Source organism: Acartia tonsa, chromosome 12 (assembly GCF_053477335.1).
Source record: "Acartia tonsa isolate MP-2025a chromosome 12, ASM5347733v1, whole genome shotgun sequence".
Lineage (NCBI taxonomy): Eukaryota > Metazoa > Arthropoda > Copepoda > Calanoida > Acartiidae > Acartia > Acartia tonsa.
In genome coordinates this window covers 16903394-17032494 of record NC_137271.1, presented here as the reverse complement: position 1 = coordinate 17032494, position 129101 = coordinate 16903394, and the positions used below count along the sequence as shown (strand labels likewise).

At 33.9% G+C, this 129101-nt stretch overlaps 4 protein-coding genes across 5 annotated transcripts; all 4 read left to right on the top strand.

Moving 5' to 3' along the window:
• The first annotated feature begins 8984 nt into the window (after positions 1–8984).
• LOC145334201 (chymotrypsin-1-like) lies at positions 8985–45502 on the top strand. Its single transcript, XM_080179571.1, has 23 exons — positions 8985–9043; positions 18613–18686; positions 19277–19327; positions 19853–19892; positions 20322–20386; positions 21013–21060; positions 21597–21618; positions 22043–22098; positions 22361–22410; positions 22838–22885; positions 23120–23198; positions 23461–23512; positions 23621–23716; positions 24326–24363; positions 24471–24553; positions 25105–25168; positions 25396–25448; positions 25913–25983; positions 26089–26117; positions 26514–26568; positions 27185–27267; positions 28605–28673; positions 45378–45502. Exons 1-23 carry the CDS (start codon positions 8996–8998, stop codon positions 45418–45420), a joined length of 1317 nt encoding a protein of 438 aa, XP_080035697.1. The 5' UTR covers positions 8985–8995; the 3' UTR covers positions 45421–45502.
• A 9288-nt stretch (positions 45503–54790) lies between these two features.
• Positions 54791–68200, top strand: LOC145333482 (uncharacterized). 2 transcript variants are annotated; one of them, XM_080178636.1, is made up of 14 exons: positions 54791–54833; positions 56143–56263; positions 56485–56600; positions 57258–57383; positions 57870–57999; positions 59375–59488; positions 59899–59954; positions 61615–61669; positions 61756–61820; positions 62164–62305; positions 62464–62561; positions 62984–63084; positions 67598–67687; positions 68009–68200. In XM_080178636.1, the coding sequence occupies exons 2-14, from the start codon at positions 56155–56157 to the stop codon at positions 68025–68027; spliced, it is 1221 nt and encodes a 406-aa protein (XP_080034762.1). In that variant the 5' UTR covers positions 54791–54833; positions 56143–56154; the 3' UTR covers positions 68028–68200. The 2 variants fall into 2 exon arrangements, 1 of the variants encoding a protein (XP_080034762.1); XR_013884512.1 differs by having other exon boundaries at positions 54792–54833; positions 63043–63084; positions 68009–68199.
• Positions 68201–82184: 13984 nt separating this feature from the next.
• On the top strand, positions 82185–103533 carry LOC145334643 (uncharacterized). Its single transcript, XM_080180179.1, has 19 exons — positions 82185–82259; positions 82719–82758; positions 83135–83191; positions 87891–87926; positions 88617–88659; positions 94674–94740; positions 95001–95028; positions 95535–95606; positions 95928–95982; positions 96407–96451; positions 96741–96800; positions 97256–97305; positions 97565–97608; positions 98004–98067; positions 98399–98445; positions 98690–98722; positions 101089–101178; positions 101931–101992; positions 102657–103533. The coding sequence occupies exons 1-19, from the start codon at positions 82224–82226 to the stop codon at positions 102721–102723; spliced, it is 996 nt and encodes a 331-aa protein (XP_080036305.1). The 5' UTR covers positions 82185–82223; the 3' UTR covers positions 102724–103533.
• Positions 103534–120645: 17112 nt separating this feature from the next.
• On the top strand, positions 120646–126657 carry LOC145333561 (ets DNA-binding protein pokkuri-like). The gene is made up of 4 exons (XM_080178723.1): positions 120646–121380; positions 124877–124990; positions 125323–125410; positions 125842–126657. Exons 1-4 carry the CDS (start codon positions 121287–121289, stop codon positions 125969–125971), a joined length of 426 nt encoding a protein of 141 aa, XP_080034849.1. The 5' UTR covers positions 120646–121286; the 3' UTR covers positions 125972–126657.
• The last annotated feature ends 2444 nt before the right edge of the window (positions 126658–129101 follow it).

Sequence of the window (129101 nt, the reverse complement as noted above, 5' to 3'; positions counted from 1 at the left end):
GTTTTTTAAGCTAACAAAGAGTGAACATATAATAAATAAGTCTCAGAAAGTAAATGTCGACATTTGTCAAGTGTATCTAAGTATATAAGTTTATGTGTATGTATTATTATATGTAAGCGCAATACAAAGAAGAAGAAATGTAGAAGAGATATATGGTTTTAGAAAGAAAGGAGAGCGAGAGAGAGAGAGAGAGAGAGAGAGAAAGAGAGAGAGAGAGAGAGAGAGAGAGAGAGAGAGAGAGAGAGAGAGAGAGAGAGAGAGAGAGAATGAGCAGTTTGTATAAGTAAAAAGTCAAGCCTAAGGCAGGAATTTTTATTGAGTTTTTAAATTAATTACAAATTGCTCTCTGTCTTTTTTGGGGTTTACATTTTTTCATGTTCCAAGAATTTATGTATATTATCATAATTATTAAACCATGCAGGTTTAAACCAGTTAAAGGTCTTTACTCTTTAAACTTACAAAAGTGCTTTTTTAACAAGGATAATAACTACCATGGCAAGCTTATTTCATCAAAGATTTGGAATATTTAATAGATGAAAGGAGTTTAGTTCAAATCCCTTACAATGCTCAAAAAAAGTTAATTTGGGGGTTATCTGTATTCTATTATCCGGGGGAAAGTCACTTGTATCTAAGGACGAAGCATCAATACTAACTAGCAAAATGAAATTAAAAGAAAAATGAAAAAAATAAATATTGATAATATAAAAAGAAATAGATGGAATAAAGACAGAAAAAAATAAAGGAGAAATTAAAAAAAAACACAACTTAATTATAAGGATATGGGCTATATTAGGCAGGGATTTTAGAAGATATTTTTGGAGTCCATTGTTATAGAGAATTTAGAGACATACAATTGATTAGGAAGCTTTAATTGGTGGAAAGTGTAAAAAGGTAAGACTTGCAAAGATACAGATAAAAAAAAAGAATATTTAAGATAAAGACTATAGCCTATTTCCAAATAATTCAAATCTCCCTATTATACAACAATTAGAGTAAAACCTGTATATTTATATACAACGTCGGATAATTATATAGTGGAAAAACATGACTAAAGAGTTGCTACGCTGTTAAAAATGTAAAAGGACCATTGCAGTTTAATTATATATTTTAAGCATTGGCCGTGGCGACGCTCTGACGGAATATTTATCTTCAGCTACATGGACATGTTTTATTTCATAACTAAAGTAAAATAATAGAGGGGATATGTGCTATATGTAACTCTGCCAACAGGGCGAAGACCTAGTCCCAATTTTTATTGGATCTTTGAAATCAGCTGATAGCGTCGGAAATAAAAAAAAAACAGTCCATATAAAGATCAGAAAGCAATTTGCTAGCAGACAAAAGGATTGTGCCTTTTTAATTCTGGTAAATTTATGGAAGTTATTGCCTACATAGAAACAACTGCCCATCAGTCTGACTGTTATATCCTGCATTGTTGGCATGAGCACAATCTAAAAATGGCCAAATTTGTCGTGAAGTTTCCTAAATTAAACTCAATATGTACATATGTAGAAAATTACAAAATATTGTTTTGTTATTTTCCAGTAAGGCTTCGATACTGATTAATATCCTCTGGATTAGAACTGGTTCTCAGTCATACTGAAAATCATTTATAGCATCGTATAATAGATAATTTTCCACGAGTTGTAACATAAGATAAACGTCCTTACATGACGAATAAGGGGGAGCAAGGCATATAAAGGCTTCTGATATTTGATTTGGAAAATTCTTTGTCATATGGAATCCACCTGTCCACCTGTATTACTTTTGTAAGAAATATAACTTTCTTGTGTGAAAATTAATGAATGCTTATTAAATTTCTTGTAAAGATTTTTATTTAGCAAATGACTGGATCTTTTGCTTGTTTGACTGTACTTGGTATATTTGTTTTTCACTACTTTGAATATTGCTATCCTTGTTAACAGAGGCGTGCAGAAGGGGGTTGTATCCACCCCGTGACAAATTAAGAGGGGGCCTAAAAGTTTGAAATACACCCCCTTTTGATTTTAGGTAAACGGGGGTTTCAAAATTTTCGACTGCGCTTCGCGCACCCCCTAACAAATCCTGGGTACGCTATATTTGGCAAAATCTTGTTTTTCTTTGAAATATTTATCAGAATACTTCTCCTTATTTCTGACTTTTTGTTGTTGAATAATCTCAATAATGCATCAAAAATAAAAGGATAAGAAAATGAGTAAAAATGTGTAGTTCACGTACAGTTGAGCGAATATATAGATTCTTATAAATCTTAAGAAATTATTATCACACAGAGTTATCCTTATCTTGTTTGTTTGTCTGTATGTTTGTCTGTAACGAAAGATCTCTCAAACCGCTGAACCGATCGGGTTCTCCTTAACCGGGTAGCTTCTCATTGGTCCCGGGAAGTTTTATAACTATAACGTAGCATAGAAAACTATTTCTCAAATTAGATATTTGAAATTAAAAAAACATTTACAGTGCCACTAGAGGCCTCTAGGGGCGTAGCCGCTAGTAAATATATAAAGTTAAAGAGATACTTTAAGCAATACATCTAAAAAGCATCCAAGCAATATAATGCTACAAAAAAAAATTGACACACTGAAGCATAAAAGTGTATCATTGAAAATTAAGCAATAAAAAGACAACTTTTTATCTATCCTAAAACCTCTGAACATGTCTACACTTTTTGTTCACTTTTTGGGCTTGTGACATTTTGGTATTCAACTATGAAATTCTTTGAATTCCTGCCCTTTAAATTTGAATCTTCAATGGATGCGTAATTTTTATTAGAACAAGTTACAATTGTTTAAACCTATAATGGTTAGGTTTTTAATTTTTAACCTAAAAGACTTTCTATATTATTAATGATGTATTAAACAATAAGGATGACAACATCCATAAAAGCAGTGCTCTAATACAAGACGCTAGGACAAACGGACACTAACACTGGTCGAATGCCAGAATTTGATAAGCAAATTATTAATTTATAAGTCTAAACAAAATTGTATATAATTATAATATAAAAGTGTAGCAAAACTGCTTAAATTCATAATATTGTTTAAGGATATACTTAAGTACACTTTTAGGCTTTAACGTTATGCTTTGCTTATATAATAATATTTTTTTGTCTTAGGATTCATTAATCTAAGTATCAGATGAATAGGAAAATTATACCATACAAAAAATAGTTGTTGAAAAAAATGAGAAATTATCATGTTTACGGTCTTTCTGATAAAGATTATAGAGTTGCTACAATTTGTTAATTGTAACTAATTGTTACTGGAACCATCATTAACAAATTTGAAATAAAAATGACATTTCTAACATGCCAATATTGACAACAAGATATATTCATTACGGACAGAAAGAGGCCAATCAAAATTTTAGAAAACCTTCGCTTTTGAAAATCACCTATTGCCTTTTTCTAATATTTCATAGATTTTATTTATGTCATTGTTTTTTCTTCAACTAATTTTACTCCGTTATCCCACATCACATATTTATATTGATACCCCAAACTTCTTATCCCCCCCCCCCCAATTCACTATTAGGCAATACTCTTGTTGAGATAAAGGTATAGTCAATACTTATCAATTCAAAAAAAGTACACCAATGAAGGCTTACAATAGTTTGGAATATAAATGTATACGTAAAGATGTATAACCCAGAAAACTACCTGGCTCTAGGGGTGGGCACCTTTTTCATGGTTTTCTGCTATTTTGTAGAGACTTTCCTTTGTTTATGTTTCTGTAGCTATTGCCTGGTATTCGAAGACCATATTGAAAGTAGCAACAGGGTCCACAAGGTAGGGGAAATACAGTGGTCCTACCCCAAACGTCGGAGTGGACAAACGCAGGAGTCACAAACGTCGGAGTGGACAAACCTAGGAGTGGGACAAACGTCAGAGTGGACAAATGTCGGAGTGGGCATTGCTGAAATAAAACCTAGGAGTGTCCGCTGTTATAAAATTGAAAAAAAATTGTGACTCCTGTGTTTGTCCACTCCGACGTTTGTCCCAAAAATCCTACGTTTGTTTACTTCGACGTTTGTCCTACACCTGCGTTTGTCCCACTCTGACATTCGGGACTCCTGGGTTTGTCCACTCCGATGCAATGTTTTTCCACTCCTACATTTGGGACTCTTACGTTTGGCGTGGAACCCATACAGTTATCTAATCCTTTGCCTCTATTTGCAATATTTGTTAATCCATTTGTATCACTTAAAAAAAATATGACGTCTCCGGTAACGATTATAGAGTAGATACGTTTTCTAAATATACCTATCTGCTACAGGAATCACCATGCCAAGTTTTAAATCAATATAGCATTTCTAACATGCCTAAATGAATGAAAAAAAGCTATCCGTTACGGACATACAGACGGACGTACGGATATACCGATTGTAGAAAAGCTTCGATTTTAAAAACTTATTTATCTCTTTACCCCTGGCCAATAGCTAACAATTATCCCATTTCATAAGAGCATAATTTGTGCGTACTGTCAAAGAAAATATTACGCATTATATGCGTAGCTCATTGGTTTATTGGGCAGTAATATGGTTGTACTCAAACAAGTGGAAACGGGGTACGGTATAGTAATAGAAAAAGAAAGGAAAAAAAGAAGTGGGTTTGGCAGGGAATGTTGTGACATTGGAATGTACATTATAATGGTTATATACCACGTTCTCTCATTCGATGGCTCTAAAACATTGGGGACATCATCGTAATTTCTTGATTGGTTGTTACAAACTTAGAAACGCCCAAATTCTTATAAAATTGTACCTTGTTGTTACAGGAATCAGTATTCCAAAAACCAGATTAATCGGATCGTTCTAACATCCAAAAATTTGATGTGAAAAAATCCAAAAAAAATCAGCATGTTTGAAATGGACATACGAACTTTCTGGTAACGATTATAGAGTTGCTTCTCTTTCTAAGTCGTACCTATCTTTTATAGGAATCCTCACGAAAAGTTTGAAGTCGATAGGACAATTCTAACCGTTACAGACGGACGTACGGACCGATCCTATTTATAGAAAAACTTAGCTTTTAAAAATTACAAATTTGATGTAAAGAGGTTTCGTGATTTTATATATTTTCTATGTATATGATTATTTTTTATAATACTAAACATCAGGTCTATTTAAATGTTCCTGGTCTATATTGTTTCCACATTTCTAAAAGCAAATCTTTTCTTTAATTAGGGCCGATCCGTCTGTACGTACGTTCATCCGTCCAGAAAATATTGATCTTTTCGTTAATTTAGGCATGTTAGTGTAGTTCTATCGATTTCAGACTTTGGGTTGTGATTAATGTAGTAATTAGGTACAATTTAGTAAGCGTACCAACTATATAAACATTACCAGAATGTCCGTACGTCCATTGTAAACAAGTCGATTTTTAACTTTTTTAACAACAAATTTGTATGTGATATTATTGTCAGATTGATCTGATTTTTGGAATACTGATTCCTAGGATAACAAAGTACAATATTATAAGCGAAGAATCTCTATTATCAAGTCCTAAAAATGTAAGTATGTCCTTATACATTATCCTGTATTTCAGCCGTTTTTAACAAATTAACTTACAATTTTTTCAACTTTTTCAACTCTACAAGTGTTTATGTTCGTTTGTCCTACCGGTTCAGAGCTTCACTTTTGTGGATGTTGTCATCCTTGTTTTATGAATGTTGTCATCCTTGTTTCTTGTTTTTCTTCATTTTACATAAATAAGGTAATAAAGGCCGTACTATGTATCGAATCATTTTAAAAAAGAAACAAAAAACAAGATTGAAAACATCAAAATGAGTGGGTTATACAGCAGATCTTCAGTTGTTATAACAAAGAAAAGAAAAAAGATAAAAAACCTAAGAAAAACCTTGAAAAAGGTTTATAAGGCTAAAAACCATATATATCATAACCCTCACTAAAAAATTCCAGCTATATGTCATAAACGGCAGCCTAGAAAATCACATTTCCTCCTTAGGGTTACAGACTGTCTACAGGCAAAGTGAAATTTAAAGGATTTTGCTACCACATATGATACTAGCATATAGGCTTGGACTTTGAAAATTTTGAGGTATCTGGACAAAGTGTCTCAAAAATCAGCCATGTGACGTAATAAAAATGAGGGAGATTAGAGGAGAAGTGGGAAAGAAACCCCTAAAATTAGATGGATAATCCCACATTTTTATGACATAATATGGCTGATTTTTGAGATACTTAGTCCAGCTGCATTTTGAGGGGTAGAAGATTTTATTTTCTTTCCCTCTCACAAAAGAAAAGATTGCCTACATACCAGAGTAGCTTTAAGACAACTAGATTTATTATCTTAAGTTAATCATTATAATTACAATAAGTTTTCTTGAATACTTGAATAGGCCTGTTTTTTTATAACTAAAGTACATGGTCAAAATAAATAAAATTAAGTCGATAAAATTAAACTTTCAAAAAAATGCGCATTCCCTCTAAGTACCTAATTCAGCATTGCAACCCCCTTTTCCCATATTTTAAAATAAAATTGAAAATAATGGAGTGGGGTAATTGGTATGTTATTGCTTTAGGTTTGGTTAGGTTAAACTGGGTAACGAGGGGCCCCACAGGGTTAGGGCACCGCTGGTATACGCCCCACAAGGTTTAATACTATTAAGGAGTTTGGAATAGGGAATAATTGATGGGGATGGGTTCATTGCTCGATAGGAACTTTGATGAAAAGCATTCTCAAATTACTTAAAATATTGCATTTAGAATTTTCCAAGTATAGCGTAGACAGAAAAATAGGATAAATATTGTGAATGTTGTGGTGTAGAAGCCAGAGCATCATGGCTATGACTGCGGCTCCAGGCTCAAGGAGCTAAAACCAAAGCTGCATAATCATGCAATTGACTATAAATATACCAAAATAAGACCTTATGGTTGTTATCCTGTTTTCAAGGTTCTCAAGATTATACTCATGGATAATATAGGTACAACAACTTAAACTAAGACAATTTGTGTTCTAAAAAGTTCCAAACAGACATACAAATTAAAGACTGTTGCTTTTTTTTAAATGCGGTTTTGTTTTGTTTAAGCACACTTTGGTATAGGATCTTTGTTGATAAAACCACTTTTACAATGTTATGGAATATTCAATTATAAAAAAAAATCAGTTTCTTTTGAACTTCAGTGAAGGCAAGAAACGCTGGTTAATGGAAGTTTTGTTTGATTAGAGAATATTTTTATAGATTCTCGTTAACTATAAGTGTGTATCTATATGATTTAGTGGCAAATTCTAAATATCATCAAAGTATGACAACATCCCGAAGCGAAGCGAAGCTCTATAATGAGACGTTAGGACAAACATACATTGTAGAGTGTCAGATCTTGATAAACATAAAAAAAGTGTATAAAAATTGTTGCAATATTGATTAAATAAAAAATACTATTTAAGAACACTTTTAGGACTTTTCCTACATCGATTCAGGATAATTTTATAACTTTTAAAGATAAAATATAACTTTTGATATGATCGCCTATTTTCTGTGTGATATCTTATTCTTGCAGCTAAAATTATATAACTTATATGGGCCTTGCCTTGTAGTGCATAACCTCCCCCCCCCCCCCATCATCTCAATATTGAAAATAATCTAACTTCGGATGATTTTTCTTTTTTTACTTAGGGTCAGTTCAGGTTAATTTATATTGGGTACTGGGTAGCCCGGCATCATTATGCCTGCCCGTAGTGTTTATACAAAGGAAAAAAAAACTACTCCTTTCAATTTATTTCTAATATAAGGGGGGGGGGGGGGGAATTGTGTCCAACAGTCAAATTTTGTGGGAAAGTACATCGCATGGGGCCAAAATATGTATCAGTTATGTAACAGTATAAATTATACAATCAACTCTCTGTTCATTTTTCAACTAAACAATAAATTTGCCCAAAGTTTTTTTTTGTGTACAGTAAAGTATCTGGGGTGTAAAACTTTGGGTACCAGTGAAATTTACATTATAACGTCCACTTCCTCCCTGATGTGTTTATAATAAAAACATTGAGAAAGTGATAGCTACCCAGTTCCCAGTACACATTATAATCTAATTTAACCTAGGTAATTAACAAACAAACAAAAAACGATTCTTAGTTTTCAATTATTTAAAAATTAAGGAGGAGGGGTATAAAAGCACAAACATTATCCAGAATTACTGCATCCTAGCAACCAATATTATTTGTGGATGGATGATTTTAGTAAAAAATGGAAGATTTTATGGTTTTATTTTTTAAAAACCAGTATTTTTAACAACATTATTGAGTAACTTGTTGCAAAAAAAAATTAAATTTACAGCATTATCCCTCAAAGTGCATTTTGGAGCACAAATATACCCCCCCTTCCCCTTATATTTTAAAAATAAATTGGGTAAGCCCGCAGGATTAGGGTCCTTTACAGGGACTAGTCATAAGAAAAAATCCCCACCCTATTATTTTAATTTTTTTTAATTAAGGGGGTGGGTGTCAGTGCTCGACAGGCACTTTGTAGGAAATTACCGAATTTATGGCAGGCAAATTATCTATAAAGAAAAAATCTTGTTTTTAAATTTAGTTGAGAACATCTATCAAACCTAATTAGTCGGTAAAAAGTAAAATTCAAAAAGAAGGCTAAAATTTAAGTTTTCTCTATCACAATCATGTTTGCCACAGGAAACCAGTAAACCTAGTTAGTTCTTACAGGTACGGGTTATGACTTAAACAAAGCATTTAAGGTTGTTTCTACATGTGTATTACCTCGTACTGTCCATGACACTTTAATTAACGTCAGGTTAATTAGCTAAGGGGACATAATTACTCCTACTCCTTTTGTATTCAAATATCTGGGTTATCAATTGGAACCATTTTTAACGTCTTTAGTTTTGACGTGGTCTTGAGCCGAGGCCCGAGAATCGAACCTATCACCCATGTTAAGCCACAGTCGTGAGTAAACATTTAAAGTTGATTATTTTTTGTGATACATGTAGTCACAGGATGTTTTTTTTTATATTTCAGAATATAATGATTTTGAGAGTTTATCTAATTGTGTTTTCTTTCACAGCTGTACAGGTGGTAAAATAACTGACATATAGGATATCCAATTGTCTGTCTGCAGCTTAAGATCTTGCTAACTGTTGAAATGATATTATTTTCCATTACAAAAAAAGCTTATTTAGTTCAATTTTTTCTCAACAATAATGTTACAATGTAATTAGCAAGGCATTTATATAAATGTTGAAAAATATACTTCGGATTTAAAAAATTAGGTGCTTTTTTTAAAAGCGAGGCTTTTCTATAATTTTGGTCGGTCCATCCGTACGTAACGGATAGCTCTTTTCGTTAATTTAGGCATATTAGAATTTTCCTATTGTTTCAAACTTTGCATGATGATTCCTATAGAAGTTAGGTACAAGTTAGAAAGCGAAGCAACTCTATAATCAATTCCTAAAAGTGTAAGAATGTCCTTAACCCTTACAGATCGGGAGGGGGGCTCAAAGAGCCCCCCCCTCTAGTTTTTTCAATCACATTTTTTTTGTAGGTAAGATGATGAGCTGTACCTTCATGACTTTTTAAGTTTAGTAATTATACGTCGGCAAGAGTTAATTTTATTAGGATATCTGGTCTGTGTCGGTCATGGTGTCCGGTCAAAGTCGGTTAGGTAGCAAAAAAAAATAGAAAAAATTCTAAATAAATCTTAATTTCTACATTATTACTTTTGTGTATAAGGTAGAAACCTAAAATTTTTTTGGTGAATACTCATATATCAATGACCATCTGAGAAAAGTGGTGTTATGACCGTTTGACCGCTCCCTGACCGACTTTATGACCGATTTTTGTCCGGCTTTTACTACAGACATATATCATGAATATCGTGGCTTCTATTACAGCTAGAGACCTATAATTTTTTTTGGTAAATCCTTGAGCAATAATAAACAGATAAAAATATTAATTTGCGCCGCCAACCGCCGTTTTACCGCCGTAACCGCCGAAAATGGCGGTTTCCGGTATTTGCCGTTTTTCGGCGATGATCAGAAAAAGTAATTTTTTTGTTATGAAAAATAAAAGTTCGTCCTAAAATTTGGTCATCCTAACTGCAAAATTGGCCGCTCTACAGCTGTTTTAGGCTGGCCGCCAAAAAGCGGCTAAGGAGCGGTCTGACTGCTATGACTAGAAAAAGTAATTTTCTCTAAAAATACACATGAACCACCAGAAAAAAAATTTTACGTCTTTATCTGTACCAGGAGCCGAGATAGAGGGGGGGGGGCTCTTTGAGCCCCCCCCCCCCCCCGATCTATTAAGGTGGGAATTGGGGCCCGATCTGTAAGGGTTAAACAATATCATGTTTTTAAACAGTTTTTCAGCAGATTTACTTACAATTTTGTTTCGTTCGACTTTTATTCATTTATAATTTATATTCTGATTATACAAGTTGTAATGTTCGTTTGTCATAACGTTTCAGAGCTTCGCTTTTATGGATGTTGTCATCCTTATTTATTGTTTTATTTATTAGCTTACTTTTTACAGACATACTAGTGCATGTAGTGTATCTTTGCTTCTAAAACATAAAATTAATTGTTGCTAGGCATTTTAGGAAAAACCTTATTAGAAAAACCACATTTAAAAAAAAAATAACTTTTATTATGGAAGCGGAGGTAATTAAAACAATAAAAATGTAAATTACACACAAAAAATCTCTGATTTAAAAGATATGTACTTAGTCAATCCTACGACGCTTTACCTCAAAATGCCTGCCAAGCCCCCCTCCCCTCCTCCTCCTAATTTAAAAAATAAATTGAAAATAAGTCAAATTCTTTTTACATTTTACTGTAAGGGGCCGAAACATGGTTTATGAAAACAGAATTGATCTCCAAGTTATGGATATAAGTTTATAATAGTTATGATTGTACATTTCTATATTCGTAGAAAACTGGATATAATACGATGATAGACATAGTTTTTTCGTATGGATGAGAACCGGTTCCTATCCACCGGATTCGAATGAATACGAGAAATGTTTCTAGAGAATTTAAAAGATATGGCCAAAGATGTCTTTTTCCTTTACCTTGCCCCTGCGGAGGGGTTACACTGGGGTTCCTTCACCTGCAATGCCCTAACTTAGTACCCAAAATAACCTAACCCAACCTTACCTAAAGTAATAAACAAAGTTACAAAAGACTACTCCCCCTACTACTCCACTTAACTTTCAATATATTAAAAAAATAAGGGGGGGCCCAAGGGGGGGGGGGTGGTTATTTGTGCTCCAGGAATCACTTTGATGGATATCGCCAATTTTACATAATTTCCAAGAAAGAATTATATCTAAAGCCTTATAGTGTGGTATGCGGCAGCTCTGGACCATGCAGAAACCAAGACATTATAGTGATGCTACGCACCTAGTTAAATCCTGTTATTCTGCAATTATGAAAGCCACCTGAAAAGATGTCAGATAACGGTACTTATTTTATCCTTCAGTTGTCCTGCAAATGGAGGGAGGGGGTTAACCCTCCCTCTCCCATCTCAAGCACCGGAACCTTCCCCTTCAACCACCAAGTTATCAGCACCACCTCAACCCTGAGGATAAAGGATCTAAACCTGCCCCACACAGACTGTTGTTGTCACAAGTAATCATCAAACCTTCCCTCTTTAGTACCCAGACCTACCACTCAACCCCTCTATGCTTATCTACCTATTGTGCTGCCTGCCCCAGACAGGGATAGCCATCTACCTAACCATTGCAATTATCTATGTTTTACTGTATGATTTATCTTTAACCATCTTTATTCCTAATCCATATGTATTTATATTATGGTTAACTGTATTCTTAATCCCCCCCACCCTTTTCAGGGATGGGGAATCATGATTGCCCAAACTGACTATTGTATATGTATTATAATGCTTTTATGTTATGATCATTTATTCCTATCCATTGTAATTATTGTTTGTTGTGTATAACTTCAGTATCTTACAACCCTTCAATAAAGTGACAACTAAAATCGATGTTGATCATTATCTAGTGAAAGCTAGAGAAGCGTAGCTTCTCTATAGTAAGGTGTCCACGTCTGTCACACTGCCGTAATCTAATTGAACTCCGGTGTCTGCCACCTATCCTCGGCGGATACCACAATTTTGGTGACAGCTGTGTGAGATTACGGCGAACCACAAGTGTAGAGCAGACGCGCACCTGAGGCGAAGGTACTCCCAGCAGTGAATCTGGCAAAACTGACGCAAGCAACCTGAATTACCCACCCTGGATAGCAAAGTTTAACTCTGCATCTGGCAGTTGTGGAAGCAAGACAGCGAAATTTGATGAATAACCGCGAGCAGCGCTGATATCTAACGGAGAATTGAGCGCCAAAAGGGCTGAAACAGGCCTGCGGACCGGCTGAAACAAGCCAAAGAAGTGTAAACGGCTGAAAATAGGCCAATTTTACTGCAAGAAATAGCAGGATCCGAACCAGTGGCGCTAGCAGGACGGGAAATTCCCTGCCGCCATCAGCTGGATTTGGATAAGCGGCGCTAGCAGGACGGGAAATTCCCTGCCGCCGATAGGCTGAAACATGCCACATAGCTGCAAACTGCGAGCCAACATACGAGTGTAGTGCACCAGAACAGAGAAAAACTACGTCAACTATAAGTGTCCTGAGAGGCTACAACGCAGCCACCCATCTAGAAAAACAGATATTATATTACAGTGCAAGGATTACCACCCTGGTGTTATGGCCAAACAATAGATTTATGAGCAAAGCTTGGCAAACAAATTGTTGTGTTGTGATAAATCTAAGAATAGAACAGGCTTGGATTATTGGGTATTGTGATAACAACTAAAAATAGGACAGAGTTGGTAAACAAATTTGTTATGCAATTGTGATAAGGACAATAATAAAAGCTAGATGCAATATAAACAAGGACCCTGATACACAATCAAAATATCTAAAGCCCACAGCACAATAACAATACACCCCTTATTCCAAGGGAAGGGGAGAAGCCCCTCTCCATTGAAGGCAAATACAATCAGGGTGATATAATAGATAAACCTAGGATTAAGAAGAAAAGGCAATATTACACCAGCCCACAGTTACCCCCCTCCATCACAGGGGGAACGGACGGAGTTACCCCCGTCCCCTTACGCGCTTCCCCCTTCCTACCCACCACACTAGGCTAAGTCCGTCTGTAGTGTGGGGCTAGCGATCGGACACACAGAGCGCCATTCACGGGTAGCGCAACAGAGTGCGGAAAATATCATAATATCAACGGACGAAGCGGACCAATGAGGGAGCGAGTTGAGGGGTGAGAGCGCGTTTTCCCCGTGTGCGCGGATTTGAAGGTGCGGACGCGCGTTGCAAGGACAGAAGATTTCACGCACACACACACGCACACACACACACCCACACAGGAGAGGGGCCACTCTGTAGCATACATCAGAGATATTTTTTTAGGAGAAAAACTTGCAAGCTCCTCCCTCCCTGTCTACAGTGTGATAAGGAAAACTAAACCAGTTCCTTAAACCCGCTCAGACCCTCAACATCTCCTAGCCCTGCCAACCCTACTTCAAAGCTGAGTGGTTAGTGAAACAAATATATGTATATATAAATACCCAAGTGATAACTAATGTTGTTTTTTTTTGTATCATGGGTACACGTAAGTGAATACTAACCCCACCATACAACACTGGAAACTGATATGGTAACTGAACGAAAGTACGCCCACCCTGTGGACATAGCCTGACTTGATGCCCCACACTGGGCAGTGGTGGTGTGTACCTGGACCATCGACCCCATATTTGTGAACTTTATACAGAGGAAGCGTCATTTTTTTGGAGCAAGGAGGAAAGCTAGCTAGCTCTGGGGATATTCTTATACACGTATATATATATATGGGAGTGTAGCCATATATATATATATATAGTTAGCCTACCTATCCATATATCTACCAGCGGATACGCTCCTAGAGACATCTGTGGATCCCTAACATATTCCTTTTTACCTTTAAGCTAAGATCCGCTGGTTACCACAGAAATCAAGAGCTATACTGGAAAGGAGAACAACTCAGGCTCAACAGTTAAACAAGACGCTGGCACCAACAAACCAACCCCCTACTACTTATCATGGGGGCGCGCCAGCCACAGAAACTCTTGAGCCAGGAGGACCGAGCCTACGGCTACGTGGACTACCACCCTAATTACACAGCTATAGTATTTATACTAGGGGTGAGCCGGCTCGAACCTCCCTGCGGTGCGGCTACTCTACTCTGCTCCTATATCTACAAGATACTGCTTCTGTTATTACTTTGGCCTACTGTGTTGAGTACAGTGAACATCAAACACATGCCAGATCACAGACCCCTGGTCCCTGAGATGCCCTTGTCTGGAAGGGTGACTGAATGTCCGCTGCACAGCTCCTGTTCAGTTGGTGCTCAACGTACGAGAAATAGCAATACTGGACTGGGGGTTGCTGAACCTGTAGGTGTCCTCCTGGGGGTGTTGAACGATGCAACTGAGCCTACTGAGAAGGTGACAAGCTTCAGAGACTTAGTGGCCAGCCCCAAGATGGACACTACCACCAGAACTGAGATTTCAAAGGGGCCCAGCCCTAGGGCCAGTACCACCTGTTTCTGGGGTGGAAAGGTCCTCCCTGGCACTGGCCTCACCAATCTGGAGGATGGGGAGCTGTCCCAGGGGAATAGGCTCTTCACCCAGATGCCCGACGCGTACCTGGGGGTGGGGGAGCCGCCACCCAAGCCTCCCTGGGAGCCCCCAGGCATGGAACGACTGGGGACCGGCCTAAGGATGGGGACTGGTGACCTGCTGCAGTGGAAGACTTTACCCAGCACGGAGGGAGCAGGGTTGACCAGCAGCAGTGAGGCTGTTCCCCCACACTCCAAGACCAGATGCCGCTACTCTGTTGAACCACTGCACATGTCCCAGCCAAGTTCCCCCATGCTGCTGAAGATGGAGGCCCACCAGGATGCAGAGCTCCAACTAGGAAAGTCAATAAGAAGGCCACCCCTTGCCAAAACCAGAACCACCGCAGGGGCTCCCCACCCGCAGCTGACGGAGCCTGGCAGGGACGCAATACTAGCTGGCAACTCTGGCCCAACTCAGGTGGCTACCAACAGTCTGCTGACAGTCCGGAATACAGTTCAGGCTACCATCAGTATGGCATCTTCTGGGCCTTGCTGGTCCACCTGTGGGTACCTGTTCACACACTGGCCACAGGTAGCCCCCAGAGATCATAGCCCCCTTTCCGACTGGCACCATCAACAGCCTTTGCTACCAACCACCTGGCATACCCAGAGGCAGGATCCCTCATGTGGAGAAGCACCTGCAGAAGCTAAGGCCGAGGCTGGCCTCGCCACCCAGGGGAGGAGAGCCGCTGTTGGATGGAAGGAACCTGTGTGTCTGGGGAGGAGGCTGAATGTAACCAAGGAGCCACCACAAGCAGCCCAGCACCGCCTGACCCCTAGTAGGGGAGGCCCTGTTTGTCAGCTGGTGCCCCAACTGGAGGAGGAGAGACCTGGCAGGTTGTTACACCCTGGGGAAGCCGGCCTGATGGGACCCAGCTGGACGAAGGGGCGCTGCCGCTTCAACAGCCACACAGCCGCCAAGTGTAGAACCGGTTGGGACCGGGCAATGAAGAAACACCAGGCCGCCCAACAACCTGCATGCAACCAGTCTGCCACCCAGGTCCACCTGGAGGGAGATGCCCAGCCGTCACCCCAACTAGCTGCCGCCGCTGGGGCCGCGGCTACCCAGGAGTCTGTGTCTCAGATTGGGACCATGGTGGCCAGGATCAACGTGCTGGGAGGAGCGGCTGAACCCAACCGGGTTGGCCTGGACCTCAGCCGCAACCACAGGGGACCGGTGTCCGTAACCCCTGTCACCCCCAGCAAGAGCCGAGGGGCGCTACCCAGCGCCACCGGGACGGTGTACGGGGAGAGGCAAGAGGCGCTAGCCAGTGAGTCTGAGTCGCTGTATGAGACGCCAACCGGCGTCGCCACCTGGAAGGAACGAGAGGTGCTTCCATGCACCACCAAGCTGATGTCTGGGGCGACAACCGTCGCCGCCACCTGTGAAGACTGGGGGGTGCTATCCAGCGCCCCACGCTGGTGCCTGGGGCGACAACCGTCGCCGCCACCGAGAGACCTGGACCCCTGTGAAGACTGGGGGGTGCTATCCAGCGCCCCCACACTGGTGCCTGGGGCGACAACCGTCGCCGCCACCGAGATACCTGGACCCCGGAATGAGCCCGCAGCCCCAGAGGAAGGGGTGACACCCGTCACCCCCAGCCAGCCAGAGCCCCCAGCCAGCAGGGAGAGTCCAGCTGTCCCTCACCCTCAACTGCATCCAGCTGTCTACCTCCCTCAACCAAGCCAGGGTAATTGTATTGCACTGGTGCACCAGGAAGTTTGGGCTGGGCCAAACTTGCCTGCGCCCCCTGCATCTGCCCCAGGAGCCAGGGTATCAGCCATTACCAGCCAAACTGAGGAAGCTTTGACCGCTGCCTGGGGAGTAACACAACTAGATGCGCCCAGTGCCGAGCCTAACCATAGAAGTAGAGGATCCCCAACAATTATGTCTACCCAAGATGGAGACAATGTGCCTGGACCCCTTCAGGCTAGGGGAGGAAATCCGGAGCCTTGTGCCTCCAGTCCACTAGCAGCAGTGTCCGTGGATGGGCCTGTCTCCCAGCCAACTAGAGCGGAGCCACCCTTGCAGATCCAAGACAGCCTCCGGCATCAAGGGTGGACTGTTACCTTTCCCTACCCCGCAGGTCTGACTGCCATGCACCACCCTGCCAATGTCCAGAATGAGCCTGAAGGAGGCAACGCTCCTACAGTATGGCAACCACCACCTGCCCGCGTTGACAGAGACCCTGGAAGCCGAATGAACCTGACCAGCCCCGAGGGCGAAGAAACTGCGCCTGCATCCAGTAGCCAGCCTGCCAGCAGCAAGGTGACCAACACGATGGAGACCACCAGCCCAGTGGAGAAACCTGCAGAGGTGTATACCAGGCGGCTGTTGGTCCAAGCCCCCTCATGTGCTGTGCCACCCCTGGAGGTTGCCAGGGTGGCCTCAGAGGTACACATCCAACGGCCAGAAGGTCCAACAGGACCAGCTACTCCAGCAGATATAGCCGATTTTGTTAGACCTGGGGAGGGCTGGAGTCCACCACCGTCCAGCAACTGGTATCCTGGCGGACCCATTCCACAAGGACAACAAACTGAAGGCCGCAACCACTGTCGGAAGTCTGGCGGTGCAGACAACCCCTCCAGCCTTCCGAGGGGAGAGTTGTGGTATGCGGCAGCTCTGGACCATGCAGAAACCAAGACATTATAGTGATGCTACGCACCTAGTTAAATCCTGTTATTCTGCAATTATGAAAGCCACCTGAAAAGATGTCAGATAACGGTACTTATTTTATCCTTCAGTTGTCCTGCAAATGGAGGGAGGGGGTTAACCCTCCCTCTCCCATCTCAAGCACCGGAACCTTCCCCTTCAACCACCAAGTTATCAGCACCACCTCAACCCTGAGGATAAAGGATCTAAACCTGCCCCACACAGACTGTTGTTGTCACAAGTAATCATCAAACCTTCCCTCTTTAGTACCCAGACCTACCACTCAACCCCTCTATGCTTATCTACCTATTGTGCTGCCTGCCCCAGACAGGGATAGCCATCTACCTAACCATTGCAATTATCTATGTTTTACTGTATGATTTATCTTTAACCATCTTTATTCCTAATCCATATGTATTTATATTATGGTTAACTGTATTCTTAATCCCCCCCACCCTTTTCAGGGATGGGGAATCATGATTGCCCAAACTGACTATTGTATATGTATTATAATGCTTTTATGTTATGATCATTTATTCCTATCCATTGTAATTATTGTTTGTTGTGTATAACTTCAGTATCTTACAACCCTTCAATAAAGTGACAACTAAAATCGATGTTGATCATTATCTAGTGAAAGCTAGAGAAGCGTAGCTTCTCTATAGTAAGGTGTCCACGTCTGTCACACTGCCGTAATCTAATTGAACTCCGGTGTCTGCCACCTATCCTCGGCGGATACCACAATAGCTTATTTTGAAACATTTATGATTTAATTCCATGCAGTTTTTTTTTCTATTTTATTGCTTTACAACGAAGCTAGTAAAAAAATTAACCAATGATGGTCCAGTGTACACTGTAATTGACCAATGGTAAAATTTATAGTGGCCTCTCATTAGTTAATTTTTTTGACGTCATAATCTTTAATCTAGCTTCTTTGCAACGAATCAACTTTTCAAGTAAAGTATGCAATTGAGTTGTTTGGTCATTTTCTTTTTGATTTCATTGTTTTCTTTTTTCTTTTTATGATACACAAACCTAAGTTTTCTACATGCTATACTTTTACTTTATCTCATTGGTAATACAAAGTAAAGGCGCTTTCACACAAAATTCTTGTTGAGCAGTGAAAACACTCCCCTCCCTCACATTTTTTGTGATAACGTGATAATGGATTAGATTGTTTCTTATATGTTTAACAGTGTAGGGGGCCCTAACCTTTAATTTTAAAATTAAGTTGGGAGAAGGGGTATCATTGTTCAACAAGGTACTTTATGTGATGGCGACGATGTAAATGTTAAATATTTAGGGTGTTAGAGAGTGTTCATCAAATGAGAGTTGTGAAGCATGTCCTGAGCTCATTACAGAATTCAGATCTGGAAAGTATGTCTTTTTTGTAGCGAATGTACTCTATAATTTGATTGTCTGTCTGTATGTCCGTCTGGCTGAAACGTTTTGGAGGAAACGTGATTTTCTAGGCTCCTATAAATGATAAAAGACTGAAACTTTTTGTCAACATTCCCATGAATATGGATTATATTTAGGTATAATACACACATGGCGGTCGGATTGCTTTAAGACAGGTTTTCAGCTACTTTTCTATTTTCACATATCCTTGGTGTTTTTGGTCCGAATCGCAAAGTTTTTGTGGATAATAAAATCAATATTTTTCCTTGTTTTAATATTCAGAATGTAATTTACTTTGACCGCCAGTCTGTCCGTTATCATACTGAAATATAATTATTTAAAAGTAAAAAATATGTTAGAAAGTTTTCGTGATTTTCTCTAATATTCTTGATTTTGACAACAGTTCTTTAAATTCCTTGTTCGTGTTCTTATTCATAATTTTTTGTGCTTTGCTACTTGTGGATGTTGTCATCCTTTTTTTTCTATTTACATATAATATTTTGGATACGGATGTGGCTGCCGAGCACTGTTTTAGCACAAAAAAGTACCAAGTTCTTAAATTTTAGGATTTCAAAAACCGAAGTTTTGGCCAATCAATGTAGTCATCCAAAAATCAGGGAAAGAGATTTAGTGTTCAATCAGCGATATAAAGGGAAAAGTTAATGGAGATAAATTGATGTACATCCCCAACTGTAGATTATAATTAGTGGTTAAGAACACTCAACTAAATAAACCAAACAATTGAAATTCAATAAAAGTTGTTAAGCCAACAAATAAGGAATAGTTATTTCTCGCATCGTATTATAAACGGCTTTCCGCGGATATAGAATGTACAATTATGAGATTAAAACTAGTTTTTTTAGCCCCGAGGTGACGAAGTCACCGGCTAAAAAAACTAGTTTTAATCTTATGATTGTACATTTCTATATTCGTAGAAAGCTGGATATAATACGATGCTAGACATAGTTTTTTCGTATGGATGAGAACCGGTTCCTATCCACCGGATTCGAATGAATACGAGAAACGGTATTATAAAACTTTACAAAATAATTGTAGTACATACTTTTCTTTGAAATATTTCTTGTTTGGTAAAATGTATACACTCCTTTTTATATCACTAAAACTCTAACTTTCTTAAATAGTGGATACACATGTTGTAAGCTGGCAAAACAGTTAAATCAGGTACTGTTTTAATTATTTAATACCTTAGGGTATCAATATATATTTTTGCTAAATCCAGTCGTAGAAAGTAACGCATTCATATGTTCTTTATTGCTTTATTTTTATACTAGCGGTTTAAAAAAAAGAATTGGAGCTGCCACAGTATCAATTTCAAAATTTTTGGGAAAAGAAAAATTGCAGCTGCCCCAGTATCAAATTCGAAATAAAAAAATAAAAAAATGGGGGGGATTTTTTTTGGGGGGGGAGAGGTGTCCCACCATCCAAGAAAATAGCTTAAAACCACCACAGGACCAATAGATATTTACTCTGAAGAGTAGAATCCGATCGGTTCAGCGGTTACCGAGATCTTAAGGGACAGACGGACGGACAGACATCAAGCTACTTTGTATTTAAATAAAATTTTAAAAAACGATAAATTTAAATACCTAGGAATGCCTCTCTGGTGAATCTTGCAGAGATTGTCCTTCATTAATTGATGACTTTAGAAATGGAAGGTATGTTCATAAAAGTTAGGATTTGGAGAGATATTATATAGTTGGGTTAGGGCACTGCAGTGTTAGAGCCCCCTAATTGATATAATTTAAAGGATGGCTTTATAAATAAAAAGTGTGTTCATTTAAGTTAGGATTAGGAGAGCCCTGCTGGGATAGTAAGGTCAGGGCACTGCAGAGTTAGATCCCCCTGGCTGGGCTGGAAATAAAAAAAAGACCATTTTATCGATGACTTTAGAAATGGAAGGTATGTTCATATAAGTTAGGATTAGGAGAGCCCTACTGGGATAGTAAGGTCAGGGCACTGCAGAAGTAGAACCTCACACTTGAGGTAATATTTCCACTACACACAAAAAAATCATTACTATTTTTACAAGCACTAGAAAGATTTAGTGATTCCCAAAAAGATTCAGCTTTTTCAATGTTTGCAATGTTCTCACTATTTTGTCAATGTTTTATTTCCATTGTTTTGTGTTTGTAGTGGAAATATTAGTATTTTTATAAGAAGAAAAAAAAACTTCAAACTGAAAAAAAAGAAAAATGCAATAATCTCAATGCTAATCCTTCTAGTGCTCCGTGTAAATATGAATTATTTTAACTGCTTGTAATGATAAAGCTTTCTGTTTTAGAATTACTCGGTCTGAAGTTGAAGCAAAAGTATGTGAAAAAAATGGAAGGTTGTAATTCATTAAATAGAACTTACTGTATGTTTAAATAAAAAGAAAAAGTAAAAAAAACAACTAAAAGAATGATTGTATATATAGTCCACTGTTAATAATTGTTTAAATTCAAAGTGTTCTCGGACGTGTTCCATAATATTGTCAAAAATTGCTCAAAACTTGGTTTCCTCCCCCATGTATGACTTTAATAAAACATTTGATAACAATGGAATAAATTCAAATCTTGCACATAACTTTAAAAAAATAGATAATGAAATCAAAACCATGCGTCTCCAAAAAAAGAAGCATTTTGGATTTGAATTTTTATATTTCAAAATATTTCTCCAAAAATATTGTTTGTTTGGTGTGATCTAGACATTAGACTTCTTAGATTATAATTTAGATATACAACATAGGCCATAATTTAAATCAGTTCTAAGTTAATTAATTAAATCTAATCTTGAGAATAGTTAACCAGACTTTGCAATTTAAATAAAAAAGAAAATAATTGATACAATATATTTTTGCAAATCTTTATTATGAACTTATTTTAGGAATTATTTTTGTTGCAAGGAGGTAAAATTTTATTTAAATATGATTATAAAAAATATAGTGGTAAAATTTTTAAAAATGAATTAGGGTCGGTTCTAAAAAATATCTAGATTAATATTTAATTTATGACAAAATGACTAATTCTAACATTTACATAGCTGTGAACAGTTTTTGGTGATTTTACACAAAATGGCTATTGATCACTGATAAACTCTTCCCCTTGTTTTTTGGTAAATAAGGGCGGGGAGGTTTAGTGTTTTTTTATGCCCTATAACCGAGTGGGACTCTAACCATGCGGGGCTACCCAGAACCAAATATTTTCTAACCTAATCTGACCAAAAGTAATAAACAAATAAACCAAAAACTAGACCCCTTATTTTTAATTTATTACAAAATATTGGGTGGGAATATTTATGGACTTTGAGGAATAACAGTAACTTTTTTATAGACTTTTTCTCCTGTATCCAACCAACAACCAGATGAATCACCTTCCTTTTTACCGAGGTATATTTTTAAGATTCTACTATTTTTTTAATATTTATTTATCGCATCGTATTATAGATAGCTTTCCGCGGATAATAAAATTAAAAGGCTCGTGCTAACAAGATGCTATTAATTTTATGATTTTTATTTTGATATTTGTAGAAAATTGGGTTTAATACGATGCCACACATGATTTTTTATTATGGCTGAGAACCGGTTCTTATCAAGCGGGTATTATTCGGTTTCAAAGCCATACTCGAAATGAAATTATTCATTTATATAGTGTAAAAGATGGAAATTGTGGAGGTTTCAAATCTTTGTCAAGTATAGTGGGTGAGTTATTTGATAAATTCTCTCAACATAAAGGCAACCAGGTCTTAGCAATGTGAAAATGTAGAAATACATAAACAAAAATCTGTCTGTTGAGAAAGGCAATACACATCTTTTTCAAAAATAAAACCTCATAATTCAAAATGGTTCACTATGATTCCAATGAAAGAAAGATATGAAAGAAAGATAGAAATAAAATGGACATATCTTAAATATACTATTTACATGAGAAAGAAGTTTTTAACTCAGTTTGAGCTAACTATGTTTTTTCAATCTTTAATACAGAAATATGATTTATCTTAAATGTTATGAAATATTTTTCATTGTCCTGTCACATTTGTTCTCACAACAATATCAAATTTCTTTCTTAGACTTTTTTGTATGAATTTTGCCACCTACACATAGGATATCTATAAAATTATTTTTATAGGAGGAGAAGATGCAAAACCAGGAGTTTATCCATTTGTGGCACTTATTGGTTTGTAAACAATACAAACAGCTTAGAGTGCCTATAACAAATGACGTAATACAAACCAAATCACCAATGATAGGGTAGTATACATTTATATTGACCAATGGTAAAATGTATACGGGTCTATTATTGGTCATTTGTATTGTATGATGTCATTTTTATAGGTACTATAAGCTGCTTCTATAAAACCTGTTTAAAACAAATAATGATTTTTTAAAATTTGTATTTAAAAAATTGTAGGTAAGAAAGAGAAAGTAAAAAGATCATATGGAGTTCGCACAATAAATGATTGGAGGTGTGGAGGAACAATTATAAACAGGTACAAAATTTGTATATATCATTAGTTGGATGTTGCACTAGCTTCTTATGTACTCTAATAAACTAATACTTGCAGCTGGCTAAAATAAGGGAACCCCCCATCAACCCTCCAAACCACATCTAAACCCCATCCCTCTTCCCATTATTCTCAGGAATTTACTTAGAATACGATAAGATTTTTCAGTATGGCTTGGAATCGGTTCTAATCCAGCAGATACTAATTGGTTTAGAAGCAGCACTTGATAGTTAATGTTTTCTTGTAGGTGGTATGTATTGACAGCTGCTCACTGCTATTTCAGTACAGATACAACTGATGTAAGTTAAATTTTTATTTCAGTGATTTCCCAATTTATAATCGATTTCTCCTTTTAATGATACAAATTTCTAAAAATATACATACTGAAACATATTTTTTGGATTTAGGAGATTGTCAACATTGGTGAATATGACCTTGTATCTAGACTGGATTGTACAACGAAGGATAATTGTCTGGATGAGAACCAAATAATACCTGTCCAGGAACAGAGCTTATTATTGCTAAAACAAAGCCTTTTACTGGTTATCTGAAGCAGTGATATCTGTATCCTCACCCCTAAAATTATGTTGTTGGGTATTGCATAACTATTATATTCTACTACTAGTAGCTGAATCCCTAGTATCTAGTCTATGTACGCCATGATTGAAAAATAGCCTAAAACCATCTGTATTGATAATTTAGTGGTTTTCAGAAAAGAAATAAAAATATTTTTTGATATTTTGATTGGTTGACTCAAATTGTGTGATTGCAGCCGTGACACCATCCAAAGACGTAAATCTTAAAATGAAATTGCCTAAGACATCTTTAAGAACTATGTTAAGCTTTCCTAAATTGGAGTATTTAATCCGTTCAATAGTCATCAAAATCTTAAGCTTTAAACAAAACAAAACTTATAACTTTATGAAAAAGACAGGTGGGTTTGGGTTGCCTTAGATCATATACGATTGCAAAAAAAAAGATTGACCTATAGTAAATATTGCTTATTCATTTTAGAAAAAGGCCAAAGTAATATTTTACTGTCATTGAAAGTACAATCTTAACCCATCCTACATTAAAAGAAATAAGTTAAATAATTTTATCTGTTTTTGAAGAAAATAAAGATTCACAGAAATTATAATTCATATACTGGGTAAGAATTAAATATGGAATTAATGTTTGATATCCAAAAACAAATCTTAATTCATTTTTATGTTTTTATTATAAAATTTTTAATTTGTTCAATTCTGTTTTATATAGATCACCAAATGATATAGCATTAGTAAAACTTGAAAGACCTGTGGAGCTGAACGATGGTGTAAATTTTGTCTGCTTACCATTAGGTAAAGATTTTGTAGAACTCACAGTGGGACAAAGACAGGACTAAATTATTGTTTAATATTATTTAAGGCTCGGATCTTTTCAGCTCGCCAGTATTTGTTTTGTGTGGATATACTAAAAATTGGAAAAATTGCTTTCTAAAGGGCAACTTTAATAATTTCCAAAACAATAAAACAGAAATATATTTAAATTTTAAACCAAGTTTGAATTTGATTCAACCTCATAATAGTGTAATAAACAGCCCAATGTCCCCACACTCCTTGCCCTAAAAGCTTAAATTTGTTATATGAGCTCTAGAATATACTTGTATATGATAATCTTTTTTTTATTTTCTCCATTGTGCAACTGTATAGATTAGTATTTGAATTTTCCAGTATGGCTTTGGAACCATTAATATTCGCTGGATTGAAAACGCTTTTCAGCCATACTGAATTATCATGTACATAATTGCATAACAGACAATTATCCATGAATATGAAATATCTTCGATAAGTTGTCTATAATGCGATGTGATGAATAACTATTAACTCATTTATTGATGATTATGATGTAGGGCAACCAGAAGAATTTAAGGCACTCAGAATAAAAAATTATGATGAAGATCTTATTGGTGTAAAGTAAGTATACCCAACTGTAATAATTTACAGTCTAATGTTCCCACCCTCACAGACATATCTAAGGCTAATACATCAAGATTATGAAAGAAAGTAAAAGGAATAGATAAAAATGAAAGTTTTCAATAAAAAGATATTTTGTCATGCCCCTAGAGGCTGGGAGCGTAGCTACCATTTTGAAATAAAGTAACATTAAGTTTCAAAGATTTTCACCAAAGAAACTATTTTAGAGCCCATGCTGTTGGCTGGGGATTTATTGCTACTTCAAATCATACACTTCAAGGTAACTCTAGAAAAGTTTTTTTTTCCCTCAAAATTTCCAAATAATTTAGCTTTTTTTCAGTCTTTGGATATTTTGTATGTCCCTTGTTCTTTGAATGGAACAATCGATATAAATTTTCATTTTTACATGGAGAACTAGAAAGATTATCGTAGGATTTTTTTTCAGATTTAAAACATTGAAATACATTGAAAACACTAAGAACTAAAGTTGAAGATTTTTTTGATCGAAGATCTAAAAAATAACACTAAAATCTAAAAACATTGAAAAATCATTAAAAACCTAATCTTCATCGTTGGAATCGCTGAAACTTTCTAGTGCTTATAAAAGTGTAAATATTTCCACTACTTGCAAAAAAACAAAGCCACGTGTTTCTGTTAAGAAGGGACAGCATTACCTCAATGTCACATTGATGCATTATGTATTACTTTAGTAATGAACTTTTATACATTTCTTATTTAAATTAGATGATGGAAAATCCAAATATGCATATCCAGTAATGCAAAAAGTTGAGCTTCCAATTATGGATAATAATGAGGTATTTCATTCTTAATTTTAAAAACTTTTATCAAAACTTCATATTTTCTTCATAAAATTCTCATATTTTTCACAACAAAAAATACTACAAAATTTATTATTATAGTGTGAACGAACATATAATAATGAAGTAAGGTAAATAATTTTTTTTTATTTTTTTCGCCTTTTTAAGCACAACGCCACCCTGTTCTAATATTTTAAATAAATCTAAACCAATGGAAAGGGTAATTTTTCTTTTAATTATTTATTGATTTAGGTCTGTTAGCTTAGGTTAAGTTACATTGGGTAATTGTTAGCTGCGCGGTTATTACAACATTACAAATTTATTAATGACATTAAACTATTGATTAATTAGGTAAGATTGTTTTTTTTTTAAATTTAGTTCACTGCATAGCTAAAATTGAATAAGGTTAAGTAGTTAAATTGAGCCATACTTTTTATACGACTAAAAACACCATATTTACACTTTTTTATAAAACAAGACAATTTGTTGATGACTCATATTGAAGATCTAAAATAATAATTTTTGAGGATAACTGAAAACCATATGTGCTCTGGTGGAGAGAATGGTAAAGACTCATGCAAAGTAAGTTATTATTTCAGGGATCTACAGGGGACAATAGCCAAAAAATTTATGTTCATTGTACATCCTCAATGATGATACACAAAATTACCCCTTCTGTAGATACATTTAGTAATTAAAACGTTTGAACACTCAACTTATTAAAAAAACAGTCAAATTCAATAAAAGTCCCCAAAGTGGTTAAGTCATCGAAAAAAAAGTGTAATAAACAGCCTAATGTCCCATCTCTCCCTAAATTATTTGCTTTCAAAGATTGTTTAAGGTACTCGGTGCTTTCACTTAAGGTGCTTGTTGAGTGAATTAAATGAATTAAAAATAAACCGGGTATTTTTCCCCACACCAAATCCCTGCGAGGCTAACTTTTGAGGCCAATACTTTTAGTGCTTTAACCTTGCATGGCTAACCAGCTCTGCTCCTTACTTTACTTAAAGTAAGTGTGGTTTCTGTGTGCAACAAAGGACTTTTTTTAGAAAAAAATCTGTATTTCAGCTTTTTTTTGACAGATTTCCAGATAAGATTTTTTTCTTAAATTTAAAAGGTTTGTCACTATGTATTTGTAAATGTTTGTCTGTCCTATTTGTTGTGCTTTGTTACTTTATATTGTTATTTTTCTTATTAGGGTGATTCTGGCGGACCAATTGTGATCAATTATGTAGTTCCATCAACCAAAAGTCTGGCAACAGATCGCGAATCCTCGGTTTGGTAAGTTGAAAATAATTATTTCCAGGGATGTTGTCTTAACCATATTGGTGTTTTATGGTTAAGCATTGACTTTAAGGAACCACAGAAGTCTAAGATCTTAATTCTATAGACATCCAACCATTGCCAGGACAAATCAACAACAGGTATTGACATAGATTTATTATAGATTTATTAAGTCTATTTGCATGCTCCTGAAATTACAATTTTTATTAGTAATATAATAAACATCAAGAATATTTTATTGAATATCAGACTAATTTTGTTTTTAAGGTCAGGACTTTGGTTTATTAAAATAAGCAACGTAGCTCGATTCTTAAATCTTTGGGTTAAACTTGAATGTAAAGAAATATTATTTTACTTACAATACTTCAATTAAAATGTAATAATGCAGTTTTATATGTTTACCAACGAATAGATAAAACAATGCTTTGAATCATAATTATAAATGCCTTTTTATGAAACTTATTAAAATTTCCCTATAAACATACGCTTGTCTATACTGGGGAGTTACTATGCACCTGAAGTGTGTTTTGGTAAAGCCCCTGGCCAACTATTGGATCATTCCACTATCTGTAACACACAAGAAAGCTTTATATACATCTCACAATTTGTTTCTTTTGCTTCGATTCTTCCAAAAGTAAAGTTTACAAGCAGACAAAAATGCGCTCACCTCACACTAAACAGAAAAAGAAAGAATGCTGCTGAATGCGCATTGGAATAAGGAATTTAGGATAAGGTTAATTCTGAGCTTGAAGAACTAAAAAAGCCTCTCTGAGGACGAGACAGATATTAAGGGATAAGACTATGGACGATAAATTGAAAACATCTCTAATGATTATAATTATTTGTTGAAAAGTTTTGACATTACTAGATTTTAACGAACAAATGAAAATTTAACAAAAATAACTAAAGATTTTAGGTCAGCTTATACATAAGATAATGTGATTCTTAAACTTAGGATACCAGTTTAATTAACAGCCCAATGTCCCTTCCCTTCCTGCTTATTTACCGATACTAATGAGCATTCAGTATATAATTTAGTTGGTCTGTCAGTCATTAATCAAAATACTAATAGAAATAAAAAATAAACAGGTTTTAAAAAAATTCCTATTATATTCTTGTTATAGTACACCACAGAAAATCTGAGCTGGATCTTTAAATCATTTTAGTGGTGAGCCAAATCGGGGCTAGCCAACTTTCCACAAATGAGAGCGCTGTGATTGGCTGAAATTCGGCTCACCCCGATCTGGCTCACCACTAAAATGATTTAAAGATCCAGCTCTGCTCTTTAAATCACTTTGTCCGTCCATCAATGATTTTTCCTTGTTAAATTTAAGGATGCAAGTTGGAGTAATTAGCTTTGGACCAAAAAATTGTGGAACAGGAAAGCCAAGTGGAAATACCAGGTCAAAAATAAAAAAAATAATGGATATAATATACGTGGATATTGTGACAGGAGATATTTTGTCATCAATTTGGTTGCCACTTTAGTCTTCATTTAGTCAGTAGGAAGGGAGGGGATGGGGTAGAAGGGGTGGATGGGGTGTATTGTTACATTAGCCAGCTGAAAGGACCATTTTATTAATTGAGGCAAAACATGTAATTATACATCGATTATTAAAAGTAAAAGAAAATAAAACGACTGAAATAATGATAACTATTTAATTATTTATAGTCATACAGTCCTATTGCTTTATATTAGACTAAAAACCTTTAGGGACAAGTAAAATTTTTTGGGTATAGTCCTTTCCATGACATCGCTCCATATGGGGCGATGATTTTAATTGATCGCCTCTTATGACATGGGGCGATGTAATGGCTCCTTGAAAGGGGCGATTTAATAGCCCCATATAACAAGAGGCGATGTTATGACTCCTTGAAAGGAGCGATTTAATAGCCCCTTGCCCTAAGAGGCGATTAAATGATCCTTTATCGCTCCTTTATCGCCCCTTCTAAAGAGGAGATGATATGTCCTCTTATCCCAAGGGGCTATTAGTTAAATATCGCCTCTTCATGGCCCCTTCACTATTATATATATCTTAGTCCCTTGATGGCCCCTACATCGCTCCTACATCGCCCCTTCATCGCTCCTCCATCGCTCCTTCTCCAAATTTATATTACATTGTACTTTGATGGCCCCTACATCGCCCCTCCATCGCTCCTACATCACCCCTTCATCGCTCCTTCTTCAAATTTATATTACATTGTACTTTGATGACCCCTACATCGCCCCTCCATCGCTCCTACATCGCCCCTTCATCGCTCCTTCTTCAAATTTATATTACATTGTACTGTGATGGCCCCTACATCGCTCCTACATCGCTCCTCCATCGCTCCTACATCGCCCCTTCATCGCTCCTTCTCCAAATTTATATTACATTGCAACTTGATGGCCCCTACATCGCTCCTACATCGCTCCTCCATCGCCCCTTCATCGCTCCTTCTCCAAATTTATATAACATTGCAACTTGATGGCCCCTACATCGCTGCTACATCGCTCCTCCATCGCTCCTCCATCGCTCCTACATCGCCCCTTCATCGCTCCTTCCACAAATTTATATTACATTGTACTTTGATGGCCCCTACATCTCTCCTCCATCGCTCCTCCATCGCCCCATCGCCCCTTAATAGCCCCTTACCTTAATTTATATAAAAAAGCCCCTACATAGCCTCTCCATCGCCCCTTAATAGCTCCTTACCTTAATTTTTATAACATAGCCCCTACATAGCCTCTCCATCGCCCCTTAATAGCCCCTTACCTTAATTTATATAACATAGCCCCTACATAGCCTCTCCATCGCCCCTTAATAGCCCCTTACCTTTATTTATATAACAAAGCTCCTACATAGCCTCTCCATCGCCCCTTAATAGCCCCTTACCTTAATTTATATAGCATAGCCCCTACATAGCCTCTCCATCGCCCCTTAATAGCCTCTTACCTTAATTTATATAATCCTTACCTTAATATATATAACATAGCCCCTACATAGCCTCTCCATCGCCCCTGAATAGCCCCTTACCCTAATTTATATAACATAGCCCCTACATAGCCTCTCCATCGCCCCTTAATAGCTCCTTACCTTAATTTATATAACATAGCCCCTACATAGCCTCTCCATCGCCCCTTAATAGCTCCTTACCTTAATTTATATAACATAGCCCCTACATAGCCTCTCCATCGCCCCTTAATAGCCCCTTACCTTAATTTATATAACATAGCCCCTACATAGCCTCTCCATCGCCCCTTAATAGCCCCTTACCTTAATTTATATAACATAGCCCCTACATAGCCTCTCCATCGCCCCTTAATAGCTCCTTACCTTAATTTATATAACATAGCCCCTACATAGCCTCTCCATCGCCCCTTAATAGCCCCTTACCTTAATTTATATAACATAGCCCCTACATAGCCTCTCCATCGCCCCTTAATAGCCCCTTACCTTAATTTATATAACATAGCCTCTACATAGCCTCTCCATCGCCCCTTAATAGCCCCTTACCTTAATTTATATAACATAGCCCTACATAGCCTCTCCATCGCCCCTTAATAGCCCCTTACCTTAATTTATATAGCATAGCCCCTACATAGCCTCTCCATCGCCCCTTAATAGCCTCTTACCTTAATTTATATAATCCTTACCTTAATATATATAACATAGCCCCTACATAGCCTCTCCATCGCCCCTAAATAGCCCCTTACCCTAATTTATATAACATAGCCCCTACATAGCCTCTCCATCGCCCCTTAATAGCTCCTTACCTTAATTTATATAACATAGCCCCTACATAGCCTCTCCATCGCCCCTTAATAGCCCCTTACCTTAATTTATATAACATAGCCCCTACATAGCCTCTCCATCGCCCCTTAATAGCCCCTTACCTTAATTTATATAACATAGCCTCTACATAGCCTCTCCATCGCCCCTTAATAGCCCCTTACCTTAATTTATATAACATAGCCCCTACATAGCCTCTCCATCGCCCCTTACCTTAATTTATATAACATAGCCCCTACATAGCCTCTCCATCGCCCCTTAATAGCTCCTTACCTTAATTTATATAACATAGCCCCTACATAGCCTCTCCATCGCCCCTTAATAGCCCCTTACCTTAATTTATATAACATAGCCCCTACATAGCCTCTCCATCGCCCCTTAATAGCCCCTTACCTTAATTTATATAACATAGCCCCTACATAGCCTCTCCATCGCCCCTTACCTTAATTTATATAACATAGCCCCTACATAGCCTCTCCATCGCCCCTTAATAGCTCCTTACCTTAATTTATATAACATAGCCCCTACATAGCCTCTCCATCGCCCCTTAATAGCCTCTTACCTTAATTTATATAATCCTTACCTTAATATATATAACATAGCCCCTACATAGCCTCTCCATCGCCCCTAAATAGCCCCTTACCCTAATTTATATAACATAGCCCCTACATAGCCTCTCCATCGCCCCTTAATAGCCCCTTACCTTAATTTATATAACATAGCCCTACATAGCCTCTCCATCGCCCCTTAATAGCCCCTTACCTTAATTTATATAGCATAGCCCCTACATAGCCTCTCCATCGCCCCTTAATAGCCTCTTACCTTAATTTATATAATCCTTACCTTAATATATATAACATAGCCCCTACATAGCCTCTCCATCGCCCCTAAATAGCCCCTTACCCTAATTTATATAACATAGCCCCTACATAGCCTCTCCATCGCCCCTTAATAGCCCCTTACCTTAATTTATATAACATAGCCTCTACATAGCCTCTCCATCGCCCCTTAATAGCCCCTTACCTTAATTTATATAACATAGCCCTACATAGCCTCTCCATCGCCCCTTAATAGCCCCTTACCTTAATTTATATAGCATAGCCCCTACATAGCCTCTCCATCGCCCCTTAATAGCCTCTTACCTTAATTTATATAATCCTTACCTTAATATATATAACATAGCCCCTACATAGCCTCTCCATCGCCCCTGAATAGCCCCTTACCCTAATTTATATAACATAGCCCCTACATAGCCTCTCCATCGCCCCTTAATAGCTCCTTACCTTAATTTATATAACATAGCCCCTACATAGCCTCTCCATCGCCCCTTAATAGCCCCTTACCTTAATTTATATAACATAGCCTCTACATAGCCTCTCCATCGCCCCTAATAGCCCCTTACCTTTATTTATATAACAAAGCTCCTACATAGCCTCTCCATTGCCCCTTAATAGTCCCTTACCTTAATTTATATAACATAGCTCCTACATAGCCTCTCCATCGCCCCTTAAAAGCCCATTACCTTAATTTATATAACATAGCCCCTACATAGCCTCTCCATCGCCCCTTACCTTAATTTATATAACATAGCCCCTACATAGCCTCTCCATCGCCCCTTAATAGCTCCTTACCTTAATTTATATAACATAGCCCCTACATAGCCTCTCCATCGCCCCTTAATAGCCCCTTACCTTAATTTATATAACATAGCCTCTACATAGCCTCTCCATCGCCCCTTAATAGCCCCTTACCTTAATTTATATAACATAGCCCTACATAGCCTCTCCATCGCCCCTTAATAGCCCCTTACCTTAATTTATATAGCATAGCCCCTACATAGCCTCTCCATCGCCCCTTAATAGCCTCTTACCTTAATTTATATAATCCTTACCTTAATATATATAACATAGCCCCTACATAGCCTCTCCATCGCCCCTTAATATCCCCTTACCTTAATTATATAACATAGCTCCTACATAGCCTCCCCATCGCCCCTTAATAGCCCCTTACCCGATTTTATATAACATAGCCCCTAAATAGCCTCTCCATCGCCCCTTAATAGCCCCTTACCTTAATTTATATAACATAGCCCCTACATAGCCTCTCCATCGCCCCTTAATAGTCCTTTACCTTAATTTATATAAAATAGCCCCTATATAGCCTCTCCATCGCCCCTTAATAGCCAATTTATATAACATAGCCGCTACATAGCCTCTCCATCGCCCCTTAATAGCTCCTTACCTTAATTTATATAACATAGCCTCTCCATCGCCCCTTAATAGCCCTCCATCGCCACTTAAAAGCCCCTTACCTTAATTTATATAACATAGCCTCTACATAGCCTCTCCATCGCCCCTTAATAGCCCCTTATATCCTCCTTTAAAACAGTTATACACCTTCCCAGGATCTATTGGAAGCTACCCTATAAAGGAGAACCATATTGGTTCTGCAGTTAGCGATCTTCTTTGATACATACAGACAATGATCCTGTTACTTTTTATAAGGATTAAAAATAAAATGGCCTAAAGCCATCTCATTACCCATAGGAAGCTTCACTGTAAAGGAGAACCATGTCGGTTTAGTGGTTAGCAAGGTACAGACAGACATACATACAGACAAAGATCCTGTTACTTTATTATAAGGATTAAAATAAAATAGTTATTAACCTCCCCAGGACCTATGAGAAGCTACCCTATTAAGGAGAACGATCTCAGGACCTATAGGAATCTTCACTGTAAAGGAGAACCATATTGGTTCAGCGGTTAGCAAGATCCTTCGGTACAGACAGACATTCATACATACAGACAAAGATTCTGTTAATTTATTTTAAGAAATACAGATAAAATTGTTATAAACCTTTCCAGGCCTAAAACCATCTCAGGACCTAATTTCTGCCGTTGACAACTCGAGTTAAGTTACTATATTATTTTTACAATGTTTAACTTATCTGTTATTATTGGCTGACGAAAAGTTTGGGCAAAAAAAAAATTTATTCTTCAATGAAATATCTCTCCAGTATAATTTTGCCAAGTGCTAATTTATTAAGAATAAAGTTTGCCACAAATTTACCAAAAAATCTCATTGTCATTTCGCCAGGGAGGATTAGGATAGTTCCCAAAGTGTTATAAGTTGGCTTATCCAAGAGTGCTGTCTAGTCTCCAAAGTTTTATAATACCGTTTTCTTATTCGTTAGATTAACAACCTTGGGGACTTTTTATTGTTTTGTGATTGTTTAGTTCATTAAGTTGAGTGTCTAAATGTTTCAACCACTAATTCTAAACTAAAGAAGGGGTAATTTTGTGAATCATCAATGGGAATAATTAATATATAAACATACATATATATACAGTGTTTTTTTTTATGAGAGCATTTTTGAAAGCAATTTTACCCTACTTATAGTTATCAGAATTTAATGATTAATGGCTTATTCTCTTCGTTTTTTATAACCATTAACAGAAAAGCAAAAAAATATTTCAGTTTTTATTTAAAAAGTACAGTAAATTCAAAATTTCAAAACATGGGTGTCAACATCTAAAATAGTTATTTCTCGCATCGTATTATAAACGGCTTTCCGCGGATATAGAAAGTACAATTATGAGATTAAAACTAGTTTTTTTAGCCCCGAGGTGCAGAAGGCACCGGCTAAAAAAACTGGGTTTAATCTTATGATTGTACATATCTATATTCGTAGAAAGCTGGATATAATACGATGCTAGACATAGTTTTTTCGTATGGATGAGAACCGGTTCCTATCCACCGGATTCAAATGAATACGAGAAATGGTTTTAGCGCATTTTTCTTATGCTCAAATCTTCTACCCTTTCCAAGAATGGAGGGAGTACATTGGGGGGCCAGTATTCCCTCCCTGGTTGAGATATGGCCTTCAAATTTCAAAATGTTCTAGTACATGTCACAAGTAGTATCTATATAAATTTTTAGCTCAATATCTCAACTTTGAAGCGTTTTGCAGCCATTCTTGCAAAGGTAGATTATAAGAAAAATGCACTAAAACCATTTTTAGATGTTAACACCTAAGTTTTAAATTTTTTAATTTACTGTACTTTTTGAATAAAAACTGAAATATTTTTTGCTTTTCTATTAAAGGTTATAAAAAAGAAGAGAATAAGCCATTAATCATTAAATTCTAATAACTATAAGTAAGGTAAAATTGCTTTCAAAAAAGTTCTCATAAAAAAACACACTGTATATATGTATATATATCATTTTATCGACAATCGTCTTATCCCTGTAGATCTCTGATTATCAGAGCATTTTTGAAATATTTGCTGCTTATTTTTTGGCTGCCTTTGGCAAAATAATTTTTTTTCATAAAAAATGTATACAAAATTATCGTATTAATTTGGTAAATATATCATTGCACTTGAATTATTTTTAAGTCACTAACGGCTAATCCCATAATTGACCCTAGGAGTACTTTAATGAATAGATGTGGTGGAGAGGGGGGGGAGGGGGAAGGTTAAGAATTTAAGGGAAGTGATACCTTCCGGGGGCTGAAAGTGTTAGTCCCCTCCCCAAAATGAAAACTTTTCCTGCGAGTAAAATAAGCTTCAATGTAAAGGAGAAGCATATCGGTTCAGTTGATACTGATAAACATCCTGTTACTTTAATGTAAATATTAGTTTAAGGATAGTCTGTATAATCTCAGGGATAAAGGAAACATTAGGCAATTTTTACAATAGTCTCCAAAGTTTTATAATGAAGTTTTCTTATTCGTTGGCTCAAAACTTTGGGGACTTTTGTCATATTTTGGTTGTAGTGTTGCAATTTTGTGTATCGTTATTAGGGATGGATAAAAATTTATCGGCCATTGTCTTATTCCTTTAGATCCTTGGTATTATCAACTGAATAACAGTTCCAACAACAAAAATTAAGATATTGCTTCGCTTTTTATGGACAAATATCCTGTTATTTTATTATAAGGAAAAAAAATAAACTATCTTAAAATCATCTCAGTACTCAGCGGTTAGCAAGATCCTACGGTATAGACAGACAGACATACATCATATCGGTTTAGCAGCAAACGAGATCCTTTGCTACAGACAAAAAAAAACTTTGTATATCGACTAGCGGCTACGCCCCCAGCATCTATTGGCTCTGTATTCAAAGGGGAATGAATAAAAGCCTAAAGCCTTCCCAGGACTTAAAATAGAATAGCCTAAAACCATCCCTCGACTTAAAATAAAATAGCCTAAAGCCATTACAAGACAAATATTAAGCTTACCTGAAATAGAAAGCCCAATCTGTTTAGTAGTTATTGAGATCTTAAGTTTCAGAACAGAAAGCCTTACTAACGTGGACAAACACAGGATATTTCGGACAAATGTCGGAGTGGACATTATATAAGTAAAACGCAGAAGTGTCTATAATATCTTAAAAATTAGGTTTCAACAACATTTGTTTAGTTATTTCTACACAGGTTAGGTTAGGTTAAGATATAAATATACAAATAAGCCCCCTGCAGGGGTTAGGCATATAAAAAAACATATTTGACAGTTGTAAACAATGTGAGAAAAAAATATGTTTTAGTTTAATGAAATGTTCTATCTGTTTCAAACCTTTGCCTTTCGATAGAACTTACCTACTTTGGAAAACTGTTAGACTGATTTTAAAATTTCAGTCTGTGAGAAAAGATATTCAAGATTTTTTTTTGTTTTAAAAGATTTTTATCTTATAAATAAAATAAAAGACACTCCTGCGTTTTACATAAGCAATGTCCACTCCGACGATTGTCCCATTCCTAGGTTTGTCCACTCCAACGTTTGTTTATGTTTTACTACTTTATATAATAGGATAATATGTATTCTTCTTTTATATTTCTCTTTTCTTATTCACTTGCAGCTGCGCTCTTTTTAATGTAAGGAGGCAGAAAAATAGCCTAAACCAATTAGGGGCTTAAATCTGAAAATGAAAAAGCAAAAAACCATCCCATGACCTATGTGAAGCTTCCCTTAAATGGAGAATTTAGTCAGTTTATGAAATTTTTAAGCTTCAGACCAAAAAAAATACTTTTTTTGTTAAAAGAGAGACTTTTCTACAATTAGGGCTAGTCCTTTCGTCATTGCTCTTCTCATTAAGTTAAGCATGTGGTTTTCTCTGCTATTGTTAAAGATAGACTGTTGAGATTTTTAGTGAATATTCCCATGACATATGTATATCCAGTCTATAAATTATTTTGTCTGTCTCTCAATTATGCTTCAAAAGACTTAGGTTTCGTGATAATCTTTGAGTAATAGCATATTCTCTTAAAGTCTGCTCTATAACTTACTTTGTCTGTTTGTCCATTATATGATCCTTATTCAAATTTCTATTTAACTAAAAAATTTCATTCTCTTAGTTTATTTTTTTTCTTTATTTCATTATGTTATTATATTATTTATATTTATTTTATTAATTCATTATATTTTCATTATAATTTTCCTTTTTAAATGCGAAACTTTTCTATAGTAAGGATTGGTTTGTCCGTACGTCCAAACGGTTAGACGACATTTTCTTTAATTTAGACATGTTATAAATATCCTATCGATTTCAAACTTTGCAGAATGATTTCTATAACAGTTGGGTACAATACTATATTCATTACTAGAAAGTATGTACGTCCATTTTTTTGTATAATATCATTGTCCCATTCATCTGGGTTTTGGAGTAATGTTTCTTAGGACAACAAGGTTTAGTATTATAATCAAATACTAAAAATAAAATTATGCCCTTTTACTATATTCTATACTAGCAGATTCGCCCCTAGCCTCAGGGGCTTTGCCCCAAGAGGTGATAAAATTTTTTTTTGGCGAAATTCGTAATAGGACCAAGAAAATCTTCAGCAAAAAAAAAAATGGGGGGGGATTTTTTTGTTTTTGGGGGGGTTGGGGGTATCCCACCCCCCAAGAAAATAGCCTAAAACCACCACAGGACCAGTAGGTATATTCCCTGAATAGTAGAATATAATCGGTCCAGTGGTTACCGAGATCTTAAGGGACTGACAGACGGACAGACAGACGGACAGACAGACGGACAGACAGACAGACGGATGGACAGACATCATTCTACTTTGTATTATAGATTTACGCTAATTTTAACAAAATTTATGTTTGACCTCCTGATTTTAGAGCTTTGCTTTTGTGAATGTTGTTATCCTTGTTATCTTGCTTTTTTTTCCTTTTTCATAACCTATTATATAAAGTAGTAATCTTTTTTTTGTCTGTAGAAAAGCTAACCGCTGAACCTATATGGTTCTCCTTTACAGTGAAGCTTCTTTTAAGTTCATAGAGGGTTTATAATTATTTCGAGGGAGGGTATCTCCACCCTCCCAGAAAATTCACCCCAAGAAAAATATTACCCCATCCCCTCAAAAAATCTTTTTAACTTTTTAAAAGCAAAGCTTTTCTATATTAAGGATCAGTCCGTACGTCCGTAACGGTTAGCTATTTTCGTTAATTTAGGCATGTGATTCCTGTAGTAGAAAGGTACGATTTAGAAAGTCTATAATCATTATCAGAATATCCATACGTCCATTTTAAGCATACTAATTATTAACTTACAACAAATTTTTATGTATCAAAATTATCCGATTAATCTGATTTCTGGGATACTGATTCCTAGGACAACAAAATAGAATGTTATAAGCGAATCATATCTATAATCAAGTCCAAAAAATGTGAGTACGTCCTTAAGCATTTTCCTGCATGTAAGCAATTTCTCAATAAATTTACTTACAATTTTGTTTCGAATTTTAAATTTATGTTCTGACTATTCAGTTCTGACACTCTACATTATTAATGTTCATTAAAGGACGCCTGCAAGAAATAACACGCTTTAACTGCTAAAAGACTGCCACAAGAAGACCCAATACCCCAAATTATAAGCCTTCAGCTTCAATAACAAAAAAGTTCTAGGCATTTCAAAATAGCATTTTATGTACAATGGAATTTTTGAAAGATTTCCAATGCTCATAAAAGAAAAAACAATATTAAATTACGTTGCCTAGACATAAAATTATAACCTTATCTTTGTCAGAAACTTAGATTGCCTGTAACTGATTACATTTTTACAATAAAAACACCACATTTCATAGTCAAAATCTATGAAAAAAAATCGATTTAAATTGCATTTTTAAACGAAAATCATAGCGGAAACAAAGGGGTAAACTAATACAAGCTTAGCTGTGATTGGTTGTTAAGCTGATTCAGCCTTCTGATTGGCTACAGTACATTCGGTACAACGCAAGTAAAACTTATTTTTTTTTAATGATTTTGACTATAAAAATGGGTATTTTTATTGTAAAAATATAATTAGTTACTGGAAACCTAAATTTATGACGAAAAAAATAAGCTTATAATTTTGTTTCTAGGCCACGTAGTTTAATTTTAAAGTTTTCAACATGAGCATTGCAATTCTTTCAAAATTTCCATTGTACATAAAATGTCATTTTAAAATGCCTAGAACTTTTTTGTTATAGAAGCTGAAGGCTTCAAATTTGGGGTATTTGGTCTACTTGTGGCAGTCTTTCAGCAGTTAAAGCGTGGTATTTCTTGCAGGCTTCCTTTAAACTTTTTTCTACCGTTTCAGAGCTTTGCTTTTATAAATGTTGTCATCCTTGTCATCCTTTTAAAACTTAAATTTAAAACTGTAGAGGGTCACATTCCTTCCTTACCTTAATGCCCTACCTTCTATAATGAAGGGGCAATACAATTACAGAGGCTGTACAGGAGCCATAAAGGGCCTATGTTATATAAATTAAGGTAAGGGGCGATGAAGAGGCTATGAAGGGGCTATGTTATATAAATTAAGGTAAGAGGCTATTAAGGGGCGATGGAGAGGCTATGTAGGGGCTATGTTATATAATTAAGGTAAGGGGCTATTAAGGGGCGATGGAGATGCTTTGTAGGGCCTATGTTATATAAATTAAGGTAAGAGGCTATTAAGGGGCGATGGAGAGGCTATGTAGGGGCTATGTTATATAAATTAGGGTAAGGGGCTATTTAGGGGCGATGGAGAGGCTATGTAGGGGCTATGTTATATATATTAAGGTAAGGATTATATAAATTAAGGTAAGAGGCTATTAAGGGGCGATGGAGAGGCTATGTAGGGGCTATGCTATATAAATTAAGGTAAGGGGCTATTAAGGGGCGATGGAGAGGCTATGTAGGGCTATGTTATATAAATTAAGGTAAGGGGCTATTAAGGGGCGATGGAGAGGCTATGTAGAGGCTATGTTATATAAATTAAGGTAAGGGGCTATTAAGGGGCGATGGAGAGGCTATGTAGGGGCTATGTTATATAAATTAAGGTAAGGGGCTATTAAGGGGCGATGGAGAGGCTATGTAGGGGCTATGTTATATAAATTAAGGTAAGGGGCTATTAAGGGGCGATGGAGAGGCTATGTAGGGGCTATGTTATATAAATTAAGGTAAGGGGCGATGGAGAGGCTATGTAGGGGCTATGTTATATAAATTAAGGTAAGGGGCGATGGAGAGGCTATGTAGGGGCTATGTTATATAAATTAAGGTAAGGGGCTATTAAGGGGCGATGGAGAGGCTATGTAGAGGCTATGTTATATAAATTAAGGTAAGGGGCTATTAAGGGGCGATGGAGAGGCTATGTAGGGGCTATGTTATATAAATTAAGGTAAGGGGCTATTAAGGGGCGATGGAGAGGCTATGTAGGGGCTATGTTATATAAATTAAGGTAAGGAGCTATTAAGGGGCGATGGAGAGGCTATGTAGGGGCTATATTATATAAATTAGGGTAAGGGGCTATTTAGGGGCGATGGAGAGGCTATGTAGGGGCTATGTTATATATATTAAGGTAAGGATTATATAAATTAAGGTAAGAGGCTATTAAGGGGCGATGGAGAGGCTATGTAGGGGCTATGCTATATAAATTAAGGTAAGGGGCTATTAAGGGGCGATGGAGAGGCTATGTAGGGCTATGTTATATAAATTAAGGTAAGGGGCTATTAAGGGGCGATGGAGAGGCTATGTAGAGGCTATGTTATATAAATTAAGGTAAGGGGCTATTAAGGGGCGATGGAGAGGCTATGTAGGGGCTATGTTATATAAATTAAGGTAAGGGGCTATTAAGGGGCGATGGAGAGGCTATGTAGGGGCTATGTTATATAAATTAAGGTAAGGGGCTATTAAGGGGCGATGGAGAGGCTATGTAGGGGCTATGTTATATAAATTAAGGTAAGGGGCGATGGAGAGGCTATGTAGGGGCTATGTTATATAAATTAAGGTAAGGGGCGATGGAGAGGCTATGTAGGGGCTATGTTATATAAATTAAGGTAAGGGGCTATTAAGGGGCGATGGAGAGGCTATGTAGGGGCTATGTTATATAAATTAAGGTAAGGAGCTATTAAGGGGCGATGGAGAGGCTATGTAGGGGCTATATTATATAAATTAGGGTAAGGGGCTATTTAGGGGCGATGGAGAGGCTATGTAGGGGCTATGTTATATATATTAAGGTAAGGATTATATAAATTAAGGTAAGAGGCTATTAAGGGGCGATGGAGAGGCTATGTAGGGGCTATGCTATATAAATTAAGGTAAGGGGCTATTAAGGGGCGATGGAGAGGCTATGTAGGGCTATGTTATATAAATTAAGGTAAGGGGCTATTAAGGGGCGATGGAGAGGCTATGTAGAGGCTATGTTATATAAATTAAGGTAAGGGGCTATTAAGGGGCGATGGAGAGGCTATGTAGGGGCTATGTTATATAAATTAAGGTAAGGGGCTATTAAGGGGCGATGGAGAGGCTATGTAGGGGCTATGTTATATAAATTAAGGTAAGGGGCTATTAAGGGGCGATGGAGAGGCTATGTAGGGGCTATGTTATATAAATTAAGGTAAGGGGCTATTAAGGGGCGATGGAGAGGCTATGTAGGGGCTATGTTATATAAATTAAGGTAAGGGGCGATGGAGAGGCTATGTAGGGGCTATGTTATATAAATTAAGGTAAGGGGCGATGGAGAGGCTATGTAGGGGCTATGTTATATAAATTAAGGTAAGGGGCGATGGAGAGGCTATGTAGGGGCTATGTTATATAAATTAAGGTAAGGGGCTATTAAGGGGCGATGGAGAGGCTATGTAGGGGCTATGTTATATAAATTAAGGTAAGGGGCTATTAAGGGGCGATGGAGAGGCTATGTAGGGGCTATGTTATATAAATTAAGGTAAGGAGCTATTAAGGGGCGATGGAGAGGCTATGTAGGGGCTATGTTATATAAATTAAGGTAAGGGGCGATGGAGAGGCTATGTAGGGGCTATGTTATATAAATTAAGGTAAGGGGCTATTAAGGGGCGATGGAGAGGCTATGTAGAGGCTATGTTATATAAATTAAGGTAAGGGGCTATTAAGGGGCGATGGAGAGGCTATGTAGGGGCTATGTTATATAAATTAAGGTAAGGGGCTATTAAGGGGCGATGGAGAGGCTATGTAGGGGCTATGTTATATAAATTAAGGTAAGGAGCTATTAAGGGGCGATGGAGAGGCTATGTAGGGGCTATGTTATATAAATTAGGGTAAGGGGCTATTCAGGGGCGATGGAGAGGCTATGTAGGGGCTATGTTATATATATTAAGGTAAGGATTATATAAATTAAGGTAAGAGGCTATTAAGGGGCGATGGAGAGGCTATGTAGGGGCTATGCTATATAAATTAAGGTAAGGGGCTATTAAGGGGCGATGGAGAGGCTATGTAGGGCTATGTTATATAAATTAAGGTAAGGGGCTATTAAGGGGCGATGGAGAGGCTATGTAGAGGCTATGTTATATAAATTAAGGTAAGGGGCTATTAAGGGGCGATGGAGAGGCTATGTAGGGGCTATGTTATATAAATTAGGGTAAGGGGCTATTTAGGGGCGATGGAGAGGCTATGTTATATATATTAAGGTAAGAGGCTATTAAGGGGCGATGGAGAGGCTATGTAGGGGCTATGCTATATAAATTAAGGTAAGGGGCTATTAAGGGGCGATGGAGAGGCTATGTAGGGCTATGTTATATAAATTAAGGTAAGGGGCTATTAAGGGGCGATGGAGAGGCTATGTAGGGGCTATGTTATATAAATTAAGGTAAGGAGCTATTAAGGGGCGATGGAGAGGCTATGTAGGGGCTATGTTATATAAATTAGGGTAAGGGGCTATTTAGGGGCGATGGAGAGGCTATGTAGGGGCTATGTTATATATATTAAGGTAAGGATTATATAAATTAAGGTAAGAGGCTATTAAGGGGCGATGGAGAGGCTATGTAGGGGCTATGCTATATAAATTAAGGTAAGGGGCTATTAAGGGGCGATGGAGAGGCTATGTAGGGCTATGTTATATAAATTAAGGTAAGGGGCTATTAAGGGGCGATGGAGAGGCTATGTAGAGGCTATGTTATATAAATTAAGGCAAGAGGCTATTAAGGGGCGATGGAGAGGCTATGTAGGGGCTATGTTATATAAATTAAGGTAAGGAGCTATTAAGGGGCGATGGAGAGGCTATGTAGGGGCTATGTTATATAAATTAAGGTAAGGGGCGATGGAGAGGCTATGTAGGGGCTATGTTGTATAAATTAAGGTAATGGGCTTTTAAGGGGCGATGGAGAGGCTATGTAGGAGCTATGTTATATAAATTAAGGTAAGAGGCTATTAAGGGGCGATGGAGAGGCTATGTAGGGGCTATGTTATATAAATAAAGGTAAGGGGCTATTAGGGGCGATGGAGAGGCTATGTAGGGGCTTTGTTATATAAATTAAGATAAGGGGCTATTAAGGGGCGATGGAGAGGCTATGTAGGGGCTATGTTATAAAAATTAAGGTAAGGAGCTATTAAGGGGCGATGGAGAGGCTATGTAGGGGCTTTTTTATATAAATTAAGGTAAGGGGCTATTAAGGGGCGATGGGGCGATGGAGGAGCGATGGAGGAGAGATGTAGGAGCCATCAAAGTACAATGTAATATAAATTTGGAGAAGGAGCGATGAAGGAGCAATGGAGGGGCGATGTAGGAGCGATGGAGGGGCAATGGAGGGGCGATGTAGGGGCCATCAAAGTACAATGTAATATAAATTTGGAGAAGGAGCGATGAAGGGGCGATGTAGGAGCGATGAAGGAGCGATGTAGGAGCGATGTAGGGGCCATCACAGTACAATTTAATATAAATTTGGAGAAGGAGCGATGTAGGAGCGATGGAGGGGCGATGTAGGAGCGATGAAGGAGCGATGTAGCAGCGATGTAGGGGCCATCAAGTTGCAATGTAATATAAATTTGGAGAAGGAGCGATGAAGGGGCGATGTAGGAGCGATGAAGGAGCGATGTAGGAGCGATGTAGGGGCCATCACAGTACAATTTAATATAAATTTGGAGAAGGAGCGATGTAGGGGCCATCACAGTACAATTTAATATAAATTTGGAGAAGGAGCGATGAAGGAGCGATGTAGGAGCGATGAAGGGGCGATGTAGGAGCGATGTAGGGGCCATCAAAGTACAATGTAATATAAATTTGGAGAAGGGGCGATGGAGGAGCGATGTAGGGGCCATCAAGTGGGTTGTTATATAAATTAAGGTAAAGGACTATGGAGGGGCGATGGAGAGGCTATGAAGGAGCCATCATGGGGCTATAGTATAGCCTCTTATCATAAGAGGCGATATTAACGCCCCTTCAAAGGAGCTATTAAGAGGCCATGAAGGAGCTATAGCATAGCCTCTTATCATAAGAGGCGATATGAACGCTCCTTAAAAGGGGCTATCACATCGCTCCATATGATAAGAGGCTATGCTATAGCTCCTTGAAGGAGCTATAGAAAATCATCGCCCCATATGGAGCGATGTCATGGAAAGGACTATACCCAATTTTTTTTGTTCAATTTATGTTAAATCAGCTATTTACCAAAAATATTTTTTTTATCCCGCTAGATTGCATTAGTTATGTTTTTAGCTAATTGCATAATATCCGGTATAGACAAAGGACAGACACCCTATTACTTTAGTATAAGGATTACAACTAAAAATGGATCAAATATAGTATCAAAATCTAGATTATTGTGCAGATCATCCTTTAAGGGAATAGTTGATATAAAATACGTGGATTTGTGAGGGATTCTCGCATACCCTAAGGAAATGTTTATCACAGTTGGCTAATATAACGATACCCCATTCCCCACAACTCTTATGCTTATGACACTGCCCCATTCCCTACACTGGCTACAGAGAAACCAATATCTGAAAATAAAAATTCATAAGTGACAATATCCATGTATTTTAAATCCATATTTAAGGACTTTTTTATCATATTTTTATAAAATGGAATTATATTTTTAAAAATATTCCAATTATTTTTCAGGTTGTCAAAGTACATAGACTGGATCAAAGAAAACTTGGACTAATTCTCAAATAAACAATATTATAATTTGGTTGTATTCAAAATGTTTTATCGTTGTATTTCAATGTATTAAATTATTAAATTTATGTTTTTATTTTTACAAAAAGGTACACAACATCGATAAAAGTGATGATGATTATACAAATCAGGCAGACAAACAAAATAGATAAAGGGTGTTAAAAAAAACGATCGCTGATTCGCTTCACTCTTTTTGATATAAACCCCACAGTTTTGGTCCAAAACTAACAAAAAATGAACCAAATCATGTCCAAGCAATGACAATTAGAAAACATTATTGATTTTGATTTCTACTTACCTCTCCTGAGCACTACAGTCCTAGCCCTTGTTAAGCATTTTTCCTTACATGGAGATTAAAAATCAACAAATCGTCTTAAATACCATAAATCGTGTAGATAGACCCCATAATGTTCAGATTTTTTGATGGGGCATGTAAAGACCTTTCTATAGACACCTTAACAAGGTTTCTAACTCAATCCTAGCCAATTTGGCATAAAAAAGACAGACCCATCAAACATTGAGACATGAAAGGTCTCTCTAGTCCTTGATGTATGACAGACTTTTCTTTTCGATGCAAAAATGGCTAAGATTGTGTTAGAAACCTGGTTAAGGTGTATATAGAAAGAACTTGACATTCCCCATCAAAAATTTTCAACATTATGGGGTCTATCTACAAGATTTTAAGTACTCAAGATGGTTTGTTCTTTTTTTTAAGACAGAGCCGTCATGTCTTAATGTGTGATGGGTCTGTCTTATTGATGCCAAATTGGCAAGGATTGAGTTAGAAATCTGTTTAAGGCATCTATAGAAAGATCTTTATATGCCCCATCAAAAACTCTGAACATTATGGGGTCTATCTACAAGATTTCAAATACTTTAGACAATTAATTCTTTTTAGAAAAAGACAAAACTGTAAAGATTTGTACTAAAATATGCACTCTCCATGTAAGGAAAAATTCTCCACAAGGGCTAGGAATCGAGCTGTAGTGCTCAGGAGAGGTGAGTAGAAATCAAAATTCAATAGTTTTTTCTCATTGTCATTGCTTGGACATGAATTGGGTCATTTTTTGTTAGTTTTTGACCAAAGCTGTAGGGTTTATATTGAAAAGAGTGAAGCACCCTTTAAATAAAAATTGTTATTTATTATTGCAATATTTTAATATTTTTAGAATTTTTCAAGAAGTTCATATTCTAATTCTAATAATATTGGTTTAAGTCCTATTATTCTTGAAAAAATCACGAAACCTCAACTTTTAAATTTAAGTTATTAATTAATCTGCTATTCAATCAGGACCTGTCTATCTGACATTATAGTCATGCACTCAACTATCATGTATTTGGACAAAGCAAAAAGCTTTGGCAGACAGCAAACAATTAAAAAAAAATTATAAAAATCTCTTCCTGAAGTAGTAATGTTTTATTTGTCTGTAATTTCAATACCTACTAAAAGATTTTAAGGAAGCTTCCCATAGGTCCCAGATACTTGAATCTTAGATTTAAGTTTTGTGGTTTTAAGCAAATATTCTGCATTCCATACCAGTGTTTCTTCCATATACTCTTCGATTAGAGAGCTCCAAGATACTAGGGGCAAAACTGCCAGCATTATCTCATGTTTTGAGACCTAGGACTATATTCTTACACTAAAGTAACAAGATGTTTGTGTGTCTGTGTGTTTGTTTGTACCGAAGGATCTCGCTAACCGCTGAACCGATCGGGTTCTCCTTGACAGGGTAGCTTTTCATAGGTCCCGGGAAGGTTTATAACTATTTTCTTAGGGGGTGGGACACCCCAAAGCCCCCAAAAAATGAAAAATACCCCCCCCCCCCACACCCGAAAAAAGAAATTTTAATTTTTTTAACTAAAATTAAAAATGAGGGAGGGGGTACCACTCAAAAAAATTTTGTTTTCCATCCCCCAAAAATCAAATTCGACTCCCCCCTCCTCAAGTGCCCCTAGAGGCCTTTAGGGGCGTAGCCGCTAGTGGTTATTAAAAACAACCATTAAGTGTCCAATGATTAGCAAGCACAGAAGAGTCTAAAAATTTCAAGATAAGATTTAAAATGTATAAAACTTAATATCCCACCCTATTGGTTTAAAACATTGATATTTGCCGGGCTTAGCTTTAACTTTTAGACTGCTACGCTCTTGCTTTTTTAGTAGCGAAGCTACTCTATAATCAAAATTTAAAATTTTATTGGAAAACGTGAATTGCTTGGCTCATATTCAAGATAGACGGCTGAACCTTCTTGTTGATATTCCTATAATAATAAACCACGTTTAAGTCGCTACAAGGAATTTTTATTTCCGTATATGAAAGGACGAGTATCTTTGATTTATATTTTCTAATATTTAAGCTACTCTTTAATTCACAGAGTATGTCCGTCTGTCAGTCAGCCCGTAACGCTATGGGGGAAAAGTGATTTTCTCAGCTGTTATTCAAGAAAACGGTTGATTTCTGCAAATAACGTCGAATATGCATTATTCTTTGTCTGTCGGTCAGTCATCATACAAGATATAATTTTACAAGGATGACAACATCCATAAAAGCGAAGCACTGAAACGGTAGGACAAATGGACAATAACGCTTGTAAAGTGTCAGAACTTAATAATCAGAATATAAATGTATAAGAGTCGAAGCAAAATTGTAAGTAAATTTGTTGAAAAACTGCTTGATACAAAATAATGTTTATGGATATACTAACATTTTTAGGGCTTAAATATAGAGTTTCTTCGCTTATAACAAAATACATTGTTGTCCCAGGAATCAATATACCAAAAATCAGATCAATCGGGTGAACGTGATTAGATCACATAAAAATTTGTTGTTAAAAAGGTAAAAAAATCAACATGTTTAAAATGGACGTACGGACATTCTGGTAATGATTAGAGTTGCTACGCTTTCTAAATCGTACCTAACCACTAAAGTTTGAAATCGATAGGACAATTCTAACATGCCTAAATTAACGAAAAAAGCTATCTCTCTGTGACAGACGGACGGACCGACCCTAATTAGAGAAAAGCTTCGCTTAAAAAAAATGTAAAATGCGTGATAAATCTTTTTTGATTATTTTTTTTTTGATTTGAACAAATAATCTTTTTCTTATCAACTACTTATGGATGTTGTCAACCTTGTTTCTGTTTTTTCCTTGCCTTCTTTCAATATTTTAGTGCTTCATCATTGTGGAATTAAAACAACACAAAAGATTTTGAAATGTATAGAAAGTACAAACTTAGGAACAGAGGGATAGATAGATAGATAGAAGCATAGGAAGGATGGGGGGGGGGGTAAAATGGTGATTAACCCCCTTAAAACTTTGAAACCCCTCATTTCTCCCCCCACCCTCAAAATCAAAAAAAGAAATATTAAAAAAGTTAACCCTCTCAAAGCTTTAAAACCCTTCATTTTGGAAAATAATTTTATGTCTAAGATGTGTATTTTTAGAGAAATTTACTTTTTCTAGTCATAGCGGTCAGACCGCTCCTTAGCCGCTTTTTAGCGGCCAGCCGCTAAATTTTAAAACAGCTCTAGAGCGGCCAATTTTGCAGCTAGGATGACCAAATTTTAGGACGAACTTTTATTTTTCATAACAAAAAAAATACTTTTTCTGATCATCGCCGTAAAACGGCAAATAATGGAAACCGCCATTTTCGGCGGTTACGGCAGTAAAAAAATGGTTGACGGCGCCAATTAATATTTTTATCTGTTTATTGTTGCTCAAGGATTTACCAAAAAATTTTTTAGGTCTCTAGCTGTAATAGAAGCCACGATATTCATGATATATGTCTGTAGTAAAAGCCGGACAAAAATCGGTCATAAAGTCGGTCAGGGAGCGTTCAAACGGTCATAACACCACTTTTCTCAGAAGGTCAATAATATTTAAGGTTTCTATCTTATACACAAAAGTCATAATGTAGAAATTAAGATTTATTTATAATTTTTTCTAATTTTGGTGTTACCCAACAGACTTTGACCGGACACCACGACCGACCCAGAACAGATATCCTAATAAAATCAACTCTTGCCGACGTATAATTACTAAACTTAAAAAGACATGAAGTCACAGCTATCTTACAGCTTACCTACAAAAAATGAGATTGAAAAAACTAGAGGCCCCCACCCCATCCCCCCCCCCCCCCCCCCCGATCTGTAAGGGTTAAACAAAATTGTTTTTTTCTACGAAGAGGTGGGATAAACCAGAAATTCTACTGTGATACTTCTGTAACTATCCATTCTAATCAACCCCAAACAAATGAAAACAAACCCCAATTATTATATTATTTTGTAAGAAACTGCCAGTACTAAGGTCATACCTTTTATGATAAATTACAGACTATTCACAGGAAAATAAGACAGGATAATAATAGTAGGTTTTTTGTTTGTAATTTTTCATATTTTTGTATTTTCTCTACTACTATTTAAGACAGATTTATTATGGTTTTTAGGATACCTTGTCCCAAAAAGCATTCAGAATAAATAACTTTGTTTGTGTTGAGAACCCTCAACCGTGGCTCAACATGTAGCGCTTCCCAACGTCGTTGAATAAGTGATAGGTTTTAATCTCAGCTCGAGACTGTGTCACAATAATTGTTAAAAATTGTTCCTACTGCTTCTATGGCAGGTGTACAACATAAACAGTAAGAGTATGGAAATGCCTTGGCCCATAAACAGGCGAAACTCAATACCAAGCACATATAGGACTTCTCAGACAAAGGTCGCGCAATCAAAGGGTTGGTTGTCTGTAAGATGTTACTTAACCTAATATCCTTGGGTGTTAGAGTAATACATTTCATAACAAACATATGAAGCTATGGATTATCTAGATGATCTCTTTTAAAATCAAAGGAGATTCCTGCCCTTACCTTGTATGTCAGTCGGTCAGTCAGTCAAGACATATAATTAATTCCTTAATTTTTATCGTTCCTAATACCTTTAATTCTTATGGATGTTGTCATCTTTGTTTTTAACACTAAAGCGTATTTTTCTGTCTTTAATTCAGTAGTTGGATGTTTAGATATATTAAAAATATTTTTTGATTATCATGAAAAGGCCCTAACTCAAAAGTATTGTCCAAACTTTTCAACTAAAAATGTACAATGTAATTTTCTTGATCGTCATTTGGGATGCATACAAGTTTTTTTATAATAAGGTTGTTTGTTTGTATGTCTAACTAGTTAAGCTTTTATGGATGTGTTCTATGTATCAAAATGTTGTATAATGTTTGTCTGACAGTATTTTTAGTATTGGCCCCGATTGCTTTGCTGTTAAAATATGATCAGATCTAAATTTAACAAAGAACAATAGTTTCCGGTTAGATTTTCTAAAATTCTAAATTTGTTTTCTCGTCCTTTTGAAGATATAAATAATGATGCAAACAAAGTTTCATAATGATTTCAAGTGTATTTAAGTAAGTTTTGTGAGCTTTGTTTTCACAAATATTGCCATCCTTGTGCTTGTATTAAAAAAAACAGCATGGTATTCCACGTGAGATACCTGTATGAGGTTCCTAAATTTAAGTGCTAACAAGGATAACAACACCCATAACCCGCGAACGTGACTCAACACGTAGCCAATCCGTTCTTTGTTGGGGAGGTGATTGGTTCGAATCTCGACTAAATACCCGTCATAAGTAACGACGTTAAACATGGTTCCTTCTGCTGCTTTGTCAGGTGCGCGACATTAATAGTTAGAGTAGAGGGAATGCATTTGCCCTAAACAGGCGCAATTTATTGCCATGCACTGTTAGCACTTCCAGACAAAGGCCGTGCAATCAAAGAGTTGATTATCTATTGGGTGTTACTTAACTTTATACCCAGGATCATTGTACAGAAAAGGAAAGATTTTGCTCCTTTTAGTTATCCTTGGTTGTTGGACCTGACGTTAGTCACAGACAACAGTATCGCCCGTTTCAAATAATTTATTCCATAAAAGGAAAGCTCTGAAATCAAATAGTAAAACAAACGAACAGGAACACTTAATAAGAGACAAAATTGACTGGAATATTATAGAACTCACGAAATATTTTTTAATGCCTAAAAACCATCCTAAATTGTTAACCATACATAAACAATTGATAGTCTGTCAAAAAAAAATTCATTTAGTCATTAAATAATACAAAATTAATTTTTTTCGTTTTGACTTTAGCAACGCCATCAACTTTAACACATTGAAGAGGAGATACTAATTTTGTTCTAAAACGCACAATTTTTAGAGTTAAAACATGATTAATAACTTAATCTCTTCCTTTAAACTTGCTTGACAATCGGAAAACTTTAAATCAACACATTTATTAATGTCTAGGAGTACAGCTCTTCACAAGTCATTTTTACCTGGAGGTCGATTGTGGAAAAACCCCTGCCAAATATCAAATTTTTTTTTCATAAATGGAACAGTCTATACTTGGGTAAAATATGGTATCAATTCTAGATTGGAGACGTTATTCAAACTAGTTCTATAACTTATTAATCTGTTTCTAAAAATCTAGCTTTCTTTCTTTGCACTTCTTTGTACTTGTTTTTTTTTGTCAAAATGATAAAATGTTTTAACAAATAATCTTAAATATATGAGGTTATATAAATAGAAAAGGATATCCAGGGAGGTTGGCTAAATCTTCCCTTATTACATCTTGGCAAATGAACTATCCCTTCCTGTTAAACCTAGATAAATGGAACACAAACAAGGATGACAACATCCATAAAAGCGAAACACTGAAACTGTAGGACAAACGGACATTAACACTTATATAGTGTCAGAACTGGATAATAAGAGTATAAATGTATAAGAGTTGAAGCAAAATTGTAAGTTTAAATTTGTTGAAAAACTGCTTGATACAGGATAATGTTTATGGACATACTTACATTTTTAGTACTTGATTATATATTTGCTTTGCTTGAAACATTATAATTTGTTGTCCCAAGAATAAACATACCAAAAATCAGATCAATCGGATGATTAGATCACATAAAAAAATTTTATTAAAAAGTAAAAAAATCAGCATGTTTAATATGGATGTACGGACATTCTTGTAATGATTATAGATTTGCTACGCTTTTTAAATCGTACCTAACTACTAAAGGAATCACCTTGCAAAGTTTGAAATTGATAGGACAATTCTAACATGCCTAAATTAACTAAAATAGCTATCTGTTTGTGACGGACGGATGGAAGACGGACGGACAGACCCTAATTATAGAAAAGCTTTGCTTTTAAAAAAATACACTATGCATGAAAACAAATTTACAGTAGCGAAGCTACTTTAAAATTAATTTTGTTTAAACCATAGCTTAGGGTGTGTTTTAGTTATTTATGAGAAAATATATCAAAGTAACAAAAAACTGTTGAGCTGAAAAATTGTTGTAATATTTATTAATAGCCACAGCCAGCGGCTGGTAGTTTGCAACTCAACAGTTTTTTGTTACTGTTGATATATTTTCTCATAATTAACCAAAACAAACCCCCCATAAAAACAAGATTGCATGTTCAATTTTACAAGTTTAGCTGAATAATTGCACCAGTGGTCAGCCGCCAAATCGCCAAATTAAAAGTTTTGCAAAATATTTCTAGACTGACCCATAGTATTATAATTCAGAGCTCTATCTTGTATATGGGCCTCAGAGCGCACTGTTACTGTGAAAGTGTACAAACCCCTTCCCCTTATTTAAGTGTGATAAAGACTAAAAGTCATTCTAAATGTTTTAAATTACAAATCCACTTTTGACACTATACTGTTAAATAAAAAACAAGGTTTACAACATCCATAAATAGCGAAGCACAAAATCTATTGTAAAATAGACAAACGGACAAAGTTAGTTATAGAGCTGATTATCTGTTAACACAAGACTGACCGCGATACGGATGTGTTCTACTTAATTATGCTCCATATTTATGTGTATAGCTAAAAGAACTTTCAGCCTTCTATCTTTTACAAGAGCTGAGAAATCACGATTCCACCCCCCCCCCCCCACATCCGTTTTGTCTTTAACAGACGGACTGACAGACGGACATTTCGAATTTTAGAGCAGCTTTGCTACTAAAAAGAAATAATACATTGAGAAAATTAGTTGTGAAAAATATTAGCAGCTTAACAGCAGTCCGACTGCTATGGATGTTTTATACTTAATTTACTTTTTATATCTAAAAGACGGACAGACATTTTGAATTATAGAGTAGCTTCGCTACTAAATAAATAATACATTGTTAAATTTTATTTAATAAGGATGACAATATCCATTAAAGCGAAGCCCTTAAAATTAAAAAGAAATTGATGTAAAATCATGGTTGCCGTTTAAGATTTGTAATATCTATTATACCTTATATTAAACATATTGAGCTGTGAAGCATATCATGGATGCTTGTATTCATCACAATCATTGAATCTTCGTTTAGGAAGGCCTAAACAACTATTTGTTAAATCATTTTATCATTTTGATAAGAAAAACAAGTACAATGAAGTTCAAAGAAAGGAAGCTAGATTTTTAGAAACAGGTTAATTAGTTATAGAACTAGTTAGAATAATGTCTCCAATCTAGAATTGATACCATAATTTACTCAAGTATAGAGTATTCCATTTATGAAAAAAAAATTTGATATTAGGCAGGGGTTTTTCCACAATCGACCTCCAGGTAAAAATGACTTGTGAAGAGCTGTACTCCTAGACATTAATAAATTTGTTGATTTAAAGTTTTCCGATTGTCAAGCAAGTTTAAAGGAAAAGTTTAAGGTATAAAACTCATGTCAACTCTGGAAATTGTTCAAATGAGAACAAAAATACTGTTTTAACATTTTTGTGTTGGCAGCCATGGCTTCACCATAGACGATGAGATAAAATAAAAATTTTCTTTATATTAATAAAAAAAGGTAACTTTTTAAAACAAAATATCAATTGTTAATGTATTTTTAACAATCTAGGATAATTTAAGGCCTTTTCCTTTGATGCGTGATTTTTCTGTATTAACATGTATTTGGTACTCTATAATAAACCTGATACAAAATTACGTAAATACGGGATTCTATTTAATAGTATAATAAAATTTTGGCACAAAAATCAAATATCATACAAAGGTGAGAATTTTTTTTAAATTCAGTGTTCTAAATGGACGTACGGACTTAATGGTAACGATTATAGAGTTGCTACGCTTTCTTTAATGTACCCAATTGTTGCAGGAATCGATAGGACAATTCTAACATGCATTATTAACAAAAAGAATTATCCGATGTAGATGTACGGAAAGAATTAATTAAAGAAAAGCTATGCCTTTAAGAAAACAACATGGTCTAGCATGTGAGTATCCTAAATGAGGTACCTATATGTATGTGCTAAAAATTTTCTATAAAATTGGACAATCATCATATTTTTTCTGAGTATGTGGCCTATACTTCGCATTCAGAGAAGCAAGAACTAAGTATACATGATATTTTTATGCCTTTTTTTAAACCTGTGTTACTTTTAACAAGTATGGCAATATCCATCATAGCAAAGTTTAAAATAAAAAGGAAGAACTAAAGAAAATTAACTCTTGTAGAGTGTCAAAACTTAATAAGAAGAACTTAATCATTTGTTGCAAAATTGTGTAAAAACAGAATACTGTATCAGACATACTTTAAATTTTTAGGATTTAATTATAGAGATGCTTTGCTTATGATATTGGACCTTGTTGTCAGATATCATATGGATATTATAATGATATCATACAAAAAAATGAAAAAAAAGATAAACAAGGATGACGAGATCCATAAGTAGCAAAGCTCAAAAATTATGGATAGTGGACATCCGAAAAAGTTATTTCTAGACCATTTTCATTTTAAAAAATAAGCCACGAACCCTTTAAACATTTTTAAATAGTCGTTTGAATCATTAAGCTAATAAGGAAAACGTGAAAATCTAAGAATCGATCAAACACCCCAATTCTAAAAAATAATAGGCCCTTGTAATAAGCGAACCATCTTCATAATAATAATAATTGTCAACGTTTCCCAGTTTTACTGAAAATGAAAGCAAAGTATTGTATTACAGACAATTTTCACGAACATTAAAATAAAAATGTAACCGATTTTAGCCTTATTTTTTTATTTTATATCTGCCAAAAGCTGTATATGTTTGCGATATTTTACATTTATTAGAAGAAAAAATTAAACTATTTTCCTTTTAACTATTAACAACTTTACTATTATAAAAAATTCATGAAAAGAGCCAAATCAATGTTTTTGCATTAAATGCTTTTCTAATGTTAAAATCTGAATTTTTATATAATACATATTTATGATTGTGAGGGTAATACTATACATTAGGATATATTAGTTGGAAGGCATTTTAATGTTAGGGGGAGATTTGAAATCTGCATCAAATTTTAGGGATTTTTTTTTATAAAATTCATTTTTTGTATAATTCTTTATCTAAAAGCGGAAATACAATTTAAGATAATTAATTTTGACATCTGTAATTGGTGGATTAAAAAAATCTGCGCTCTGATTGGAGTAGCTAAAGTGTCGAACATCATTCACCCAATTAGAGCGCAGGTAGTTTCCCATCCACCTATCCTATTGGTCAAAATTGATTAACTTAAATTGTATTTACGCTTTTAGATAAAGAATTATACAAAAAATGAATTTTTTAAAAAATCCTTAAAATTTGATGCAGATTTCAAATCTCCCCCTAACATTAAAATTCATTCCAACTTATATATCCTACTAAACATCCTATTTTCTACTTAGTATCACAAACATATGGAATCCAAAATGAAAGGTTTGAGTGTTTTTCCAGCAGCTTTCTTGATTGTTGCATCAATGGCAGGCAGTGGAGTAGTAGCCCTACCTCATGCCCTTCTTTCATCAGGTAATCAACATTTTCCTTTCCACCCCCCCTTGAAATATCTATGCACATACCAGTGTTTTAGTGTTAGGCTTGAATTTATATAGCTTTACATTTTTGAATTAGTATTAAACACAAAACTAATTATGTTAATGAATTCTATGAAAAAAGTTCAAAAGCATTGTTTTGAAGAATTTTAGTCCCTATCCATTAATATAAAAAAATTTGTTTAATGTACTTTTTAGGATGGTATGGTTTGTTAATAATTGTATTTTTCACCATAAATGATTTGTTTATTGGAACCCGGATTGCTTGCTGTTGGACAATTCTAGAAAGTAGATATAAAAAGTTTGAGGATCAGGTAAAATTTCATGTTAATTACAGGTAAAATTTTATGTTAATTACAGTTGAATATTTGAGCATAAGAAAAATGTGCTAAAACCATCTTTAGATGTTGACACCTAAGTTTTGAATTTAAGCCATTAATCGTTAAATTCTGATAACTATAAGTGGGGTAAAATTGCTTTCAAAAAAGTTCTCATAAAAAAACACACTGTATTTATAGATAATGGAAACGTAGCCATATTAAAAAAATATATGACTGCATGGTGAATGATTGAAAAATGTGAGGCAAAGTATTTTTCTTGCAGAAGAATTATTACATAGTCCCTTCTCTGCACTCTCATGACTTTGTTTTATATTTTATACATATCTTTATGTTGTTTCCACCACAACCTGAAATTTTTTTCATAGTTACTTATTGCATCGAATTATAGACAGCATTCCGGGGATATTAAATTGTAAAATTTTAAGATTAATTACAGTATTGTTAGCCTTGAGGGGCCGTAGGACCGGTCTAAAAGTAACTGATATTAATTTTATGACTTTTCCTTTTAATATTTGCAGATAAATTTCTGTAATAAAATGCTATAAATGATTTTTCATTGTGGCTGAGAACCAGTTCTAATTCAGTGGATATTAATCGGTTCTGAAGCCACACCAAAAATATTTTTTTTAGGTTAGAGATCCATACCCAGAAATGGCAGAAAAGGCATTTGGTAAAATTGGCCGTGTTGTTTGCCTTGTACTTCTGACTATAGAACATTTTGGAGTAGGCTGTGTTCTTATAGTTCTAATATCACAGGTATAATAACAATTTAATTACTGCAACAATTTAAGAAATGTATACAAGTCAAAATAAAATTTTAAGCATATTTGTGGAAAAAAGCAATGTTTAGGATAATGTTTAAAGACATACTTACATTTTTAGGACTTGATGCATCGCTTATAACATTGTTCTTTGTTGTCCTAAGAATCAGAATTTCAAAAATCAGATTATTCGAATAATTATTTCACATAATATTTTGTTGTTAAAATAGTAAAAATCAACATATTTCAAATGGATGTACGGACATTCTGGTAACGACTATAGAAGTTCTTCGCTTTCTAAATCGTACCTAACTATACAGGAATCACCATGCAAAGTCTGAAATCGATAGGACAATTCTATCATGCCTAAATTATCAAAAAAGCTATCCGTTTCGGATGTACACTCGGACGGGCCGACTATAATTATATATCAGCTTCGTTATAAAAGAAGCAGAATATTTAGATGTAAACATTTGTTTAGTTGGTTACTGGTTTGTTTGGGGCTGTAGGTATACACTTCAGTATTTGCATCTGGATGGCAATTGCATCTTTAATTCTTACTCCGCTCACATATTTTGGAAGGCCCAAGGATCTATGGCCCATAGCTGTAGGTATGTTATGTCCAGTATTGTTTAAAACCAATTAATATCCTCTGTATTAGAACCAGTTGCCGGCCATTCTGAAGAATCATGTAACGTATTATAGTGTAGACAACTTCTTACGAATAATTACACAAAAATCATGAAATTAATACCAGTTTTGTTAGCCTGGATTTTCCCGCACTTGTTTTAATAATTTTTCATTTTAATATTCTCAAAGCCTGTCTATAATACGATGTTCTAGTTGCTAATAGATTTAGGACAATGTGCAGCCAAAGCTGAACTGCCATACAGTTAACTATTAACTATATTTTTAGTAGCGAAGCTACTCTATAATTCACTATGTCCGTCCGTCCGTCCGTCAGTCAGTCCGTCCGTCCGTCAGTCAGTCCGTCCGTCCGTCCGTCAGTCAGTCCGTCCGTCCGTCCGTCCGTAACGCTATGGGGGAAATAGGATTTACTCAGCTCCTATAAAAGATTGAATGCTGAAATTTTTTTAGAACATTCCCATCATCAGGGAGCATAATTGACCATAACAAATCACTGACGGTCGGACGGCTTTTTAGCAGGTTTTAGGCTATTTTTAAATTTTCCACATTTTCCCCCATATCTTTGGTGTTTATGGTCAGATTTTCAAAAATTTTTCAGTTAAAGATATCAAAATTAAATTTTCCGTCGTTTGGAGAAAACAACAATAACGGTCAGACTGCCTTTTTGCAGGTTTTTTTAGCTATTTTTACATTTTTTACATTTTCCACCATATCTTTGGTGTTTATGAACCGATTTTCAAAATTTTTTCAGTTTTAGATATCAAAATCAAATTTCCCGTCGTTTGAAGAAAACAACTGTGAAGGTCAGGCTGCATTTTTGCAGGTTTTTGGCTATTTTATATTTTTTTTTACATTTTCCCTCATATCTTTGGAGTTTTTGTTCCAATTTTCAATTTTTTTTCAGTTAAAGATGTCAAAATTAAAATTCCCGTCGTTTGAAGAAAACAACAATAATGGTCAGACTGCCTTTTTGCAGGGTTTTGGCTATTTTTAATTTTTTTACATTTTTCCCCATATCTTTGGTGTTTATGATCCGATTTTCAAATTTTTTTCTGTTATAGATATCAAAATTAAATTTCCTGTTTGAAGAAAACAACCATGACGGTCATTCCCATCCACGAAATTTTGTGCTTCGCTACTTATGGATGTTGTCATCCTTGTTTTATAATCTTTAAAATACATGAAATGCTGTCTATTATATGAAATGAAACCTAATTGCTTATATTTCTTTTTTCAAACTTAAACAGCTATAGCCACCTAGAAGGAAGATTTGTATTATGGGATATAAATACTTAAGCAAGAAACTATCAGAAATTATTAAACCTGTAATAAATTTAGGTGGATTTACAACAACTGTGACTGCATGTGTTCTAATAATGGTAAATATTGGAATGATGGCCACAGAAATTGAACCTGATTTTCCAACTCCGAATCCACACGGTTTCTTTGAAGGTAGTATTATTTTCTAGTAAGACTTCGAAATCAATTAATATCCGCAGGATTACAACTGGTTCTTAGTCATTCTGAAAAATCATGAATGCATCGCATTACAGACAATTTTTCATGAATAAAATGTTAAAAATCGTAATATTAATTCCAGTATTTTTAGCCTTGCGGTAACGAAGGTTTTTTGTTTTCATATCTGCAGAAAGCTTTATATAATACAATGGGATATATAACTATTATCTCTTAGATTAAAAAATATATTCTTAGGGAGAAGGAGAAACTTTACTTTTATTTTTATGGATATTTTTAAAAGTACAAACTAATCACTAAATAAGCAAAATCAGATAATTTTCAATTTCTGGAATTGCTACTAAATCGGTCATTTGACAACACAAACATAGTGAAACTTATTTCAGCTTTTGGAACAATTATGTTTTGCTTCAGTGGAATACCTATTTTTCCAACAATTCAGGTAGCTATTGTCATAGACGTCCAAGGGGGGGGTAATAGGGCGATTACCCCCCCCCCCCCCAAACGATTTTGGGGGTGCCATAGGAGGGGGTATTTCCCCCCCCAAACAATTTAGGGGGGGTAAATACCCCCCAAAATAAGAAATCACACATAAAAAAAAATTTTGCGCGCCTCGCGCGCATTTTTAATACTATTTATTTAATAAAATTTAAATTACCCCACCCAAAAATTTTACCCCGGGGGTAAATTTTTTTTGGGGGGGGGGGGTAAACTAAATTTACCCCTGCCAACAGATTTCAGGGGGGGGGGTTAATTACCCCCCCCCAAAAAAAAGCTTGGACGCTAAGTGCAGTCAATATTCTCTAAAATGGCTATAACATATCGAATGATAGTGCAGCTATTACCTTTTATGATACAAATAAGGATTTTAATTGCCAATTATCTGAAAAGTTTATATCCTTGATCTAAATTTTTTTTTAAATTTTATAACTCTGCCAACCCTAAATCTTCATGCGGTTTTTAATATCTTTGTTATGATTCAATCCACGCACATAACGATTGCTTTAATCGTTTTCCAGGTCCCATAACTGTGCTGCTAGACCTTTATTTTTTTTAAATCGGTTCAGAAATAAGGATTTTAGAAGCTATAATATTAGAATATTAGTTGTTTGATCCTTATCCTATTGGGGAGTCTGATGGAGGTCAGGAACAAAGCCCAAAACCAACCCTAAGACATTTATAAACCTTCCCTTAAAAGTGTAACCAAATTGGAACAGTATTAGCAAGCTGTTTTTGTTATTGGCTGGCCGGAAATCGGCCGACTTCGGCCGGAACCGGCCGATTAAAATAATCGGCCCACATTTTCTTCATGTTAAGTTTAAAAATATCGTATTCGGCTATTCCTCAGCCGATTTAGTCGTCTAAGGTGGCAAAAAAATAGTCCTGGTCGTAATAAATTCAAATCCGTAGACCAATCTAAAATCAGTCCACTGGTTGTCGCGTAATGGTGATTTTAAAGTTGTAGACATGATAATTGCATAAAATAGAAGTAAAGTTTAAAAATACCATAGCCGGTTATTCCTTGGCCGATTTAGTCGTCCAAGGTGGCAAAAAAATAGTCCTGGTCGTAATAAATTCAAATCCGTTGACCAATCTAAAATCCGTCCACTGGTTGTCGCGTAACGATGTTTTTAAAGTTGTAGACATGATAATAATTGCATAAAATAGAAGTAAAGTTTAAAAATGCCGTAGCCGGTTATTCCTTGGCCGATTTAGTCGGCCAAGGTGGCAAAAAAATAGTCCTGGTCGTAATAAATTCAAATCCGTTGACCAATCTAAAATCCGTCCACTGGTTGTCGCGTAACGATGATTTTAAAGTTGTTATAAATGCTGCGTATATTATAAATATAATAATGTCGTCTTCGAAATGAAAATTTTACTCTAAGAAAATTTTTGAACTACAAATGTGATTTAGATGGATCTTTTACCATAAAATTACTTTTTCATAAACTAATTATTATTTAACTACTTTTTTTAAAGTAGCTGCACTAATTTTCCACCCAAAAAAAATTATTGACTGCACTTATTGGACGCCCCTGGCTATTGTATTGGCTTCATAAAATTATAAAAAAATATTCTTCAATTTCTATATTTCTTTTTAGGCTGATATGAGGGACAAAAGTAGATTTAAGTATGCTGCTATACTAGCAATTGTAGGTGAAAAATATGTTCTAAATTCATTTTGATTTAGAATTATTATGATAAGGTTTTGGATCATATAATTTTATTTTTCTTACTTTTAGTTCTTTTTGTCATTTATTTTCCTATGGCAGCTGTTGGATATTTTTCTCTTGGTTCATTAGTCCAGGTCAGATACTTTAATTTCTGATTATTTTCCATTAAATGAATGTTTCACACAGAACAATATGTAAATTAAAGTATGGTTTTCTAATTTAAGAATTTCACTTTATGAGAGAATGTAAATATTATTGAAAATTTTAAATTTGTCTAACAAAAAAATAACTGGATTTCTTTTCTATATCAAAAATCGTTCTTTGTGTATTGTCTTTATGCAAAAAATTGTTTTCTAGTTTGAATAAGATTTTTAAAATTCAACTATGAAAAGTCTGATTAATATTAGATAAATTATATTTTCTGCATAAAAAAATTAATGACATGACTAAATTTAATGTTTTTTTATTAAAATGTAGGACAACATTGTGCTGTCCATGACTGATGGTTGGATGAAGATCACAGTACAAGTTTTGCTTCTTCTACAGCTAATAACTGCTTTTCCAATTGTTACAAACACTCCTTTCCAGTTATTTGAAGAAATTATTGGCATACCATTAAGTAAGTAATAGCTAATAAGGCTGGTGTACAAAGATGTAATATAAATTAAGTTTTATTTTCAGAAACCACACCAAACCTCTTTTGTTTCTTGTAGTAGTTTTAATTTCAAATACTCTAAACTTCAAGAATAATAAAAATTCTAAATTCCTTTGTTATAGATTTGAATATATGGAGGTGTGTTTTTCGAACATTTTCAGTCAGTTGTCTGTTATTTATTGCTGAAAGTGTTCCTAACTTTGGAGCCATTCTTGGTCTGGTAATGTATTTAAGATATTTACTTTATTTTACATAAAGAAAAGGAAGACAAAAGGCAAAATAGAAATGTATAAGTTTAAAAAATGTATATGTATATTTGTTGCAAAACTGATAAAGAAGATATTGACACATACTCACATTTTTGGTCTTGATGATAGAGATGCTTCGCTTATAGCATTGTACCTTGTAGTAATAGGAATCAGTATTTTTAAAATCAGATGAATAAAATAATAATAACATACAAAAATTTGTTGTCAAAAAATTAAAACAATCGGCATGTTTTAAATGGACGTACAGACTTTCTGTTGATGGTTATAGAGTTGCTATGCTTCCTAAATTGATCCTAATTGTTATAGGAATCATCATGCAAAGTTTGAAATTGATAGTACAATTCTGACTTGTTTAATTTGACGATAGTTTTAGGTAGGAGGATCTACAGTGACACTTCTAACTTTTGTATTCCCATCACTTTTTTACATCAGGATATCAGATGCAACAATTGGAGTTAAGGGTGTTGAAGAAAGGTAATACAAATATTGTAAATCTACTTTCTTTACATTTGAAGTCATTAAACTAGTCTTTAAAGTTGATTTTATCTCCTTTAAAGGATGCATTTTGATTGTGGCAGTCTTTCAGCAGTTCAAGTAGTGTATTTCCTGCAGACTTCCTTCAAGTTTTTTTTCTAACAGAAACTGGTTATAACTAGAAAAAATTTTATCTAAATCTTACAGAACAATGTTTGAGAAAGTTCAACTCATTTGTTCCATGGAGTAAGGGAGGGGACAATGGGCAATTAATTCAATTTAAGAGTTTTCGCTAAATAACAATGAAAACCAGATTTATAAAGAAAATTTGACCAAAATTGAATGGATCATGGAAAGAAAACAAAGTCATTCCTAATTAGGACAGAAGTCACTGGAAATTGATCTAAGGAAGGCTACTTATGTCCTTCATCTAACAAAATCTAACTTAAGGGAGGTGACTTATGTCCTTTGTCTGACAAATTCTTACATTAGGAAGGCTGCTTATGTCCTTCATCTTACAAAACATAGCAAATTCTTGCAAAACATAGCAAATTCTTACAAGACATAGCAAATTCTTGCAAAACATTGCATATTCTTACAAAACATAGCAAATTCTTGCAAAACATAGCAAATACTTGGAAAACTTAGCTTTTCTGTCCTTCACATAGCTAATTCTTGCAAAACATAGCAAATTCTTACAAAACATAGCAAATTCTTGGAAAACTTAGCTTTTCTGTCCTTCACATAGCTAATTCTTGCAAAACATAGCAAATTCTTACAAAACCTAGCAAATTCTTGCAAAACATTGCAAATTCTTACAAAACATAGCAAATCCTTGCAAAACATAGCAAATTCTTACAAAACATAGCAAATTCTTACAAAACATAGCAAATTCTTGGAAAACTTAGCTTTTCTGTCCTTCACATAGCTAATTCTTGCAAAACATAGCAAATTCTTACAAAAAATAGCAAATTCTTGCAAAACATAGCAAATTCTTGCAAAACATAGCAAATTCTTACAAAACATAGCTAATTCTTGCAAAACATAGCAAATTCTTGCAATGAGGGTCCCAAACTCAAAAACAAATTTTCAGCGCGATCCGACCACCGGTTCTTGAGATACGGTGACCTGGTGTCCTTGGTAACGACTGTAAGATTTGGGAAATGGTTCGAATCCTTAGTAAATTTGGAAAGTCCAAAAATATTTTGACACTTAGTCAAATTTTTGAAGAAAAAATACCCAGGTGACACCAAGCGTACTTACTGAGAGGACAAAAATATTCAGTGTGTGTGTTAAGTGTCAAAAAATTTTTGGACTTTAAGAATTCTAAAAAATTTAATAAGGATTCGAACCATTTCCCAAATCTTACCGTCGGTACCAAGGACACCAGGTCACCGTATCTCATGAACCGGTGGTCGGATCGCGCTGAAAATTCGTTTTTGAGTTTGGGACCCTCATTGCAAGAATTTGCTATGTTTTGCAAGAATTAGCTATGTTTTGTGGGAATTTGCTATTTTTTATAAGAATTTGCTATGTTTTGCAAGAATTTGCTATTTTTTGTAAGAATTTGCTATGTTTTGCAAGAATTAGCTATGTGAAGGACAGAAAAGCTAAGTTTTCCAAGAATTTGCTATGTTTTGTAAGAATTTGCTATGTTTTGCAAGAATTTGCTATGTTTTGTAAGAATTTGCTATGTTTTGTAAGAATTTGCTATGTTTTGCAAGAATTTGCTATGTTTTGCAAGAATTTGCTATGTTTTGTAAGAATTTGCTATGTTTTGCAAGAATTTGCTATGTTTTGCAAGAATTAGCTATGTGAAGGACAGAAAAGCTAAGTTTTCCAAGAATTTGCTATGTTTTGTAAGAATTTGCTATGTTTTGCAAGAATTTGCTATATTTTATAAGAATTTGCTATGTTTTGCAAGAATTTGCTATGTTTTGCAAGAATTAGCTATGTGAAGGACTGAAAAGCTAAGTTTTCCAAGAATTTGCTATGTTTTGCAAGAATTTGCTATGTTTTGTAAGAATTTGCAATGTTTTGCAAGAATTTGCTATGTTTTGTAAGAATTTGCTATGTTTTGCAAGAATTTGCTATGTTTTGTAAGAATTTGCTATGTTTTGTAAGAATTTGCTATGTTTTGCAAGAATTTGCTATGTTTTGCAAGAATTTGCTATGTTTTGTAAGAATTTGCTATGTTTTGCAAGAGTTTGCTATGTTTTGCAAGAATTAGCTATGTGAAGGACAGAAAAGCTAAGTTTTCCAAGAATTTGCTATGTTTTGTAACAATTTGCTATGTGAAGGACAGAAAAGCTAAGTTTTCCAAGAATTTGCTATGTTTTGTAAGAATTTGCTATGTTTTGCAAGAATTTGCTATTTTTTGTAAGAATTTGCTATGTTTTGCAAGAATTTGCTATGTTTTGTAAGAACTTGCTATGTTTTGCAAGAATTAGCTATGTGAAGGACAGAAAAGCTAAGTTTTCCAAGAATTTGCTATGTTTTGCAAGAATTTGCTATGTTTTGTAAGAATTTGCAATGTTTTGCAAGAATTTGCTATGTTTTGTAAGAATTTGCTATGTTTTGCAAGAATTTGCTATGTTTTGTAAGAATTTGCAATGTTTTGCAAGAATTTGCTATGTTTTGTAAGAATTTGCAATGTTTTGCAAGAATTTGCTATGTTTTGTAAGAATTTGCTATGTTTTGCAAGAATTAGCTATGTGAAGGACAGAAAAGCAATGTTTTGCAAGAATTTGCTATGTTTTGTAAGAATTTGCAATGTTTTGCAAGAATTTGCTATGTTTTGTAAGAATTTGCTATGTTTTGCAAGAATTTGCTATGTTTTGTAAGAATTTGCTATGTTTTGCAAGAATTTGCTATGTTTTGTAAGAATTTGCTATGTTTTGCAAGGATTTGCTATGTTTTGTAAGAATTTGCAATGTTTTGCAAGAATTTGCTATGTTTAGCAAGAATTTGCTATGTTTTGTAAGAATTTGCAATGTTTTGCAAGAATTTGCTATGTTTTGTAAGAATTTGCTATGTTTTGCAAGAATTTGCTATGTTTTGTAAGAATTTGCAATGTTTTGCAAGAATTTGCTATGTTTTGTAAGAATTTGCAATGTTTTGCAAGAATTTGCTATGTTTTGTAAGAATTTGCTATGTTTTGCAAGAATTAGCAATGTAAAGGACAGAAAAGCAATGTTTTGCAAGAATTTGCTATGTTTTGTAAGAATTTGCAATGTTTTGCAAGAATTTGCTATGTTTTGTAAGAATTTGCTATGTTTTGCAAGAATTTGCTATGTTTTGTAAGAATTTGCTATGTTTTGCAAGAATTTGCTATGTTTTGTAAGAATTTGCTATGTTTTGCAAGGATTTGCTATGTTTTGTAAGAATTTGCAATATTTTGCAAGAATTTGCTATGTTTTGTAAGAATTTGCTATGATTTGCAAGAATTAGCTATGTGATGGACAGAAAAGCTAAGTTTTCCAAGAATTTGCTATGTTTTGTAAGAATTTGCTATGTTTTGTAAGAATTTGCTATGTTTTGCAAGAATTTGCTATGTTTTGTAAGAATTTGCTATGTTTTGCAAGAATTTGCTATGTTTTGCAAGAATTAGCTATGTGAAGGACAGAAAAGCTAAGTTTTCCAATATTTTGCTATGTGATGGACCAAAAACCAATTTTATGCAAGATTTTGCTATGTGAAGGATCAAAAAGTTAGGTTTTGTGAGGTGAAGGAAGGTTACTTATGTCCTCAATTTTGCAAAATCTTTGTTCAGGGAGGCATGTTATGCCCTTCATCTAACAAATTCTCACTTAAGGAAGGCTACTTATGTCCTTCCTAGGAAGGTAACTTCTGTCCTAATTTAGGAATGACTTTGTTTTCTTTCCATGATCCTAAAGGATCATGGTAATATAATTTAGAACAAAATTAGTTCTAGGAAAAAAATCATTTACTTGAAAATTAAATTACCAATACATCACAATGTAGTAAACATTCTGTAATTAATCACTAGAAAAATCTTGTTTAGAACTTCGTCAACCCTTCTCACAAATTTTAAACTGCCATCTAAATTCATGGGGTTCTTAGATTGTTTAATAAATAAATATCACAGTAGAGTTTCCATACATAGAATGACATTTTCTTGGGAAAAAATATTTGTTAAAACCAGCCATCAATAAAAAAAAATTTCTGTCTGGTATATTCAAAACTAACTTAGCGAGTTAGCGGGGCATTGATGAGCTAGTACCCAAAGTCAGTCAGAACCTGCTGAATTCGTGCACATTCCCTTTGAGCCAGCACCCAAAGTCTGAGACTCTTAAAAATTGAATATTTGATTCATTGTCCTCTCCCTTACTCCCTGCATTTGTTCATTAAATCAATGTATTATTAGTATGACTTATATGTCACACCTCATTCTTAATACAGAAATATTTTATATCTGATTCTGATGTATCAAGTTATGTTAGGAAAGAAAACTAATTTTATTTCCCTTGTCAGACTAAGTTATAATTTCTAGGAGGATAGCTGTATGGGAAAGATTTTATTGTTTGTTTCTCATCTTGGTTGGAATTGTTGGGGGAAGTATGGCAACCTATAATACTATCAGGTTTGTAGGTTTGGTTTAGTTTTATGTTCTTGATATTTCAATATATTCTTTGTAATATGTAATAGCAAAGCTAAAATATAATCAACTTTATCTGTCCATCCATCAGTCAGTCCATCTCTCCGTAATGCTATGTGGGGAACAGAGATCTACTCAGCTGCTGTTAAAGCTAGACTTCTGATTTGTCATCATTCCCATTATTATGGGGCATATTTCAGTTTATAACATCCATTTTCAATTTCAAAATTTTTAAACTAAATTTCACGTCGTTCTAAGGGATTTTATTCTAATAGTTCTAAATAGTTGTTATGATTATTATTTTAGGAACATTGTTGATGTATAGTTTTCACCGCCATGCTACATGCAGCTCTTACAATCAAACTTATCTGTAAGTTTTGAACACCGATTGGCATGCTGATTTATGTAATCTTTAAGTATTATGTTGTATTTATTTTAACTTGTATTATTATTTATGCATTATACAGATTCAAAAATACTTTATTGTAATTCGTCTTTTTACATTATATTATTCTTCTCACGCATATACGTAAGACGCGCATTTTTTTCATACCCCCTCCCCCCAAAAAAATTTAGCTTGACACTCCCTTTTGATGTCTTTGGGGGGGGGAATCACGTGGGTGTATACTGTAGAGGTGATCAGTAATAAAATGCTGTTTCTAGAAGTTGTACGTGGTCATACGCAATGTTGGAAGGGTGACACAAATTTCATATCTCATTTTTCGCGATTATGAGATATGAAATTTTACAAGAAGTACATATCTTAATTATTTAACATTGATTTCAGTCCTACTGTTATTGAAAAAATCACCAAACCTTGACGTATACTCGAATATTAGCATAATGTTATTTCTTGTATTCATTCGCATCCGGTGGATAGGAACCGGTTCTCATCCATACAAAAAAAAACTATGTCTAGCATCGTATTATATCCAGTTTTCTACGAATAAAAACTGGTTTTAATCTTATAATTGTACTTCTTATATCCGCGGAAAGCCGTTTATAACAGATGCGAGAAATAACTATTATAGCATAGTATTAAATACAGCTCTTCGCGGATATTAAAATGAGAAATTATAAGATTAAAATATGTTTTGTTGGCCCTGAGAGGCCAAAAGCCGGGGCTAATAAAACTGTTGCTTATTCTATTATTCAAGGAAAATTGTCTGCTATACATAAGTTTTCAGTATGGCTGAGAATAGGTTCTAATCCAGAGGATAATTATCGGTTTCGAAGCCATACTGGAAAAACTCAATCAGGAAATGCTTTCAACTTGCAGTCTATGGCGTCTTCTTACTCTCCTCCCCCCCCCACCCCACCACCTTTTTAAAATTCAAAGAATATTAGGATAAAAAAATGTTTATTCGTTTTTTCTTAAATAGGTTCTTTAACATAAAGTGTATATTAAGCTGCAGGTAAAATCCCCTCTCTCATTATTACGAGAAAATTTTAAATAAAATGTGTAGTTCTTTCATATACCTAACCTCTGCGTGTTAGGTGTAACCCTGCGTGCCTATAACTGCGTTGATTCAACCCCTACCTAACTTGATCTGAACTACTATAGTAATAAAAAAGAAAATTATAACTGCCCTCTTTTTTCAATATCAGTGCTTCAACACTTACTTCAAAATTAATATTTAATAAGTTTCAATTTTTGCAAATGTTCCGAGCCTACTCTATAACTTACTTTGTCCGTTTGTCTATTTTTAAAAGCGAAGCTTTTCTATAATTAGGGTCTGTCCGTCCGTCCGTCCGAGATAGATAGCTTCTATTCGTTAATTTAGGCATGTTAGAATTGTCCTATCGATTTCAAACTTTGCATGATGATTCCTGTAGTAGTTGGGTACGATTTAGAAAGCGTAGCAACTCTTTAATCATTACCAGAATGTCCGTACGTCCATTTTAAACATCTTGATTTTTTTACTTTTTAACAACAAATTTTCAAGTGTTTTAATTATCCGTTTGATCTGATTTTTGGTATATTGATTCCTGGGACAACAAAGAACAATATTATAAGCGAAGCAACTCTATAATCAAGTCCAAAAATGTAAGTATGTCCATAAACATTATCCTGTTTTTAAGCAGTTTTTCAACAAATTTACCTACAATTTTGATTCGACATTTATACATTTATGTTCCGATTTTTCAGTTCAGATACTATACAAGTTTGTCCTACCGTTTCAGTGCTTCGCTTTTATGGATGTTGTCATCCTTGTTTTTGTACGCCAATGGGGGCGGCAAGATCAGTGGCGTGCGAAGCACTTTGTCTAGGGTGGGGCATTTTGAAGATTTTGCAAAATTTTGCCCCCCCCCCACGGGGCACTTTGCTTTAGGGGGGGGGGGGGCATTTTGATTATATATACTAATTTTAAATAAGGGCGTTTTAAGGGGTGGGATTATTTGATTATTGGCCTTCTAGTCCTTATCCCTTCTTCCCCATCCCTATTTCCTTTTTCTATCCCCCAAATCTTCCCCCCCATCATTCCCTCCCCCCCCATCTCTTCCCCCGCATCCTTCCCTCCCCCCCCCCATCTCTTCTCCGCCATCCCTTCTCCCCACCCTGCAATGACTGAAGGGATGGGAGCTAGAAAGCATCTATGAAAAAAAGTAAAGAAGATAATTTAACCTTCCTACCCCCCCCCTTTCCTCCCTCCACAAAACATTTTATGGGTAGAGGGGGATTTTATAAAATCTCAGCAGGAAGGATGAATAACCCCCTTAACCCTTACAGATCGGGCCCCAATTCCCACCTTAATAGATCGGGGGGGGGGGGGCTCCAAGAGCCCCCCCCTCTATCTCGGTTCCTAGTACAGATAAAGACGTAAAATTTTTTCTGGTGGTTCATGTGTATTTTTAGAGAAAATTACTTTTTCTAGTCATAGCGGCCAGACCGCTCCTTAGCCCCTTTTTAGCTGCCAGCCGCTAAATTTTAAAACAGCTGTAGAGCGGCCAATTTTGCAGCTAGGATGACCAAATTTTAGGACGAACTTTTATTTTTCATGACAAAAAAATTTCTATTTCTGATCATCGCCGAAAAACGGCAAATAACGGAAACCGCCATTTTCGGCGGTTACGGCGGTAAAACGGCGGTTGGCGGCGCAAATTAATATTTTTATCTTTTTATTATTGCTCAAGGATTTACCAAAAAAAATTATAGGTCTCTAGCAGTAATAGAAGCCACGATATTCATGATATATGTTTGTAGTAAAAGCCGGACAAAATTCGGTCATAAAGTCGGTCAGGGAGCGGTCAAACGGTCATAACGCCACTCAGAAGGTCATTGATATCTAAGTATTCACCAAAAAAATTTTAGGTTTCTACCTTATACACAAAAGTATAATGTAGAAATTAAGATTTATTTAGAATTTTTTCTAATTTTTTTTGCTACCCAACCGACTTTGACCGAACACCACGACCGACACAGACCAGATATCCTAATAAAATCAACTCTTGCCTACGTATAATTACTAAACTTAAAAAGTCATGAAGTTACAGCTCTCCATCTTACCTACAAAAAAAAAATGAGATTGAAAAAACTAGAGGGGGGGGCTCCAAGAGCCCCCCCCCCCCCGATCTGTAAGGGTTAAAAAGATTATGGGGGGGAGAAAAAAACACTCATTTTGGAAATAATTTACCAAAAATTCACTTAATATGTAACACTTATTTTAAATTTTATTTATTGTATGACAACAAGGATGACAACATCTATAAGTAGCAAAGCACAAAAAATCATGAATAAGAACACAGACAAGAAGATTAAAAGAGCATTTGTTGAAATAAATATATTTTGAGGAAGAAAAAGTCACAAATCCTTTTTCCTGTATGTTGTGTGATGACAATCAAAGTAAATTATATACTGGATGCTCATAATAACGAGAAATTTTATTTTTTTTGTTATTATAATCCACAAAAAAAATTTCTGACATAAAAAACCAAAGATATAAAGAACTATTTTAAAAATAAATATAAAATACTTGTCCTTTCATCTACAGATATAAAAATCTCTTAGAAATATGGAAAACTTTGGGGTAAAGTCTCTTTTGTGGCAACGCCTCTTAAGGGGCATTTTATCATATTTTCACAGTAGCTTTTAATAGGTTATTATAGGTAAAGTTAGGTTAGGGGATTTCCCCGCAGGGTTAGGCAGTTTGCCCCGCAGGGGCTATTAAGAGGAGAAAAGCTACTGTGAAATTACAACAATTATGTCACGATATAGACTATACCCGAAATTTGATTTTGATACCCTTATCTACAAAAATTTTATAAATTGGACCAAACAATGGGGGAATTGTGAAAGATACAAAAATAGCCAAAAACGTCCTTATAAGCATGAATTTTTGATAATTATTATACTCCATAATGACGGGAATGTTAACATTAAGTTTTAGCCCTCTATCTTTAATTGCAGTTGAGAAAATCACATTTCCCCCTTAGCATTACGAACTGACAGCCATAGTGAATTATAGAGTAACTAAAAATTTATTTACTAAGTATATTTGCGATTACTTTTATTTAATGAAATCTTCCAATTTTTAACATTTACATACAGCCTGCTTTATTGCATCAAGATCCATGACAGATCTATATAGGAAATAAACGTCTATAAATGAGCTCGAGTCTTCCAATGGTAAAGTGTTTAAAACTCATAGTGCTCCAATAATCCTCATTAAACTCTCATTGACCAAAGCGATAAGACCTTTATCCTATTTGTTTATGGAATGAATTAAGTTTTTCACTTCATGTAGATATTTGAATTACATTGAAGTATCTAATCCTTATTTCATAAATAAAAAATATATGTTCATAATAGAGTAAATCTAAGAAAACTGTATTTTAAACGAATTCGATTGTGGCGACACTTCCTTTGTGTTAAAATATTAAAACTAAAATTTTAATTGAGAAATAGATAAATAGATATGTACTTATAGAAAACTAGCCAATAGCGATATAGTTATATTGAGCCAACTCTAGTATTAAAATATCCTACCCTTCTTCAAATGGCACTTTAAAAATCTGTCAAATTTTCAAAAAGTGGTGTTTCCAATTATTTATTAGGGAGTTGCACGAAGCGCACCTTAAAATATTTACTCCCCCTTCAAACTAAAATCAATTAAAGACAACAGGAGTGCCGTATTTTATCAAGTTAGGAATAGAGAGTATAGTTAGTTTGTTTTTAATGAAAATTGCCATTAAAAAAAAACATGTCTTTTTGTAAGGATATGTACACAAAAAATGATAAACTAATTATCCTGAATTTCATATGACATCATATATATTTTTTTTTTATAGAAATAACAACAAAATATACCATGAGATAAAAAGCAGAAACCATTTGGAAGGGCGCGAAGCGCAAATTTTTTTCTTCAAATATGTAGGAAGGGAGGGGTATTTGGGCTATTTGTGCTACTATAGACACCCTACAATACTCAAACCTTCCCCCTTCCCCTCTCAATTTACATTATTTTGACCGCTTCCCCCCTTCATTTTTTGTACAACCATCTTATAGTAAAGTCATACATATTTTTTCTTAGTGAATTGTTAGTACCTATATAATGCTTTTTATCATAATTATTTGTTATCAAAGTTAGGTTTAAATGTTTTACCCTTAAAGAATGTTTTATCATATACTTATTTTGTTTTTTTTTCCAGATGCGATTGATAATGAGTATTTTTTACTTGAAATATATTTCGGAATGATGAAGTAGACTTTTTTCCTTTTAAATTGGGTTGAGAAAGATTTATAACTGAATAGCTATTTATTACACTAGTCCCCAATATTTCATATAAACATTTTCTTATTCGTTGGCTCAAAAACTTTGGGGATCTTAATTGAATTTTGATTGGTTGGTTAATTTAGTTGAGTTTTCATACGTTTTGATTGCTAGGGGGGGGCGATTGCCCCAAATGCCCCATTCGGTTCGCACGCCACTGGGCAAGATTTTCTCAGCTGCTACTTAAGCAAAACTACTATAATAAACATTATTTATTTATTTCGCTACTTCGCTATTCATGGCTTTTGTCACCATTGCTTTATAGCTCCGCAAATTGGAAAGCAAGGACGTCCAAGGGAGGGGGATAAAGGGGTGATTACCCCCCCCCCCCCACCTAAATTTGGGTGTACCCCCCCAAAAAAAAAAAAAAATTTACCCCGGGGATAAAATTTGGGGGGGATGAAAAAAATTTACCCCAGCCAACAGATTTCAGGGGGGGGGGGGTTAAATACACCCTTAAGCAAATTTTACACCCGGGGTAAAAATTTAGGGGGGGATAAAAACATTTGTTGCGCGCTTCGCTTTTTTAGTAGCAAAGCTAATCTATGATTCACATTGTCTGCCATCAGTCCGTAATGCTTTAGGGGACGTATGATTTAACGGCTAATATTTTAGTTAGCTAAAATTTTTGTATAGATTCCAAAGATAAAGTATCTATGATTATATGTTACTAAATATCAATAAATTTTTTAATAGCTTTAAATTTTTTTTTTCAAGGTGAATTTCTTATTCAGACATCCGAATATAATATAAAATTAGTAAATACAATATATTTAATAAATAGTACAAAATATTTAATTTATAGAGATAAATATATGTTATAATTTCAATTATTTTTTTTGTTTAAAAATTGTATATTTCAAACATCTGTTTTTTAACAAAAAGAACAACAGAATAAAAAATGTTTCATTACACGCAATGTAATTCTTTAAAACTTCGCTTCCATCAATCTATAATACAAAGTAGAACGATGTCTGTCTGTCCGTCTGTCCGTCTGACCGTCTGTCCGTCTGTCCGTCTGTCTGTCTGTCCCTTAAGATCTCGGTAACCACTGAACCGATCGGATTCTACTCTTCAGGGTATCTACCTATTGGTCCTGTGGTGGTTTTAAGCTATTTTCTCGGGGGGTGGGACACCCCCAACCCCCCAAAAAACCAAAAAATCCCCCCCCATTTTTTTTTTTTTTTTTTTTTTTGAAGGAGATTTCCATGGTCCTTTACGATTTTCGCAATAATTTTTTTTTTATCACCTCTTGGGGCAAAGCCCCTAGAGGCTAGGGGCGAAGCCGCTAGTTTGTAATAAAGGGACTAATCAAGAATTAAATATATCTTGTACAAAGTTTGATTTCAATATAGGGAAAAAATTAACATCGAGGTTTTGAAAATTTATTTTAAAATTGAACCATTAATTAAACATTTGAAGTTGAAATTGAAAATCGATAATAATAATATATTAATAGTACTATCATATTCCTTATACAGTTAGGAGGTTGAAATCATTTTTATAAATGAAGAAATATAATCTATGATTACGGTTTTGACCCTACAAAAAGGGTAATCTATGGTTCTATTTGCCCCTCTCTTGGAAATGATATTATCATGGCCGATATGATTTTTCTTGTTTACATACCAGCGTATTTATAAACATTGATTTCCTTTTTTTAATCGACATAAGAGTAATGGTATATACCAGTTACTTTTTCAAGTAACTTAAAAATATGTTTGATTTCAATTATGTCGTTGTTAAAAGAGTAAACCACTATTCCAGTTTCGTCGCTCTTGAAAGTGGAATAGTACATTACAGCCTTGATGATATCATCACCAGGAAAGGCAAGATTGGAATGGTAGATTACAAAAATCATTCGGACTTGATGAATAATGATAAAATTACCAAGAGAGGGGAAAATGGAATCATACATTACGTTTTTTAGAGGGTCAAAACCAAAATCATAGATTAGATTTCTGCCTCTATAAAAATGGATTCAACCTCCAAACTGTTATATATTGTATTGAAAGCTGTTGACTAATATTATTTTTAACTTTGCATGATGGTTCATTTCGAAATAAGGTACATTTTCAAAATCTCGATGTTGATTTTTTACCTATTTTGAAATTTAAAAGGTTAATATATTTTATTTATTAGCGCGGCTTTTGGAAATCGAAAATGCCTGCATGCCTCATTTTCAATTCCCCAGGAAACAACCCCCTGACAAAATCCTGTGCACGTTGCTGTTAACGAGGCTTGGGCTTGTGTGGTACAGTACACTATAAAAGTTTACTTTCTAAATAATCATTATAAGGATTTTGTGGTGAAGTTTATTAATTTTTCATGACATGTTGGTGAATTAATCTTTTTAAAAGTAAAGCTTTTCTATAATTAGGGTAGGTCCGTCCGTCCTTCCGTCCGAGATAGATAGCTTTTATTCGTTAATTTAGGCATGTTAGAATTGTCCTATTGATTTCAAACTTTGCATGATGATTTCTGCAGTAGTTAGGTACAATTTAGAAAGCGTAGCAACTCTATAACAATTACTAAAATGTCCGTACGTCCATTTTAAACATGTTGATTTTTCTACTTTTTTAACAAAAAATTTTTATGTGATCTAATTATCCGTTTGATTTGATTTTTGGTATATTGATTCCTTGGACAACAAAGAACAATATTTTAAGCGAAGCAACTCTATAATCAAGTCCTAAAAATGTAAGTATGTCCATAAACATTATCCTGTATCAAGCAATTTTCAACAAATTTACTTACAATTTTGCTTCGACTCTTATACTTTTATATTCTGATTATTCAGTTCAGGCACTATACAAGTGTTAATGTCCGTTTGTTCTACCGTTTTAGTGCTTCGCTTTTATGGATGTTGTCACTCTTGTTTCTTTATGTCCAATCATATAGTTTTTGCTTTATTTATGGTAAAATGAGGTTTTAGAAACGTAGCTGTTTAGTTTGTAAACAACTTATAGAGGGCTTCAGAGGCCTAGGGTGAAACCCCTGTTTTTTTTTAAATAATAGAATATTATCTATTAATCGCATCATAACATAGCCATCTTTCCATGGATATTTCATGATTTTCATCTTTCTGTAAAATTTTCTGTAATACGATGCTATGCATGATTTTTTAATTTGGCTGAGAACCCAGGGAGTAAGGGAGGGGACAATGGGCAATCAATTCAATATAAGAGTTATCAAAGAAAGGGCATGAAATCCAGTTTAATCCAATAAATTTGTAGGAAATTATAAAGGGATTGTTAATTGAATAATAGATTTCCATAGCGTCATGTAAAGTGAAATCACAACTTGTTTTTGATGAAATATATTGAGGTTTTTTGGTGTGTTTTTTATATTAAAAGATTATTGGACCCGGCCAGCTGCCAGCAAGAATATGACTGCCCCTTTTTATTCTGTTTATTTCCCTTGCCTCTTGCCCCCACCTCCCTTCTCCCTTCTCCCCGTCTGCTACATTCCAAACTAACACAACGAGTGTTTATTTTCCTTGCCCCCACTTCCCTTATCCCTTCTCCCCGTCTGCAATATTCAAAACATACGAGTAGCGGCATTTCATGCGCAAGTCCCCAAACTCAGTCAGAAACTGCTAAATTCTTGCACATTCCCTTTAAGCCAGTCCCCAAAGTCTGAGACTCCTAAAAATTGAATATTCGATCCATTGTCCCCTTCCTTACTCCCTGCTAAGAACCCGCAGATGTTTGTCTGTTTCAAAGCCATATTGGAAAATAAAACTAATATTTTTTTTCATTATATTTCCAGAATATCACAAGATTGAATGCATTTTCTAACCTTCCCCACACTATTCATCATAGCTACTAAATTACAAACAGCAAAAAGATAATGTATATATTTCTAAAAAGTAGAGTTCATGGCAGTGCTAACAATTCGCATTGCATCTCTCTAGTGTTTAAACAAGCTGCACTATTTAATTATTAAAAAGGTTGCATTTTATGCATACTCTAGTATTTATCAATATTTTTATATGCAATATAATGAATTAACAATAAGCCCAAAAGTTGGTACGGTAGTGTCAAAAGCAAATTATTAATAATAAAACAAGCAATAATCCACACACACACACACAGACAATACATTCACTAAACACACACACACACACACACATATACATACATACATACACAAACACTCGAACTCACACACACTCATTCTAACACCAACGACGTCAGTAATAATAGAAAATTTGCTCGGCAAACATTTGTTAAATTATTCATGAAAAAATATTCGATATTCAATTGAAAGTATGGCTGTTATACATTTAATTTTGTACGTACTCAACACTTACACTAAATTGTATATAGAACATGAATAACAACATCCATAAAATGAAGCTCTAAAACGGCAGGACAAACGAGCATTGTCACTTGTAGAGTGTTAAACCTGTATAATCAGAATATAAATGTAAAAAGTCGAAACAAAATTGTTATTAAATTTGTTGAAGAACTGCTTAAATACAGGATATAGTTTTAGTACATACTTACATTTTTAGAACTTGATTATAGAGAGGCTTCGCTTATAACATTGTACTTTGTTGTTCTAGGAATCAGTATTCCAAAAATCTGATCAATCGGATAACTTAATCACATGAAATGTTGTTAAAAATCAACATGAATGAACGTACGGACATTTTAGTAACGAATATATAGTTGCTACGCTTTTTATAATTGTACCTTACTACTACAGTAATCACCATACAAAGTTATCGATAGTATAATTTTAACCTGTTTTAATTAACGATAAGAGCTATCTATCCGTGACGTAAAGACGGACCAATCCTATTTACAGAAAAGGTTCACTTTTGAAAATAGCAGTTTTCTTCACCTTTCATTTTTTATAAATAGCAAGAAACTTTTTTACCTATAGATTTTAAGCAGGTATCTAAAAGTTTAAGATAATGGCCGATAAAATTATTTGCATCCCCAATGATGATACACACAATTACCAATTCTGTAGATTACAATTAGTGATTAAAATGTAAAAAAGTCATTAATAAGAAAATGTATTTTAAAACTTTGAAGAATAGTGTAATAAACAGCCCATTACCTGGAAATTATGGGATAAGACAATGGACAATATTATGGGATTATTCGTGTACATTTATAATAAAAATATATTTTGTATAATATCAAAAAGCATTTTCCAATCTATTTTGATTAACAATAAAAAGATATATTTAAAAAAATCAATCTCAACTTTCATCATTTTCATAATAGTAAAATTATTAAATATGATCCTACACTTGTAAAAGTATTACTTTTTCTTCAAAATACAAATTTTTTATATTTAAAAAAAAAAAAAATATTTATGATACTTCTCCGGTACAAGCTTGGACATTTAACATTTATAACAAACCAATCAAAAATCCATAAAAGTTCCCAAAGTTTTTGAGCCATCAAATAAGATAATGTGGTTATAAAACTTTGGTACCAGTGTTATGTCCCCTACCTCCCTACTCCCTACATTTCTAGTGATAATTTACGACTAGACTACCTCATATCCATAAGTGAAATTCGATATCTTTATTAATGGATATATAATATACCTGGATATATGGAAAATTTGTCGTTAATTTAGGTTGCTAACATAACATTTATATGTTAGTTGTTCATCCAGTAGGAGGGTAGGGGATTGGGTAAAGTGGGGGAATAGGGGGTAACGTTATTTTAGCCGGTTGCGAGTATCCCTTTATTAGAGTACATAAAAATCTAGTTCAACATCCAAGTAATTATATATCGATTTCTCTATTGCTTTTTATGTAGTCTATAGTAACAGTTAATGTTTAACTGTAGACACTTACAGTTGAAGAATGAACAATTTTTGAAATTTTGATAATGCATATGTTCGTCTGTACGACTAGATGGATATATCTGTGATAAAATTTAGTATGTTAAAATCATCCTATTGATATTCTTGTGATAATAATAAAATTTATATAACTCTTTAAAAAACAAGCTACTTTTTTTAAAGGGGGGGGGGTGTAATGCAACCATCTCGTAATCAAATGCAAATGGCAATTTGAATCCGAATTTCGTTATGAAAGTTGGCATGAGTAATCCTTTGTGGGTCTATTTTCCCAAAATCAAACAAAAGTTAGAAAAGTAACGGCTAACGGCTGGCGGCTCAGCCGTCTAGACATTTTTTGGCTATTTTCAGGGCAAATCCGTCCAGCAACCTAATTACACATCATACTCTTTGCCGCTCTAAAACTTTTTCAACTTGTTCTAGCCGGTAGCCGCTGGTACTAAAAATCTAAAAAATGTTTTTTGGTATTATTTCACATTATTTCAAGGATTACTCATGCCAAGTTTCGTAATGAAATTTGGATTCTAAGTGCCATTTGCGCATTTATTACGAGATGGTTGCATTAAACTACCCCCCCCCCCCCCCCCCCGAGTAATTTTACATAATTTATTACCAAATAAACTAATTTTATGTCAATGTTATATGCAACTTTGTCTTGTACATTTTTATTGGCGTACCTACTCTATAATTTACTTTTTCAGTCAGTCCGGAACGCTATGGGGGAAATTATATTTACTCAGCTGCTATTAAGGCTAAACCTGCGATATTTCTTGTCAACATTCCCATCATATTTGAGTAGATAACAGCCATAGCTGTCAGAATGCTTTGAAGCAGCATTTTAGTCGCTTTTGTTATTTATATCTTTATTGTTTGTAGTTTGATTTTGAAAATTTATTATACAAGAACAATAATTTGTTGCAAAATTGCGTAAATACAGGATACAGCTAAAGGACATACTTTTGTTTTTAGGATTTAATTATATATAATATTGTACATTGTTGTTCTAGGAATAATTATTCCAAAAATCATTTGAATAGGATAATTATATGATACAAAAGGTTGCTGTAAAAAAAAAAACAGTTTTCTATAGACATACATTTCTGGTAACAATTATAGAGTTGCTAGGCTTCCTAAATCGTACCTAACTGGTACAGGAATAACCATGGAAAGTTTAAAAACGATAGGACAATTCTAACATGTCTAAATTAACGAAAAGAGTTATTTGTTACAAACGGACGGAACGACATTAATTATAGAAAAGCTCTGCTTTTAAAAAATACATATTTTTATGAATATTATGTGATGGCATGAATTTAACTATAATATTTATTAGTATTATAAATTGTTATCTTCAATATATGCTATACTTAATGTTAATTAATGTGACTTATAAGCCAGGAAGTAAGGAAGGGGACAATGGGCAATTAATTCAATTTAAGAGTTTTTGCTTAAAGGCCATGAAATCCAGATTTATCCAGAAAACTTGAAGAAAATTGTAAAGGGGGTGTTAATCAAAGCTAGAAAATTTATAAAAAAAAAGAAAATAGTTCTAAGAAAAAATGCATTCATATGAAAATTAAATTACCAGTACAGCAGACTGACGTAACCAATACCATTCTGTAATTAATTACTAGAAAAATCTCCCTGGAACTTATTCACCCCATATTCCTAAATTTTATAATTCTACTATATACAAGAATTGAATTTAAGGATTCTTAGATTGTTTATTACACAAATATCACAATAAAGTTTTTATGTATGAAATGATATTTTTTGGAGAAAATATAATTGTTGAAACCCGCTGTCTGCTAGAAACTAAATTTATTGATACTTGTTTGCCATATTAAAAACTAACTCGGCGAGTTAGCGGCAATGATGCTCTTGTACCCAGTCAGTCAGAACCTGATAAATTCTTGCACATTCCCTTTAAGCAAGTACCCAAAGTGTGAGACTCCTAAAAATTGAATATTTGATCCATTGTCCCCTCCCTTACTCCCGGCTCATAAGCAGTGCAAACATTAATAGGATACCCATGAATTTCATCATGTTAGAATACAGAAATGTCACTAAATAAAATGTTAATTTTATGACCAGTGAATTTAATCATGTTGAGGTATAAAAACAAACATAAATTAATAAAATGATACTAAATAATTTATACTTTGATTTAAACAAAATATTTAATATCAATGTATTTGTCTGCCTTTCAGAGCTTTGTTATATGTGTTTTCATTAAAAAATAAAATTTATTTTAGGACTTGTATTTTTCGAATTCTATTTAGTTTCTGTTGGATTATACATTTCTGAACAATATAATAATAATCTTTGATTTTCAGTAGTCTATTTTCATAAAAATCATTTGGCATTTATATGTATACAAGCAAATACATATTACTTATCTTTTATTTAATGTTAATTGATTTAGTGTCTTTGACTTAGCCTCTAGGTGCCCCCAAGCCCACCTACCCCTCCCCCCCCCCCCACCCTTCACATTAACTTTTGCTTGGAAAAATTAACGATGCTTATAAATCAAAATATAATATATTTTACATACAGACTTTGTTAATATGTATAATATATATAGAGTTGTCGTGCTTCACCAATTACTATTACAGAAATAATTATACCAAGTTTGAAATCGATAGGAAAATTTTTACATGTGTAAGTGAACAAATAGAGCTATCCTAAATATTAAAATGAAAACTGTTAAGACTAAAACCAAGGCTAACAAAACTTTCTAATTTTATGATTTTCATTTAATATTCATAGGAAATTGTCTTTATTGAATTTTCTAGTATGGCTGAAATCTGGTTCTTATCCAGCGGATGTAAATCGGTTTCAAAGTCTTACAGGAAAAGCTTAACTTGAATGAATATTTCAGATCAATGTTTTTGTAAAGAAAATTTATAATTTTAAAAATGATTCCAACCAGAATAAATGCTCATCTTTTCTTGGTAAGTTTGAACAAGTAAAACGAATTTACAACTATAAATGTTAACCAGTTTGTTGACCGTCCTTTTAGAGTAATAGTAAGTAATCGAATCCTGTTTATATCCGCTGAATTATGACCGGTTCTTAGCCATAGTGAAATCCTTATGAAAATCTGTTATGGCGCTGCATTTATATCTGTAGCAGTTTGAGCCATGATGACCCCCTTTTATTTAAAATAGAAAGATTATTAAGAACAGGGGTAGTTTTTTTCTAACTTCTAAGCCTGACCCGTGCGGGAGAGCATAGCCCTGCAGAACCCAAGGTACCTAACCTCAAATAATAAACAAACAAACAAAAAACTACCCCATTAAATTTCAATATATTTCAAAATATGAAAGGTAGGGAAAAATCAGTGATATATAGGTATTGAATATGATGACAAAAGTATATATATTTTTTTATTTTAATTAATTATATTTTAGGCTTTGTGTCTTTCCCTGTTTATATTAATCATTTTTAAAGGTAATTTTATTAATAATTTTTTTTTAAAACTTTGGTTAATTTTATTCATAAATTAAAGCATAACAAATGTGTTTTTTTTTTCAAAAGTTTTTGTGTTCCTATAATATTTGTTTGGATTATTTTAAAATAAAATGATTTCAAGATAATTATATTCTGTATTACAGACAATTGTCAATAGAATAAAGATCATAAAATTAAGCAACAATGGAATTAATCTTATATTTTTTATTTAAAAGCTCAGAGAAGATAAATTGATATACATTACATACCAAAAAATGAAAAAGTTAATATTGTTATAAGAGTTTTGGTACCAGTTAAATTTAATGTCAATGTCTCCTCCCTCCCTGTAAAATCTATAAATGTAATTTTATTCTAGACAAAATCCTTGGAGGACCTCAAAGCATAAATTCTTGGTCAGAACGAATTAGTTCAGGTATAACAAAAAAAAATAGAAATCTATAGGACAACTCTAACATTCAAAATTAACGAAAAGAGCTATCTGTTACGGACAGAAGGACGTTCGTACCTACCCTAATTATAGGCAATGCTTCACTTTTAACAAGAATGACATCACTCAATAAAGCGAAGCTATGAATCAGAATAATTTAACAACCCTTCAAAACTCTGAAAAGCTACAAGAGTTTAAGCTCACTCTAAAGAACAGATTTGAGTTGTTGACTCTTCAAGAGGATGATGGAGTTGAAGATATTTGGCAAGGTATCAAAAAAGTTTATAATGATACTAGCCAAGAAAAATTAGGTTTCAAAAAGGCTAACCAAAAGCCGTGGATCACTCAAAGATCCATTGATCTCATGGATCAAAGAAGAGAGGTAAGACAAAAGACACTCTCCAGGAACTCTCCAGAAGATAAAGACCTGTATAAGATGCTCAGCAGGGAAATCCAAAGAAGTGTCAGAATTGACAAAAAAGAACACTTGGAAAACCTTGCTATGCAAGCAGAAAATGCTGCTAATCAAAATAGAATGAAAGATGTCTATGAGATTACTAAGAGCATTGCAGGTAAAGTACACAAATCAGGATCACACATCAGGGACAAGGATGGTTCACTCCTTAAAACTGATGAAGATATTCTAAATAGATGGGCAGAGCACTTCACTGAACTGCTGAATCTTCCAGTTCCAGAGGAAGAAACTGAGATTCCACCCTCAGATGCACTTGACATTGACTGTCGAGCGCCAAATCTATTGGAAATCAAGGAGGCCATTAAAAGTTTGAAAAATAACAAGGCCGCTGGACCTGATAACATCCCAGCTGAGGTCATAAAAGCAGACCTAGATACATCTGCTGAGGCATTCCTACCTCTGATCACAAAGATATGGAATGATGAGTTATGCCCAGAGGACTGGAAGAATGGACATATCTCAATACTAGCCAAAAAAGGAGACTTGACCCAATGTGGAAACTACAGAGGGATAATGCTCCTTTCAGTACCTGGCCGTATCCTTAGTAAGATTCTTCTTAATAGAATAAAGAAGAAGGTTAATGAAAAGCTAAGACCTAATCAGGCTGGATTTAGACCAAACCGTTCCACTATTGATCAGATAACCTCTCTAAGAATCATCATAGAGCAATCCAAGGAATGGAACTCTGAGCTTTTTGTAAACTTCATTGACTACAAAAAAGCATTTGATTCTTTAGACAGAAGATCTCTCTGGAAAATCTGCCGACACTATGGCATTCCAGAAAAGATAATCAATATCATTAAAGCTATCTATCATAAAGGAGGTGGAAATGTAATGTATAAAGGTAAACTATCAACCTTTTTTGAGATTGTAACAGGCGTCAGACAAGGATGCCTTCTTTCTCCCTTCCTTTTCCTCCTTGCCATTGACTGGATCATGAAGAACTGTGAAAGTAATGATGGCATTCGCTGGGAGCTATTTGGCAATCCCAAATATTTAGGAGATCTGGACTTTGCTGATGATATCGCTTTGTTAACAAGCAATAGAAGTCAAATGCAAAGAAGGACTAACAGGATAGCTGAAACCTCCAAGAAAATTGGACTAGAAATAAATGTTCCTAAAACCAAAATACTCAGATTAAATGCAAATTCCCAAGAACCAATTACTATTGGAGACCAAATTCTTGAGGATGTAAATTGTTTTGAGTATCTTGGAAGTAAAATTGATCAAGCTGGAGGCACTTTAACAGATGTTAAAGCTAGAATTAACAAATCTAGGACAGCCTTTGCCAGCCTGAACAAAATTTGGAATTCCAACAACATCTCCATAAAGACCAAGTTAAGACTGTTCAAGTCAAATGTTCTCTCTGTTTTGCTGTATGGGGCTGAAACTTGGTTCCTAAACACAGCAGTGGTCTCCAAGCTACAGACATATGTCAATAAATGTCTAAGGAGAATCCACAAGATCTTTTGGCCAAATAAGATCACAAATGCTGAGCTTCTAGAGCGCAGTGATATGTCAGACATTAAACTGACAATAAAACAGAGAAAATGGAGATGGCTGGGGCACACTCTAAGGAAAGGGCATGATGATATAACCAATCAAGCCTTGACCTGGAACCCCCACGTAGGAAAGAGGAAACCAGGTAGACCAAAAACAACCTGGAGGAGGGAACTCTTAAGTGAACTGAAAGAAAAGAAAATTCCATCTTTCAGCAATGCCTCAAAACGTGCCCAAAAAAAGGAAGATTGGAGAACCATTGTGCATGGCCTACGTTCTGCCGAGAACTAAAAGGCAATGATGATGATGAATCAGACGTTAGAACAAACGAACATGATCCCTTGTAGAGTGACAAAACTTAATTATCCGGATATTAATTTAAAAGTTTAAACATAAATGGACAAACGGAAAAAGGGAGTTACAAAGCAGATGTTTAGTTGGCATAAAAAGGTAATTTATCTACTGGATGCTCATTGGTACACTAAAATGTCAATTATCTATCTGAATTAGCAGCCAAGAAAATATAATTTTACCATTAACGTTACGGACGAACTGACGGACAGGCCAAGTTAATTAAGAGTAGTTTCGTTGCTGAAAAGTTTTATATTCGCGCGGGAGAGAATATTATATCGTCTATTGCCCTTTTAACTGTATCTATAAGAAAGGTGCTAAAAAACTTAAGAGGTAAAAATTAACTTTTGTTTTATCGGTTTTAATTGATTTCGCCTTTTGTTAAATTTTCTTTTGATTGTATTTATTATATTTAGTCTTTCTTTGTATTAAAAAAACATATGTTTAACATGGTCTTTGTTTGTCTGTTCAAATTCTATACATAATTTAAGCTGTTACTGAAAAACTTTAGCTCGGCCAGTGGCGTGCGAACCGAAGGGGGCACTTGGGTCGATTCCATTGTTCTTAGCATCCAGTATTTAATTTACTTTGACTGTCGGTCTAACAGTCATCATACAAAACAAAAAAAGGGTTTTGTGCTTATTTTCTCAAATAAATCTAAAATTATCATCTACGCTTTTTGTGCTTTGCTACTTATGGATGTTGTCATCCTTGTTTAAAATATAAACTTTGCAAAGAAAACACATATTTGCAGGGATTTAAAAAAAAGACTATGGCCGATTAATTGATGTACATCCCCAATGATGATACACAAAATTAATCCTTATATAGATTATAATAAGTGGACAGAACGTATGGAAACTTAACTTAATTAACCAACCAATCAAAATTCAATCAAGTCCTTAAAGTTGTTGAGCCAACGAATAAGAAAACGTTTTTTTATCAAACTTTTAGGACTAGTAAAATAAATAACCCAATGTCCAGTACATCCCTGCATATTTTAAAATAAGTTGCACTTTGCGGCCTTTCAAATAATTTCTTCTGTTCATCATATGATATATTATGTTGTTATTTATATAAAAACATTTGTAAACATCAAATATTAGGACAAAAAATTACTTTATTTTAAAAAAAATTATGAGTACATGCTTTGACATTTATCTAGGTCTTTTTCTCAAAATTGTATGTCTGTTTAAATGAATAACAATATATAAGTATATCATAAGATGTTCAGGAAAAGTTTATCATTTTTTTTTGTTTATATTCCCTTAAAAAAAAGATATGTTTTTTTGTAAAATGTTCAAAATGCCCCCCCCCCCCCCTAGACAAAGTGCTTCGCACGCCACTGAGCTCGGCAGCCGCGCTTCAGCCGCCTCTTAGCCTCAATCTTTTACAATTTTAAAAAGCAGCTGCAAGTCTATACTTGACCCGAAATCCCTCTATTTAAAGAATATTTTAAAGCATCCAATCAGGTTTTAATTTAAGGCTTATTTGCGGCTGCCAAGTCCTGAATAAGAATATGCTTCGCAATAGAACATTTCAAAAAAAAAATTTAAATTAAATGGCTAAATGAAAAAAAATACCCCAATGCAAGGAGCCGAAGTTCAGGAACAATTTAAAAGGGATTAAATTGCATGATTTTTTTTTTAACTTTTCATGAGAAATTGTCTATACCTAATACATTAATTTTCAGTATAGCTAAGAATTGGTACTAATCAAGCGGATTTAAGTCCATATGTAGCCATGATCTTTATCAATTTATTTGGACACCTTGAATCTATTGCTGATACATCCTACTAAGGAAACATTGCTGCAGGCAGACGGACATTATAAATATTTTTTGCGTAAATGATAGCGTGCCTGCTTGCGGTCGGGTAGGTGTCGGGTTCGAGTCATACTATTTAAATGAAATACTAGTTGCTACTATGTCTGGCTTGTGACACCAATTGTGAGAGTAGGGGGAATGCCATGGCCCAGGCGTAACTCATTACCATGCACAATCAAAGAGTTGGTTATCTGTTTGTTAGAATATCCCATCCCATCTAGAAGCCAGAGCATCACTCGCTTGTACTGGATGATCTGATGCTCTGGCTTCTCTAGATGATCACTTAAATCGAAAAAAAAATATCCCTCCCTAACGAGGTAAAGAACTTTTGATGTAGCTAGACAAACAGTCTAAAAAAATCAGCCTTGTTAGTGACGTCATAAAAATGAGTAATTATCCATCTCTTTTTTTAGGGGTCTTATTTCTCACTTCTCCTCTTATCTCCCTCATTTTTATGACGTCACATGGCTGATTTTTGAGACTCTTTGTCCAGCTACACTTTTCATAAATGATAATTAAATTGTTTTTTTTAGGTGTGGTTAGCAGCAAAGGTGTCAACTACATTACAGGAAATTAATTCATTATATTGAAGTATGGCTTTAAAACCAATAGATATCCGCTAGATTAATACCGCTCTTAACAATACTATCCGCGTCTATAATACGATGTTATGAATAAATATTCTTTATATAGTAGCTATTCTAATTATTGCCAATAAAATTGATAATAACAAGGATGACAACATCTACATATAAGCACAAAAAATAATGGAATCAGCAAATGAATAAATTGATTTATAGAACAGATGTTCACATTTTGCAAAACACATAAAAATGGAATGAACAAACGGACAATCGAGTTATAGAACAAATTTGTATTTGTTATACCTAGCCAAGAAAAGAAAGAGAGATAATATGCTATAACTCTAAGATAATCTCGAAACCTTTGAAAATGTTTTTTTATATTTTGAAGGAGGCCCAAAAGACAGACGCATGAAACAATATATAGACTAGATGCGAATATGTCATAAGAATCTACATTGAAAATTTCAGTTGTCTATATCAGCCGCGAAAAACACATTTCCCCTACAGCGTTACGGACTGACTAACGAACTAAATGACTGATGAATAGATAGAGCGAATTATAGAGTATCCTCGCCTGTAAAAATTTGCAGTGAAGATGCTGTACAATACAATTATTTAAAAAAATAGAGGCACAATATTTTCAAATAAAAATAATGATGCTATTTTTCGGATTAGATGACAGATTATTGCCAGAAATTCGTCCTTATTCATGTGTCAGGTAATTAATAGGCACCATCTACAAATTATCTTCTCGAGCAATCATACCCCCCCCCCCCTTACATTGAAATAAATTGAAAATAAGATGGGGTAAGGGGTGATTTTGTTTGATTGTTTGGCTCTAGAGATATAGTTAGGTTAGGTTATGTTGGGTACTGGGAATCCCCGCTGAGATAAGGCTCTACTCATGGTTTAGTCATACGAAAAAAAAACATTATTGTCAATTTATTTTAAAAATAAAGAGGGGTGGGGAGGGGAGGGGGGTCAGTGCTTAACCGGCTACTTGTGGGACAGCACCCCAAAAAATTGTTTTACTTTCTGTTAGCAGTACATTTGTAAGTCAGTGTATGTACATCCTATTGTATAAAGGTGTAAGAGTTTTTTTTCTGTAGTTTCGATGACTACTGAACGATTGAGTTTTCCTTGTTATGAAAGCTTCGCATGCTTACTGGAATGGTTTAGAGGGTCTAATTTTTAAAAATTTAAGTGTTTTGGTGGTTTTAAACTCTTTTCCCTTCACTCCAACCCTTTTAATACAGAACTTCTAGATACTAAGCGAGCATTTACTAGTTATAAATAAATAAAATAGAAGAAGAAAAAAAATACGATTACCAGTTTCAAAATTATAAGCTAACAAGGATGACAACATCCATGCAGCGAAGCACAAAATCTATTATGAAATAGACAAACGGACAAAGTGAGAGAACATGCAAAAACTTAAAATCATGAAACCTTAAAAAAAGGTTTATGTCTTTTAAAGTTGTAAAAATAAAAGCAGCTAAAAAGCTGCTCAAAAGCAGTAGCACTACCATAGATTTGTATACCTAATTATGGAGCATAATGGTGGGAATATTGACAAGAAGTTTCAGCCGTGTTTCTTTTGTAGGAGCCGAGAAAATTTGTTGTAAAATGTAAAAGCGGCTAAAAAGCTGCTTAAAAGCAGTCCAACCGCTATGGATGTATTATATTTAATAATCATCCATATTTATGGGAAGTTTCAGCAATCTTTTACAAGAGATGAGAGAATAAGTTGTGAAGAATAAAAGCGGCTAAAAAGCTGCTTAAAAGAAAGCTTACCGCCATGAATGTTTTAAAGTTATCCTTAATAATAGAAATGATGTCAAAAAGTTTCATGTTTGTATTTTGTATCAATTTTAAGCAATATTGTTTGCAAAGAGATTAGATATTTGTAAAAGTAAGTTGCGCAGCTTCTTCACAACTTTTTCAATTGTTTAATCTTATGCAAATCTTTCATTGCGTTATATCTATAACTATTGGCTTCGCGACTAGCTACTTTGCCCCAAGAGGTGATTCATAAAATAAAATTAAAATGAAGTACCTCTGGTGCTGCGACCATAACTGCATAAAAAATTAAAGGAAATTTTTTGTTTTTTTTGAGGGTTTGTGGGTGTTCCACCCCCCCCCCCCCCACAGTGAGCCCAGGAATCCAACTTTGTGGAAAAAATTATTTAGGCCCAAAAATCGAACTTTCGAAAATCAATTATTTTAAAAGTCCATGTTAATATTAATCATATTAGAGGAGGTTTGCATTTTTAAATCAATGAAAAATATAAAAAATTAAAGATTTTATGGCCTTCTGAAGTTGTTACCCTGGAATTCACGAAATTTAGTTACAAAAATCTCCCAAAAAAATGATTTTTAAATTTTTTTTGTTTAACTTGCCATTTAATCAAATATTAACTTAGGACGTAATGTAATACCATTTTAGAAATGTCGTGCAATTATCTAACGCTGGATAACAAGAAACTAATTAGTTTTGTATAAAAAAACCTCTTAAATCCATATTAAAGAAAGTTGGTGAAAATGCAAAAAAACCACGTTGAATATTTTTTAAAACTCTGCTTCAAATACCTTGATCTTTTTAGCAACGAGGTGAAAACTTTTAGGATTAAGTTCTAGCATTATTTAGGCAATATATAAGAGGATCCCGTTGGTCTTGTTAACTTTCACTTAGTTGCTTAAGCTCTATAGACATTTTTGTAAAGCTCATATGCAACCTTATTAAGCTAAATTTAGTGTATAATCCTTATATAAAAGAAACAGAATATGTGTGTACCAAAGGATCTTGCTCATCCCCTAACCGATATGGTTCTCCTTTAAATAGATAGGTTCACATAAGTCCTGGAAAGGTTAATAAATATTTTGGAGGAGGGTACTACCACCCTCTAAAGAGAAATCGCCCCAAGAAAAAAAATCGCCCCCCCCTTAAAATATTTTTTTTCCTTCAATTTTTCTTTTTACAACTAAAACTAAGACTGGATGTTTGTTGACTAACACCCCCCCTAAAAAAAAAAAAATATAGGACTATAGGATATGTAAATATGCCCCTCCCCCCCCCAACAAAAAAAATAAGTTTTTTTTTCTTAAAAAAATAATTAGTGCTTCCAAAGCATTTTAAAGGTAAACTAAAAATAATTAAACAAAAACACAGTTTAAAAAAATATTATTTAAAAAAAAACATTTAGGATTTAATGAGACAGCTCTCAATCATTTGACATTCATAGGTAAGGACATTAGCCAGTTCAGCTTTACAGCTATAAGCTGTATGTTGACTTCTGGTACATTTAGTACAATTAAGCAATCTCCGCCGAAGAGCAAGATCTGGATGAGATTTAAGGGTAAAATTTGGCAACCTAATTTAACAGTTTTTTTATACCATCTAGCCAGCAGCTAGCCTGCCATTCCCTTTTTCCTACACCTTTGGTCAAACCCCAAGGGCAAGCTTCAGCTCTTGTCATCCTATTGGTCAATTTCACACCCCCTTTAAAATCCGAATCGGATTGATCAATCTTTTTTTGTAAATGTTTCTTTTGGGCCAGCCAGGACGGAAACAAATAATTATGAGGAGGGGGGGGTGGATAATTTGTGGGAGAGGGAGGGCAGCCCAGACCAGCCTAGCCTAAATTTTCATGAAAATATAAATAAAGTGGTTCATTTATTTTAAGGCAGGGGATGAGAGGTTCTAGGCAGACCTGGCCCTGCCCCCCCCCCCCCCGGGCCCCCCATTAACAGAACGAAAAGGGGGGGCCGTAGGGGAATAGAATACAAAATATTTTCATCAGCTAGTTAAAATATTTAATTTTAAATTAAGTAAAAATTTCTCAAAGTGTCAAAATTTTACAATGTTTTTTAGGTGGGGGGGTAGATGTTTTCCCCACTTGTCGCCCCTGGGGATGAGGGGGGGGGACTTTTAGGTTATACGAATTTTTCTTGTATATATATCAAAGTACATATTGTTGAAATAGATTTAGAAATAAGTGAATTAGAAGAAAAATATCTTATTTTCACTTTTGGGGGGTGAATTTTAACCCCAACCCAGTAGCCCCAGTTGGGGTTTAGGGTAAATTTTGTTTTTTAACCCTTAACGGTCCGGTTTTTTCTATCTCATTATCTGTGTGTGAAAGATAAAGATCCCAAACTGCTTGACTTTTTAAGTATGGGTATGACACACAACTGAGAGTTGGAATTTTTTGAATATCTCCATCCTGGCGGGCACAGGATGCCAGCAAACCTGGCAGGGTCATCCAGGTAAAGAGCAAAAATATTTTTTTTGACTAAAACAAAGCATTTTATCATACCAAAATACTAAAAAATCCTCTAGTAGTACATCCTTATATGAAATACAGTTGTTCAAGTCACTTTCAGGTTCCAGGTATGATCCTGCAGGTCCTGATCCTCCAGGTCTCCAGAAATCTTTAAAAGGCTCCTGTGGCCGCAATTTTTGACTTAGAGACTTCAAATTTTAAACTTAAGCTTTTCGTACATGTCTACATAACGTATTAAAATTTCATGAAGATCCGCCGCCGTTTTCCCGCCGACCGCCGACTGCGGCGGCTGGCAGCTGACTGCGGCGGCTGCGGCGGCTGGCAGCTGCCAAGTACAGCTGCGGCCGCTGAAATTTATATTCTGATATTTCTAATGTAAAATTTACATAAAAATAAACATTTTCTGGGAAAAAATTTTTCTTCTAGCTTCAAAAATAAGAAAATTACAGCCATTTGAAATTTTTAAATAAAAAAAGACCTAAAAACAAAGGTTGTTAAATAAAAGGGTGAAGGAAGCAAAAATTGACTTAGACTTATAATAGGTCGGAAATGCATTATCAAACAGGGAACTTGCACAAAAAAATTTAGCCCTCTAGCTCTAATAGGAACTGAGATAATTAGGGGGGGCGTTGAACGCCCCCCCCCCCCCCGACCGATTAAGGTGCGGCAAGGGGCCCGACTGTAAAGGGTTAATACAGAGTACTCTAAATACCTTTCAATTAAAAAAAAAAGAATTGAATTTGATGGAAAAAATGGGAATGTTAAGATAAGAATTATGAATATTATTCACTTTTGGGGGGATATCTTGGCCCCCCAATCATCTTGGGAGTGGGGGAGGGGGTAATTTTGTTAATTCTGTATAAGGTACTATTAAAACCTTCCAATTAAAAAAAGAATTGTTCGATTTGGTTAGAAAATAAGGAAGTTATTAATTTTTTCCACAAAATTGGATTCCTGGGCTCACTGTGCCCCCCCCCCCCAAGAAAATAGCTCAAAACAACCATAGGACCAGTAGGACGGACAGACATCAAGCTACTTCGTGAATAGATATACATATAGACAAAACAATGGACAATTCATTTATCGATAATTGTACAGCCCCAATTATAACAAAAAGTTATCCTTTCTGCATAATAAAATTATTGGTTAAAAAACACTGTTTAGTAAATAATCAACGATTTAACATTTTAAAGAAACAATACTAGCTTATATTTGAAGTCCAATGATCCTCCCTCCCTGCACATAAACACACGCACCTTACCTTTATATTTCATAAATATTTGGACTACACCCTGGCATACTAGAGACGTTTAAACGATGAGTTGTTGCTATATAAGGCGTGTAACATGTGATTGTCTTGGACCATTAACATGAGTTGACTCTACTTGAAGAGATTACTATTATTTGGAAAGAGCCATCCTTGTTAAAAATGTAAGCTGTGAGTATTACTGATAAGCTATATAATGGAAGATAACATTTGATATTTGATGATACAATAATGCGTGCAAATTATAACTTTACTAGCGGCTTCGCCCCTAGTCTCTAGGGGCTTTGCCCCAGGAGATAAATATTTAAAAAATTAAGTACCTCTGGTGCTGCAACCACCACTTTTAAATTAACTGCCTAACAAAATTGAGAGGGATTTTTTGTTTTTGGGGGGTTGGGGGTGTCCCCCCCCCCCCCCCAAGAAAAAAGGTTAAAACCACCTCAGGTCCAGTAGATTTATTCCCTGAAGAGTATAATCCGGTCGGTTCTGTGGTTACAGAGATCTTAAGGGACATACAGACGGACGGACAGACAGAGATATTAATATTATAGATATAAAGGTGTTAGCAAATGAACCACTGCGCCATAATCTAAATTTTATATAAAGGTGTTGGCTAAATGAACCACCGCGCTATAATTTAAATTTTATATTATGGTGTTGGCTAAATGAACCATCATAGTATATTCAAATTTTTATATTAAGGTGTTGGCTAAATGAACCATTATAGTATATTCTAATTTTTATATTAAGGTGTTGGCTAAATGAACCACCGTGCTATATTCTAAATTTTATATTAAGGTGTTGGCTAAATGAATTACCGCGCTATAATCTAAATTTCATATTATGGTGTTGGCTAAATGAACCATCATAGTATATTCAAATTTTTATATTAAGGTGTTGGCTAAATGAACCATTATAGTATATTCTAATTTTTATATTAAGGTGTTGGCTAAATGAACCACCGTGCTATATTCTAAATTTTATATTAAGGTGTTGGCTAAATGAATTACCGCGCTATAATCTAAATTTCATATTAAGGTGTTGGCTAAATGAATTACCGCGCTATAATATGAATTTTATATTAAGGTGTTGGCTAAATGAATTACCGCGCTATAATCTAAATTTTATATTAAGGTGTTGGCTAAATGAATTACCGCGCTATAATATGAATTTTATATTAAGGTGTTGGCTAAATGAACCACCGCGCTATAATCTAAATTGGACAATGTGTGTCAAATATCCAGATGAGGTAAAAATTGATGGATACATTTTTCATCTAAACCTTCATTTCTTTAGCTTAATTTGTTTTAGTAAAATGATTATTCTTGATGCTAATAAATTCAAAGAAATAGAGAAAAAAAATAATAAAAACTACCTGTATAAAATAGAGCCATAATATTCCAGCAGTTAAGAAATCTTTTGGGGAAAAAAACACATACAAACAGACACGCGTCCTTCATATTTTTTATCAGAAATTTGCATCTAAACTAATTTATATTTTATTTTCAGTATATTTCCAACCAAATTTTACAAACAGGTAAAATTCATATCTTTATTTCTGGTATGGTTTCGAAACCGAGTGATGTCTGATGGTTTAGAACCGTTTCTGAGCTATAATGAAAAATTATGTATAGCTTCGTATATCAAACAGTTTTTGATCTTCATTCTAAATTAGCAAAACAGAAATTACATTTCCTCGGTAGAAAAATGAAGTAATCTAGAGCATTAAATTCAGACTGACGCACCAAGTGAGATAAAAAGTAGATGCTCATCGATCAGGACAATCTTTACCTGAAAAAATCAGCCATCTGTCTATAACAGCAGTCGAGCAAATTAAGTTTTTTTTAAATACAAATAGACTGACACGGACCAAGTAGATAATATAAAGAATACTTATGGTTACAGGGAATTGTCACAAAAATCTTGAATAGCAGTCGAGAAATTCACGTTTCTCCTACTTGGTATCTTGCAGACAGACAGACTGACGGATTTTTCAAATTAAATAGTAGCTTCACTGCTACAAACAATTTACTTATATCCAAGGGCATTGGGATGTACCAGCAGAAAAATTGATACTGGAAATGATCAAACCTTATCCAAAAGCAAGATTTTTAGGTAAATGTATTTTTTTATATTATAGCTCCCACATTTCCAAAGGGTACCCAAAGTATTATAACCTCGTTGGCTCATAAAATTTGGATATTTTTATTGAATAATTGGTTCCAAAAAAGAAGTAACCAATAATTGTAATTATATAAGGGGTGTTTTAACTGATAAAAGACAGCCACAAGTAGACCGAATATCCCAAATTTGAAGCCTTTAAGTTAAGGCATTTTAAATGGGCTTCACATTTTGGGGTATTTAGTCTTGTGGCAGTCTTTCAACTGGTAGAGCGGTGTATTTCTTGCAGGCTTCCTTCAATGTTTTCTTTTTTAGATATTGGAAGTAATATGGGTGCTTTTACAACTATGGTTGCTGCTACTGGCATCAAGTAAGAGTTTTATAAGATCCCTGGAACAGCTTTGATTTGAAAATAAAAATTTATTTTGCTTCTAAAAACTATAGGCGGCTAAAATGATCATCTATTTATTTTATAAATTCCTAAGCTGTGGCAAAATATTTTACATTATTGCTTTGACAACGATTAATGTCCGAACGAACATAATAGATTCTCAGCCATACTGAAAAATCATGTATAACATCTATGACGATGTGATAAATAAACATGAAGTAGTAAGATAAGGGCAGAAAATAGCCTAAAATCTAAATAAAATACCATCGTAGGACCTATATCTAGTTTCCTTAAAAATAACAAGCCAATCAGTTGAGTAGTTAATCTTAAGATTCAAATCTTTTTTTTTATAAAATCATTTAATCAAAATCTAAATTTATTATTTAATAAATAATTATTTTAGGGTAACTGCAGTAGATCCTTCTAGTGTTAATCTAGCATATATCAGGTAATACAATTTAATTTTATAACCCTTTAGTAATTTTCAAAATAAAAATAGAATTATACCCAAAATTAGTGTTTCAATAATAATGATTTAATATATTTATTTAAAATTAACAGTAAAAAAAAGTAAGTAAACAGTTTGTAAGTCAACATTATTAGTTGTAAAACATTAAACTGATATCCAACGTTTTTTATGCCAAAGAATAAGAGATGTCTTTATCAAATCTTTGGGTACCAATATAATTTGGCTCCAATCCATCCCTGTCCCGGATTTGTAACAGTTATTTTTTTAGGGAAAGTACCAAAATGTTTGGTACCCACAAAAACGTCAAAGTTGTTCAAAATGCTGTGAGGTAACTTATTGGGTTCTCATTGTTTTTTTTTATGAGGATTGAAAAGAAAGGTGATTTTACACAAAGTACCTTGTTTAGAACTGAACCCCCCCCCCTCCCTCATGGAAGACCTCCCCCCTTAACGGAAAAAAATACCACCCTCTAATTATTTTCAATTTATTTTATAAATAAGGAGCAGATTGAACTTTGTGAGAAAGCATTAAATTAATCCATTATAAAAAAAAGTTATTTACAAGAAGGGATATTAAAACAAAAAAATACTATCCGCCAGTTATAAAAAAATAATTTTTAAAAATCTAAATAGAAGTAGTAAATATTACAATTAATTTACGGAGACCTTTTTTCGTCGATTTTTTTTATTTCTCTTTGAAAAAAAACATGAATTTATATTACAATCTATAGCAGATAACTTTTCATTTTTTTCAAAAAGCTTAATTTTGCTTTTATTGTTTTAGTGATGACAAAATCTCCCTGTATCCCTGGTCCCAAGTTTCAACTAATGAAGGTATGTAGCACCAGGGATGTTGGGGACATTGTATTGTAAATTACACTGGTACCCAAAGTTTTACAAATACGTTATCTTATTTGTTGGTACTTTAAACAAACTTAAACTGGCTAGTTCCAAACTATTCAAATGTCCGTAACTTACTCGGCTGCTATTGAAGGTAGATTTAGATTGTGTAAGTATTTTCATTACTATTAAAATGAATATTATTTTTCTGTCATTTAAACTACACTTATATATTTAATCTATTTTATTCTAGGATATATTGTTTTCCTATCAGAAGAAGAAGCTTTGAAAAAGCCTGTAAGTATCTTTTGGTGATTGCTCTAAAAATGTCTAAACTAAACACCTCTCTTAATATCTTAAAAACAAATTTGAAATAATGGGAGGCCCAACCTTATGTGGCATATACCTAAACCTAATATAGCCAAACCTCACCTCATGTAATAATAAAGAAAAACTAACCATAGTCTTTAGTTTCAGTTAATTCTGAAATGAGGGGGATTGGGGGCTAGAAAACAGTTTTTTAAAAAGCTATATTTGAAAATAAAGTACGTATTTAGGCCCTTCATACTGTCCAGTTAATATTTTGATTCAATTTTGTATCAATTTATCATTTATCATTATTTACCCCAAAAAAAAAACATTCTGTGCACGCAACTCATACTATTGGACATAGCTAATCATTATTTCTTTAGTCAAATCAAATTGGAGAACCAGTGTTGTCAGTAAAATTTGAAGAAATACTGGACACAATACAGGGATGACCAAGAGTAGACACAATCAAGTGGGGGATAGTTATAGACAGCTTTCTGCTGATAATAAAAATTAAAAATTATAAGAATTATTTCAGTTTTATTAGCCCCAAGGGGTCAAAGGCTAACATAACTGGTAATAATATTATTATTTCTATTTTACTATTTGTAGAAAATTGGCTGTATTACGCACGTTACATGATTTTTCAGTATTGCTTACAATCTGACAATAAAGAAAAACTATGTCGGGCCAGAGGTTAGAAAGATCCTCGGTACAGACAGACAAACAACGTTATTATAAGGATTTATGTCAAGTCTTAGTCATAAATGTAATCAGGAGGAAACTATAGTGCTCAAAATTGACGTTGAGGGCTCAGAATGCAAGGTAGATAGATAGATAATCATATTCATAGATAGATAGATATAAATAAGGATAGAAAGAAAGAAAAATCTTATTACTGGCAAAATAAATAAAATAAAATTAATTTCACGCAACCTTTCAAATTTACAATTGAAATAAAAACACCAAACCTTTTTTTTCATTCTATATTTTTTATAAAAAGATGCAATCTCCCAAACTTACTATAAAAATTCATAAAATCTATTATTTAATTCATATTTTTTTTTAGGTGCTGAGCAACTATTTAAATAGCGATAAAAAGGTATTTTTAAACAGAATAACGTAAAGAAACATTATACATAAGCAAAATTTTTGTTTGTTAGGTTATTACTTTAATGTCAGGTTAGGTTAGGTTGTATAGAATACTATGTAGCATTGCAGGCAGTGGCGTGCGAACCGAAGGGGGCATTTGGGGCAATCGCCCCCCCCCCTAGCGACCAAAACGCCCCCCCCCTGCCCCCCCCCCTAGCAACCGCCCCCCCCTAAATGTTAAAAAATGCCCCATTTTGCCCCCCCCTGGTCAACAAAAATGCCCCTTTTTGCCCCCTACCCTACAAAAAGCAAAACTATCCCAGTTTCCAAAAAAAAGATCAATACTCAAAAAAAAAAAACAGACAGTTACTATTCATTTAACCTTACCAAATTTTTAAATTAGTGTAGAAATTAGGTTGTAATCTTTTTTCACTGAACATAACAAACCAGGTTATAGGAAGTATTTTATTTTGTATAATATAAACTTTTTACCAAAGAAATTTTGTACATCCCCAATGATGATACACAAAATTACCCCTTATATAGATTACAATTAGTGGATGAAATGTATGAAAACTCGACTTAATTAACCAACCAATCAAAATTCCATTAAAGTCCCCAAAGTTGTTGAGCCAACGAATAAGAAAATTTTATATGAAATATTGGGGACTAGTGTAATAAATAGCCCAAAAACCTCTCCCTCCCTGCATATTTGAAGAAAAAAATTTGCGCTTCGCGCCCTTCCAAATGGTTTCTCCTATGAAATATTGGGGACTAGTGTAATAAATAGCCCAAAAACCCCTCCCTCCCTGCATATTTGAAGAAAAAAATTTGCGCTTCGCGCCCTTTAAATAGTTTCTACTTTTTATCACAATGAAAGGACAAGTAATTTTTTTTTATTTTTTACATAGTTCATTATATCTTTGGTTTTTATGGTACGATAAATTTTTTTGTGGATTATAATATTAAAAAAAATAAAATTTTTCGCTGTTTCGAGCATCCAGTATGTAATTTACTTTGACTGTCATCACACAACATACAGGAAAAAGGATTTGTGACTTTTTCTACCTAAAATATATATTTATTTCAACAGATGCTCTTTAAATCTACTTGTCTGTATTTTTATTAATGATTTTTGTGCTTTTCTACTTAAAGATGTTGTCATCCTTGTTGTCATACAATAAAGAAATATTGAAAATAATTTTTTCATATTAGGTTAATTTTTGGTAAATTATTTCCAAAATAAGTGTTTTTATCTCCCCCCCCCCCCCCCCCAATTTTTTTTAATGGGGTTATTCGGTTGTTGACATAGGAGTGCCAAACTAACCCACGCGGTAGGGGCGTGATTTAAATATATATAGTTCACATTTATTTAAACTTAATTTAGGGGGTTACATATTATTACAACGTAGTTATAAGACTTAGGAAGCAATAAAATGAGACGTTGGGTATCCCTCTAACTGAACCGATTTTTGATTAGTCAATGGTCTAAATTTGTCTCGGCCAGGGTATGATTAAAAGCCTAAATCGGCCAAGGAATAGCCGAGTACAATATTTTTGAACTTAAAAAATTAAAAATAAAGAGCTAAATGATTGATTGCGTCTTTCTCTTTTTATCGACAGACGCACTTGGATATATTATTTTCATATTTAATTATATGTATTTCCCATGTTAACGTCACCTTATGTGTAAATTTGGTGAGCTACATTTTTGAGTAGCGTTGTTAAGTTAGGATGGAAGAATTTTGTAATGAAAGCGAAAGTGGGGTAGAGGATAAGGGATGGGGTAAAACGGGTTATCAAAAAAACAAAATTTCTTGCCAGTGGAACAAATTCAACCGGGTTATTCATCCATCCTGCTGAGATTTTATAACATCCCCTTCCACCCATTAAAAATGTTTTGTGGTGGAGGGGGGAGGGGGGAAAGGTTAATTTATCTTCTGTACTACTTTTTTTCGAAGATGCTTTCTAGCTCCCTTCCCTTCGGTCATTGCAGGGTGGGGAGAAGGGATGGGGGAGAAGAGATGAAGGGGAAAAGAGATTGGGGGAGGGGAAGAGGTGGGGGATAAAAATTGGAAGGACTAGGAGGCCCATAATCAAATAATCCCACCCCTTAAAACGCCCTTTTTTAAAATTAGTATATATAATCAAAATGCCCCCCCCCCCCTAAAGCAAAGTGCCCCCCCGGGGCACTTTGATTTAGGGGGGGACAAAATTTTACAAAATCTTCAAAATGCCCCCCCCCCCTAGACAAAGTGCTTCGCACGCCACTGATTGCAGGGTTAGGGCCCACTGCATAAGTTAGACATAAAAATACCCCCCCCCCCCCCTCCTTATTAAATAAAATAATAAAGATTTTGCAGATTTTTATTTTAGAAAAAGTTTATACCATTTGTGTACATGGAATGGTCTCACATAAGAACAAATAATTTTGGTCTCTGTCCAAACATTGAAACTTTAATTGAGGTAATAGGTATAATTTTTAAAAGCGAAGCTTTTCTATAATCATGGTCGGTCCGTAGGTCCGTCCGTTACAGTTAGTTTTTTTCGTTAATTTAAACAGGTTATAATTGTCCTATTGATCTGAAACTTTGCTTGAAGATTCCTTTAATAGTTAGGTACGAATTTGAATTCGCAGCAACTCTATAATCGTTACCAGAAAGTCCCTACATCCAAAACATGCTGATTTTTTACTTTTTGTATGTTAAAAATATCCGACTCATCTGATTTTTGGTATACTGATTCCTATTACAACAAGAAAACGTCAGTATGTCCTTAACCAGTAACATGTATCAGTTTTGCAACAAATTTACTTATAATTTTGTATCTGACATGTGCATTAATATTCAGTTTATCCAGTTCTGACACTCAACAAGTGTTAATGATAGTTTTTCCTTCCATCTCAGAGCTTCGCTTTTATGGATGTTGTCATCCTTGTTAATTTTCCATCATTTCGACCGTTAGTCCGTAGGGCTTTTGGAGGGAAATGTGATTTTCTCGGCTGCTATAGACTGCCGATACCCACATCAAAGTGCATATTTACTATGTCTGCCAGTCTGTCGGTCAAGCAACAATAGACAAAATTTTTAACTTTTCACAAAGGCTCGTGATTTTATACTGTTTAAATCACATATTCGTTTTCTTTCTATAGCAACCTAAATTGACGACAATTTTCCCTGTGTATGTAATAATATCAACGTATCAATGTTTTTTTTCAGGGCTTTGTGAAATCCGGGTTTTATCCCACAAATGGAGTGTTACCTAAACCAACCAAAGTCCCGTAAGTATTGATATTAGCGAAGCTACCCTACTCTTATGAAAGGTTTATTTAGGGATCTAAGGATGTAAGACAATGGCCGAATGGTTTATTATGATGAAAATACACAAAATTTCTCTTTCCATAAATTACAATAAGTGGTTAAAAGTTTGACGAACACTGTAATAGTGTCTGACTGATTATGACGTAACAAAAAAAAATTAGCCAACGAGAGGCCGTTATTGACCAATGGTAAAATTTATAGTGGCCTCTCATTGGCTAATTTTTTTGTTACGTCATAATCAGTCAGACACTATTACTGTGTTCAAGTTTGACCACAAAACCTATGAATCAAAATTCAATGAAAGTCCCAAAAGTTGTTGACCCAACGACTAAGAAAACTATCAAACTATCAGTATCCTAACAAATGATTTAATCTACAAAATTTTGTTTATCATCTTGATATTCATAAATTTCATCGTTCATTGTCTTATCCCTTAGGATCCCTGAATTTGAGAAAATTAAACTTATTTCTAAATTTTCCAATTCCAATTTTGACTTTAACATTTAGAAAACATTAGAATAATAGGTAATCTTTATAATTCTTTGGTTTTAAATAAGTACAAAATTGGCTTAAACCTTTAATTCTTGATTATCTAATCGAATTTATATGATTTTTATATTTTAGAACTGAAAAATGGCGGGAGTGGATGGACGTTCTCTGGGTTCACAAAGATGCTATCATAGAACATTAGTTGTTTTCAATTTTATCCAAGGAGCGTAGGGCCATTGGACTGTAAATTGTAATGTTACCCAAAGTTTTATAAACATGATCTCTTATTCGTTGGCTTAAAAACGTTGGGGACTTTTTATTAAATCTTGATTGGCTTCTACAACCCTTAACTTATTCATGATTAATTTTGATAGAAAATGGGGTTGAGTTTAATTGTTTTTCTCGTATTTATTCGAATCCGGTGGATAGGAACCGGTTCTCATCCATACGAAAAAAACTATGTCTAGCATCGTATTATATCCAGTTTTCTACGAATATAGAAATGTACAATCATAAAATTAAAACCAGTTTTTTTAGCCCCGAGATGCCGAAGATAATTGTACATTCTATATCCGCGGAAAGCCGTTTATAATACGATGAAAGAAATAACTATTATTCTATCAAAAACTATCATTTTAAGACACCTTTATTATTTTATGGCAACCTACACATAATAGTTATTTATTGCATCGTATTATAGACTGGTTTCCGCGAATATTAAAATAGAAAATTATAAGATTACAATATTGGTATTAATTTTATGAATTTTATTTTATCATTCTTGGTAAATTGTCTGAAATACAACGGTACATGATTTTTCATTTTGGCGAAAAAAGGTTCTAATCCAGTGGATATTAATCGGTTTTGAAGCCATACTGGAAATAAAATTCCTGTATTATTTTACTTTAAGCTTTATAATTTTATGTTGACTTAAGAATGTGATATTGTTTTGTACTTGTTGTTATATTTTGTTTTAACCATTGCTTAATAAGATTTTCTCCATGTTTAACTTTCCTCTATATGTTTTTAGTAGCGAAGCTACTCTATAATTCGAAATGTCCGTCCGTCTGTCCGTCAGTCCGTCTGAGACAAAGTGGGGGAAACGTTATTTTCTCGGCTCCTATAAAAGATAGACAGCTGAAATTTTTAGTGAAGATTCTTATAACATATGCCCATCTAATCTATACATTGTTTTGTCCAACCGTCTGTCATTTGGGGTGCTAGATCGATTTCTACATTTTCATGTTTTTCTGATTTTCTCAACTCCTTTTTAAGATAATGGGCTGAAATTTTCAGAGATTGCTTAAATTTTCATTTTACACACTTTCCTTAAGTTTTATTACGATTTTTTTATTATTAGGGGTGCTAGATCGATTCCTAGATTTTTAGGTTTTCTATTGTTTTTTCAATTCCTATTCAAAATTTACGGCTGAAATTATCAGGGATTGAATATGCTAATTAATAGTCTACATATTTCCATCAAGTTTCATTAAGATTTGTTTATATATTGTGGTGCTAGATCGATTCCAAGATTTTTAATTTTTCGTGATTTAAAGGTTGCGTGATTTTGAAGTTTTCGTCATTTCCCTATTTCATCAAATATATAGGATGACACTGGTATATGGTAAATATATTCATAATATACATTCATAATTTCTGAGCTTCGCTACTTGTGGATGCTGTCATCCTTGTTTTTTTCTTTTTAGTTTTAAATAACTGTTTGCTATTTATTTGAGACGCCTGAAGCTTTTGAAGTGATTTATATTTCTGTCTGTTTGTAACTCATTTAATTGATTTATTTAAAAATTTCCAGTGTGGCTTGGAAACCGATTAACAAAAAGCAAAATTGGAAGTAATCCTATAATTTTTACTTTTACTATCCGCGAAAGCTGTTTATAATACGATACGATAAATAACTATTCTGCTATTTATTTTTGCACTCAAAATTTACCCCTTTTAAACTATCAAAATCTATCCCCGTTTCCCTTCCATCCTATTATAACCTTCCCTTTCCTCTTCCGTTTTATAACCAGTTAATTTTATTCGATGGCATATAACTTTTGGTATTTTTGTTAAATTTTGATTGGTTGGTTTCACACTAGAAGTATTCAAACTTTCAACCAATGATTTTAATCAGAATGGTGTAATTTTGTATATAATTATCAGGGATCGGAAGCCTCACGTAAGCCGCGTGTAAGCCTCAGTGAAATCGTGATTTTATCACTATAAAATTCAGCTGGATGTATAAAACGGCTCTTTTGTAGACAATCCTTCTTTCTTAAATTTTTTTTTCTGCTCACAAGCAGGTTTAAAACTGAGGCTTATGCGCGGCTTACGTGAGGCTTCCGATCCCTGATAATTATCATTGAGGATGTATATCAATTTAATTTCCATTATCTTATCCCTTAAGATCCTTGATTTATACCGTTATAAGTAATTTGCCAATGAAAGGGCATTTAAATATTTCCACTCCGCTCTCAGCTATTATTCCTTTATTTGCTTATAAAGTGAACTATTTAGATATTTATTTAAATAATGTTATAATCATGTAACTGCCAAACAGGGTTATAAAGTATGCCTCATCTACAAATATTTAAGAATCACAATTTATTAGAAATTGGGTTTCAATAAGCAAAATCTAGACATTCGAACTCTTTACTTACAATCAAAAAAAAAAAAATTTAAAAGTATAACTAATTTTCATTTTTTTAATAAAAGCTTTTTAGATTAAAATATTATATTTTTCTCGTATTCATTCGAATCCAGTGGATAAGAACCAATTCTCATCCATACGAAAAAACTATGTCTAGCATCGTATTATATCCAGATTTATACGAATATAAAAATGTACAATCATAAGATTAAAACCAGTTTTTTTAGCCCGTGCCTTTGGCATCTCGGGGCTAAAAAACTGGTTTTAATCTTATAATTGTACATTTTATATCCGCGGAAAGCCGTTTATAATACGATGCGAGAAATAACTATTATGTAATATATTTACCAACACCTGCATACATACAATCAAAAATATAAACAAAACAAAGAAATTTAAGCTTTAATCTTCAGATGCGATATCCCTTCTATTCATGGTCAACTATAACTTTAACTAGTTCAAATAACAAATACTTTTCTATTGTCATATCCATGGGGAAAGTAATAGGTAGATTGATAGATTTAAACTTTTTTTAAGTGGGATGATTTTCTGTTCGTCTGCCCATTTGTTTTTAAAGCAATGTTAAGAGCTTGGCAAAATTTGATTTTTCTTTAAGGGACAACTTCATATATGTCATGGGGTGGATTTCGTCTGTTTTTAGGGATGTTTGTTAACCTTACAAAAAGAAGAGTTCTCTGAATAAAAAAACACCCCCAAAAAAACTATTTTGAAAATTATAACCAATCGATAATTGCCATATTTTAATACATTACAAAACAAATTCTTATATTTACAAGAACAAACAATAATCTTTAACAAGGTTCAGTTTTTTTGTTGGGTAATTTTGTCTAGGGGTAATTTCTCTTGGAAGGTTAGTGTTACCTTCCCCCCAAATAGTTATAAACCCTGGAACTATGAAAAGCTAAATTGTAAATGAGAACCATATTGGTTCAGTGGTTAGCAAAATCTTTCGGTACAGACTCATGGAAGTCCTGTTATTTTTACATAAGAATAATATTTTTCGTATTCATTTGAATCCGGTGGATAGGAACCGGTTCTCATCCATACGAAAAAACTATGTCTAGCATCGTATTATATCCAGCTTTCTACGAATATTAAAATGTACAATATTAAAATGTACAAATGTACGCGGAAAGCCGTTTATAATACGATGCGAAATATAACTATTTTAACCAAAGTTCCTAAATCCCTGTTTACTCTAAATAGTTTGACTATTATTAAACATTCTTTACTTTGTAATATTATGTATATTTAACAAAAGCATAATAGGAAATAGAAATAATTTAAATTTTAAATGTCCCAGATTAAATTTGCCGTTATTGGATTGGCGCGACTTTAAATTTTGTCCGTTAGAATATCAACGCCAGCTAAAAAATATATCGATTAAAAAAAATACCAATTGAATTTAAAATCTGGGCAGGACGTGCCCTGCAAATTTTTAAAAATAAATGTAATACAATCAATATGTAACTTACAGAATACAGAAGGGATGCTTTTGTTATCATCAATGTTGGAGTAAATCAATTAATCGTCAAATTTCTTTTGACAACAAGGATGACAACATTCATCAGCAACGGACAATGGCAATTAAAGAAATGAGTTTAAAAGTATTTATGTCTTTCGATGTTTGACTGTCAGACCGACTGACCACAGACCAATTAATTTTTTACTGTATGCTCATTGACACAGGAAATGTTCACCAAAAATTTTAGCTGTCTATCTTTTATAGCATTGCGAACTGACGTACGAGAGAAGTGAATTATAGAGTAGCCACTGATAAATGAATTGACTTACAGACCAGCTGCGCGAAGCATCACATGGTCAAAAAAAACAACAGTAAAACGTTAAGTTAAATTTTTGCATAAACGGGAAATATGATTTTTAATTAATTAACTGTTTAAATTTACCAATTTAATGCTAGACAAATCTATATTTTAGTTCTTTTTGGTGATTTCAACAAAACATGTTTAGGGACGTTTCTTGCTTAGCAGCAAGCAACTTTTAAACCATGAATTCTGATTTTTGTAAATTTATTGAAATTAAAAAAAAAACTTTGAAAGGTTCAAACGACATGGAAAAGCTATCTGACGAGCATAATTTTTTAACGATTTATTTTTGATACCTATTGATAATTTAATTTTCATTCGTTACAATTTTCATCTTTGAATTCTAATTGTTGTTTATTTCTTACTATTGCTGCGCTTCTTGTGGATATAAACGTCCTTATCTAATTTTAGAATATTTTTATTTGTCCCTTTAAATCGTCTGTTAAAAGTTCGTTGTACCTAACACAATAACAGCGTCGCGATGCATGTATAGATAGATTTAAATATGTGGATAGATAGATAGTCCTGAGGTTTTATGGACTAGTGTAATACTTACATAATAAACATCTGTTCTGACCTAGGGCGCGCAACCAGATGACCGCTCGAAAAGGGGACTAGGAAAGGGGAGGTGGGAAGGTAAGTTTGGAGAAAAAGGGAAGGGGGGACTGCAGCTGTGCGCAACACATCAGGTGGTCCACCAATTACCACTTCCCATTGTCATCCCTTTTTTATTCATTTCAACCATTCCACTTTTCTCTTCTCTCTTATTGCGCCTTATTACACCATTCTGAATGCTCCAGCAATTTCACAAAAAAAAAATTTAGCAAATGTGAGACATAACTTATCATTAATTGTCATAAAGCATTTTCTGCACTATTTAGCCTGAGAAAATCTATAAGAGTATTTTAGCATTTTAAAAGTAGTTAAACATTGTTCATAATGGTAAAAAATTTCAATTTCAAAAACAATTTAGGCACATTGTAGAAACATCGTATTTTGGGTATAATTGAATTGTGTAAGACAAACAAACAAGGATAAATATGCTATAATAAGCGAAATAAATTTTTTATCAAAAACTTTTTGAATTTTACACAAATATCATAAAAATTTTAGATGATATCTACATAAGTAGCGCGGCTAATGAATATAGAATATAACAAAAAAACACATAAGAAAAATAGAGAATATGTTCATTGGTTGGTAATATTTACACGAATTTTAAGACAACCATTTTCATAACAACATCAAAAATATAATTTTCATCATTGTTAAGGGCAAAGCTTTTCTGTAATTAGGGCCTTGCTGCCCGTAACGTGAAGCTCTTATGGTTAATTTAGGAATGTTAGAATTGTCCTGTCTATTTCAAACTATTCATGATAACAATAAGGTATGATATTTTAAGCACAATCTCACTATAATCAAAACCTAAAAATGTAATTATGTCCTTAAACAGTAGCTTGTATTTATGCTATTTTAAAATCTGACACTCTACAAGAGTTGGTGTTCGTTTGACCTACTGTTTGAATCTAGAGCTTCGCTTTTATGTATGTTTTCAAGTAGTTTTGTTATTTTTGTATGGAATGATTATCCCTCACCTTTGAAACAGGAAGGATAACATCCTGATAACCGATAACATTTCCTTGGGGAGGGGTGTTTTTTTAAATTGGGAGGGGGGGATAATAACTAAACTGGATTATGTAATGAAAGAGGATGATATTGAATAATACAGGACTAGAGAGATTTAAACAGATATAGGAAAACACCTGGTTATTGTATATACAGTGTTTTCATCAAACGGTCAATAGTTATTTATAGCATCGGGCTAACAAAAACTGGTATGATTTTTTATTTAAATATTCAAGGAAAAATGGTCTATAACACGAGACAAAACACGTTTTTGTCAGTATTGCTGAGAACTGGTTCTAATCCACCGGATATTAATCGGATTTGAAGAAATACTGGAAAAGTTTTTAGATGTATATTATAAGTATGTGTTTAATCATATGTATAAATTATTTTTACGTCAACGCATCTATGACCGTTTTCGGTCTTGTTTTTTTTTATTCCAGAAAAGATCGTGACTTTAAGAAACTTTTTAAAGATTCTAGGTCATTAGAGTTAGGGTTTCTTTAGTCCTTTAGATATAAAACAATATGTAAAACCCTAACTCACAAGCTAGCTTAATAATGTTTTTAGGACTTAGCCTACAATTTTGTGCTGCTAATTAACTTCCAAAATAAGATGTTTTAAAAATATGATTATTTGATTATTTCAAGTCACTTATATATGTCAGACTTTTATTTCATTATTATAACGAAATGTGAATTTAGTCATAAAATAGGCGTATAAACATATAAACAATTTTCTCTTTATTCGATTCAAAGTTTTTGCAGCATTGTAGGATAACTTGGCTTAAACAATATTTAGGGCATTTAAACTTCTCTCAATGTTTATAACGGGGATTAAAGGGCTTAAACTCACCCCCCCCCCCTTACCCAGATGGGGGTGGGGGAAAATGTCGGTGGTTTAAGTATCGCATCTTCTTTATAACTTATTACATCAACACTTCCGTCTGTATCACCCTACTTCAAGCCTTAAATAAAAAAAATATTTTAACACTACTGGATTAGAACCGATTCTCAGCCATACTAAAATATAATGTATGTCATCGTATTACAGACAATATTTGACGAATATCAAAATAAAGATTATAAAATTAATACTAGTTTTATTAGCCCTGACCTTCGGTGCCTCGGGGCTAACTAAACTGGTTTTAATCATTTTAATATCCGTAGAAAGCTGTCTATAATTCTATTAATTTCTTGATTTAGGCATCTCTTATGATTAAGATTCCCAGAGAATCAAACCTTAAAGCTTTTTTTAACCAAGGAAGTAATATGAATTATATGACAGCCACGCCTATTTCTGAGTTTAAGGTAACGCCTTTTTTCTTTAGCTTTTTATTATTCTTTAACTTTTTTAACACAGGAAGTGATTTAAATCAAATAAACTTTATAATTTAGTTACAGCCACGCCTATTTTTACAATTTATGTAACGCCTCTTTTACATTACTTTCCCAGGAAGATAGACCAGTAAAATAAAGATTTTTTGGGATGATTTGGATGAAGGAAAAAGCTGGTTCTTATTCTATTTAGTTAAAATATATTAAATAGAAACAAAACCGTCTGTCCCTTAAGGTCTCGGTAACCACTAAACCGATTGGATTCTACACTTCAGGGAATATATCTACTGGTCCTGTGGTGGTTTTAAAGCTATTTTCTTGGGGGCTGGGACACCCCCAACCCCCTTCCCCTAAAGAACAAAAAAAATACCCCTCAATTTAAAAAAAACAATTAATTTAAATTAGTGGTCGCAGCACCAGAGGTACTTATTCTTTTTCTTCTTTAATTACCTCTTTGGGTCAAAACCCCTAGAGGCTAGGGGAGATCGCTAGTTGAAATATAAAGAAAAGGAATATAAAGAGTTTAAAAACAATGTAATGTAATAAAACAATATACATAAAAATTACGCCTTTTTATATGTTATATTAAGATAATCTTTTTATGGCCCCGCCCCTTCCTTCTTACCAATAAATTACATTATATATACAACATACATATTACATATATATACCAACCCCCACCCCCCCGGCCCCCCCCCCAAAAAAAAAAATGAAAATTCTTATTGCCAGAAGTATTTTCAAAATATCCGACTTTATTCTTAAACGAAGGTTTTCTATAATTAGGTTCGGTCCGTCCGTAACAATTAGCTCTTTTCGTTAATTTGTACATGGTAGGTTGTCCTATCGATTTCAAACTTTGTATGATGATTCTGACATTTAGGGACGATTTAGGAAGCGTATCAACCCTACAATCGTTACCAGAAAGTTCACTTTAAGCTAGTTAATGTTTTTTAACAACAAATTTGTTCGTGATATAATTATCCTTTAAATCTGATTTTTGTAATACTGATTCCTAGGACAACAAAGTACAGTGTTATAAGCGAAGCATCTCTATAATCAAGTCCTAAAAGTATACACACCCTGCCTTAACCATATAAAGGATAAACAAAAATTACCATGAAAACGGACAATGCAGCGTTCAAATAGGACCTAGTGCCAAGTAGAATCCATTGAGAATGAAATCCTAGCTGTTCCTTCTTGGCAGATATTTCAATTTTAAGATTTAAGGTGAAAATCACTAAATTTGCCTAATATACAAGGCAAATCTACCTTTAATACAGGGAGATTTGATACTTTTTTTTCTGTAAATCGCTAATGAGATCACTTTTTAAATTAAATAATATCTTAGTCATGTAAAATCAATGAAGCAGTTAGGTTGTGATTTGACTCGAATCTGGTTAACTTGTCTATGTGTTTTACTTGTTTTCTTAATCATCTCAAACATTAGAGCATAGAATTCTTTACACAATGTGTATACACTTAGAATAAAGATATCTAAAGAACAATCTGGCTATGTTATTGGTAGAAATGTGTACAGATTTTGGCTCAAAAGGGCAAAATGTTTTCATTCTGCTTGCATAATGAGTCACCTATATATAGTAGCATTTTATAGGACAAAGCTTTGCTTGGGTAAAACATATCTTGTAAAAATGTATTATCTTAAATAATGTGAAACATATGATAAAACATATATAGTAAGTCAACTATGAATAGTTGAATTTCTTTGGATAAGTTATTTTGTGGAAATATTTCATTGCTGTGTTATATGATTTGACTGTACATAACAAACAAAAAACCTTGTGTTTGTATGTTATAATTTTTTTTAGTTTGACAGATTATGGGTCCAGTTTGACCATCTATGTATACTATATCTATTGGTCTAAGATATGATAATACAGGTTATTTGATTCCTTGTCTGTATGATAATCCAGGCTTCATTGATTAAATATTGTGTTTTGAAGTATTTCAAAAGTGCTAAGTGATAATTTGTAATCAATCTGTTTCTTTTAGAAGCTTTTCTTAGTTAAATTTGTTTAATATAATGGAAGTCTAATTCTAATTGTACCAAATGTACCTTTGCTCACTATGAATTAAAATATGTCTACAACTCTGGTGTGGTGAGGTTTCCTTCAAGCTAATGTTTCTTCTTTCATTTTCTCTTCTGCTTTAGGCTGTTGTAAAGCTTTATACTTAATAAAAACCTAAGGTTTGTGCTGAGTGTGAATATGATTATAACTATTGATGGAGGAGAAGGATTCTTCTTATCTTTGTTCTTCAGACATCCAAAAATCTATTTCCCTGTTCTAACTGTTTGGTACCAATCAGAGATTTTAAAGATTAACTCCTTAAGGTTGATGAATATAAGCCAAGAAATTTTGGTCTGTTGCATTAAGTTTACTAAAGATCTCAAGCTAAATATTGCCAAATCCTAAGCTTCCCTATAAGCAAGGATTAGGAAGAGGGGTTTGTACCAAACTGACCCATAATCTGAATTATCTATCCTAAGAAATACAACAATAATACAATATTCATAGTTGACTTATTATTTTAAATCCTTTGTTTATATTTTACATTGCTCTTTTGTGCCAAAATCTGTACACATCTCTACCAAAAACATAGCCAGATTGTTCTTCCAGTGTTATCCAATTGGCTGATTGACAGAGGTGTTCTCTAGACATCTCTATTCTAAGTGTATACACATTGTGTAAAGAATTATATGCCCTAATATTGAAGATTATTAAGAAAACAAGTAAAACACATAGACAAGTTAACCAGATTCGAGTCAAATCACAACTGCTTCATTGATTTTACATGACTAAGATATTATTTGATTTAAAAAGTGTCCTCATAAGCGCGATTTAAAGAAAAAATTTATCTAATCTCCCTGTGTTAAAGGTAGATTTGCCTTGTATATTAGGCAAATTTAGTGATTTTCACCTTAAATCTTAAAACTGAAATATCTGCCAAGAAGGAACAGCTAGGATTTCATTCTCAATGGATTCTACTTGGCACTAGGTCCTATTTGAACGCTGCATTGTCCGTTTTCATGGTAATTTTTGTTTATCCTTTATATGGTTAAGGCAGGGTGTGTATAAGGATGCCCAAAACAGAATCCTCTATTTAATCAGATTTGCAACAAATTTACTAACAATTGTGTTTTGACTTGTACATTTGTATTCTTCTTATTCAGTTCTGACACTCTACACGTGTTATTGTTATTATGGATGTTGTTATCCTTGTTTATAACTAGAAATATATAAATGAAAAGTTCAATAACTTTTAGACGAAGTACTGATAATTGATCATTTGATGTTATCTTTGTATTGAACTAGGAATTTGAAGAAGATATCTTAATTACCAGGGTTCTTAGGGATAACTCATAGAATGATAAAATGAAACAAATCTCCAATGATGATAAACAAATTACTCGTTTTGTAGATTAAAATAGTTGGTTAAAAATTTTAACTCAAATAGTTTGAAACCAACCAATCAAAATTCTAATCAAAGTATCCAAAACTTTGTGGTTATTAAACTTTGTGTACCATAGTAATTTACAGTCAATTATCTCCTCCCTTCTTCTCTGATAATTACGCAAAATATGTTCTATAAAATTAAAACTTTCATCACTTAGATATGCAATTTAAATTGTTTTTGTTATGGTATTTTTTATTTTTGAACAAAAGAGGGAGGGAACATTAGAATGTAAAGAAGACTGATACCCATAGTTTTTTTATAATAAAATCTTATTTGTCAGGTAAAATCTTTGGGTACTTATGATAAGTTTAATTGGTTGGTTCCAAACTAATAATGTTTATACTTTTTAACCAATAAGAAGGAGTAATTTTGTTAATTACCAATAAGAATTTGTCGTCCATTGACTTACCCCTAGGATCTCTGGGTGTATATTTGCTATCACCGAACGCGTTCCAAGTAGTACATTACTAAAGAGAGAGAAGGAACAATGAACTTTTATCCCACTAGTCCCCAAAGTTTTATAATAACGTTTTCTTTCTCGTTGGCTTATAACAACTTTGGATCTTTAGTGAATTTAGATTTTGTTTATTGAGAAGAGTGTTCGAACGTTTCTATCACTGATTTTTATCTGTAGAAGGGCTAAATTTGTGTTCATTGTACATAAATTTATTGGCCATTGTCTTATCCCTTTAGAAGCCTGACATTACTAACCAACAGACTGGTAGACTTGAATAGAAGTACCGCTAGAAAACCTAGAATGCAACAAGCAATACATTTAAACGCCATTTTCTGATTTTGTATCTTCTTGAAATCCTAAAACCACTCAAATGTTGAAATAGTATAAATTCTAAAAATAATGAGAATCTTTCTTAAACAGCAGAACTCGATCAGTTCAGTATCTAATGAAATTTTAAGCTGTAAACAAAAAAACCTTACTACTTTTAATAATAGGAATTTAAAAATCATGTTCAGAATGGATGTAAAATATACGTGGATATAATGACAGGGGAAAAATTGTCGTTAATTAAGGTTTCTATTCTTCTTGTCAGTTATTGGTCAGTTCATTCATCCAGGAGAGGGGATAAGGCAAAGTTGGTGGACGGATAGGATCATTTTTTGCCAGCTACAAGATTCACTGCATAAGAGTACATGATAATCTACTGTAAGACCCCAGTAATAATAAATCCATAATATGTAGATACTTAAAGCATAATCGTCTTTGTTTAAATGAAAATTTGTAAGAACCATAAGAACACAATGTAAAGTCTTGAGATTTAAACCAAGGTCGTTCACCTGTTAAAACCATGGTGTACTTTTAAATCCGCAAAAGAACTTGATTTTTTATATAGTTAATACAAACCAGCTGTTAGACAACATTCTCCTTTTTTAATTAGTTTAAAATTTCCGCCCGCCTTCACCTCTCCGTTTTTTAAACTAATTTTCATCTTTAGATATTTTACCTTCTCTATTATCAATATCAATTTATCTACAATTGTTAATTGTCTTATCATTTAAGATCCCTGACTTGAAGTATTTGAAAAGGAAACAGGAGTAGGTAATGAGACAATAAATATCTACTTTGTATTTATAGACTTCTTATGCAGCTTTTAAATTGAAAGTTTACTACATAAATTTAGATATATTTTGAAATCATTATGAATCAATTTATTTTCAATAGTCTCTTGTAAAAATAATTAAAACAATATTAGCTTGGCCGTTTGGATGAGATTTATAATTTTTTACAGGTAAATTTTTGTGAGAAATTTATATTTTTTGGTAGAAAAACATATCACTGTATCTCCTTTCATGTTCCAAGTTTGATTCACCGCTACTTTTGTCTTGCTGAAAGGATTTTCATGATTTAAGAAAGATATCTAGCAAAAATCTTAAAGTAACATGGTGTCTGTCTGTGTTTAGCAAAGGGTCTTGCTAATCTCTGAATCAATATGGTTCTCCTTTACAGTAAATCTTCTTATTTGTAAAGGGAAGGTTTTTAACTATTTTATGGGACGGTGACTTCACCCTCCCAAATAAAATATTTGCAAAAAAATTTATTTCCCACAAAAAATGTACATATACTTTTTTAAAAACTTAAATTAAAGTTTAGGGTTTATCTCCCTCCAGCACCTTTTACTCAAGGGGAGTAAACAAGTTGACGTACTTACATTTTTGAGCCTAATTGTATTATTCCTACGCTTGTTTACCCTACCTAAATAAAAGTTTTCAACTTTTTTTGGTTATATTAACTAACAGGGTTATCTTAAGTTCGTTTGGTCGTTTAAACCTTTTATCTAGGAAAGATTGGCTTTTAAAACTAAATAATGACAACGTCCATGAAAGAAGATCTTTCAAATTACCAAATATACCAACAATAAACCATTTGCTCTATTTTCTTTTTAAAATATTGACAGACAGACAGAAATACATAAATCCATACGTTGCGAAGAACAAAAAAAGAAGGATGAACAAACGGACAGACAGTTAAAGTGTACATGTTCAGTTGTCAAAAAAGAGATTAAACGAAGAGAGATAATACTCGAAAAATCGCAAAAACTTTCATGAATTTAAGTTTTGAAGAATGACCGACAGACAATGTAAATGATATTCTGGATTCTAATTGTTACAGTAAATCTACAAGAAAAAGTCGAATTATAATAAAGTTTTGTTAAGCGAAACAAGGATGACAACATCCATAAGTAGCGAGGCACAGAATATCATGGAAAGGAATTCGAACAAGGTGATTTAAAGAGCATTTACGAATATCAAGAAAGGATTATTGGAGAATTTAAAAAAATACATACTGGATGCCCAGAAGAACGGAAAATTAAAATTTGATACTAAAGATATAGGGAATTATTTAAAACAATAAAAAGCTACCTGTTCTCTCATCTTGAAAAATACAGTAAACCTAACAAATTTTAAGAATACTTGCCCGTCCGTCTGTCCCTCTGTGACCGGAAGTCATATCTTATGTTCCCGTTACTTCCTTATCCAACCCTTTCCCTCCGTAGATCCTCCCCCCTTCATAACCCTTTACGTTTTTTTTAAGGGAAATGGGGTTAGAGGAAGGAGGATGGGTTAACATATTCATAGGGGATTTAAATTTTGTCCTCACACCCTTATAATTTTCCAATTTAACCCCAACACATATATTTCCTTCCTTCCCTTAAAATTTTTAAAGGGCGGAGGAGGGAGAGGTAGAGATTTCTTATAACTTTGTTGAGGCGATAAGAAAAGAGAAAGCCAACCCTCCCCCCCCCCCCCGTTTGATTTTTTGTGCAATATGGTATCTTTAAATTGAATACTTCGACGGCAAGGGGAAGCAATTAGGGGGCCTCACATTATTATAAAAATATTTAGATAAATTTATATATGAACAAGGATGACAACATCCATAAAAGCGAAGCACTGAAACGGTAGGACAAACAGACATTAACACTTATATAGTGTCAGAACTGAATAATCAGAATATAAATGTATAAGGGTCAAAGCAAAATTGTAAGTAAATTTGTTGAAAAAAACTGCTTGATTCGGGAAAATGTTTATGGACATACTTATATTTTTAGGACTTGATTATAGAGTTGCTTCGCTTGTTACATTATACTTTGTTGTTTCAGGAATAAACATACCAAAAATCAGATAAATCGGATGATTAGATCACATAAAAATTTGTTGTTAAAAAAGTAAAAAAAACAACAAGTTTAAAATGGACGTACGGACATTCTTGTAATGATTATAGAGTTGCTACGCTTTCTAAATCGTACCTAACTACTAAAAGAATCACCATGCAAAATTTGAAATCGATAGGACAATTCTAACATGCCTAAATTAATGAAAAAAGCTATCCGTTACGGACGGACGGACGGACGGACCAACTCTAATTATAGAAAAGCTTCGCTTTTAAAAATCTGAGGGTTACTTAATTCTCCTGGCCGTATGTCGACATATACATATCAGGAAATTTCGCAATTTTAAACGACAATGATAATATGTTACATTAAAAGTTATATATCTGACATATTATGTTAATGAATGGTATAATTAATAATTAAATATATAAAGTTTAAAATAGTTAAGAAAATTCATTTAAATATAAAGAAAGTACAAAGCAGAACTCAATTTAGACCAAATATTACATAACCAATGTAAACATTTCAAATTTCTCTGAAAATTCAAAGCCTTAGAAACAAAAGTTTATTTATTAAAGTAATAATATTTTTAAGAATTTATATTTTGAAATAAAACTGCTTTGCCTCCAAATTTTCCATCAGCGAGAAGGAATTTTTTTGGTAAATTGCAAAAACAGGAAAAAAACTTTACAATGAACTACAAACAATTATGTAGTTTTTGGTCTTAATCTGTATTTAACTATCCTAAAAGTGCTTTGAAAATTAATTTTCAGAAAATGTTCTGAAGTCATTATTGACGCGCCTCCTACAGTGACTCAAACTACAAATTTTGGCTCAAAGAATTTTAGTTTGGGGAGAAATCTATGCATAAAAGTAACAATATGTCTGTCTGTATGTCTCTGTATTTGTACCAAAGGTTCACCTTTATAGTGAAGCTAATCATAGGTCCACGGAAGGTAAATAACTATATTGTGGGGGGTTATCTCTACCCTCCAATGGGAAACACCCCTGTAAAAAATCCCCCCGCACAAAATAAGGCAGGTTTAAGCCTTTTCATCTGGCTATGTCACTTAAAACACCCTCTCTTTCTAAAGATGTAAAATATCATGCTGTTAAAAATTATGAATATCTTCATTCACTTATCTTATATCATTCTTTTCTTTAATATTATATCAGTAGCGGCTATGCCCCTAGAGGATCGGGGGGCACTTGAGTGTGGGAGGAGGGGTGGGGGAGTAGAACCCCTATACCACTTTCGTTTTTAGTTTTTCTAGGGAAGATTTATCTTGAAAGGATGATGGCACCTTTCCCCAATGAAGGAATAAACCTTCCCAGGATACATGTGATGCTATATTGTAAAGAAGAACCATAGGTTAAGTGGGCAGCAAGATCCTTCGGTATAGAAACATCTAAACATCATGTTAATTTAGTATAGGGTAAAAAATCAATATAGCTAACGATTTAGCTGTAATAGATAAAAAGAGTCTAAAATTTAATTTGCAGATATTTCTTATTTCTTATAGAAATGTTAAGTTTAGAATAAGTATAAAAAATTTAAGGTTCACCCTACTGAAGCAAATGTTGATAAAGTAAAATAACATTACTTTAGAAGTCATACACCTAGAGGTAGATTTCACACAGCAAAGGATATGTAAATAGCGCAGCTACTCTTTACAAGTCTTAATGGTTCGTCAGTCCGTCTGTGGTCACGAAGGTAAATTGTAAATTATTTGTTCGGATATCCTATCATAAAAAGAAGTAAGGTAGTTTTGATTGAAGCTTGAGATTTCAATTACTTCTGAACAAATTAGGTTCTCCAATTTAGAGAAGCTAACGTAGGTTCCAGGATGGCTACGCTAGGCTATTTTATTTTAAGATTTGAGTCTCTGAATGTTTAAGGCTTCTTTTCTGTTCCTCCCTACCCATTAGAATATAAATCCACGTGATGTTAGGGACGCAGTAGATAGTAAAATATGAATTGTTTTTTTTTTGTAAACTTACAATTTAACTTTATTTTGATGATGTAATATTTGTTTTTACATCTTATTGAACAATATGATGTCAAAATTATTTTCAATAATTTCAATATTTAAAAGAAACTTCTGTGGAAAGACAAAATAGGTTTTCTTTATGCGTCATGTTTAAAATTTATTTCAAGATAATCTTTTCCAGTTTGGCTTCGAAACCGATTAAAATCCGCTGGATTAGAATGTGTTCTCAGCCATACTGAATTGGCAGAGAAATGTATTGCATCGTATTACAGGCAATTTTTCACGAATATTAAAATAAAAATCATGAAATTAATACTAGTTGTATTATCCACGAAAAAATGTCTATAATACGATGCGATAAATAACTTTTATCAAAACTTTCATTTCTTTCTTTTTTGCCTATCCCTAAATCCCGTATAGGTATGAATAGAGGGAGGAAATGTTAATAAAAATTTCGGGGGGGGGGGGGAGGTGGGAAATCTTCTTTCCGCTCGTTCAAGTCATTTTAAACTCAAGTTTGTTGACCGAAATACCCCTCCCCCCATCCCCCCTCACCTCTTATTATTTCTTGAAGAAGAAGAAAAAAATCCCCCCTCCTAGCAACACCCCACTCCCTTTGAACTGACTTTGAGAAGCGTTTTAAATATTTCTTAACATTTGATAAAATATATTTCCTTTCTCCCCTCCTCCACAAATCCCCCCAAATTCTTATCTAACATTCAGACGATTAGGGGCGGGGAAAGGTTTTCTGAAGATAAAATAGTCGGACAAACCGGTCATTTAAGCTGATAAATGTACATGTATTTAATTTTTAAAAAAGTGATTTTAAAATTTTTTTTTGCAATAAATGATTTTTTGTTTGACTTTGGAATAGTTATCTATTTCATCAGTTTGATAATTAGGATTTTTCTGTATGGCTCAGAAACCGTTCTAATCAGGCGGATATCAGTCGGTTAATGAGCATTTCTGAAATATTTTTTTTATTTTGCGCATCTTCAAACCATCCGTCACTAAAATATATTGTATATTATCTATGTAAATTTCCATAGACTGACTTATGCAAAAAATTATCTATTTAAATTTATCATCATATGTTCAAAAATACTAATACTAAAATTTAAACTATCTTAACTACAAGATATTTTCAGAAGATTTTTAATTCTAACTAAAGTAGAGAATACTTTTTCAGACAATTTTCCACGAATATTAATATAACTTCATTTTGGTATTCGAGAAAGGCTACGATGAGATAAATAACAATTATTTGAATAAAAGATTTATTTTCAATTTTCTTAAAATATCATTATATTATCTTCCTTTTAAATATAGGAGTATTTTTCCCAACACACACCCCTATCCACACAGACGATAAATTTAAATACCCTCCCAGCCCCCCGGTTACAACCCCCCCCCCCCCTCCTTCCCTCCCCTGCATGAGTATGCACTGCTAGTCTGCTTTCTCTTGTAAAAGTTCCGATAAAACTCAGAAGTGCTTTCCCATTTCCCCTCAGCCCCTCTCTCTCTAGATTTTATATTAACTTGCTGTGTATGGCTGTGGTGTCCAACCAGTCTGCCTATGTACTTCGTCTGGCGCGCACAGCACAGCCGCAAGCGCGTTCCCGAGCTCGTTCAAGCACGTTAAGTTACAACATTTCGGATTACAATACAAATTCCCAGCTATTGTGCTTGGCTTGCCATTGAGAAATTTTATTAAGTACATTGTGATAGACTAAAATAAAAAAGTTTAAAATCATAAAAAAAAAACATTTTTAAAGTGATAATATAAGTAGTACTTAAAATTCTAAAATTGAAAAATCTCATGTAAAAAAACAAACTGACAAAAAAAACACTCAAACAAATCCGTCCGTCCGTCGCTCAGAAATATATTTGACAAGGAGAAATTTCGACCTTGGCTGTGAAATTCTGCGCTTATACCACTTACGTGCACACACACTCAGGATAAACACACACATACACGCACACATATGTTAGTTAGTGTGTGTGTGTAAGGGTCAAGGACACGTAATCACAGAAATACAAGAATTTTTGGTAGTTTTAACCCAGGCGTTACAGAGTTCGGACGTGTAGAGTACGAGCTTGAGCGCAAAGTTAAAATCAGCGCCGTCCCGTGCGTGGTGTGCCGCAAGGGTCAACTCCTGGCCCCCAAATATTTGTGATTTCTTGGCTCTCGTAGCTACTCTACACACAATGCACCGTATCCAAGTGGAGGAGCCGTGTTTCTCACAGTTTGGAAATAATGGAGACAGCGTGGACTCGGGATTTAGAGACAATGTCATTGAAGGTAAATTAGTTTTTTTCTTCATATTTTTGCATTCATTAGCTTTAACTTTAGAAACTCTAAATTTTCAAATAAGACAAAATAGATAAATAATTTTGATAATTTTTTCCCATTACATTAATAAAAAAACAATCTAAAAATTGTTTAAAAGGGTGCAGTTATTATTACAAAACATTTCAAGAGATTAATTAATTTTTTTAAAGGTCTTAAGGGGTATTTATTTTGAAATTGAAAAAGTATACATTTTCTTTCTATATAATGATTTTATTAAAAATAGTATTTATGAATTTTAGCGTTTGAATATTTTTTCTAAACATTTTTGTCTTGTTCAAATTTCCTTTTTGATTCTAAAAATCATCTTTTTTTAAGTTGCATCATCGGAAATATTTTATTTTGAGTATTTTTAGTCAACTGCCATTTAGCTTCGTTTTAGAATTTTTATTTGATTTTTACTTTTGATCAATAGAATTAATTAAAAAGCGTTACACAGCTAAATTATAAAAACCAACGAATTTTTTAATTGGTTTTTAGACTTTTTTTTTTGGGGGGGGGGGATAAAAACATCTGCCTATTATATTTTATGATTTTTAAGCATGATTATATAATACTATTTGAGTTTCTAGTAAAGATAAAATTAAGAAAGGAATTTAAAATTTCAGATTTAAGAAGTAGATTATATTTGTTATCAATTCCTATCATTCTATCAACATATTATCTATATATGTAGGACGTTATACTATTGTGTATGTTAATTTTACAAGTTAATTCATTTGAGTTTACCCCCCACCCCCTTAAGGAATTATTTTTGGTAGAGAAACTTTTTTTTATTATATATGCTATTTTGTCCATGTAATAATTACGTCCTTGTATTTTCAAATAGCAGATTTTATAATATTGAAAGAAAATATATTTTAAAAATAAAAAATAACTTACCTTCGCTAACTTAAATAAAATTCTTAATTGATTATCATTGCTGCACTAATTATGAATTGGAAGGAGTATTACAGAGCAGAAATATAGCATAAAACCATCCAACGGAAGGGGGTGGGGAATAAGGTTCCAAGCAATTGACTTGGATATTGTGTGGGAAAGTTTAAGATTTGGCCTTGGAATTGTATACATTTCTGTTTATATATCTAGTACCAATGGTCAAATAGAATGGTTAACTTGTAAACCCGTAAAAATGTACTTTTAAGGGAATGCCGAAGTGTCATAAATTATTACTGTCATATTAGTGTCATAAAAGTGATGCTCACAGCTAGCTAAAATAATCCACCCTATTTACCCCATCCCCTCCTCTCCTTCTGGATGAACGAACCGACCAATAAATGAGGTCCATATTAGCAAGCTAAATTGACGACAAATTTTCTCCTGTCAATACATCCACGTATATCCTAAATCCGTTGGTATAATAGTAGTAAAAAATTTACTATTCTTTTTGTATAAATTTTGTAATTGGTAGCTGGCAAACATTGGGGAGAAAAAAAATGTATATTAATTAAACTTTCAATATCCGATCCAACATGTTCCCCCATATTCGTTTAAATATGCTATGTTAGGAAAATTTTGAATTTGTTGCTTTGTATAGAGCACTAAAATGTGTAAATGAAAAATTTCTAATGAATTGAAATTTCTATTTATTGCGATATAGTTAGTAAGTAGTTCGTCACACGGGTATTCAGTTTACCAGGTATATTTAGGGATAAGTCGACAATGGAAGATTAATTGATGTAATACCCAATGATGATTTACAAAATTAGCCCTTCTGTAGATAAAGTTCATCAGTTGAAAAGTTTGGTCACTGCTAGTCAAAAAAGAAAAACAATCAAAATTGAAAGTACCCAAAGTTATTTAGCTAACGAATAGCAAAACGTGATAAAAAAAACTTTGGGCCCTAATCTAATTAACAGTCCAATGTCCCCTCCCTCCCTGTGATTAACAAAATATGAAAAAAAAAGCAAGGACAGTTATATAATATTATAGGAATATTTTTATATAAAGTCATATGTAAAAACTAATTTTACAGTTTAAAAAACATAATCTACTCATAGAGTAGCTTCACCATCAAAAATAAAAATTAAGCAACCTAAAAGTTGAAGAGAAAATGTAAAATTTCTCTATTAAAATTAAAGTTATTGTTTAAAATGATTTTTCTTCGCGATAAGAACCCTAAATCAACAGACAATTTTTCTACAAAATAATAGTATAGGACTTTTTGAGATTTTTAATATGCAATATAGATCATTTCTTTAAAAAAAAATATTCCTTTTTAATCTTTTTCGATTTTAAACTTAAATCTAAAGAATTCGATGGATATTTTAAGAAGAAATCTTTGTCAGCCCTGATCTACTAATTAATTTTCAGAATATTATTGTCTATCCGTGCAATAAAATCTGTGAAACAGCCACTCCTAGAAAAAAAACAAGTCTAGTAAGATTAAATCATGGCTGTAAGGTATTATTAATCTTCTCCCAAATTATTGTGTGCAAAATTCTGTGTTTGGGAGTTTGTAACAAAACTGGTTTTAATCTTATATTTTTTTAGATGTCTATAATACGATGCGACAACTACCACTAGTAACTCATAATATTATAAGATATGCTAAACACAATTAACAAATCTTAAAATATACCTAGCAGAAGATTAATTTAATTTTTATTGACCTTTCCATGGGTAGATCAAAACAAAGCTTAGTTTTGCATTTTAGATTAACGGCTTCTCATATATAGCAATCATTTTTATCTCTAAATTCTAAAACTATTTATTTCTGATTTTAAGCAGAAAAAGCTTAAAATTCACGTAATTAGTGTTGAGTAGAAAAAGAACATTTTATTTTAGGCAATTAGTCTTATATAAAAGCCTTTTTATTAATTACTAGCGACTGTGCCAGTTGCATCCAGGGGCGCTGTATTTGAAAGGTTGGGGAAGGACATGAAATAGCCTAAAACAATCCTGGGACCTATGTGGAGCTTCCCTATCTCAACTCAATAGAATTAGTCGTTATCAAAATCTTAAGCTACAGGCAAAAAAAAACTTTATTACTTTACATATATTTAAAAAGATGGCTATGACACTTACAAATTTGGATGTCCTTGTGTTGATAATTTAAAATTTCTTAATTAATGAATGACTTAAATTTCTTACCCTTGAGGGGTTTTCCAAATAAGGGTCGGGGGGAGGGAGGGGTTGAATGATTTGAAATATGTCAAATCATAGATAATTTTCTAACATATGTTATAAGCTATAGCTTTAATGGCTTTTGATATATTCTTATTAAGACTTTTAACATAGATTTTTATGCTTTCTGAAATAGTGGCGTGTCGTTAAGGGGTGAAGCGGGGTGTCAACACCCTTCTAAATATTGAATTTGGGAAGACCTGCCTTCCCAATTTCACCCCTAATGGGTTCACACACTCCTGGTTAATCGCTGTTCACGCCACTGCTCTGTAAGCAAATGTTTTTTTTTAGAATTTATAATTATTATTTTTTCTAATTTTAGGCATGGAGCTACCCTGGTACGCCAAACCCGCGGTCATTTTGGGCAAATTCTATCCAGAAATCACCATTAAGAAGGTGTATAAAGAGGACAAACTACCGCCATATCTACCCAAAGGTAAGAATATACAGATAGTCTAAGAGATAGTACGCTTTTAAACGTACATTTTTCATGAATTTGAGTCAAGCATTGATGAAACAAGGATGAAAACATCCATAAGTAGCTAAGCAAAAAAATCATGGATGGAAGTAAAGAACAAAGTGATTTACAAAGTATGATGTTTATTGGTATAGGGAATCATCTCCCTAAAAATTAACAGCTATTCTTGAATAGCAGCCGAAAAAACACATTCTTTCACACAGTTACGGACTGACAGATAGAGTGAATTATAGAGTAGCTTCGCCACAAGTAAACATTTTCCTGAGGAATTAATTAGAACTTTATTTTAGAGCCCAAGTGTTGGAGCAGAGACGATGTTAATAACTGGATCAGCTACACCCTAGAATCTCATAATCTACCTGTACCACCTCTTCACAGGTACAATATCTTGGCCATTATTTGATGTAGCTTGCAACTTTCTAAAATATAAAAAAGGATGGCAACATCCATAAATGACCGCTCTAAATACATGATACTTATATTTTTAGTACTTGACCTTATTTCCTAGAAATTATTGTTTCTAAAATCAGATTAATAGGATAATTTTAACTATACAAATTATTTGTTGAAAAGTTGAAAACCAGCATGTTTTAAATGACTTTCTAGTAACAATCAGAAAGTTGCTACGCATTCTAAATAGTACTGAACTTTTACAGCAAAGTTTAAAATCGATAGGACAATTCTAACATGCCTAAATTACCAATAAGAGCTATTTGTTTGTACGAACGTCCCAATTATATAGAAAAGCTTCGCTTTTGAAAAGATTTAGGATAAATTTTGAAAAATCCTTACACCTTAAATAATTTTAGATTCTCAATGAACGGAAAGGCTTTATGCTTGATGTCCTTGGAGATGTTTGCTGAACGGGTGCCCTTGGGAGGGAAGCTTCTCTACAAAGACTTCAAGATCAGAATGGCAGAGGCCGGTCATTACACATGAACAATTGTGGTTTTTTTTGCAAATAAACCCACAAAAATTCCATACTGCCATTTAAAAAAGACCACTGCAAAACGGTCAAATATCTCATTTAATGTGAATCTAAAAGGAACACGAAACAATTACCACAAGAATGTCAAATTCCTTAATAAGTGACGCGCAGCGTAAATAACAAACGCGGTATCGTGCACACTCATGGAAAATGAATTAAAATTTTGTCACCTCGGCCTTCAGTGCCGTGTGTCACGATGCAGAGATAAAACTGACTGAGCCAACCAAACCATCGTTTAAATTGCATTTCTGTTAGGCAGCTATAAACAAAATTTTTAAAACTGATAGCTTAAACATTTTATGGTTTTTAAATAGAAAACCCGAACATCAAATTGTAAATACCCATTTCAACATTTTTTTAGCATTGTCTACTCTAGTAATTAATAATGTCTGTTCTAATGAAGCTCTTAAAAAGTGAGGATGTAGAGAATTGTAAATATTTTTTTAGTATTTGTCATGTTTAATAAGTTTAAGATAGATGGATAGATAGGTTCTTATTAGGCAGTGTCTACTCTAGTTATTAAATGGATAGATAGTAAGCAGTGTCTACCCTAAAAAGTCAAGCAGTGTCTACTCTAAAAAGTCAAGCAGTGTTTACTCTAAAAAGTCAAGCAGTGTTTAATCTAAAAAGTCAAGCAGTGTCTACTCTAGTTATTGAATGGATAGATAGAAAGCAGTGCTACTCTCAAAAGTCAAGCAGTGTCTACTCTTCAAAGTCAAGCAGTGTCTACTCATCAAAGTCAAGCAGTGTCTACTCTCAAAAGTCTAGCAGTGTCTACTCTAATAAGTCAAGCAGTGTCTACTCTTAAAAGTCAAGCAGTGTCTACTCTTAAAAGTCAAGCAGTGTCTACTCTATAAAGTCAAGCAGTGTCTACTCTAACAAGTCAAGCAGTGTCTACTCTTAAAAGTCAAGCAGTGTCTACTCTAAAAAGTCTAGCAGTGTCTACCCTCAAAAGTCAAGCAGTGTCTACTCTTAAAAGTCAAGCAGTGTCTACTCTAGTAATTGAATGGATAAATAGTAAGCAGTGTCTACTCAAAAAGTCAAGCAGTGTCTACTTTTAAATGTCATGCAGTGTTTACTCTAAAAAGTCAAGCAGTGTTTAATCTAAAAAGTCTAGCAGTGTCTACTCTAGTTATTGAATTGATAGATAGAAAGCAGTGTCTACTCTCAAAAGTCAAGCAGTGTCTACTCTTCAAAGTCAAGCAGTGTCTACTCTTCAAAGTCAAACAGTGTCTACTCTAGTGATTAAATGGATAGTTAGTAAGCAGTGTCTTCTCTAAAAGTCAAGCAGTGCCTATTCTAGTTATGAAATGGATAGATAGATAGCAGTTTCTACTCTAGTTATTAAATAGATATATAGAAAGCAATGTCTACTCTAGTTATTAATTGAATAGATAGAAAGCTGTGTCTACTCTTTAAAGTCAAGCAATGACTATTCTTAAAAATAAGCACTGTCAGCAGTGTCTACTCTAGTTATTAAATGGATAGATAGAAAGCAGTGTCTACTCTAGTAATTGAATGGATAGATAGTAAGCAGTGTCTACTCTTCAAAGTCTAGCAGTGTCTACTCTAGTTATTGAATTGATAGATAGAAAGCAGTGTCTACTCTAGTAATTGAATGGATAGATAGTAAGCAGTGTCTACTCTTCAAAGTCTAGCAGTGTCTACTCTAGTTATTGAATTGATAGATAGAAAGCAGTGTCTACTCTTTAAAGTCAAGCAATGTCTATTCTTAAAAATAAGCACTGTCAGCAGTGTCTACTCTAGTTATTGAATGGATAGATAGTAAGCAGTGTCTACTCTCAAATGTCAAGCAGTGTCTACTCTAAAATATCAAGCAGTGTCTACTCTAAAAAGTCAAGCAGTGTCTACTCAAGTTATTAAATGAATAGATAAATAGCAGTTTCTTCTCTAGTTATATTCTTTAAGGCAGTTTCTATTCTAGTTATATTCTTAAAAGCAGTTTCTACTCTAGTTATAATCATTAAAGCAGTTTCTACTCTAGTAATATTCTTTAAAGCAGTTTCTACTCTAGTTATATTTCATTAAAGCAGTTTCTACTCTAGTTATTATCTTTGAAGCAGTTTCTACTCTAGTTTTATTCTTTAAAAAGCAGTTTCTACTCTAGTTATATTCTTTAAAAAGCAGTTTCTACTCTAGTTATTCCTAAAGCAGTTTCTACTCTAGTTATGTTTATTAAAGCAGTTTCTACTCTAGTTATATTCTTTAAAGCAGTTTCTACTCTAGTTATATTCTTTAAAGCAGTTTCTACTCAAGTTATACTCTTTAAAGCAGTTTCTACTCTAATTATATTTCATTAAAGCAGTTTCTACTCTAGTTTTATTCTTTAAAGCAGTTTCTACTGTAGTTATATCTAATTAAGCAGTTACTACTCTAGTTATACTCTTTAAAGCAGTTTCTACTCTAATTATATTTCATTAAAGCAGTTTCTACTCTAGTTTTATTCTTTAAAGCAGTTTCTACTGTAGTTATATCTAATTAAGCAGTTACTACTCTAGTTATATTTCATTAAAGTAGTATCTACTCTAGTTATATTCTTTAAAGCAGTTTCTAATCTAGTTATTTTTCATTAAAGCAGGTCTACTCTAGTTATATTTCATTAAAGCAGTTTCTACTCTAGTTTTAATCTTTAAAAAGCAGTTTCTACTCTAGTTATATTCTTTAAAGCAGTTTCTACTCTAGTTATATTTCATTAAAGCAGTTTCTACTCTAGTTATATTCTTTAAAAGCAGTTTCTACTCTAGTTATTATCTTTAAAGCAAATTCTGCTCTAGTTATACTCTTTAAAGCAGTTTCTACTCTAATAATATTCTTTGAAAAGCAGTTTCTACTCTAGTTATATTCCTTAAAGCAGTTTCTACTCTAGTTGTTTTTTTTTGTCTAAAAAGCTTTTCTACCCTAATTATGAAAAAGGTTTGTGTCTGCTCTAGTTTTCAAAATTGTAAAAAGATATTAAAATATAAAACTGTATGCGTTGATGAATCTCATGACAGCAAAAAATAAAATTTGTGATTATTTTCATAAAATATTTTTTTGTTTTGTTTGTTTCATATATCATTT

Coding starts and splice junctions, on each gene's coding strand:
- LOC145334643 (XM_080180179.1), top strand. CDS start 82,224: ATGATTCCAACCAGAATAAATGCTCATCTTTTCTTG. Junction 97,306..97,564: donor CCAAGTTTCAACTAATGAAG/GTATGTAGCACC, acceptor ATTTTATTCTAG/GATATATTGTTTTCCTATCA. Junction 101,993..102,656: donor CCTAAACCAACCAAAGTCCC/GTAAGTATTGAT, acceptor TTTATATTTTAG/AACTGAAAAATGGCGGGAGT.
- LOC145333482 (XM_080178636.1), top strand. CDS start 56,155: ATGGAATCCAAAATGAAAGGTTTGAGTGTTTTTCCAGCAGCTTTCTTG. Junction 56,264..56,484: donor TCATGCCCTTCTTTCATCAG/GTAATCAACATT, acceptor TGTACTTTTTAG/GATGGTATGGTTTGTTAATA. Junction 56,601..57,257: donor ATAAAAAGTTTGAGGATCAG/GTAAAATTTCAT, acceptor TATTTTTTTTAG/GTTAGAGATCCATACCCAGA.
- LOC145334201 (XM_080179571.1), top strand. CDS start 8,996: ATGATTTTGAGAGTTTATCTAATTGTGTTTTCTTTCACAGCTGTACAG. Junction 20,387..21,012: donor GATGACTTTAGAAATGGAAG/GTATGTTCATAA, acceptor TTTCTGTTTTAG/AATTACTCGGTCTGAAGTTG. Junction 21,619..22,042: donor ATTATTTTTGTTGCAAGGAG/GTAAAATTTTAT, acceptor ACTTTTTTATAG/ACTTTTTCTCCTGTATCCAA.
- LOC145333561 (XM_080178723.1), top strand. CDS start 121,287: ATGCACCGTATCCAAGTGGAGGAGCCGTGTTTCTCACAGTTTGGAAAT. Junction 121,381..124,876: donor TAGAGACAATGTCATTGAAG/GTAAATTAGTTT, acceptor TTCTAATTTTAG/GCATGGAGCTACCCTGGTAC. Junction 124,991..125,322: donor ACCGCCATATCTACCCAAAG/GTAAGAATATAC, acceptor ACTTTATTTTAG/AGCCCAAGTGTTGGAGCAGA.